The sequence below is a fragment of the Schistocerca americana genome, chromosome 9 (genome assembly GCF_021461395.2).
Source record: "Schistocerca americana isolate TAMUIC-IGC-003095 chromosome 9, iqSchAmer2.1, whole genome shotgun sequence".
Taxonomy (NCBI): Eukaryota; Metazoa; Arthropoda; class Insecta; order Orthoptera; family Acrididae; genus Schistocerca; species Schistocerca americana.
Window position 1 is genome coordinate 39978633 of NC_060127.1, and position 144179 is coordinate 40122811.

A 144179-nucleotide genomic window follows, 5' to 3' on the forward strand; every position below is an offset into this window, starting at 1 on the left:
GTTCAGAGCATCCAGCGACAGGGCAGTCCCACGGCCAATCTGAGCGCGTGGCGCAAAGTTTCCATAGTACAACAATTGTGCATTGTCGAGCTACGCAACTTTAGAAATTTTGGTTCCTACTAGCGTCAGCTATCCAGGGTTAAAATTTCGTGACACTTTTTCTCCACCCTGTATAATTTATTATCGTTATGCCAGACAAGTCGTCCAGCCAGAGGCGGGGTGGATCATGTAAATAATACACTAGCATTTTCCCCGTGGCTTCAACAGCGTAGGGGAAAAAAAGGTTCAATTGGCTCTAAGCACGATGGGACAACATCTGAGGTCGTCAGTCCCCTAGACATAGAACTACTTAAACCTAACTAACCTAAGGACATAGCACACATCAATGCCCGAGGCAGGATTCGTACCTGCGACCATACCAGCAGCGCGGTTCCGGACTGAAGCGCCTAGAACCGCTCGGTCACATGGGCCGGCGACCGAGCGTTAACAATCGACACATGCAGGGCATGTTGTTGTTGTTGTTGTTGTCTTCAGTCCTGAGACTGGTTTGATGCAACTCTCCATGCTACTCTATCCTGTGCAAGCTTCTTAATCTTCCAATACTTATTGCAAACTACATCCTTCTGAATCTGCTTAGTGTATTCATCTCTTGGTCTCCCTCTACGATTTTTACCCTCCACGCTGCCCTCCAATGCTAAATTTGTGATCCCTTGATGCCTCAGAACATGTCCTACTAACCGGTCCGTTCTTCTTGTCAAGTTGTACCACAAACTCTTCTTCTCCCCAATTCTATTCAATACCTCCTCATTAGTTATGTGATCTACCCATCTAATTTTCAGCATTATTCTGTAGCACCACATTTCGAAAGCTTCTATTCTCTTCTTGTCCGAACTATTTATCGTCCATGTTTCACTTCCATACATCGCTACAGTCCATACAAATACTTAAATCTATACCCGATGTTAACAAATTTCTCTTCTTCAGAAACACTTTCCTTGCCATTGCCAGTCTACATTTTATATCCTCTCTACTTCGACCATCATCAGTTATTTTGCTCCCCAAATAGCAAAACTCCTTTACTAATTTAAGTGTCTCATTTCCTAATCTAATACCCTCAACATCACCCGACTTAATTCGACTACATTCCATTATCCTCGTTTTGCTTTTGTTGGTGTTCATCTTATATCCTCCTTTCAAGACACTGTCCATTCCATTCAACAGCTCTTCCAAGTCCTTTGCCGTCTCTGACAGAATTACAATGTCATCGGCGAACCTCAAAGTTTTTATTTCTTCTCCATGGACTTTAATACCTACTCCGAATTTTTCTTTTGTTTCCTTTACTGCTTCCTCAATATACAGATTGAATAACATCACCTTGTCTCACTCCCTTCCCAACCGCTGCTTCTCTTTCATGCCCCTCGACTCTTATAACTGCCATCTGGTTTCTGTACAAATTGTAAATAGCTTTTCGCTCCCTGTTTTTTACCCCTGCCACCTTTAGAATTTGAAAGAGAGTATTCCATTCAACATTGTCAAAAGCTTTCTCTAAGTCTACAAATGCCAGAAATGTAGGTTTGCCTTTCCTTAATGTAGCTTCTAAGATAAGTCGTAGTGTCAGCATTGCCTCACGTGTTCCAACATTTCTGCGGAATCCAAACTGATCTTCGCCGAGGTCGACTTCTACCAGATTTTCCATTCGTCTGTAAAGAATTCGCGTTAGTATTTTGCAGCTGTGACTTATTAAACTGGTAATTTTCACATCTGTCTACATCTGCTTTCTTTGGGATTGGAATGCAGGGCATAGGCAAAATAATGTGAAAACCTGTACTTACTTGGGAATGATTTATTAATAAGGGGTTGGACCCCCATTTCCCTGTAATACAGGTGCGATTCTTCTCGAAATACTGGCATATAATGATTATATAGCCTCCAGTGGAATGTTATGCCACTGTTCGATCAGAACCTCTTCTAACTCATGCAGTGACGAGCGAGGCGGAAATCTGCTCCAGAGTCTGCGCTCCAATACTGCCCACAAGGGTTCGATAAGGTACAGGCCTGGGGACTGTGCTGGCCACGGAAGACGCTGCAGTTCAGTTGTGTGCTGCTCATACCACGATTGTACTGTCCTGGCTGGGCGAATGGGTGCATTATCATCCTAAAATGTGACATCACTGTTGGGTAACCTAAATTTTTCACATAATCGTTGGCTGCAACACGGCCTTTGAGAGTAATGATGGGGACAGCAGAATCCATGATATGGTTGTCCACACCACCACACTTCCACCCCCATACTTGACCGTTGGAGGCAAGCAATCAGGATTGTAGGCTGCTTTTGGCGTTCTCCAGATGTAAACCCGGCCCGATGTTGAAAACGTTGACTCGTCGGCCGACATGACGTGTTTCCACCATGTTTTACTCTTCTTTGCTTTCCAGAATGAGATTTTCACTCTGCAGCAGTGTGCACTGATGTGAAACTTCCTGACAGATTAAAACTGTGTGCCGGACCGAGACTCGAACTCTCCCGCCTCCCCCAGGCTGTGGCTAAGCCATGTCTCCGCAATATCCTTTCTTTCAGGAGTGCTAGTTCTGCAAGGTTTACAGCACAGCTTCTGTGAAGTTTGGAAGGTAGGAGACGAGGTACTGGCAGAAGTAAAGCTGTGAGGACGGGGCCTGAGTCGTGCTTGGGTAGCTCAGATGGTGCCGGCACGGTAGCTCAGCGTGTTCGGTCAGAGGGCTACTTGCTCTCTGTAATAAAAAAACTGAGTCAATGAATCAACAATCAACTTGAACGGATGTGTTGTGACGTCCGCACAGACCAAACGCAACGAACTATACCGAACAAAAAAAATAATAATAAAAATAAAGATGGTAGAGCCCCTTGCTTGCAGAAGGCAAAGGTCCCGAGTTCGAGTCTCGGTCCGGCACACAGTTTTAATCTGCCAGGAAGTTTCACATCAGCGCACACTCCGCTGCAGAGTCAAAATCTCGTTCTGGAAACATCCCCCAGGCTGTGGCTAAACCATGTCTCTGCAGTGTCCATTCCTCCAGGAGTGCTAGTTCTGCAAGGTTTGCAGGAGAGCTTCTGTTAAGTTTGGAAGGTAGGGGACGAGGTACTGGCAGAAGTAAAGCCTAGAGGAGTGGGTGTGGGTCGTGCTTGGGTAGCTCAGATGGTAGAGCACTTGCCTGCAGAAGACAAAGGTCCCGAGTTCGAGTCTCGGTCCAGCACACAGTTTTAACCTGCCAGGAAGTTTCTTTGCTTTGGTTGTCGTCACTAATGGTTTGGGTACAGCAGATCGTCCATGAATATTCGCTTTATGGAGTTCTCGACGGACAGTGTCGACAGATACGAGGTGCTATTGATCTCTGCAGTCACTTTAGCCTCCGTATCTTGTGTTGTTTTGACACAATACGTGTTAGCATACGACGATCTCTGTCATTCACTTCTGATTTGCGCCCACTATTATGTTTATACAATGATGTCTTCCCATGTTTTGTGTAGGCTGTCATAAGTGTTGAAACAGTTGCTCTTGAAGCATTAAATAAGTTGGCTGCCTTGGTTACTGATGCGCCAGCTACGCGGGTCCCCACAATCTGCCCTCTTTTGAAACTGTTAGGTCTTTCATTGCACTTCGACTTCGGCTTCTGAATGCAAATACGAACTGTACACTACTCGTAAACAATCTGCACTGAAACAATCCGTACTGAACACGCACAGTCCAGCGCGACACGTGCCTTACCTGTGATGTTGACCGTCCCATTACTACCACTATTCACATTATTTTGCATATCCCCTGCATATTGCAGAACCGTATACCGACGTCTCTTCTTTTCTTGTTTCTTGATCCCGGCTTCTTGAGATCTCTTGTGAAGAGTCACGATAAAAGTTTTATACTGGCGTGGGACAATCTGCTGTGGGTGAATTCGTTTCCGACAAACAATCTGTCCAGTTAATGTGAAGTAATAATGTATGATAGAAGTGTTCAGATAAGCCTTATTATACTTCCATACGATTTTAATGAATTCCACCTGGTACAATTTATCCTAGAATTGGAAGCTGATTGCTCTGTTTTAATGAAGTAATGCCCGATCAGTTATATTGGCATTTATTACTGGTTGTGAAGTGAACTGCTGTTTGGCAGTGTTGGTGAGTATTCAAAATATACTTGCAATTAATGTTCATTTATCAATAAGAATAGTGTTCGTCAGTGAAATGCAATATCAATGAAGTTACACAACAGTTGGTAATTTAACTTTTGAAACCGCTGGTTTATTGGCATTTCTGGTAAAGAACACTCATACTCTCATTCGATCAGCAAATTCCGTGTAACGGTTTGTAAGTGTAATGGGACTTATTACGTCGCAAATCGTTCTAATGAATGGGTTGATTTGCATTACAGTGTTGCTAAGCAACGTGATCAACAAGGTGATGTGTATCCTAATTAAAGTCCGCACCTCGTGGTCGTGCGGTAGCGTTCTCGCTCCCCGCGCCCGGGTTCCCGGGTTCGATTCCCGGCGGGGTCAGGGATTTTCTCTGCCTCGTGATGACTGGGTGTTGTGTGATGTCCTTAGGTTAGTTAGGTTTAAGTAGTTCTAAGTTCCAGGGGACTGATGACCATGGCTGTTAAGTCCCATAGTGCTCAGAGCCATTTGAACATTTTTTGAACCATCCTAATTAAAACACAACATCGATATTTTGAATAAATTTTCGGTTCATTTTTATCAAAAATCAGTATTTATCTCGAAGAGTAATTTCAAACTTCGTGCTTGCAATTATTATAGGCTACGCGATTTAATGGAAAGCTCAACCACGCGTTAGCGCGTAAAGTGTTTCAAATCGAGCGCGCAGGTTTCAATTTTCCCCGATGGGCTAAACGACTTGTTGTAATAACGTGATGTGTCTAACTCACGTAAAGTCTAAATGAAACTGGATTTGTCTCTATTCGGCTCAAAATCACAAAATAAAACTCACCGCACAGGTCAGCAAACTGTTCACGCGCGCTTTTAGCACTCTAAAGCCGTCGGCACACGGACCGTGCTGTCGAACGTTAACGTTGAGCGTGCCAAGTTCGACGTGCTGCTGAACGCTCAGGAACGATGCGACTTGTGCATACGGTACATGGGCCCCAACGTGGTATACGCGATCGCAACGCACTCCAGCGGCAGTTGAGGGATGTTTCTACTTCGTAAATCACACTGTTTACTCAATGGGCGTGCGTAAAATTCCCACGTTAGCTCTATTAAAACGCACATTTCCTCCATCGTCCACGAAAAGGGAAGTACCATGTCCAATCAATAAGGACAGAGACTTATAGAAGTTAAATTACAAACAGTGAGGTACAAATTTGGAATACTTCTCCGCACAAGATAAACATTAATTCATCATTCCCACATTTTAGTAAAACCCCGAGATTAGTCTTACTTGATCACTGTTCCTACCCAGTAGCAGAATCTTTGCAGCATGTGAACTACGAAGTGTAAGAGAAAAAGAGGCAAAATATCTTTATACAAGTAGCACAAGCTATCCTGTAGATTTAGCCAATCGAATAAAGTCACCCCCCAATAAAAAGTGAACTTATATTATTATAGCATATACTTATATTAAACTAATAATAAAGTATCAGAACCCACTAAAAACGCGAATGTTAGGAAAAAAAAGAAAGTGTTTAGACGCGAACCACCGCCCCAACAAAAACTCACGAGTGGACAGAGACACTGCTCATTATGCTAAACCAACACGTATCTTATACATAATAAAATTGTATTACGCGTTGCTAAAAATGTTAATTGTAGATAATTATGTTACTAATTGAAATTTAATTTTAGCAAATTGTACCAAGAACAATGCGTTTTGGGTGGATCTTCAGTGTGTCGCTGCCTTCAAATGTCTACTCTCATAATACGCAAGTTACTATAATTCTTTTGCCACGGATACAATGTTTCTCATTATTTTATTGGTACGAATCACACAACTAACAACGGTTTTCCGGTGATTCTCAATTTGCTGGTGCTCAGAAACGGCATATATACATATAGACTTGAAATGAATGCCAATATGGCGTCTCACAACTTTGTTCTGAAGGGAGACGGCGTGCGTGTGACGTAGGTGGCGTTGTGCCATCTCATTGGTCAACACTCAGACGCAAGCTCTGAATATCTGACTTGCCATATATTGCTCTGCACGTTCGGAAAGACTCCCGAACGTGCTATTCCACGCTATGACGTCAGAAACTCGGCACGCTCAACGCTGAACGTTCGGATGCACGGTCCGTGTGCCGACGGCTTACGTGGTAACTCGTCTAAGGAGTAAAAGCTGCACATAAATTCACACTTTTTACACGCTTACAAAAATCCAAACACCTTTATATTAATCAGATAAATTATGGCATGCAATTACTAATTAAACATTTCCTAATCTAAATAAACTTCAAGAACTTATATTTCATAATCAATAAAATTTTACCCCGTTTAGTGTACTAAAACGGATTCAGATTACTGTCAACTCGTGTCTGGACGATGACGTCACGAATTGATACTTGCTTGGAATGAACGAAATACCTGTACTGAAAAATATTATCAGTTGAGAAATTTAGGGATTTTTATGACAAATTTGGTACCCTTTGCATCGCTACAACCGGTTTAACTCACAAGCAACACAAGTGGCCCCTTGTAGCGCCAATCTGAGAGGGAGCCATAAGTAGCCCAATTAAAAAAATTGTATACGGAGAGTAATTAGTGGGGAAGACATCCCATTTTCACGCCCACTGCGTTTAGATTTGTTTTTAATGGTCTTATCAAGAGCCCAAAAACCGCAGCTAATATTGAGGGAGAGAGGGAGGGAGGCAAACAGGGGGTGCAAAAACATAGGTAAGTTACATGGACAAATGGAGTGGAATGCCAAATGACGTGTTCTTTTCCTCCCATCTCTGTTCATGTCATCCCCTACACCTTTATCTGTCCATCTCTACCTTTCTAGTGTCACAACCAGACGAAACTACTTTCGTTCAGCCGTAACTGTGGATTCTTTGAAAACTCTGGGAGAAGTCTCACCAAACTAAAACACATAAAATGTGAGTTCAAACTGTTCTCTTGAAGTAGAATGTTTGACATTTACAACAGTATAGGATCTTCCAAAACCTTAACAACTAATTGTTCGAGGACGCTGATGTTGACTGCTGTAGCTGAGATCACGAAATGGGCAGAGATCTTGCATGCTCACACTATACTGTCCTCATGTGCTAGTACAAGTCCCCAACTTTTACACGAAATTTACCCAACGTAATGTAACTAGGCCGGATACCACAGGATAATGGTTCAAATGGCTCTGAGTACTATGGGGCTGGCCGCGGTGGCCGTGCGGTTCTAGGCGCTTCAGTCCGGAACCATTAGACTGCTACGGTCGCAGGTTCGAATCCTGCCTCGGGCATGGATGTGTGTGATGTCTTTAGGTTAGTTAGGTTTAAGTAGTTCTAAGTTCTAGGGGACTCATGACCTCAGATGTTAAGTCCCATAGAGCTCAGAGCCATTTGAACCATTTTTGAAGTACTATGGGACTTAACTTCTGAGGTCATCAGTCCCCTAGAACTTAGAACTAATTAAACCTAACTAACCTAAGGACATCACACACATCCATGTCCGAGGCAGTATTGGATCCTGCGACCGTAGCGGTCGCGCGGTTCCAGACTGTGGCGCCTAGAACTGCTCGGCCAACCGGCCGGCCCACAGGATAATATACCGATAATCATACAAATATCACAATGTGTGGTTAATATAAATAGCAGTGAAACAAGGTCACCGCTCTCATATTTGCTCGTCTCTTTTTCCCTTTTCTTTTTGTCATTGTGCTTCACTCTCTCGGTCAGCTTAATTCATGTTACGTAACTGATTCTGCGGATTTATTGAAATAGTCATAGGAGATCTTTCTTGGACTGTTGCTAAATTATTTGCAACTGTTATTAGAAATCAGAATACGAAGAGCGTGCATTTGAATATCGCGCGTTTCCTGTAGAGGAGCTTTTATTTCAAATATTAGGCTGTGTGGAATCATGTAAGTTGAGTTTTATTTCTTTAAAATATACCGTTAAATTTTAACCATGTTTCCTATAGAAACCTGACCTTTCTTTACAGATTCATAATTTTGTGTCTTTTCTTAAATGCGGAAACATTTCTCCTACAATTTGCGTGCGCCATTTCATGCGCCGTAGTCTGTTTGTGAAACACGATAGAACCTGCAATCATTTTAATATTACGAAGTCCAATAATCAGTTTAATACTAATTTCCGCAAGGAAACATATTTAAATTCACGATCAGTAACAAATTATACCAAAAGATTTGCTCTCCAAGCCAAAATCGTGGACCGTTGCTACTTTAAGAAGAAATTGCATTAACTTTCATAAAAGCTCAGAATTAATTCAGTCATTTAATGAAAGAGGCCCTAGTTTCTTGTTACGTTGCCGTCATTGCTTTATATTAATCGCAAGTAAAATAATTAAATCCCAATCAATGAGCGATGACGTTAAATTGGCGACCTCAGAGGACTGCAACGGAATAAATAATAAATGAAATTTTATTGTGTGTATAATTGTTGCAATTTCATATTTGTAATTATATATATTTTCTGTTCCATGTATAAAACACATAATTAATGTTTGCAATTTAGAACATGAAGAGAGTGAACCAAGAAAAGGAGTAATAAAAGCAATAACGCGATAAAAAATCGCAACTGTAAGGTAAAAAAAACAGTTCAGGGCCAAATCTTGTACTTCGTGTTAGAAAATAGATGGGCCTGAACATCTTTCCTGTATGTATTCATAAAATTATTTCGTGTAACTTAAGATATTTATGCTTGAAAGTCACGCGCCACAAGACGGTGGAATTTTTTAGTAGATTCGCGTAATGGCTACAAGTGGTTAGGAGTTGGCAATTATTACATCTGATAGTGATTTCCGGATGTAGGATATTTGTTTGTTGGAAAGTGTATGTTTTGCGTTTAAGATTTTGGTCTATATAACTCGCGGATACGGGCAAAACAGGAAAGAATCCGACAGTTGAGGACATGGAGGCACATGATCCGAAATTAAATACCGCGATCGACGAATTCCGGGGGTTGAACCAGAGGCTAGAACTTCTGTCGCAAGCCGTGCTGGTAGGCTGACAAAATTTGAAGCCAAGATTGAGTCTCCAACTCCCGTATCTGGTCCTTTTGCCGAGTTGTATAAGGGACTACCAGATCTTATACAGCAAAATTTCGAATATCTCGCGAAAAAACAAACCGCGCAAATGAATAAAAATTTGATACACCTTGCGCAAGAGCAGACCGCACAAATTAGTACACGTGTCCAGGAAAAAATGAACGAAAATTTTAAGCAGTTTACAAATCAACAGAAGGAACAAATAAGGGTCGAAATTCACCACCAGATGAATACTAATTTCGAACGCTTAGAGGAAAAGTTAAGTGCAAATTTTCGGCGGCTAGCGGAAGAGCAGACTGCTGAAATACGAAAAATAAATTCGAAGATAGAAACTGTTACTAATAACTTTTCTGAGTTACAACTTGCATGTAAAGATATACCCGAGTCGGTAAGGAAATTGAAATCGGTAGTGAGCGAACTAAAAGAAACGCTATCTGAATTGCAAAATACCGTACAACATATCGCGTTGCAAGTGACCAGCTGAATGAAGAGTTTGTTACCTGTTTGCATGGCAAAGAGAAACAGGTTACCGAATACTTACAGCACAAAGTGTCAGAATTAATACCGACTTACATCAAAAGTACTCACAGGTTAACGAAGCGCTTAGCACTGAATTTCGCACCGTAATTCAAAATTGTAGTGTTGAAGTGTTATCGCAGCACAAGGAGAATACCGATGTAAAAACAGAAGTAGAACAAATTAATACGATGCTAAAACGTGACTTTCCTACGTGGAAGCACGACGTGGAAGAACACGTAGGCAAACTGCACCATGAGACATCAGCTGCGCGCAATAATGCAGGCGGAAGCCCAGCACCAGCGGCAACAAACAATCCGCATAAGCATTTATCATCTCCATAGTCGGATGTGGTCAACAATGAAACACCGCAGAACACTTACCCGAATGAGGGGTATTAATCGTGGGATACGGGGGCGGTAAATACCTTGACAAACATCTTGTTGCAAGAGAGTTTGCTCAAACATCGTCAATTTCAGACGTACATCCCAGACAAGAAAGGGGTCAACACACCGTTGTTTTCATAAAGAGTTTCAGAGGGATACTGTCCAGATCGGAGTCAGATAGCCGGAGAATACAATTTGCTGCCTCACACGTACAAGGTGAAGGTGCGCTGTGGGCATCGGAAATTATTGAGAAATGCGAAACATGGACAATTCGAGAGAGCAGTTTTATCAAAGTACTGGTCTCCAGCCCAGCAAGAGAGATTAAGAAAAGTGTACTCACCAGAAGTTTACAACAATAAACAAGGTACTCTACGTAAGTACTTCGGGAATACATCAATAAGACAAGATACTGGGATAATCCCATATGTACTATGTGATTAAAAGTATCCGGACACCCCCAAAACAATACGTTTAATGTGCATTATGCTGCCACCTACTGCTACGCACTCCATATCAGCGACCCCAGTAGTCATTAGACATTGTGAGAGAGCAGAATGGGGCGCTCCGCGGAACTCATGGACTTCGAACGTGGTCAGGAGATTGGGTGCCACTGGTGTCGCACGTCTATACGCGAGATTTCCACTTTCCTAAACATCCCTCGGTCCACTGTTTCCGATGTGAAGTGGAAACGTACTGCACAAAAGCGTACAGGCCGACCTCGTCTGTTGACTGACAGACCGTCGACAATTGAAGAGGATCGTAATGTATAACAGGCAGGCATCTATCCAGACCATAACACAGGAATTCCAAATTGCATCAGGATCCACTCCAAGTACTATGGCAGTTAGGCAGGAGCTGAGAAAACTTGGATTTCATGTCGAGCGGCTATTCATAAACCACACATCACGCCGGTAAATGCCAAACGACGCCTCGCTTGGTGTAAGGAGCGTAAACATTGGACGACAGAACAGTGGAAAAAGGTTGTGTGGAGGGACGAATCACGGTACACAATGTAACAATCCGATGGCAGGCGAATGCCCGGTGAACGTCATCTGCCAGCGTGTGTAGTGCCAATAATAAAATTCGGAGGCGGTCGTGTTATGATGTGGTCGTGTTTTGATGGAGGGGGCTTGCACCCCTAGTCGTTTTGCGTGGCACTATCAGATCACAGGCCTACATTGATGTTTTAAGCACCTTCTTGCTTTCCACTGTTGAAGAACAATTCTGGAATGGCGATTGCATCTTTCAACACAATCGAGCACCTGTTCATAATGCACGACCTTTGGCGGAGTGGTTACAAGACAATAACATTCCTGTAACGGACTGGCCTGGACAGAGTCCTGTTCTGAATCCTATAGAGCACCTTTGGGATGTTTTGGAACGCCGACTTCGCGGCAGCCCTCACCGATCGACATCGATACCTCTCTTCAGTGCAGCACTCCGTGAAGAATGGACTGCCATTCCCCAACAAACCTTCCATCACCTGATTGAACGGATGCCTGCGAGAATGGTAGCTGTTATCAAGGCTAAAGATGGGCCAACATCATATTGAATTCCAGAATTACCGATGGAGGGTGGCACGAACTTGTAAGTGATTTTCAGCCAGGTGTCCGGACACTTTTGATCACATAGTGTAAGTAAAGGATGTTATATGAATTTTAAAGACAAAGGTACCTTTAAATTTAAGAGAAAAGTTATTTCATGCTCCTGAAAATGACCTTGAGCAGTTGATCTCTGCTGCTGACTCGATAGACTCGTTACGTGATGATTCAAAGCCGTGGAGTCAAGACAAAGGGCATGGTAATAGCAAGGACAATGCGTAACAAAATAACAATGGTAATGGGATCCAGAACCGAAACCAAAACAGTAACGGTAACGGTAATGGGAATGTAAATAACCGAAATGCATCCCAGCAAGGTTATGGAAATAACCTTGCACAGGAAGGTAACAACAGATAGCACTTCAGAAAGAAAAGAAGGTATGATAATCGATGTAATCCCGGTTATCGGAATGACAACCACAGGAATAATCAGGGTAACAACATAATGCCACAAACGTGGCCAAACAACGAACAACCGAATTGGCAATCGAATACTGCACCACGAAACAGTGGACAATAGTATTCGATACAGGACAACAACACAAACTGAAGTAATCAGAATAACAGTAATAATACTGTAAAATGGCGGATACAAAACCAGCTCGTGAGACTAATTGAAGTGATTGAAAGTAATCAATCTTCAAATAGCCTGCCAACAAACTAATTTCAATCACATCGATCTCTCGGATAGTGGTCCGGAACAGTGTAGGGGGCAATAAGCAAAAATAGATCAATCTGATCCTTTATAATAACGGAGTTGATATATGTAATAAATTGTTCTCTGAGAAAAATTCCTGCAGATTGGAAAACAGTACAGTGGTACAGGCTGCTTTTGAAGCAGAAGTAGGTACAGGACCAACAGTAGTAATAACTGAGACCTGTGCATCGGCGTACGTTATTTCTTGTTTAAACAAATATGTGGGGAGGGTACACCTCCCACATTACCACCGCAGAATTGTGCAATTATTGGTTCGATAGGCACCAGTTCGAAGAATATTAGTTGGCAGACTCAGTTGGAAATATTGACAGGAAATGGAGCGTCTCCCTGCATGTTTCTGGTAGTTGAGAAATTGTCAGCCAACTGTATTACTGGTGTAGTATTTCTGCAAGAGAAGGACGCACAAATCGACATCTCGGTAGACATATGCTATATTACAGTTGATAGAAAAATATAATTCTGGATTTGCTCAAAACAAAAGCTCGCCATGGCAAATTCTGCCAGCGAGTGAAAATCAAACTTTTGAATCTTCTCTTTCAAATTCTGAAGTTTGCAGGGGTAAAATACAGGGAGCGAAAGGCTATTTACAATTTGTATAGAAACCAAATGGCAGTTATAAGAGTCGAGGGGCATGAAAGGGAAGCATTGGTTGGGAAGGGAGTGAGACAGGGTTGTAGCCTCTCCCTGATGTTATTCAATCTGTATATTGAGCAAGCAGTGAAGGAAACAAAAGAAAAATTCGGAGTGGGTATTAAAATCCATGGAGAAGAAATAAAAACTTTGAATTTCGCCGATGACATTGTAATTCTGTCAGAGACAGCAAAGGACTTGGAACAGCAGTTGAACGGAATGGATAGTGTCTTTAAAGGAGGATATAAGATGAACATGAACAAAAGCGAAACGAGGATAATGGAATGTAGTCGAATTAAGTCGGGTGATGCTGAGGGAATTAGATTACGACATGAGACAGTTAAAGTAGTAAAGGAGTTTTGCTATTTGGGGAGCAAAATAACTGATGATGGTCGAAGTAGAGAGGATATAAAATGTAGACTGGCAATGGCAAGGAAAGCATTTCTGAAGAAGAGAAATTTGTTAACATCGAGTTAGATTTAAGTGTCAGGAAGTCGTTTCTGAAAGTATTTGTATGGAGTGTAGCCATGTATGGAAGTGAAACATGGACGATAAATAGTTTGGACAAGAAGAGAATAGAAGCTTTCGAAATGTGGTGCTACAGAAGAATGCTGAAGATTAGATGGGTAGATCGCATAACCAATGAGGAGGTATTGAATAGAATTGGGGAGAAGAGGAGTTTGTGGCACAACTTGACTAGAAGAAGGGATCGATTGGTAGGACATGTTCTGGGGCATCAAGGGATCACCAATTTAGTATTGGGGGGCAGCGTGGAGGGTAAAAATCGTAGAGGGAGACCAAGAGATGAATACACCAAACAGATTCAGAAGGATGTAGGTTGCAATAGGTACTGGAAGATGAAGAAGCTTGCACAGGATAGAGTAGCATGGAGAGCTGCATCAAACCAGTCTCAGGACTGAAGACCACAACAACAACAACAAAGTATTGAGCCTCTACTGACAAGTGGCAGTTCAGTTACTCTAGCTGATGTAACCAAGTGTGCTAATGCTGACAATTGCAAGCAAGATCTCGAGGCAATATTATCATGCAAGATTTTAGAATCAGATTACTTAAGAGAGCACCAGAGAAATGAGCTATGCAATCTATTGGACAGATATCGACAAGTCTTTGAAGAAAAACCAGGTATAATAAAAGAATACGTTTAATTACAATCAAGTTACGCCTCACGAAATATACTGTCACACAACCTATTTGATTCTCTGGACCAAGAGAGAGGCCGCACACAAAGAAGTCAAAAAAATGCTAGAATGGGGAACAGTAGAAAATCTTAGCAAAAAATTTGGGGTTTATACTCACATAAACATCTCAAGAAATTTATTTCATAAATATAACATTTTTATGTACATAGTAGAGTTAGTTGTGAAAAAAGTGTCTCGAAGCAATAATATGGATATAGTAAAGAGAGGCTGAAATGCATTTAAAGGACACTAAAAAATGACTCTGCGAAAACTCCATTCTACTTCTAAAGCCAAAACTTGTCTTATAAAGACATCTCACGTAATACATTGAATATAGTAGAATAGCTTTCTAAACAGAATTTGTAGATAGTGTGTTAGTTTTAAGAGTAGTCATTTATACTTCGGCACCAAAATGTGTGATTAGTTGTAGATAACTGTGCACTATTCGTGTCAGAAGTAGATGTGCCACAACCTCAAGTTTTGAATAACAGTATATGTACTCATGTAAATAAATACCAAAGGACATATTTTCTATAGGATGATGTGCCGTGCCAGTGCAGCAGGCAAGGAGCTGAGGTCATCTATCTTGCAACTATGTATTTATTTTAGCACTTACTGATGTCCTCGGACACTAGTTTTGCATTTTAGAGTTACTTTTTTGTGTGCTTTCTTATCGGTATGGAACACGATTGAGAAAGGCCCTTGAACTAGGTTTTCCTCGGAATAAAGAAATAAACTAGGGGCCATTTACGAACGAAACACATACATGTAAAGCACGGCCGCACTGCACGTACAATAATGACCAAACCAGTTCGCATCGCGCATTTTCAATGATATAACAAAAAATGAAGTAATTAATGTTAATGTACAACCAATAATGGCCAAACATAGTTCGCATAACGAATTTTCAAAGATATTGCCAAAACTGACATAATTAATGTCCATCTACAGCCACGTCCCAATGTTAATACTAAACAAGTAGTGTAAAGTGATGTATCAAACGATTCTGCGGCACACGAACAAACAAGCTATTTTGGCCGTTAGATTAAACGCACAGCTTCAATATCAGCGTAATTTGCTCAAAAGACTGTATGTAATAGCAAATGAGTAACAAAACGATTGCCAAAGTCAGTGCTATTAATGACTTCCAGAGATAGCCGTTGCACGTGAACTTCATGTGCAAGGAAACTAAACTGTGCAACGGAACTAGTCTGCGAGGACAGTGAACATACTAGAGTTGCAAAGAGCAGAATATCGTTGACACTTACCTTAGCGAACTGCACCTCGACAATGTTCCGTGTGAATCTCTAGATTGTCGCGGTGGAATGTGAGCCACGTGATCACACAGTACTCGCAGCATTTCAGAACATAGAGACTTGTCACCGCTAAGATATGAACGCCCTTTTAGTGCCAATAGTGATAGCGTAATATGCCAATAAATGAACTGCAATGCTCATTGCAAGCAAATAACAATCATGAAGCAATCGGAAAGAGGTGACAACGTGGACAACAGTACAGATAGAAAAACTTCACTGCTGCAGACAAACCGCAAACAAAAGAAATAACAGGATAAACGAACTGTTAACTATCACCACGAACAGAATATACAAGCATTATATGCATCCACAGGACAATATAAGAGGGGCGTTTGAAAGTCCGTGCAAAAATAAAAACTACTTGTGTGTTTGGGGTAAACTTTTTTATTTTTCGACTTAGTCTCCTTTTAGACTTGTAAACTTCGTCCAACGCTGTTCTAATTTGTTGATCCCTTCCGAATAATAGGAATTGTCCAAGTCTGGAAAATATCTATTAGTTGCTGCGATCACATCAGCGTTTGAATAAAATCTTTGTCCCGCCAGCCATTTCTTAAAATTGGGGAACAAATAGTAGTCTGAGGGAGGAAAGTCTGGAGACAAGGTGGGATGTGAACGAGTTGGAATCCTATTTCCAATACGTTTGCGACCGAAACTGCTGAGGTGTGTGCTGGTGCATTGTCGTGATGGAAAAGGACTTTCTTGCGGTCCAATCGCCGGCGTTTTACTTGCAGTTCGGTTTTCAGACGGTCCAATAACGATGAATAATATGCACCTCTAATAGTTTTACCCTTTTCCAGATAGTCGATGAGGATTATCCCTTGCGAATCCCAAAAGACAGTCGCCATAATCTTTCTGGCCGAAGGAATGGTCTTCGCCTTTTTTGGTGCAGATTCTCCGTTGGTAACCCATTGCTTAGATTGTTGTTTGGTCTCAGGAGTATGGTAATGTATCCATGTTTCAGTCACAGTGACGAAACGATGCTTTAAGTCCTGCGGATTCTTCCTGAACAGCTGCAAACCATCCTCGCAACACTTCACACAAATCCGTTTTTAGCCAAGCGTGAGCAATCTTGGAACCCATCTTGCGGATAGCTTTCTCATGTCCAAATGTTTATGCAACATATTACGTACCCATTTATTCGAGATGCCCACAGCACTAGCAATCTCACGCACCTTAACTCTTCTGTCATCCATCACCATATCATGGATTTTATCAATGATTTCTGGAGTCGTGACCTTCACAGGGCGTCCAGAACGTTCAGCGTGCCTTGTGCCCATATGACCACTCCGCAAATTTTGAAACCACGTATAAACTGTTCTAATCGAAGGTACAGAGTCACCGAAATGTTTGTCAACCTTCTCTTTAGTCTCCTGGGTCGTTTTGCCTTTCATAAAATAATGTTTAATCACCATACGAAATTCTTTTTCGTCCATTTTTTGACAATCACTCGACTTCCTTGATTCACAAGAATGCCAAACACAAAGAAATAGAGCAATATGGCTGAAACTTGGTATGCGTTCTTTCCAAAGATGCTGCTTACTAAACATGACCTCGATACACGCCGGTGGTGGCATCCCTCGCACTTCACACGGACTTTTCAAGCGCCCCTCGCGTGTACTGACACACCCTCTTTCAGCCAAATCGCGAGACTGTATGCTTGTTGTATATTAATGCTTAGGACGTTATATGTACTAACACACCCTCTTTCAGCCAAGCCGCGTAACTGTATGCTTGTTGTATATTAATGCTTATCGATTGTATTCCATGTGCCCCAATCCGAGATACCTGTTCTGCGGAAGAACCTTGCCACCTGTATCCAGTAACCAGCTGCAAATCCTGGCATGTTTTCCCATGTTCCTGTCCGCACCGGAGGGTTCTGGCATCGACTACCATCTACCACCAAGAACTGTCGGTCTAGGAATCCGACGCAAGGTCTATCGTCGCATCTGCAAATCATTGCATTCGACGGTGTAAAACTGTGAAAAATTCTTAATCGAGCTCAGTTTTCAAAAACTTACGATTTTGATTTGTGAGAAAGAACGTTAATCACAAACTCCCATAATGAGACCTTCAAATGAAAAAAAAAAAACTGTATCGGAACAGATTCTTAATCGAAAGAACTGTTTAAAAACCGATCATTTTATGTAATAATCCTGTTTGACATGTGTTATGATGAATATTTCATGGACTTCAGAATTTAATATGTTTTCAAAATGACATGATAAAATCCCTATGAATTTCGGCAATGTTTGTGACGTCTTGCAATATATAAAATATCATTGTACTTTGCTAACAAATATTCAGATAATTTTCAATGAAGAAATAGTCTAAGGGCTCTACGTCCAGCCCTTGCTTTTTATCCCGTTTTCCATGGGATCGCGCCTGAATAGGTGGACGAATAATTACAGTCGCGGTACAAATCAGAACACAAGCCTCAGCCAAATAACAAGAGCAACTGTAAAGTGTAAATGTAAATGTAGTCAAATAACTGCCCTTTTTCTGAAATGAAAGAAGAGATATCCATGTAACATATAAAACTGTGAATTATGAAAACAAGAAATGTAGTGACTTCATTTAAATGTTGATCTCTTGCATACTCACACTATATTGTCCTCAGGTTCTAGTATAACGTCCCCAATTTTTATACGAAATTTACCCAACGTAATGTAACTATACCGGACACCACAGGATAATATATCGATAATCATACAAAGATCATAATGTGTGATTAATATAAATAGCAGTCAAACAAGGTCACCGCTCTCATTTTTGCTCGGCTCATTTGCTCTTTTGTTTTTGCCATTGTGCTTGACTCTCTCAGTCAGCTTCATTCATGTTACGTAATTTATTCTCCGGATTCGATGAAATGGTCATAGGAGATCTTTCTTGGACTGTTACTTAAATATTTGCAGCTGGAACTGTTATTAGAAACCAGAATACGAGGAGCGTGCATTTGAATATCGCGCGTTTCATATAGAGGATCTTTTATTTTAAATATGAGGCCGTATGGAATCGTGTAAGTTGAGTTTTATTTCCTTAAAATATAGCGTCAAAGTTTAACCCCGATAGCTGTATGATCAGCGAGGCGGTCTGTTACGCCAAGGCGCCGGGGTTTGAATCTCGGATGGGTGGGAGATTTTCTCCGCTCAGGGACTGGATGTTGTGTTGTCCTCATGATCATTTCATCATCACCAGTGGTAGACAACGCGAAATCACCACTGGAATCACTTTCCTAGACGCTCATGCGGTGGACCTCTCTGACGAGGCTTCCCCCATGACAACACCTGCCGTAAGGCAGAACACAAAGTTTTTTTTCATATGTCCTTCCTTTATGGATCGATATTTTTGTGTCTTAAATGCGGAAGCATTTCTTTTGGTTATTACACTTTGAGTGTGTGCCATTTCATGGGCCGTAGTCTTTTGTTTTTGAAACACGACAAATCTGCAATCATTTTAATATTACGAAGTCCGATAATCAGTTTCTTACTAATTTCTGCAAAGAAATATATTTAAATTCACGATCAGTAACAAATTTCACCAAAAGGTTTGCTCTCCAAGCAAAAACTGTGGACCGTTGCTTTTTTCAGAAGAAATTTCATTAACTTTCATAAAAGTTCAGAATTAATTTAGTCATTCAATGAAGGTGGCTCCAGTTTCTTTTAACATTGCTGCCATTACTTTTCATTTTAATATAGAAATTGTTCACAACCCAAAATTGCCTTCCACATTAGCTGCAAGTAGAATAATTAAATCCCAATTAACGGGCGATGACTTTAAAAGTGGTACTTCCATCTTAATTGTGAAGTACAAGGCATGTTCGGAAACAAGTACCGTTTCGCTTAGCAGCCAATGCAGCACGTTCGCACTCGTCTCTCTGGTTCACTGTCTTTCCACACATGCCACTCTGTTGTGCTTTCATTTTTTTTCCTTTTTATCGGCTTCTAGCATACAAACTTTTTAACCATCACAAATAAATGTACTGGCACTCATAACAAGGTAACATTTTTTCTGCGTCATACATACTGTTTAGGGCATACATTCATATGTTTTCAGATCAAGTCCCTGCTAAAAATTGAGTGCTAAAAACTTATTTGTTAATTAAGTTCTTTAGTTAAGTTCAATTCAGTTTAGATTATTATGTCTTCTTTCGCTAGAAACCGGGATATGGCATCGTATGTCCTGGCTGTGTCTCCGAGAATTGGGATCGTGCATTGACCAAGTCTTAAGAGCTCCTTTAAAAAGTTGACTCTGCTTGACACATGTCCTACACAGTGGTGCACCCAACATCACCACAATACCTTGTGCCACAACACAGACAATACTAGGAATTAAAGACACAGGTCTGCCACTCCCCTGGTAAAGGGGATTTACATCACCAATTGTTTCTTCTTCACATTGACAGTAGGGTGTCTCCGATACGCCGATTCTATGTATGTGGGCAGGGAAAGATCCATGATTGAGACGCATTCTCACAATGGACTTTAAAATTTCCCTTGAATGTTTGAAGTTCGCAAACCATGTCTGTCTTGGTATGAATGTCTATATATGTGCACAGCTTTTACCTCTTGTTTGTTGGCTTTCATGCCATTCTTCATGCCATGAGAGAATCGATTATTGTTTTACTTTTAGGAGGTATTCTGTGTATGGGAGTTTAATGTCCATAGGTCTTCCACTGTTAATCACATCTCTCGCTAGTTGATCTGCTTTGTCATTGTATAGAATGCCGGAATGCGATTTGACCCATACAAATTCTATAACTTGGCCAGTCTTCTTAGCTTTGTGATAATGATCCAGTGTGTCGAGGGCGTATTTACTAGTTTTTTTGTCCCAATTTCTGTAACTAATGGATTTCAGAACGCTTTGAGAGTCAGTGATTATTACTGCCTTGGGTATTTTGAGAGACCTTGCATATCTGATTGCCTCTATAATAGCGAAAGTTTCAGCAAGAAATATGGAAGCATCACCTGATAGTTGAAACTTCCTTTCTTCTGCAGATTCTGGACAGAAGAAAGCACATCCGGTATGATTTTCCGTCCCCATTTTTGAATCATCTGTCTATAGATTAAGATATCCTGCCCACTTTTCTGCCAGGTGCGCTCTAGGTGAAAACTGCCCGTATCCTTTTCCTTTGCTGGAATAGTCGTCGTATGTTACAGGAATATCGTGATAAGAGCTGTGACAGTCATATAGGAACATTGGATGAACATCACTTCGATATACTTTCTTTTGGAGATATTTCCAGTCTTCGTACCGCTTGTAGATATGCAGGGTGGTCCATTGATAGTGACCGGGCCAAATATCTCACGAAATAAGCAGCAAACGATAAAACTACACAGAAAGAAACTCTCCTAGCTTGAAGGGGGAAACCAGATGGCGCTATGGTTGGCACCCTAGATTGCGCTGCCATAGGTCAAACGAATATCAACTGTGTTTCTTTAAGTAGAAACCTCTATTTTTATTACATATTCGTGTAGTACGTAAAGAAATATGAATGTTTTAGTTGGACCACTTTCTTCGCTCTGTGATAGATGGCGCTGTAATAGTCACAAACGTGTAAGTACGTGGCATCACGTAACATTCCGTCAGTGCGGACGGTATTTGCTTCGTGATACATTGTTGTTGTTGTTGTTGTCTTCAGTCCTGAGACTGGTTTGATGCAGCTCTCCATGCTACTCCATCCTGTGCAAGCTTCTTCATCTCCCAGTACGTACTGCAACCTACATCCTTCAGAATCTGCTTAGTGTATTCATCTCCTGGTCTCCCTCTACGATTTTTACCCACCACGCTGCCCTCCAATGCTAAATTTGTGATCCCTTGACGCCTCAGAACATGTCCTACCAACCGGTCCGTTCTTCTTGTCAAGTTGTGCCACAAACTCCTCTTCTCCCCAATTCTATTCAATACCTCTTCATTACTTATATGATCTACCCATCTAATCTTCAGCATTCTTCTGTAGCACCACATTTCGAAAGCTTCTATTCTCTTAAACTATTTATCGTTAATGTTTCACTTCCATACATGGCTACACTCCATAGAAATACTTTCAGAAACGACTTCCTCACACTTAAATCTATACTCGATATTAACAAATTTCTCTTCTTCAGAGGTGCTTTCCTTGCCATTACCAGTCCACATTTTATATCCTATCTACTTCGACCATCATCAGTTATTTTGCTCCCCAAATAGCAAAACTCCTTTACTACTTTAAGTGTCTCATTTCCTAATCTGATTCCCTCAGCATCACCCGACTTAATTCGACTACATTCCATTATTCTCGTTTTGCTTTTGTTGATGTTCATCTTATACCTTCCTTTCAAGACACTGTCCATTCCGTTCAACTGCTCTTCCAAGTCCTTTGCTGTCTCTGACAGAATTACAATGTAATCGGCAAACCTCAAAGTTTTTATTTCTTCTCCATGGATTTTAATACCTACTCCGAACTTTTCTTTTGTTTCCTTTACTGCTTGCTCAATATACAGATTGAATAACATCGGGGAGAGGCTAAAACCCTGTCTCACTCCCTTCCCAACCACCCCTTCCCTTTCATGACCCTCGACTCTTATAACTGCCAACTGGTTTCTGTACAAATTGTAAATAGCCATTCGCTCCCTGTATTTTAACCCTGCCACCTTCAGAATTTGAAAGAGAGCATTCCAGTCGACATTGTCAAAAGCTTTCTCTAAGTCTACAAATGCTAGAAACGTAGGTTTGCCTTTCCTTAATCTTTCTTCCAAGATAAGCCGTAGGGTCAGTATTGCCTCACGTGTTCCAACATTTCTGCGGAATCCAAACTGATCTTCCTCGAGGTCGGCTTCTACTAGTTTTTCCATTCGTCTGTAGAGAATTCGCGTTAGTATTTTGCAGCCGTGACTTATTAAACTGATAGTTCGGTAATTTTCACATCTGTCAGCAACTTCTTTCATTGGGATTGGAATTATTATATTCTTCTTGAAGTCTGAGGGTAACCCGTGTTAAAATGGACCGTTTACCAATTGCGCAAAGGGTATATATAGTGTCGATGTATGGCTATTGTGATCAAAATGCCCAACGGGCGTGTGCTATGTATGCTGCTCGGTATCCTGGACGACATCATTCAAGTGTCCGGACCGTTCGCCAGACAGTTACGTTATGTAAGGAAACAGGAAGTGTTCAGCACCACATGTGAAGCGTCAGCCACGACCTGCAACAAATGATGATGCCCAAGCAAGTGTTTTAGCTGCTGTCGCGGCTAATCCGCACATCAGCAGCAGACAAATTGCACGAGAATCGGGAATCTCAAAAACGTCGGTGTTCAGAATGCTACATCAACATCGATTGCACCCGTACCATATTTCTATGCACCAGGAATTGCATGGCGACGACTTTGAACGTCGTGTACAGTTCTGCCACTGGACACAAGAGAAATTACGGGACGATGACAGATTTTTTGCACTCGTTCTATATAGCGACGAAGCGTCAGTCACCAACAGTGGTAACGTAAACCGACATAATACGCACTACTGGGCAACGGAAAATCCACGATGGCTGCGACAAGTGGAACATCAGCGACCTTGACGGATTAATGTATGGTGCGGCGTTATGGGAGGAAGGATAATTGGCCCCCATTTTATCGATGCGAATCTAAATGGTGCAATGTATGCTGACTTCCTACGTAATGTTCTACGGATGGAACTACAAGATGTTTCACTGCATGACAATGGCGATGTACTTCCAACATGATGGATGTCCTGTACATAGATCGCGTGCGGTTGAAGCGGTATTGAATAGCATATTTCGTGACAGGTGGTTGGGTCGTCGAAGCACCATATCGTGGCCCGCACATTCACCGGATCTGACGTCCCCGGGTTTCTTTCTGTGGGGGAAGTTGAAGGATATTTGCTATCGTGATCTACATCTACATCTACATTTATACTCCGCAAGCCACCGAACGGTGTGTGGCGGAGGGCACTTTACGTGCCACTGTCATTACCTCCATTTCCTGTTCCAGTCGCGTATGGTTCGCGGGAAGAACGACTGTCTGAAAGCCTCCGTGCGCGCTCTAATCTCTCTAATTTTACATTCGTGATCTCCTCGGGAGGTATAAGTAGAGGGAAGCAATATATTCGATACCTCATCCAGAAACGCACCCTCTCGAAACCTGGCGAGCAATCTACACCGCGATGCAGAGCGCCTCTCTTGCAGAGTCTGCCACTTGAGTTTATTAAACATCTCCGTAACGCTATCACGGTTACCAAATAACCCTGTGACGAAACGCGCCGCTCTTCTTTGGATCTTCTCTATCTCCTCCGTCAAACCGATCTGGTACGAATCCCACACTGATGAGCAATACTCAAGTATAGGTCGAACGAGTGTTTTGTAAGCCACCTCCTTTGTTGATGGACTACATTTTCTAAGCACTCTCCCAATGAATCTCAACCTGGTACCCGCCTTACCAACAATTAATTTTATATGATCATTCCACTTCAAATCGTTCCGCACGCATACTCTCAGATATTTTACAGAAGTAACTGCTACCAGTGTTTCTTCCGCTATCATATAATCATACAATAAAGGATCCTTCTTTCTATCCACCGACAACGCCTGACAACATGCGTCAGCGCATTGTCAATGCATGTGCGAACATTACTGAAGGCGAACTACTCGCTGTTGAGAGGAATGTCGTTACACGTATTGAGGTTGGCGGACATCATTTTGAGCATTTATTGCATTAATGTGGTATTTACTGGTAATCACGCTGTTACAGCATGCGTTCTCAGAAATGATAAGTTCACAAAGGTACGTGTATCACATTGAAACAACCGAAATAAAATGTTCAAACGTACCTATGTTCTGTGTTTGAATTTTAAAAACCTACCTGTTACCAACTTTTCGTCTAAAATTCTGAGCCCAATTTGTGACTATCACAAAGCGAAAAAAGTGGTCCAACTAAACATTCATATTTCTTTACGTACTACACTTATACAGGGTGTTTCAAAAATGACCGGTATATTTGAAACGGCAATAAAAACTAAGCGAGCAGCGATAGAAATACACCGTTTGTTGCAATATGCTTGGGACAACAGTACATTTTCAGGCGGACAAACTTTCGAAATTACAGTAGTTACAATTTTCAACAACAGATGGCGCTGCGGTCTGGGAAACTCTATAGTACGATATTTTCCACATATCCACCATGCGTAGCAATAATATGGCGTAGTCTCTGAATGAAATTACCCGAAACCTTTGACAACGTGTCTGGCGGAATGGCTTCACATGCAGATGAGATGCACTGCTTCAGCTGTTAAATTGTTTCTGGATTCTGGCGGTACACCTGGTCTTTCAAGTGTCCCCACAGAAAGAAGTCACAGGGGTTCATGTCTGGCGAATAGGGAGGCCAATCCACGCCGCCTCCTGTATGTTTCGGATAGCCAAAAGCAATCACACGATCATCGAAATATTCATTCAGGAAATTAAAGACGTCGGCTGTGCGATGTGGCCGAGCACCATCTTGCATAAACCACGAGGTGTTCGCAGTGTCGTCTAAGGCAGTTTGTACCGCCATAAATTCACGAAGAATGTCCAGATAGCGTGATGCGGTAATCGTTTCGGATCTGAAAAATGGGCCAATGATTCCTTTGGAAGAAATGGCGGCCCAGACCAGTACTTTTTGAGGATGCAGGGACGATGGGACTGCAACATGGGCTTTTCGGTTCCCCATATGCGCCAGTTCTGTTTATTGACGAAGCCGTCCAGGTAAAAATAAGCTTCGTCAGTAAACCAAATGCTGCCCACATGCATATCGCCGTCATCAAACCTGTGCACTATATCGTTAGCGAATGTCTCTCGTGCAGCAATGGTAGCGGCGCTGAGGAGTTGCCGCATTTGAATTTTGTATGGATAGAGATGTAAACTCTGGCGCACGAGACGATACGTGGACGTTGGCATCATTTGGACCGCAGCTGCAACACAGCGAACGGAAACCCGAGGCCGCTGTTGGATCACCTGCTGCACTAGCTGCGCGTTGCCCTCTGTGGTTGCCGTACACGGTCGCCCTACCTTTCCAGCACGTTCATCCGTCACATTCCCAGTCCGTTGAAATTTTTCAAACAGATCATTTATTGTATCGCTTTTCGGTCCTTTGGTTACATTAAACCTCCGTTGAAAACTTCGTCTTGTTGCAACAACACTGTGTTCTAGGCGGTGGAATTCCAACACCAGAAAAATCCTCTGTTCTAAGGAATAAACCAGGTTGTCTACAGCACACTTGCACGTTGTGAACAGCACACGCTTACAGCAGAAAGACGACGTACAGAATGGCGCACCCACAGTTGCGTTGTCTTCTATATCTTTCACATCACATGCAGCGCCTTCTGTTGTTGAAAATTGTAACTACTGTAATTTCGAAAGTTTGTCCGCCTGAAAATGTACTGTTGTCCCAAGCATATTGCAACAAACGGTGTATTTCTATCGCTGCTCGTTTAGTTTTTATTGCCGTTTCAAATATACCGGTCATTTTTGAAACACCCTGTATGTAATAAAAATGGAGGTTCCTATTAAAAAACAAAAAAAAAACGCAGTTGATATCCGTTTGACCTATGGCAGCGCCATCTAGCGGGCCAACCATAGCGCCACCTGGTTTCCCCCTTCAAGCTAGACAAGTTTCGTTCTTTGTAGATTTTTCGTTTGACGCTTATTTCGTGAGATATTTTCCCGGTCGCGATCAATGGACCACCCTGTATAAGGATGATCTATGTAACTGAGGTTACACATGTTTATCTGTTATTTACAAACTAATTGACTGTTTATGAAAATAATCAAAATGAAATTCAATACGAAGTAAGTGTGAGTGGAATGTCAGCTATAATATGTAATATATGAATGTATTAAAATTGTAGTTATATACATATTGGTTCATTTAAAGAGTAACAGCATACGGAAACAGACACTTTATGCAAAATAAGTGATTAATGGAGTTGGACGGCGATTCGGCAAGGAACCTGTGTAAAAACGACTTTTTTTTTCCAAAAGTAAAGTGTGTTGACGTTTAGCACGCTTGTGCAAACCTACAAAAATGTTTATCAAACTACTCTCAACTCTGAATAAATGGAGAAGTGTTTTATAAGAAACTTACCATATATTCGTGTGCTGATCGATGGATTTCCCCTCCGCCGAATAAGCGTGTTACGACGGGTAAACAATGGGTCCCTGGCCGTAAAATTGAAGGTCTTCTGTCACAGCATCGAAAATACAACAAGCACGCACACCGTTTCTAAGAAATTAACAAATATTTGTGGAAGAATCCACGGTGCAACACACTCCGCGTGAAATGGACACGCACGAAGTATTCAGTGAGGACGCAACCGTTAGAAGTCCCATTGCCAGCCCGCCAACTACTTGCCACACGCGTGGGTGCAATAATGAAAAAGACTTAACTAAACCACGTGTTGTTGAATACGCACAATATTTGATATTTGTACCCTTTATTATAACTTGTTTTCCTTTTAATCACTTGTATTAGTATATGCAGATACAATAAGGTAAAACTGAGATCTCCACTTAACGTAAGTCTATCTAAAAGACCGAGAAATAAAGGACTTTGACCCCTCTCCCCACATCGGTAATAGATACCAACCTATTAATCATAGATACTGCCTAGCACTGTACACCTCCATACAATCTCAGTGTACAGTGGGGGCAATTGTGTTGAGAAATCTTTCACGCAGAAGGATCGTACAAACATACCGCCATTTGAGTCTCGTACAGATTCCCGTATGGAGGACATAGTCATAGACATCCCTGGGGTTGTGAAGCAGCTGAATGGGTTGAAAATAAATAAATCGCCATGTCCTGATGGGATTCCAAATCGGTTTTACAGAGAGTACTTTACTACATTGGCTCCTTACTTAGCTTGCATTTATCGCGAATCTCTTGCCCAACGTAAAGTCCCGAGCGACTGGAAAAAAGCGCAGGTGACGCCTGCATATAAGAAGGGTAGAAGGACGGATCCTCAAAATTACAGACCAATATCCTTAACATCGGTTTGTTGCAGGATTCTCAAACATATTCTCAGTTCGAATATAATGAATTTCCTTGAGACGGAGAAGTTGCTGTCCATGCATCAGCACGGCTTTAGAAAGCATCGCTCCTGCGAAACGCAACTCGCCCGTTTTTCACATGATATCTTGCGAACCATGGATGAAGCGTAACAGACGGATGCCATATTCCTTGACATCCGGAAAGCGTTTGACTCGGTGCCCCACTGCAGCCTCCTAACTAAGGTACGAGCATATGGGATTGGTTCCCAAGTATGTGAGTGGCTCGAAGACTTCTTAAGTAATAGAACCGTTGTCCAATGGTGAGTGTTCATCGGAGGTGAGGGTATCATCTGGAGTGCCACAGGGAAGTGTGGTAGGTCTACTGTTGTTTTCTATCTACATAAATGATCTTTTGGATAGGGTGGATAGCAATGTGCGGCTGTTTGCTGATGATGCTGTGGTGTACGCGATTGAGGGAGGACATAGAAGATTTGTTACTGGTAGGTTTGATCATGACGCGAGTGTTACGGAAATGCTTCAGGAACTCGGGTGGGAGTCTCTAGAGGAAAGGAGGCGTTCTTTTCGTGAACCGCTACTGAGGAAATTTAGAGAACCAGCATTTGAGGCTGACTGCAGTACAATTTTACTGCCGCCAACTTACATTTCTCGGAAAGACCACAAAGATAAGATAAGAGAGATTAGGGCTCGTACAGAGACATATAGGCAGTAATTTTTTCCTCGTTCTGTTTGGGAGTGGAACAGGGAGAGAAGATGCTAGTTGTGGTACGAGGTACCCTCCGCCACGCACCGTATGGTGGATTGCGGAGTATGTAGGTAGATGAAGATGTACCTAAACAACTAGTTCCCAATATCATACCTTTTACTTTTTTTCTCGTTATTAATTTCTATCAATGTTTTCTTTTCCTCTTAGCAATAAGAAATTTGTACATTGCCGCAGAAGACGGCAAAGGCACGCGTTTAAAATTATCTTTGTAACAAAAGAACAATGTCCGCAGAATATTCAATTTTTTAACCACTTTTGTTTCAGTCTCGCTTAAGGGTAATTATGTTTTAGATCTCTCACAAAAAGGACGTGCAATTTTTACTCGTGCGTCAACGATATGTGTAGCAAATGATATGTTTGATTAAAAATGCAAGAAAATACATATATTAAGATTTATCATAGATACAAGAATATTTTTATTTATCACGCACATATTCGTTCACAAGCAGGACTTTTGCCTGCAATCATAAGGAGAGGCAGTAATTTCTTCCATCCTGCAAGACATTTTAAAATACATATGTGCTAATCATCAAGATACACTCCTGGAAATGGAGAAAAGAACACATTGACACCGGTGTGTCAGACCCACCATACTTGCTTCGGACACTGCGAGAGGGCTGTACAGGCAATGATCACACGCACGGCACAGCGGACACACCAGGAACCGCGGTGTTGGCCGTCGAATGGAGCTAGCTGCGCAGCATTTGTGCACCGCCGCCGTCAGTGTCAGCCAGTTTGCCGTGGCATACGGAGCTCCATCGCAGTCTTTAACACTGGTAGCATGCCGCGACAGCGTGGACGTGAACCGTATGTGCAGTTGACGGACTTTGAGCGAGGGCGTATAGTGGGCATGCGGGAGGCCGGGTGGACGTACCGCCGAATTGCTCAACACGTGGGGCGTGAGGTCTCCACAGCACATCGATGTTGTCGCCAGTGGTCGGCGGAAGGTGCACGTGCCTGTCGACCTGGGACCGGACCGCAGCGACACACGGATGCACGCCAAGACCGTAGGATCCTACGCAGTGCCGTAGGGGACCGCACCGCCACTTCCCAGCATATTAGGGACACCGTTGCTCCTGGGGTATCGGCGAGGACCATTCGCAACCGTCTCCATGAAGCTGGGCTACGGTCCCGCACACCGTTAGGCCGTCTTCCGCTCACGCCCCAACATCGTGCAGCCCGCCTCCAGTGGTGTCGCGACAGGCGTGAATGGAGGGACGAATGGAGACGTGTCGTCTTCAGCGATGAGAGTCGCTTCTGCCTTGGTGCCAATGATGGTCGTATGCGTGTTTGGCGCCGTGCAGGTGAGCGCCACAATCAGTACTGCATACGACCGAGGCACACAGGGCCAACACCCGGCATCATGGTGTGGGGAGCGATCTCCTACACTGGCCGTACACCACTGGTGATCGTCGAGGGGACACTGAATAGTGCACGGTACATCCAAACCGTCATCGAACCCATCGTTCTACCATTCCTAGACCGGCAAGGGAACTTGCTGTTCCAACAGGACAATGCACGTCCGCATGTATCCCGTGCCACCCAACGTGCTCTAGAAGGTGTAAGTCAACTACCCTGGCCAGCAAGATCTCCGGATCTGTCCCCCATTGAGCATGTTTGGGACTGGATGAAGCGTCGTCTCACGCGGTCTGCACGTCCAGCACGAACGCTGGTCCAACTGAGGCGCCAGGTGGAAATGGCATGGCAAGCCGTTCCACAGGACTACATCCAGCATCTCTACGATCGTCTCCATGGGAGAATAGCAGCCTGCATTGCTGCGAAAGGTGGATATACACTGTACTAGTGCCGACATTGTGCATGCTCTGTTGCCTGTGTCTATGTGCCTGTGGTTCTGTCAGTGTGATCATGTGATGTATCTGACCCCAGGAATGTGTCAATAAAGTTTCCCCTTCCTGGGACAATGAATTCACGGTGTTCTTATTTCAATTTCCAGGAGTGTAGTATGATCGACAACCACAGAAACTTAGAGTTAAATTAATATGTCAACGTAACTTAACAGTGACATCTATTAAATATACACTCCTGGAAATTGAAATAAGAACACCGTGAATTCATTGTCCCAGGAAGGGGAAACTTTATTGACACATTCCTGGGGTCAGATACATCACATGATCACACTGACAGAACCACAGGCACATAGACACAGGCAACAGAGCATGCACAATGTCGGCACTAGTACAGTGTATATCCACCTTTCGCAGCAATGCAGGCTGCTATTCTCCCATGGAGACGATCGTAGAGATGCTGGATGTAGTCCTGTGGAACGGCTTGCCATGCCATTTCCACCTGGCGCCTCAGTTGGGCCAGCGTTCGTGCTGGACGTGCAGACCGCGTGAGACGACGCTTCATCCAGTCCCAAACATGCTCAATGGGGGACAGATCCGGAGATCTTGCTGGCCAGGGTAGTTGACTTATACCTTCTAGAGCACGTTGGGTGGCACGGGATACATGCGGACGTGCATTGTCCTGTTGGAACAGCAAGTTCCCTTGCCGGTCTAGGAATGGTAGAACGATGGGTTCTATGACGGTTTGGATGTACCGTGCACTATTCAGTGTCCCCTCGACGATCACCAGTGGTGTACGGCCAGTGTAGGAGATCGCTCCCCACACCATGATGCCGGGTGTTGGCCCTGTGTGCCTCGGTCGTATGCAGTCCTGATTGTGGCGCTCACCTGCACGGTGCCAAACACGCATACGACCATCATTGGCACCAAGGCAGAAGCGAGTCTCATCGCTGAAAACGACACGTCTCCATTGGTCACTCCATTCACGCCTGTCGCGACACCACTGGAGGCGGGCTGCACGATGTTGGGGCGTGAGCGGAAGACGGCCTAACGGTGTGCGGGACCGTAGCCCAGCTTCATGGAGACGGTTGCGAAAGGTCCTCGCCGATACCCCAGGAGCAACAGTGTCCCTAATTTGCTTGGAAGTGGCGGTGCGGTCCCCTACGGCACTGCGTAGGATCCTACGGTCTTGGCGTGCATCCGTGCGTCGCTGCGGTCCGGTCCCAGGTCGACGGGCACGTGCACCTTCCGCCGACCACTGGCGACAACATCGATGTACTGTGGAGACCTCACGCCCGACGTGTTGAGCAATTCGGCGGTACGTCCACCCGGCCTCCCGCATGCCCACTATACGCCCTCGCTCAAAGTCCGTCAACTGCACATACGGTTCACGTCCACGCTGTCGCGGCATGCTACCAGTGTTAAAGACTGCGATGGAGCTCCGTATGCCACGGCAAACTGGCTGACACTGACGGCGGCGGTGCACAAATGCTGCGCAGCTAGCGCCATTCGACGGCCAACACCGCGGTTCCTGGTGTGTCCGCTGTGCCGTGCGTGTGATCATTGCTTGTACAGCCCTCTCGCAGTGTCCGGAGCAAGTATGGTGGGTCTGACACACCGGTGTCAATGTGTTCTTTTCTCCATTTCCAGGAGTGTATATGCGGTATATATGTGTGTAATAATCTAACAACTGACCTTTTGTTAAGCACTAACTTTGCTGCAACATACGGTTTGTGTATCTTCAGTATTGTATTTTTCTTACATTCATGGCACCAATTTAGTTTCAACAAGAATTCATGCTATAATTCCAGTACTGCAAATGATAATTATCTCTCATTACGTAAATTTCATGCCGATTAATATTCTTTTTGTTAGCTGTTGTGTTGTCCTATCAAGGTTATTCCAAAATCGACCAACAGACCTAAACACAGGTTACGTTAGATAAGGCTGTAAATCTGATTGAAGACCGAGCGAGGTGGCGCTGGCCTCGCATACGGGAGGATGACGGTTCAATCCCGCGTCCGGCCATCCTGATTTGGGTTTCCCGTGATTTCCCTAAATCGCTTCAGGCAAATGCAGGGATGGTTCCTTTGACAGGGCATGGCCGACTTCCTTCCCCATCCTTCCCTAATCCAATGACACCGATGACCTCGCTGTTTGGTCTCTTCCCCTACATCAATCCAATCTGAGTTAAGCCTGTCTCCTGAAGAGGCTCTACAGGCGGAGTATATTTATTTATTTATATTTTTCTCATTTCTTTGGTGTCCTTAAAAACATGAGTGAGTGTAATTGTGTGGTCAAATTTGCAAAAATTGTTAAATGATTTTTACTTGAAATCTATCATTCAAATAGACTTAAATATACACTTTGATTTTTTATTGTTGAGTTATTTAACTATTTTAGAAAATTATTTCAAAATTGGTTTTACTTTTACGTAACGTGCAACTAAGCAATAAAATCGTCTTACATAATGGACTGATTTACACCCAAAAATATTACTTGAAAATGAAAATATAACATTATTATCATTAACCTCAGCGTATTTGTACTTTAAGAGCATGGACTCTGAGATGTTGTATTTTCACATAGCCACATCTCGTCACATAAAACACTGATTTGAGTAACGAAAGAGGCCAAGAGCCATTTATTTGTCAATGAATAATATTTAACTACGCATTGTAATGATGCGTTTTTTGGATTTACAAGGAGAAATGAATCAAGTGCCACTGACGCGCCTAAGAAACTATAGATTAATTCAACGCGCATATTAAAGACAGACTCTGAAGACATTTGAATATTACAAAAAACAAGCGCGCAACCCATCGTCCTCTACCGGACGAGATCACTCTCTTTTTATCTCCTGCATAACACAGAGGCACCATTACATAGTCGTCATTATAAGATTTGTAATTTGTTTAAGTCTATTGAGAAATACTGTTATTTTGTTGCATGGGTGACTAGTATGTGTGAAAAACACAGAGTGGTTAATGAATGGACGTTTCTAGGTGATTTATAAACTTTTATGGACATTCAGGCTGTGTCATTGTTATTGACATAAACGATAACATGTTATATGTGTTTCAAGTCCAAGCTCGTAATTATAGTGTCAATTACTCTAAATTTGTGTTTGCTTTAGTTGCTGGACAACCTTAATCATTTACTTTCTATGTGCCAAGTTTTATTTTTTTCACAGATCCAACCGTGTCCCACGTGTCATTGTGAGGACAGAACAGCATTTTTCAAACTCTGTTGCAAACTGGCCCTTAAGTACATTTTCAGTGCGAGTGACGTCCGGGAATTTCTTAGCAAACTTCACTCCTCAAATCGCACATCGCTCGCACAAAGCCTCGCTGTTCCACAATGGTACGCAGCACTTTCTAATCGGGAAAAGGAGCCACGCAAGTATATGTTGCTTCCCCTTCTCAATCTGATGCTTAATAATAATAATATTTCCTTTCATCAGAACTCAAATACTGAAATTATTGTGGACCCACACAGCACTCGAAGATTACTCCTTTGACCATCATACACTCCTGGAAATGGAAAAAAGAACACATTGACACCGGTGTGTCAGACCCACCATACTTGCTCCGGACACTGCGAGAGGGCTGTACAAGCAATGATCACACGCACGGCACAGCGGACACACCAGGAACCGCGGTGTTGGCCGTCGAATGGAGCTAGCTGCGCAGCATTTGTGCACCGCCGCCGTCAGTGTCAGCCAGTTTGCCGTGGCATACGGAGCTCCATCGCAGTCTTTAACACTGGTAGCATGCCGCGACAGCGTGGACGTGAACCGTATGTGCAGTTGACGGACTTTGAGCGAGGGCGTATAGTGGGCATGCGGGAGGCCGGGTGGACGTACCGCCGAATTGCTCAACACGTCGGGCGTGAGGTCTCCACAGTACATCGATGTTGTCGCCAGTGGTCGGCGGAAGGTGCACGTGCCCGTCGACCTGGGACCGGACCGCAGCGACGCACGGATGCACGCCAAGACCGTAGGATCCTACGCAGTGCCGTAGGGGACCGCACCGCCACTTCCAAGCAAATTAGGGACACTGTTGCTCCTGGGGTATCGGCGAGGACCTTTCGCAACCGTCTCCATGAAGCTGGGCTACGGTCCCGCACACCGTTAGGCCGTCTTCCGCTCACGCCCCAACATCGTGCAGCCCGCCTCCAGTGGTGTCGCGACAGGCGTGAATGGAGTGACCAATGGAGACGTGTCGTTTTCAGCGATGAGACTCGCTTCTGCCTTGGTGCCAATGATGGTCGTATGCGTGTTTGGCACCGTGCAGGTGAGCGCCACAATCAGGACTGCATACGACCGAGGCACACAGGGCCAACACCCGGCATCATGGTGTGGGGAGCGATCTCCTACACTGGCCGTACACCACTGGTGATCGTCGAGGGGACACTGAATAGTGCACGGTACATCCAAACCGTCATAGAACCCATCGTTCTACCATTCCTAGACCGGCAAGGGAACTTGCTGTTCCAACAGGACAATGCACGTCCGCATGTATCCCGTGCCACCCAACGTGCTCTAGAAGGTGTAAGTCAACTACCCTGGCCAGCAAGATCTCCGGATCTGTCCCCCATTGAGCATGTTTGGGACTGGATGAAGCGTCGTCTCACGCGGTCTGCACGTCCAGCACGAACGCTGGTCCAACTGAGGCGCCAGGTGGAAATGGCATGGCAAGCCGTTCCACAGGACTACATCCAGCATCTCTACGATCGTCTCCATGGGAGAATAGCAGCCTGCATTGCTGCGAAAGGTGGATATACACTGTACTAGTGCCAACATTGTGCGTGCTCTGTTGCCTGTGCCTATGTGCCTGTGGTTCTGTCAGTGTGATCATGTGATGTATCTGACCCAGGAATGTGTCAATAAAGTTTCCCCTTCCTGGGACAATGAATTCACGGTGTTCATATTTCAATTTCCAGGAGTGTATTTAGGCTGTGGTAGTCGAATCCTGGCTCTCGGCCTCAGCTGAAAAGGAAGATCTTGAAAGTAATTTTGCTCTCCGCTGCGGATCACCGCTGTGAAAAAAGATTTGTTAAATGTTAAAGCGGACGATCTCTGCGTTTCTGCTATGATTTCGCTTTATAGGTCGAAGCGTAATGGCATTCGTTGAAGCAGCGGCCGCTAAAATTGTGGAGCGGGAAACGTCTTAAGAAAAATTAATTCAATGCAAGGAACACGACAGAGGGCTCACTGTACATAGGAATAACTCATATGAACTTTAATGTACTATATTAACAACCACTAAACTTCGAGGTACAATCTTTCTGCTACCTATTACTAGAAACAAGCGAAGAGAGTAAGAGAAAACGATCTAGGAGCGTTCTTCCCCCTTATTAATTGCATAGAAGCTATTACATTTAAGGAGTTTATTACTTGATACTAAGATTAAATTTAATATTTACTATAACACAGGAAAATTTTACGCCGCCTATGCGGTTGGTGAAAGGGTAGCATTCACATCACGCTGGATGAGGAGAACCCAACGTCATAGTGACGTAACACTATGTCATCGGGACGCAAATAACCTAAATCGACTACATGAGTACGTATATCGATCTTTGCAGTTGTACCACAGATATTGCACCGATAACGTGAAAGTTAAATGTAAATAGACGTGTACAAACGAAGTGTCAGTTGTTGTGTGGTATGCTCATCCCAGGTGAATTACTTATTAAGCTGTAATACCAACAATTTTGGATGTTATTGCGTGTTTCTGGAATGTAATGAATGTCTGAACAAAGGAACCATAACAATAACGAAAGTCAAAAATAGAGTCTAGTCATTTTTTAAGAAAATCCGATTAACTGTGCATAAATCTTGTGGATAGAAACGTGAGATAGAAAGAAATTGAAGTGTTTCCTTTTTTTATAAAAGCCAATAGATTGTACATAATTCTTCTGGGCAGAAACGTTAAAATGAGAAATTAATGTGGTTCCAAAGATCATTCCGAATGTTGCTGGAATTTCAATTTTGCCTTCATGTTGTAGATCAACTCACTTTTGCTCCTCAGAAATAAATGTTTGCTGATGATTATAATGTACTGACCCGTTTATAACACACGTCATTTTTCTTTGTACGTTGTATGCTGTGAAGAAACAATGACATGCAAGTCACATTTACCGGCACTTTAAGCAACTGAAAGCAGTGAGTGCTGCTGCCATTTTCAGCTACTTTTTGTATGACTGTTAGGCAATATGGAAACAGCTATAGTAATCATGCCAAACACCACCAAAATTCATACCACGTCTATTGAGAGGATAAACAAACACAGTATTCCACCATCGCATATGAAACATCACTTAGTGCTGCTAAAAACAAAGGGCTGTTGAGGTTACTTTGTCAAGTAGCTTATCCATTGTGACAGTGTTCAACATCGTTTGTCAACTACTACGAAACTTATTTTTTATAACTGACACTGTTTAAATATTTAAATGTAAGTAATAATTATAGAGGAAATATTGTTTTTTTTTACAGTATACAGTGTATAAAGAAAAATAATGACGTGTGTTATAAATAGGGCAGTACATTATAATCATCAGCAATAATTTATTTCTGAAGAGCAAAGTTTTCTGATTTGATCTACAACATGAAGGCAAAATTTTAATTCCAGCAACATTCGGAATTACTTGCGCTAGAGGGCTGTTATGGCACCTTCTCGCACACGCGTTGTGGGCCTTCTGCGGCCTATATAGGGGCCGCCGCTTGCGCTGAGATGTCCAAAACCCAGGCGATCATTGTAGGCGAAACTACCCCTTCCTTCCGCCCCCTCGATTTCTATATCACCGTCTATGGCCGTCCCATCGCCCTCACCCCCACCCTTAAGTACCTTGGCGTCACCCTCGACTGTCGCCTCTCCTGGACCCCCCACCTCCGGACAATCCAAGCCAAGGAACACTCCCGACTCCGTCTCCTCAAGCTCCTTTCCGGCCGTACATGGGGTCTGGGCCCCTCCACCATCCTCCATACCTATAAATCCGTCAGTCACCCTATCCTTTGCTACGCCCACCCTGCTCGGATCTCCGCTCCTTTTACAAATCCCTTCAGATCCTGGAACGCCATGCTCTTCGCCTCGCCTATCGCATCCGTCTCCCCTCCCCCATGCGGATCCTGTATGACCTTATTCCGTTCCCCCACCTCCTCCTTTTCCTCGAATGGATACGGATCCTCTACACCTCCCGCAAACTCGATCCTCCCACCCGCTGGTCTCTCCCATCCTCTCCCACCCCCGTCCACTGCCGTGACTCTATTTCCACGTCCCACCTCTCCCAAGGTGGCTTCCGCCAGCTCCCCCTCCCTGATGATGGCCTCCTCCCCTCCATCTACCCCTCCTACCAACATTGATCCTCCCTCCCTCTTTCTGTGTTTGTTCCTATGGACACCCTCTCTCCCTTCTCTCTCCTTTCCCTTCATCCTCCCTTCCTCCCCCCTCCTCCCTTCATTCCTCCCCCCCCCCCCCAACTCCCCTGCCATTGGCATCTCTGCTCTCCTCTCTCCCTCCTCCACCACCTTCCTCCCATCTTGGCAGGTCCCCGGACTCGCACACGCTAAGTGGACATTCGTGGGCCGGAGATCATCGCCATCAGTTTAGAGACTGTGCTGTCGTGATTGTCATTTAGTATTTTTCGGCGCCACGCTTCTCGTTCACTTGTACCGTCTCTTTCGTCAGTGTTTGTGTGCAGTGCCGACAGTTTTTTGTGTGTTTTCGTCGAGTGTGAACGGCTTCATGTTTTTTATTTATTGTATCTCCTGTTTTTAACCACCGATTTGTTACTTTTCTGTCTCCTTTCTGTCTATTATTGTAATTCTTGCGGCTGAAGAGCGGAGTAGATGTAATCCGCTGCCAGCTCGCCTTTGTATAAGGTGAACAAATGACAATAAAGAAAAAAAAACCGCTGAGAAGTCAGTTCCGGCGAGATCGTGTAGCGACTCTTACCGAAGATGGCGGCCAGTTGGACCGTGGAAATATTGTGTCAAGATGACGTTATGATCCGGCTCCACACCCGAGAAGAATATTATCAATTATTACACAGGGAAAGCCTTCGTAAACACATTCGGAATTATCTTTGGATCCACATTAATTTCTCGGTTTAACTTTTCTGCCCAGAAGAATTATGTATTATCCATTGGCTTTTATAAAAATACGAAACACCTTAACTTCTCCATATTTAACGTTTCTAGCCACATGATTTATGCACAATTAATCGGATTAAAAAAAAAATTAACTACTCCTTTTTTTTTTTACTCTGGTTATTATTGTTTCCTTCATTCAGGTGTATTTACGTCACGATGACGTAACGTTACGCCACTATCACGCAGGGTTCTCCTCACCTAGCGTGAGGTGAATGCTACCCTCGGTGAAACACATAAGGTTCGTGTACATTTATTTCGTCGCGAGATACGCTTCTCGTTCCAAGTTTTTTTTTTTTTTTAAGTCTTTACGACACAACTGTCGCTGGGACGGCACACGCCAAACTGAGATACAAAGTTAGAAAGAAATCAAAAAAATAATAAAAGTAACACAGCCCAAGCTGTTAAAGCCTAAAGGCATAGTTTATTTCCTCATCTCCATTTTATTTTTTACAATAAGAAATTTATACAGCTGCCGGGGTAGCGGCACTGTCAGACTGTTACTGAACGCCTGCTCTCCGGCAGACAGACTCTTCGCAGAGGAGCACGTGCTGAAGGCCGTGGCGAGCGCCCTGGCGCCTTCTAGCTTCTGGAGCCGGCGCCGCCGATTTTGATGGTGATCAGGAAGCAGCACTCGAACTTCCGCTCCTCACCCTTGTTCCACAGCTTCCACATCACGTCGTATTCTCTCTGCATTAAAGGAAAAAATAATTTTAATAATACTCGACAAATAATAAGAAAGGAAAAGTGGAGCAAGTATGAGAATTACAGTGGTATGTCATTACTAGCGACCATGGCAGTGCTTCGTAATTGCTAAATATGTTTGGCAATTGGATATACGTCAAAATATCCTTTCCCCGCCTTTCTGTGCCCATTCCCTCCCACGACGCTCTTTGACCTTCTTGTCCTCTTCTCCCTCTCTCTTTCCACCACCTCTTTCTGCTTCTCTCTGGCCATTTCGTCCTGGGCCCCTCCCTCAGTCCATCTACTCTTTCCGCCTCTCTCTGATACTGAGGCCCGTACACTGAAGCGCCAAAGAAACTGGCATAGGCACGCGTTTTCAAATACTGAGATATGAAAACAGGCAGAATACGGCGCTGCGGTCGGCAACGCCTGTATAAGTCAACAAATGTCTGGCGCAGTTGTTAGATCGGTTACTGCTGCTTCAATGGCAGGTTATCAAGATTTAAATGAGTCTGAACGTAGTGTTATTGTCTGCGCACGAGCGATGGGAAACAGCATCTCCGAGCGATGAAGTGGGGATTTTCCCGTACGATCATTTCAGGAGTGTACTGTGAGTATCAGGAAACCGGTAAAACATCATCAAATCTCCGACATCGCTGCGGTCGGAAAAAGACACTGCAAGAATGGGACCAACGACGGCTGAAGAGAATCGTTCAACGTGACTGAAGTGATATATATATATATATATATATATATATCACTTAATAATAATAATAATAATAATAATAATAATAATTAATAACCACGGAAAGGAAGGGATAATATAACTTGTCCTCCCTTCAAGGGAATAAGCTTCGGCTTATTAAGCCCTCTCAGCGGCTTGGACGACCTACTCTCAGCCTTCCCGCCAGAAGGAGGTCATTTTAACTAGGTTGCGTATTTGGCACTGCTTTTTTAGCCATCGTCATTTTGACAAGTGACGCTACCCCATCACTTTATACACACTGCGCCCAAGTTTTAACTGTCGGCCACTTCCTGGCGGAATGCCCACTTTTTGAAACTTCCTGACAGATTAAAACTGTGTGCCGGACCGAGACACGAACTCGGGACCTTTGCCATTCGCGGCACACAGTTTTAATCTGCTAGGGAGTTTCATATCAGCGCACACTCCTTTGCAGAGTGAAATCTCATTCTGGAAACACCCCCCAGACTGTGGCTAAGCCATGTCTCCGCAATATCCTTTCTTCAGGGATGCTAGTTCTGCAAGGTTCGCAGAAGAGCTTCTGTAAAGTTTGGAAAGTAGGAGACGAGGTACTGGCAGTAGTAAAGGTGTGAGGACGGGGCGTGAGTCGTGCTTGGGTAGCTCAGTTGGTAGAGCACTTGCCCACGAAAGGCAAAGGCCCGGAGTTCGAGTCTCGGTACGGCACACAGTTTTAATCTGCCACGGAGTTTCATATCAGCGCACACTCCGCTGCAGAGTGAAATCTCATTCTGGAAACACGCCCCAGACTGTGGCTCAGCCATGTCTCCACAATATCCTTTCTTTCAGGAGTGCTAGTTCTGCAAGGTTCGCAGGAGAGCTTCTGTAAAGTTTGGAAAGTAGGAGATGAGGTACTTGTAGTAGTAAAGCTGTGAGGACGGGTCGTGAGTCGTGCTTGGGTAGCTCAGTTGGTAGAGCACTTGCCCGCGAAAGGCAAAGGCTCCGAGTTCTAGTCTCGAACCGGCACACAGTTTTAATCTGCCAGGGAGTTACATATCAGCGCACACTCCGCTGCAGAGGGAAATTCTGATTCAGCCCATTTTTTAACCGTTTACGTTCCCGCTTGGGTTTGCCATCTGAGTTAACTGCGGTTTTAGCAAATGACGCGCAGGCTGTCGACCGCGTTTTACTTTTTATCCGTCAATATGGCGAAGGACATTTAATTTTTATCCTTGGATCTCCGTTTCTGTATGGTGTCTTTTTACCCCTTTCTCCACGTCCCTGTTTTTCTGTCAATTGGGACTGACATAGTCGTTTTTAACGCCTCTTTTGTGACGTCTCCTGGCAAGACATTCACAAAATCGTTGCAACATGTGTGAAAAAAGAAACATTTATCTGTATTACTATTATTATTTCATTTCTGTATCAACGGTTGTCGATTATATAGACTTCGTAAAAAAAAAAACTTTTTTCATTTTTATGTTTGTGCAATAATAATGTATCTATATGTTGCAAATAATGTCTGTGGTCGGCGAGTGTAGAAATCAAAGCAGACAATGATAATTAAAAAAGATAACAAAGATGCATATTAAGTTGCCTATAAACAGAAGAGGTTAAAACATTGCTCTCTCTGTCTTCTTGTAGCCGTTAAAGTTGTAAGAGCCTGTAACGCTCGATTGAATGCATAGTTAGCTTTCTTTTGTTCCTTGTCTGAGAAAGACGCCATTGGAAGATGATGAATGAAAAAGGTGTGTACTTTAAATTTATGTTTATTTTGGAATATAGAAATTGTTAAAAATACTTGTAATAATTTATTGCTAGCTTGCCCAGTATTTTATTCCACATTTTCAGCCGTTTTCAGCCTGTTTAGAATTTTTCATGACGCAGAGCTGTGCAGCAATCGCGGGAGCCGCTGCCTCGGCAAATTCAAATTAAATTGAATTAAAGCAGTTTTCCCGCAATTAAGTGGGCAGGTAGCGGTACACTAAAATTATTTCTTTCAGCTTCCCGGAGACCTCAGAGGTGAATGGTGGATTTTATTATGTCATTTTCAAGTGGACATGGGCAACTGCTATTACAATATCAGTGACGTGAATAATTTAAATAAATCAGAGCAATAAAATTTTACTTGTGTGATATCAAAGACTGCTGTGATGAAAGCTTTCCTGGCTAATAATACAAAAACCGAATTTCATTTTTCGTTTCATGCTCTCTTTTTTGTCGTGGAAATCAGTAGCTTTTACGTTTAGGGAATATAGCATACTGTAACTTCTGTACGTATAATAAGAGTAGCGAAGGACATCTTTAATTTCATAATTAGTTACAGTAATGATACCGTGTTTGATTTCTAACAAGCCAGATCAGGGTTACATAGAAATAGTTTGCAAATTAAAAATCATACGTGCAAAGTAGGAAATCTTTTAGTGTTGTGCGAATCCCCACGTAATCGATCAAGGTGCACAAAGTTAAAATTTTTTCAACTGCAGAAACTAATAGTGAGAATCGCATTTTATTTATTGTGTTCACAACAATAAGCATTATATAGTTAATTAAAATATTATACCATATAAACTGCATATAAAGTCAAAAGCGCGGTGGGCATTACGCGACACTCTGTCTCCGTGTGCTATAGTTTTGACGTGGGCGTGTACGACCCCAATTGTTTTTTCGCCCAAAAGCAAAATAGAAAAACGCCTTTGCACCATTACAGAGAAAGGTTGTAGGCAACCTTGAACCAAATTTCAAACTTATGTATCGCCATGGGATACAGATACGCGGTTTAGAAAAAGTGATCCATTAATTATGTTGCGCAGTGTAGCTGGCAGGGCATCAGCCCCGGAAGTTGAGCCACAGACTCTGCAGCTGAACTCCAGTTCACTGGGTGGTCCCTAAATACGCAATGACCGCAAAGAAATGATGTTCGCTCTAATTACGAGCACGTGACAGTCGCTACAATATAGCGCAGCAATGGCGGCACCTACTGTAGACACGACCGGAGCTGCGGTGCCGTTTCGCTGCCGTAACGCCTGCTGCTTAGGCAACACCTTTCACTCTGCGGTACCGCGTGCAGTCTGTGTCCTATTGGCTCTGAGCACTATGGGAGTCAACTTCTGAGGTCATCAGTCACCTAGAACTTAGAACTACTTAAACCTAACTAACCTAAGGACGTCACACACATCCATGTCCGAGGCAGTATTCGAACCTGCGACCGTAGCAGCAGCGCGGTTCCAGACTGAAGCGCCTAGAACCGCTCGGCCACGACTGTGTCCTGTGTATAGAGCAACCGGTAAATGCGTTTTTTGTCCATTAGCCGATGAGATAGCTGCATCGGACGCCTTCGAGAAATCATGGGAAAAAGGATAACGTTGGCGCCGTTGAATACTCTTCCTTCTGGATCTCACTGGCGGAGAGAGCGACCTGAATCTCACACTATCACTGTTCGTGGAGTCCACGTGATTCCTTCAAAGGAAATTTTTTTCCCTCCCGCACACTTGGGTCAATTCTGGTGTTCGATTCCACTCGTTGGCTCTTTAAGCGATGACGTCATACCTAAGGCATAGACGCTACATAGAGACAATCTTTGAAAGCAACTTGATCATATTCGTAAACAAACGAATGTAGCATACGATAAAATTACACAGTTCACGTGATTAATTACTTAGCCACAAATTATACCGACAAGAATTGAAGGTAACGAAAATAAATAATAACAGAAAAAGAGAAGTTCACATGTCTGAAATAAATTATTATCGTAATTTATGCGAGTAAGAAAAGCACAGAGAATCTTTAAATCCAGTACAGTACAGCGCATGGTGAAGTCATAATATTATGAATCAGCGTTAAATTTTAATACTAATTGTTAATTCTAACGGTACGAGTATACAAGTAACGAAAATTGACAAAAATTATGGTCTAACAGATACTGGAATCGGTAACTGGAACTGACTTATAAAGGTTAATTGTAGTTACCGATTCCAGTCATTCTACTGTTCGTTAGTTAGATCGTTTCAACAAGTGTGTGCACTTAAGTGGTAAAGGATTTCCACATATGGTATCACCATCCTCATTACTACGAAAAAGAGAAAAATTTGGAAGCTGTACCTATAATATTTAGTAGTTCCTCGTAGTAGTTCTGAGATCAATAAGAAATGGAGAAATCCTACAAAAACATAGTCCACATATTTACTGCAAAAATGTCCAAATTTATGAACCATCGAAAAACTGGAAACGGTAACTATAAGAACTGATCTCCTATATAGGTCCCTTCAAGTTACCGATTCCAGCCATTCGATAACTCATTAATTAGATCGTTTTTTCAGTATGTGTGTGCATTAAAATGTAGGCTAATATGATTTCTGTATTTGTAGTTGCACTCTGAACTAAGGGTTCAAAGGGCTCTGAGCACTATGGGACTCAACTGCTGTGGTCATAAGTCCCCTAGAACTTAGAACTACTTAAACCTAACTAACCTAAGGACATCACACACATCCATGCCCGAGGCAGGATTCGAACCTGCGACCGTAGCGGTCGTGCAGTTCCAGACTGTAGCGCCTTTAACCGCTCGGCCACTCCGGCCGGCACTCTGAACTACTAGAAGAAAGTTACTAATATTGGGAATCGGTAACTAGAGTTGACCTGCACAGAAGGCCAGTTCTAGTTACCGATTCCAGTTTTTGTTTTACACCCCAGTACTTTAAGAGAGGAATTACAAATGTAGAAATGGAATTTGTTTCAGTGCATACAACTGCAATAGTAATTTACGTATGAATCATGGAATGGTTGTAATCTGTTACTGGAATTTACCTACGTAAGTTAATTCTAGTTATCGATTCCAATATTCTTTATTTTTTGTGGATATTCGTTTGTCGTGTACTGGCTTTTCTTTTAGAATTTAGTGTGTCGGTTTCTCAACATTTTTTGCTACTGTTTTGTATTTGTCATTCATTCAATATTCCCATTTTTCTGATGCATTTCAGTTTCTCCCCGCCAAAACCACCACTTTCCTGCACTTCTCCAGTTAGATTCAATAATTAATATAAAATTAGCCCTTTTTCTTATAATAGAACGATTTCAGCATGTGCTTTACTGTAATGAAATTTAAAGGTTCTCTGTGCATTTCTAGTCGCATAAATTACGAAAATGCTTCTTACCAGGCATGAAAATTAGTTTTTAATTCTTGTTCTTAATTCTATTCATTAACTTCAGTTCGTTTTGATATAATTTATGACTAAGTATATAACTGCGAGAGTGTGATTGTGATTTTATCGTATGCTACATTCGTCTGTTTACGTGTGTAATCCGTTTCGTGAATTGCCTATACGTAGCGTCTTTGCCTTGGATATAACGTTATTGCTCAAAGCCGACGAGTGGAATCTGACAGTAGAATTTACCCCACTTTGCTGTCTACGTTGGTCTGCAAAACTTAACCACAAAAGTAACATACGCGTGATGTGCCACTCTAAACTATCACACCTCGACCAAACTCGGACCCTACATGGGAAGAACTACTATAGTATAGTGCAGAAGGTAACTGAAAGAAATACACATAGAGACGAAAACAAACGACACTTTTATTGTAATACAATAATTACGCTGAGGTCCTCTGGACATTAAAAAGGCGGGGCGTGGTACTTAATAGGATGTCTGATGCATGCTCTGCAACTTGCTCCCATGGTGCCAGAAGGCTGTGTGCCGTCCCCATTGAAAGTATAGGAAAAAACTAGAACGTAAATATTTAAAACAATCAATATGGACGAGAGCTTTTATCTCGATGGCTAAATATTATATTGAGTGCGATACTGGCCGCTCAGGTGGCAGATAATTTAAATCATTTGTATTATTATTATATAAAATGTTGACATGAACTTTCGAGTGCAAAGAGTAATAAGTATGCACCACACCAACAATCAAAATTAATGTATAGAAGAACTGGGTTCAACTGTCTTCTTTTTATCAGTTCACTCTCTCTCTTGTCAGCCGTGTTAGAAGTCGGACATATTGGTTCACTGCTGTTGAATGTAAGCGTACTTGTAATATTAATTTGACAATATAATAGTTTAATGTTATTGTTCACTTTTATTTGTAGCAGGTGAGTGTCATGTCCGTTTCCTTCAAATATCAATACTCTGAGTAATTTTCAGCACAACAATTGCAGCCGCCGCTGCAGCTACGGACGCCATTACGTGGCAATCTTAATTCATGAAATTCGCGGAAGCGAAGAAATCGCCCACTTATAATATGGTAAATATTTTTTCCACAGCCGTCCGACGCAATGGAGGAAGACGTAGCTCTTATGATTTTCATTTTCAGTTATTGGCCGAGATCCAGAACCACGACTCGGACTACTATTAATTGTTAAAAGTGGTAAAAACAATTCTCTCGCGGGTGTGGGCAATTACAAATGATAATCAAAGATCTCATGCTTGTTAACAATACAAGCCAAGGCAAAATACAAAAATATTATTTCAGTTCTTAACTGAAATGCAATGTGTTTGAAGATTGGCTCGTATTACAGTAACTAACTTGAACAAAGAGACTGCTCATCGTTAATCTTATTGACCAAATAGTTGTGAAAAGCATAAAAATCAAATTAAAAAAAATTTAAAACCAAACCAAAACCAAATCTCAACCGTTTTAAAGAGCTCATCGCACGCCATTTAATTATTATTTTATTAATATACGTAACATACAGGGTGAAGCGAAATTCGAGCACTCGAGCTTCGCAGCGCGAATCCTCACATGCCAGCGATCCTTGATGAAGCCCCAAAGGAAAAAATCGCATGGGGTTAGGTCGGGTTGAACTTCAGTGTACCCAAGCGCTGGATAGGCCGCAAGAGGCCCAATGACAGGGCTTGCTTTGCATGGCCCCCACGTTCACCCGACCTAACCCGATGTGATTTTTTCATTTGGGGCTTCATCAAGGATCGTGTAGCAGCAGGCCTCCTTGAATTAAGAAACCGGATTGAAGCAGTTGTTGCTAAAATCACTGAAGACACATTTATCAACGTTTGGAAAGAACTCGGCTATAGACTTGATGTGTGCCACGTGACAAATGGTTTTCACATTGAACATTTATAAGGTTCTTGGTAAAATTGTTTGAGTTACTCATTCATTTGACATATCATTTATAACTGTAAGTTTAATATAATAAATATTATAAAGCGTTAAAACCCAGATATTCATTTATAAACACCCTGTATTAAGTCCTAATCGACGCTGTCCTGGGAGGCAACGCCTTACGCTTATGAAGGCCCGTAACGCTTTAGTGTCTGAGGGGTTGCCGATCACTTAAGGCGAACGTCGTGTACATGGCAATACCCTCATAAGGCCGTGTTATGGGGTGTAACGGGGCATAATGTTACATGGCCGCACTGACGTCCGAATCATCGAAAACACTACACTCACCAATCAAGTTTATTGTGGCACTACAGCCCTTCCCCATCTGCGTGTTTTCGGTGGTACATTTGGCCCTGAGTTAATTTTTATGGATGACAATGTGCGACCGCATCGCACTGCGCAGGTGTAGCAAGTCTTGGAACGGGAGGATATTCGGCGAATGGCCTGGCCTGCCCGTTCCACGGAGTTAAATCCCATCGACTACGAGTGGGATGCGGTGGGGGACGTATTGCAGCACGTGCACAACCATCCAGTATATGTAAATTAAAGGGGAATCACTGTTATCAGCTGCAGCGGGACACTGAGCGGAATCAGCGGCGACGAGCGAAAATGTGTACCGGACCGGGATTCGAACCCGGGATCTCCTGCTTACTACGCAGGTGTGGTAACTATTGCGCCATCCTGGACACAGCGTTATCTCAACTGCACGGACTGTCTCGGTACGCCTCACGGCCGATCCACACTTCCACAGCAGAACCTATCTGCAGTCCCTGTCCATTGTACACATGTTCGAAACTTAAGAGATTCCCGCAGGAGGTCGGACGTATTTGAGCATTCGTACTGAAGAAAGCGGATCCATTGCCCAGTCAGGTTATCAACTGTTTGAGTGGGTGTGGTTTGGGATCTTATGAGCGCCCAACGACGAGGTTATCAGCGCTCTGACATCGATTAAAACAAACGAATGTGGATGAGAAAGAAAATTGTCGTACACACACGCACACGAAACGACCACACAATGACTATCGCACAGGCACTCTCACATGCACTAAAACCAATGAGGAGGCAAGATAGCCAATCTAGAAATTGAAAGAGGGAAAACAAACCACAAAAGAGGCAAAAGAACAGCAATTGGAAATGTAACTGGCTGACGACTTACGAAAAAATTTGGGTGAGCCAACCACCCCGTTGACACATTAAAAATATCTCACCAAAATCTTGTTAAAAATGTGGGACAAATCACAGAACTTTAAAACGCGAACCACATTCGATTGAGCATTGCAAAAAATAGACTGCAGATCCGCCGGGTAATCCGCTGCAGTCCGCTGTGAGCAAATAAAATGCAGTCCAATAAAATGTGGTGCACCGTGATCTGCACGCCACAAGCACCGCACATCGGAGGGTCCTCTCGCCGGGGTAAAAATCCATGCGTCATAGGTCTGTGGCCGATGCGAAGACGAGTAAGATGATCTCGTCCCGTCGACGTGGCTGGAAGGAAGTACGGCACGGCCGAGTTGTGGGCTTCATGACACGGAACTTGTTGTCGGTCACTTCTAGCCACTCATGTTCCCAGCGACACAGGACTTTATACCGCAACAGCGAGGTGAGGGCATGCAGGGGGATAGCACACTGAAAGACCTGACGGTCACGACAAGCCTCCTTGGCTGCTCGATCAGCCCTTTCATTCCCCAGAATTCCCGCGTGCCCGGGTACCCAGCAGAAAGACAACTGCTTCCACAGTCGCTGTAGTTGGAGGAGGGCGTCGTGGGTAGTCTGGGTTCACTTATCTGCTGGGTACAAACGCTGGAGAGAGTAAAGGGCGCTCAAAGAATCTTAACAGACGAGAAATCTAACAATGGGAGAAAGTCTCATCTGCTCCAGTGCCCGCAAGATGGCATACAATTCTGCGCTAAAGATGGTAAATTCGGGAGGCAGTATGACGTTGAGGACACGATGCGGGAAGACGACAGAGCAACCAACAGAATCACCCTGCTTAGACCCATCCGTGAAAACAGCTACATGGCCGTGGAGCTCAGATAAAACGGCAGAAAAGATCCCATTAAAAACGGAAGTAGGAGTGCTATATCTCCTGTACCGCACCAAATCTAAAATCACTCTGGGCCTCTCCAGTAACCAGGGCGGCAGATGGTTAAAACCCTGGATTTGGTGTCGTACAGACTCCACACCGAGGGACTCTAGCGCACATTGCACACGGATCCCAAACGGCAACGTAGCCCGGGGACGGTGGGAAAAAAGGCGGTACAGAGGCGGATGAGCAACAATATAGTGAGCAAGCGAGGTTGGAGCTGCAAGAAACTTATAAGCCTGGCGGACCAGCAGGAGCTGCCGCCGGATGGTAAGTGGCGGTTCGCCAGCCTCAGCACAGAGGCTGGTACGGGACTGGTCCGATAAGCACCCGTGGCCAGTCGAATCCCCGCATGGTGGACAGCGTCAAGGAGCCGCAAATGAAACTGCATCGCTGACCCATACACCGTGCACCCGTAGTCCAGTCGTGAACGCACAAAAGCCCGATAAAACTGAAGGAGACGCGCTCTGTCCGCGGAGTGCGGCTAAGCTACTACAAACAGCACAGTGAACGCATTATTGTGGCCAAGATAGACACGAAGCCCACGCCTACCACAGTAGTACGAGTTTATATGCCAACTAGCTCTGCAGATGACGAAGAGGTTGAAGAAATGTATGGTGAGATAAAAGGAATTATTCAGATAGTGACGGGGGACGGAAATTTAGTAGTCATGAGGGACTGGGATTCGAGAAGGAAAAGTAGTAAGTGAATATGGAATCGGGGAAAGGAATGAAAGAGGAAGCCGCCTGGTGGAATTTTGCACAGAGCATAACTTATATATAGCTAACACTTGGTTTAAGAATCATGAAAGAAGGTTGTATACATGGAAGAGGCTTGGAGACAATGGAAGGTTTCAGATAGATTATATAATGGTAAGACAGAGATTTAGGAACCATGTTTTAACATGTAAGACATTTCCTGGGGCAGATGTGGACAGTGACCACAATGAACTTTAGATTAAAACTGATGAAACTGCAAAAAGGTGGGAATTTAAGAATATGGGACCTGGATAAACTGAAAGAACCAGATGTTGTAAAGAGTTTCAGAGGGAGAATTAGGGAACGATCGACAAGAACGGGGGAAAGAGATACAGTAGAAGAAGAATGGGTAGCTTTAAGAGATGAAATACTAAAGGCAGCAGAGGATCAAGTGGATAAAAAGACGAGAGCTAGTAGAAATCCTTGGGTACCAGAAGAAATATTGATTGTTATAGTCAGCTAACTACATATGAACCCCAATTTGCGAAAATCATAGAAAACATACACTGTTTGGACAAACGTAACATGACACCTACTAGTGGGTAATAATATGGGGGTGTGTCTACCATTCGGATTTATAGCGGCTTCAACTCTGCTGGGCACATTCGATGTCGCGTCGGAATGCCTGTGGTGAATGGCACCCCAGTATTCCTCAAGAACCGAAACCGGAGAAAGCTGCGACGTTAGGCACTGGGCTCTGAAGCGAATTCGACGCTCCAGCTCATCCCAAAAAGTTTCCAGTGTGTACACTTCGGTATCTGCTGGTGTTTCCATATTTTTATCAAATGTGTGCATGTAACTATCGATGCAGAATGTTTCAAGAACCAGAACTAAATGAAGAATCTAGTAATAAGCACTCTAGCACATGAAAAAGGAACGACGCACCAGAAAGGAATTATCCGAATGGGCCGGAAACCGGCAGACGTGATGCACATGTACAGATGTACAAATGATTACAATTTCGGAAAAAATGGATGATTTACTGAAGAGAAAAGGTTCATAAATTGAGCAAGTCAATAACGCTTTGGTCCTCCTCTGACCCTTATGGAAGCAGTTGCTGGGTTTGGCCTTGATTGATAGAGTTACTGGATGCCCTCCTGAGGGATATCGTGCCAAATTCTGCCCAAGTGGCGCCTTAGATCGTCAAACTCCTGAGCTGGTTGGAGATCCCTGCCCATAGTGCTCCAAATGTCCTCAACTGGAAAGAGATCCGACGAACTTGCTGGTCAAAGTACAAGGGGCGTTCAAAAAGAAACGAGCAGGAGACATAATTACAGAATCCAGTACCTGTATGTTAGAAGTATTGACCCTGGCTGTTGAGACACTTGTCTCACTGTGACGCAAAGCCATGAATGGCTATCTCATAAAATTCCCAGGGCTGCGATGTTAACCAGTTGCGCACGTACAGCTGGACGTCGTCGTCCGAGGTGAATCGTTTGCCCCTCAGAGCCTTTTAAGGGGTCCAAAAATGGCGTAATCACAGGGAGAGAAGTCCAGACTGTATGGAGGGTGGCCGGGAAACTCCCACTTGAATTTCTGCAGGTGCGCCGCGACTGTGTTGGCCGTATGAGGCTTTGCATTGTCGTGGAGCAGAATGACCCCACGGGTGAGACTGCATGGTCGTTTCGATTTGATCGCTTGGCGAAGGGTGGTCAAGGTTTGCGAGTAACGCTGAGGATTCACTCTTGTCCCGCGCTGCAGGAAGTAATGAGATGGGGGCCATCTTGGTCAAACAAGAACGTCAGCGTAACGATTTGCCTCGGACGACGACGTCCAGCTGTATGTGCAGAACTGGTTAACATGCAGTCCCGGGAATTTTATGAGACAGCCATTCATTCACCGCCTTGTGTCACAGTGGGACAAGTGTTTCAACAGCCAGGGTCAATATTTCTAACATACACTTAATGGTTTCTGTAATTATGCCTCCGGCTCGTTTCCTTTTTAACGCCCCTTATATGATTTGGAAAACACGAAGACAAGCAGTAGAAATTCTCGCTGTGTGGGGGTGTACATTATTTTGTTGAAGTGTAACCCCACGACGATGGCTTGCCATGAAGGACAACAAAGCGGGACGTAGAATATCGTCGACGTGCAGCTGTGCTGTAATAGTGTCGCCGATGACAACCAAATAGGTCCTGCTATGAAATGAAATGCCACCCCAGATCATCACTCCTGATTGTCGGACCATATGGTAGGCGTCAGTCAGCTTGGAGTCCTACTGCTATCCAGGGCGTTTCCAAACACGTCCTCGCTAGTTTTCGTGGTCCATTTCGAAGCGGTATTGCTCCAGAAGTTGGACCATTATGGAATATGGGGAGTAGCTCACAATTGGTTCACCTCTTACTTTAGCAACAGGCAGCAAAAGCTCATTATTCACAATGTTGATAACGGCTATGATGTGGGGTCTCAGTGGGGTAGTGTCAAGTGGGGGGTGCCCCAGGGATCAGTGTTTGGGCCTCTCCTGTTCCTTATTTATATAAATGATATGCCCTCTAGTATTACGGGCGGCTCTAAAATATTTCTGTTTGCTGATGACACTTGCTTGGTAGTAAAGGATGTTGTGTGCAACAATGGCTCGGTTACAAATAGTGCAGTACATGAACAAGTCCATGGCTTGTAGAAAATAAACTAACGCTAAATCACAGTAAGACTCAGTTTTTACAGTTTCTAACACACAATTCAACAAAATCTGACGTTTTAATTTCACAGAACGGTCATATGATTAGTGAAACTGAACAGTTCGAATTTCTAAGTGTTCAGATAGATAGTAAGGTGTCGTGGAAAGCCCACGTTTAGTATCTTGTTCAAAGACTTAACACTGCCATTTTTACTATTCGAACGGTATCAGAAGTGAGTGATCGTTCGACACGAAAATTAGTCTACTTTCCTTACTTTCGTTCGCTTATGTCGTATGGTATTATATTTTGTGGTAACTCTTCCCATTCTAAAAGGATATTTTTGGCTCAGAAACGGTCGTTTCGGGCAATAAGTGGTGTAAGTTCACGAACCTCTTGTCGACCCCTGTTCACGAGTCTGGGTATTTGGACGTTGGCCTTTCAATACATATATATTCCTTACTGTCATTTCTTGTTAACAATATTAGCTTATTCCGAAGAATAAGCAGCTTTCACTCGGTTAATACTCGGCAGAAATCAAACCTGCATTTGGATCGGGCTTCCTTAACTCTTGTGCAGAAAGGTGTGCAGTATACTGCTGCATCCATTTTCAGTAAGCTACCACTCGAATTCAAACATCTTAGCAGTAATCCACGCGCTTTCAAATCGAAACTGAAGAGCTTCCTCATAGGTCACTCCTCCTATTCTGTCGAGGAGTTCCTTGAAAAATTAAGCTGATTCTTATTGTATTGTTGATTGCGTTTACTTAAACTTATGGACTGACTTTTTTCAGGTTCATAAACATTTATTTCTATCTGTTATTACCTTTATGTTGTAATTTCATGTACTGACACGTTCCATGACCTTGAAGATTTGCTCCTCAATTTGGTCCTACGGAACTTGGCCTCTAAATAAATGAATAAATCCACTGAAGAGAATCCCACTTCAGTCAATGAGATTCCAAGCCTAAAACGTGTGTGGTGACGCCCCAGACAGCGGTGGTATACCAACCTTACTGTCGCCTGCAATGCAACAACCCAGAGTGATGATCTGGGGTGCCATTTCATTTCATAGCAGGATCTCTTTGGTTATCATCCGCGGCACTCTTACAGGACAGCGGTAAGTGGACGATATTCTACGCCCCGTTTTGTTGCCCTTCGTAGCAAGCCATGCTGGGCTGACATTTCAGTAAGACAATGCGCACCCACACACGTCAAGATTTTCTACTCCTTGCCTTCGTGTTTGCTAAATTCTACCTTGGCCAGCAAGGTCATCGGATCTCACCCCAATTGAGAACGTTTGGAGCATTACGGACAGAGCCCTCCAACCATCTCGGGATTTTGACGACCTAATGCGTCAGTTTGACAGGATCTGACACGATATCTCTCAGGAGGACATGCGATAACTCTGTCAACCAGTGGAGATCCAAATAACTACACTCCTGGAAATTGAAATAAGAACACCGTGAATTCATTGTCCCAGGAAGGCGAAACTTTATTGACACATTCCTGGGGTCAGATACATCACATGATCACACTGACAGAACCACAGGCACATAGACACAGGCAACAGAGCATGCACAATGTCGGCACTAGTACAGTGTATATCCACCTTTCGCAGCAATGCAGGCTGCTATTCTCCCATGGAGACGATCGTAGAGATGCTGGATGTAGTCCTGTGGAACGGCTTGCATGCCATTTCCACCTGGCGCCTCAGTTGGACCAGCGTTCGTGCTGGACGTGCAGACCGCGTGAGACGACGCTTCATCCAGTCCCAAACATGCTCAATGGGGGACAGATCCGGAGATCTTGCTGGCCAGGGTAGTTGACTTACACCTTCTAGAGCACGTTGGGTGGCACGGGATACATGAGGATGTGCATTGTCCTGTTGGAACAGCAAGTTCCCTTGCCGGTCTAGGAATGGTAGAACGATGGGTTCGATGACGGTTTGGATGTACCGTGTCCCCTCGACGATCACCAGTGGTGTACGGCCAGTGTAGGAGATCGCTCCCCACACCATGATGCCGGGTGTTGGCCCTGTGTGCCTCGGTCGTATGCAGTCCTGATTGTGGCGCTCACCTGCACGGCGCCAAACACGCATACGACCATCATTGGCACCAAGGCAGAAGCGAGTCTCATCGCTGAAGACGACACGTCTCAATTCGTCCCTCCATTCACGCCTGTCGCGACACCACTGGAGGCGGGCTGCACGATGTTGGGGCGTGAGCGGAAGACGGCCTAACGGTGTGCGGGACCGTAGCCCAGCTTCATGGAGACGGTTGCGAAAGGTCCTCGCCGATACCCCAGGAGCAACAGTGTCCCTAATTTGCTGGGAAGTGGCGGTGCGGTCCCCTACGGCACTGCGTAGGATCCTACGGTCTTGGCGTGCATCCGTGCGTCGCTGCGGTCCGGTCCCAGGTCGACGGGCACGTGCACCTTCCGCCGACCACTGGCGACAACATCGATGTACTGTGGAGACCTCACGCCCCACGTGTTGAGCAATTCGGCGGTACGTCCACCCGGCCTCCCGCATGCCCACTATACGCCCTCGCTCAAAGTCCGTCAACTGCACATACGGTTCACGTCCACGCTGTCGCGGCATGCTACCAGTGTTAAAGACTGCGATGGAGCTCCGTATGCCACGGCAAACTGGCTGACACTGACGGCGGCGGCGCACAAATGCTGCGCAGCTAGCGCCATTCGACGGCCAACACCGCGGTTCCTGGTGTGTCCGCTGTGCCGTGCGTGTGATCATTGCTTGTACAGCCCTCTCGCAGTGTCCGGAGCAAGTATGGTGGGTCTGACACACCGGTGTCAATGTGTTCTTTTTTCCATTTCCAGGAGTGTACTTGCACTAGGACCACCGCGTTATTGACATGCTCAATTTGTGAAGCTCCTTCTCGTGAATAAATTATCAATTTTTTCTGAAACTGTGCTGGTTTGTATGTCTCTACATGTACGAGGGTTGTCCGTAAAATAAGGTTCCCATGGCGCTGCAATCCTGAAAAGCACTGTTACGGTGGATCCCGTGATTCTGTAGTGTACCTCGGTTCCCCCACTCCAAATCCTCTCCTTAGCGAGCTGCCTGCGGAGCTCTGTCTTGGCTTGGCAGCCGTACGTGGTGGATCTCCCCCTCGCTTCGCCCGCCAGGTGCGAGCTGCGTTCGGTGATCCGTTTCCTAAAAACATTGCGCCGGCCGAAATCCATTCCCAGCTATGCGAAATCTATGGAGACAAGTGTATGAGCGTCCAACACGTGCGCAAATGGTGCAGAGTTCAAGAACGGGCGTGCTGACGTCCATGATGAGGAGCATTCCGGACGGTCATCTGTTTCTGACGAAACAATCGCAAAAGTGGAGGCAGCGGTGCCCTCAGATAGAAGAGTGACGGTTCGTGAGCTCTCCGAAATGGTCCCTGTTGTCAGCAAAACCTCTACTGGCAAGAGTTTGACGGAGCATCTAGGGTATGCTACGGTTTGCGCGAGGTGGGTGCCAAGAATGTTGACCGAAGACCACAAACGTCAATGCGTTGAAGCGGCTCAAGAACTTCTTCAAGATCACGGAACTTATGGCGAGGAATACCTCGACTCCATCGTCACTGGAGACGAGGCTTGCGTGCACTACCGCACACCCGAGACTAAAGAACAGTCCAAACAATGGAAGCACCCAGAGTCGCCGAGATCGCGAAAATTGAAATAAACGCAAAGTGTCGACCAAGTGATGGCAACAGTGTTTTGGGACAGGAAGGGGGTATTGCCGTGCGAGATCTTGCCCACCGGTACACCAATCAACGCTGCCAGGTACTGCGAGACACGGCAAATAATTGCGCCATGCAATTCAAAACAAGAGCAGGGGTATACTGTCCAAGGGGATACGTTTCCATCAGGATAACGCTCGACCGCACACCGCTAAAGCCACCAATGAGCTCATCGCAGCCGGCCGGGGTGGCCGACCGGTTCTAGGCGCCACAGTCTGGAGCCGCGCGACCGCTACAGTCGCAGGTTCGAATCCTGCCTCGGGCACGGATGTATGTGATATCCTTAGGTTAGTTAGGTTTAAGTAGCTCTAAGTTCTAAGGGACTGATGACCTCAGAAGTTAAGTCTCATACTGCTCAGAGTCATTTTTAGCTCATCGCAAAATTTGGATGGGGTATTGTCAAACACCCACCCTACAGCCCGGCTTAGCCCCAAGTGACTACCATCTCTTCCCTGACACGAAGAAACATCTGGGTGGAAGGCATTTCGGCGACAGAGAAGAGCTGGAAGAAGCGGTTCTCAGGTATCTGCGGGGCTTGGCGGTAGATTTTTTTGACTCGGGCATTCAAAAGCTCGTGCACCACATGCAAAAATGTATTTACGTCAGTGGCGACTATGCAGAAAAATAGGTTAAAGTCTGAACTTTCCAAAAATGTACGCATTTATGAAATAAACATTTTTACACTGTGAGAAAAAATTGGGAACCTCATTGTACGGACACCCCTCGTACATGACCTATGCAGAAAAATAGGTTAAAGTCTGAACTTTCCAAAAATGTACGCATTTATGAAATAAACATGTTTTACACTGTGAAAAAAAATTGGGAACCTTCTTTTATGGACACCCCTCGTACATGACCTCTACCGATTTCCGTCCCACTCAGATAATTCCTCTGCAGGGTGTCGCTACTGTTTTGAATCACCGAGTATGCCGCCGCCCCTTCTCCCACGAGTCATTCCGATACAGACAGTGAAGGCATTTACAGCACTCACAGAAGCATTTAAGCCGGTGTTCTCCACGAACTCATTCGAATGGATCAGGAAGAAAGTCTAGTATCCAGAATGAGATTTTCACTCTTCAGCGGAGTGTGCGCTGATATGAAGCTTCCTGGCAGATTAAAACTATATGCCGGACCGAGACTCGAACTCGGAACCTCTGCCCTTCGAGGGAAAGTGCTGTATCATCTGAGCTACCCAAGTACGACTCACGCCCCGTCCTCACAGCTTTACTTCCGCCAGTACCTCGTCTCCTGCTCCCCAAACTTCACAGAAGCTCTCCTGCGAACCTTGCAGAACTTGCACTCCTGAAAGAAAGGATATTGCGCAGACATGGCTTAGCCACAGCCTAAGGGGTGTTTCCAGAATGAGAATTTCACTCTGCAGCGGAGTGTGCGCTGATATGAAACTTCCTGGCAGATTAAAACTATGTGCCAGACCGAGACTCGAACTCGGAACCTTTGTCTTTCGCGGGCAAGTGCTCTACCGTCGGAGCTACGCAAGTACGACTCACGCCCCGTCCTCACAGCTTTACTTCCGCCAGTACCTCGTCTCCTGCTTCCCAAACTCCACAGAAGCTCTCCTGCGAGCCTTGCAGAACTTGCACTCCTGAAAGAAAGGATATTGCGCAGACATGGCTTAGCCACAGCCTAAGGGATGTTTCCAGAATGAGAATTTCACTCTGCAGCGGAGAGTGCGCTGATATGAAACTTCCTGGCAGATTAAAACTATGTGCCAGACCGAGGCTCGAACTCGGAACCTTTGTCTTTCGCGGGCAAGTGCTCTACCGTCGGAGCTACGCAACTACGACTGACGGCCCGTCCTGACAGCTTTACTTCCGCCAGTACCTCGTCTCCTGCTTCCCAAACTTCACAGAAGCTCTCCTGCGAACCTTGCAGAACTTGCACTCCTGAAAGAAAGGATAGTGCGCAGACGTGGCTTAGTCACAGCCTAAGGGATGTTTCCAGAGTGAGATTTTCACTCTGCAGCCGAGTCTGCGCTGATATTAAACTTCCTGGCAGATTAAAACTGTGTGCGGGACCGAGACACGAACTCGGGACCTTTGCCTTCTGCGGCACACAGTTTTAGTCTGCCAGGAAGTTTCATATCAGCGCACACTCCGCTGCAGAGTGAAAATCTCATTCTGGAAACTAGGCTGTGGCTAAGCCATGTCTCCGCAATATCCTTTCTTCCAGGAGTGCTAGTTCTGCAAGTTTCGCAGAAGAGCTTCTGTGAAGTTTGGGATGTAGGAGATGAGGTACTGGTAGAATTGAAGCTGTGAGGACGGGTCGTGAGTTGTGCTTGGGTAGTTCAGTTGGTAGAGCACTTGCCCGCGAATGGCAAAGGTCCCGAGTTCGAGTCCCGGTCCGGCACACAGTTTTAATCTGCCAGGAAGTTTCAAGCCTAGTATGTTATACAATATGAAGTACCCTCTACGACGCTCTTCTGGCTTCTGCAGTACGGTTGTAGGCGTAAGTGCTACTCTGTGCTGAAGAGGTTGGCTCCATCGAACCAGTCAGTATGTTGATGAGCTGCAGAGCAGAGATTGTCGTACCGTGGGTATCCGGCGGCCCAGGGTGAGGTTGAAGGTGTAGTTGCTGGTCTGGCCCCCGGTGACCGGGCAGCTGGTGAAGTGGCAGGCGTCCGTATCCATGCCCTCGAACTTGGCGTTCATCAGCGGGCCCTTCCAGGAAGCCACGCTCACCAGCTCGTCCGCGCTCTCGTCTGCAACACAAAACACCACGCGTAAATGCTCGCCCACTTGTCACTGGAACTTACGGGGAATGGTCACACTTGTGTCCAAACTCGTAATTAACGCCAGTTACAGGAAAGCAGTGGTTGGGAAGGGATTGAGACAGGGTTGTAGCCTATCCCCGATGTTATTCAATCAGTATATTGAGCAAGCAATAAAGAAAACAAAAGAAAAGTTCGGAGTACGTATTAAAATCCATGGAGAAGAAATAAAAACTTTGAGGTTCGCCGATGACATTGTAATTCTGTCAGAGACAGCAAAGGACTTGGAAGAGCAGTTGAGCGGAATGGACAGTGTCTTGAAAGGAGGGTATAAGATAAACATCAACAAAAGCAAAACGAGGATAATGGAATGTAGTCGAATTAAGTCGGGTGATGCTGAGGGAATTAGATTAGGAAATGAGACACTTAAAGTAGTAAAGGAGTTTTGCTATTTGGGGAGCAAAATAACTGATGATGGTCGAAGTAGAGAGGATATAAAATGTAGACTGGCAATGGCAAGGAAAGCCTTTCTGAAGAAGAGAAATTTATTAACATCTAGTATAGATTTAAATGTCAGGAAGTCGTTTCTGAAAGTATTTGTATGGAGTGTAGCCATGTATGGAAGTGAAACGTGGACAATACATAGTTTAGACAAGAAGAGAATAGAAGCTTTCGAAATGTGGTGCAACAGAAGAATGCTGAAGATTAGATGGGTAGATACGTAACTAATGAGGAGGTATTGAATAGAATTGGGGAGAAGTGGAGCTTGTGGCACAACTGGACTAGAAGAAGGGATCGGTTGGTAGGATGTGTTCTGAGACATCAAGGGATCACCAATTTAGTATTGGAGCGCAGCGTGGAGAGTAAAAATCGTAGAGGGAGACCAAGAGATGAATACAGTAAGCAGATTCAGAAGGATGTAGGCTGCAGTAGGTACTGGGAGATGAAGAAACTTGCACGGGATAGAGTAGCATGGAGAGCTGCATCAAACCAGTCTCAGGACTGAAGATCACAACAACAACAATACAGGATGACAATTATTGAGCTATATGAAAAAAGACGAAATTAGTCACAAACTATGGCACGCACACCCTTTATTCAACATATAAACGTCACTACAGATATTCGGATTTAGGTTATGAGATGTTCGATATGCCCGCCATCATCGGTGATAATGTGGCGGAGACGAATGGTGACATTCCGCCTGACCCGCTGAAGCGTCGGGACATCGATGCCGTCGATGACCTCCTGAATGGCTGTTTTCAGCTCAGCAATGGTTTTGAGGTTAATGCTGTACACCTTGTCTTTAATATAGCCCCACAAAAAGGAGTCGCATGTGTTCACATCTGGATTATATGGCGGCCAATCGAAGCCCATGCCAGAGGCCTCTGGTTACCCCAGAGCCAGAATGCGCTCCCTAAAGTCCTCCTCCATGACTTCAAACAATCTCCTGCTTGGACGGGGTTGAGCTCCGTCTTGCATGAACCACATCTTGTGGAAATCAGGGAAATAATGGGGATGAAATCATCTTCCAAAACCTTCCATACTGTTCGGCAGTCACCATGCCATCAAGGAATATCGCACCGTTATTCCGTGTGTACACTGCGCACCACACCCACTGACGGTGAAGAGACTTCTCGATCGTGAAATGGGGATTTTCGCTCCCAAAAATGCACCAGGTATGCTTATTGATGAACCCATCCAAATGAAAGTGGGCTTCGTCGCTAAACCAAACCATACTAATTCCCATCACGCCCCGCGACCAATCGTGCAGTTTGAAAGCCCTAACGCAAACCGTCAAGAAGTTGTGAGGATTTTATTTCATATTGTTCAGTAACTGTCACCCCGTAAAATCCACATGCAAAATATTGGCTGCCGACGTGAACTTGAAATTACTGAATAAACAGTTGATTATGACTTTTTCGCACTATTTCTGCGATTGAAACTGGTTTGAACCTACTTAGCAACAGTTTATCGTAGGTCGCTGGAGCAACGAAGGGTACCTAGCGGTGGGAAAAAAGCGCAAGTCACTCCCATTTTAAAAAACGGCCGTAAGACAGCTGCACACAATTACAGGCCTGTATCGTCAATGTCAATCTGTAGAACTGTGGAACATGTTTACACTCAAGAATTATGACGTTTTTGGAGAATGAAACTCTCCTCTATAATAACCAACACGGACTGGGTAAACTGGAACCTCGCGAAACTCAGATCGCTCTGTTCCTCCATGAGATCCACAGCGCAGTGGACAACGGCGCTAAGGTTGATGCCGAGTTCCTTGACTTCAGGAAGGCATTTGACGCCGACCCACGCTGCCGTTTTGAGAAAAAACTGCGAGGTTATCGAGTATCGGAGTAGATTTCCGACTGGAATCTTTGTAGGTTTCGAGAAGGCATACGACTGACCATACAGCTAAAACACAAATAAATCCTAAGAAATCTTGTTCTTCCAAGATAGTGGAAACACATCACTGTCATCTTAACCAGCACAAAATCTAACGACATAATAGGAGAAGAATTTTCTGAACTGTTCTTCACGACTGCACGCTGAATACAGAGAGACTGTTTGTTCAATTGGACGTTGGGATGTATGTATGGGGTGGTTCAGCTGCCCCTACCGGTGTCGTTTCATGCAACCCGCACTACGTCTGTACCAGGTACGGTATCCAGTTAGGCGACAGTCTCAATTCCTGTCGTGCGCACATAATCACATCGAAACCTTTTCACATTAATCACCTGAGTAGAAATGACAGCTCCACCAATGCACTGCCATTTTATGCCCTGTGTACGCAATGCTACCGACATCAGCATATGTTCAGACAGCTGTTCCATGACTTTTGTCAGCCCATTGTAAAACCATTTGACAAGCCATAACGTGAATGAACAGTATGCCTATCAATAAGAGAGACTGTGCGTTGTTAGCGAAAGTGTTTTAGGTGAATGGTAACAATTAAAGTGCTAAACTGTCCATACTATGGTCAACAGTACGGAAAGATATGTACGAGGGGTGAGTCAAACCTTACATTTGTAATAACAAATCGAAATTTCGCGCCGTTATCCTGTAAGTTGGTAAGTGTGCTACAAACAGCGTGCAGAATGGCCTGTAGGTGGCAGCATAGTGCAGATCCACACATACCGTTGCAGTATCAGTATAAAGATGGCCGCCCCATTTGCGACTTGCACCAGGGAAGAACAGCGTTCTGTTACTCGGTTTTTGCGTAGTGAAGGTGAGAAACCTATTGAATTTCATCGACGAATGAAGGTTGAGTGCGGTGACGCATATTTGTCACAGCAGCAAGTCTACGAATGGAGTAGGAAGTTCGCAAATGGTGTGACTTCAGTGGAAGATGCTCCTCCTCCGGGTCAGGCACAACGAGTTGTGACTCCACAGAACATTGCAGCAGTTGAAGCCATAGTGAAGGAAAACCGCCGAGTGACACTGAATGACATTGTAGCATGTTTACAGATTAGTCATGGGTCAGCACCCCACATTGTGCGTGATGTGCTCCAGTTTCACAAAGTGTCTGCAAAATGGGTGCCACGGCAGCTGACTCTTGAAATGAGAGAACGACGTGTTGATGCTTGTGAAGAACTTGTTCGACGCTTTGAACGAGAAGGTGTGACTTCCTTGTAAGAATCGTTACTGGGGACGAAACCTGGGTTCACTTCAACCAACCGGAAACGAAGAGAGCGAGCAAGGAATGGCGCCATTCTTCATCACCAAAACAAAAGAAGTTTCTCGAACAGAACCATCAGCAGGGAAGCTTATGCTGACTCTCTTCTGGGACGAAAAAGGCGTCATTTTGGAGCATTACATGCCTAGAGGGACCACTGTCACCAGTGCATTATACACAGATCTCCTAAGAAATCATCTGCGGCCTGCAATCAAATCAAAGCGGCGTGGATTGCTGTCAGCAGGTGTCCTTTTGCAACATGACAATGCAAGACCCCACACTGCCCGTACAACAGTTGCAACAACCACAGACCTGCATTCTGAGTGTCTTCCTCATCCACCATACTCACCAGATCTCGCCCCAAGTGATTCCTATATGTTTGGACAACTCAAAGACGCAATGGGAGGACACAAGTTCCGTTCTGATGAAGAGGTACGCCACGCGGTGCATGAGTGGTTGCGCGGACTACCAAAAGAATTTTTTTCTAAAGGAATTTATGCACTTTGTAAGCGGTGCAGGACTTGCATTGAGCGTGGGGGAGATTATATTGAAAAATGATACAGCTTTGTACCACTTCTGCACAGTGAATAATATTTTAAAAATATTTAAGGTTTTCATTTGACTCACCCTCGTATTTACAACATATATAAATGATTTAGTAGAAAAAGTCGGATGCTCTCTACGGCTGTTCGCAGATGATGCGGTTGTTTTTCTACAACAAAATAGCAACGCCAGAATTGATGAACGGTGCAGGCTCTGGCTGTTGACCCTGAATGTAAATAAATATAATACATTGGAATACAAAGGAAAAGAAAGCCACTACTGTTCAACTACAGTATTATTGTCAAACTGCTGGAAACAGTATTTACCGTAAAATATCTAGGAGTAACTATCCTTAAGTGGAATGACATAAATAATGGGAAAGTATGAATCTTAAGGAAATGTAACTGATCCGCTAAGGGAGTGGATCATGAAGTCCTTGTTCGACCGTTTCATGACTACTGTTCATCTGTCTGGGATCCCTACCAGGCAGAACGCATGGAAGAGATAGAGAAGATCCTAAGAAGAGCGACGCGTTTGGTCACGGGATCACTCAGCCGGCACGAAAGAGTTACCGACATGGTCAACAAACTGCATTGGCAGGCGTTGCGAGAAGGGCGCTGTGCATAAAATAGAGGTTCAGTATTGAAATTTCGAGAGAGCACTTTTGAGGAAGAGTCGGACAACATATTATTTCCTCCCACATACATCTCGCGTAAAGGCCATGAGGAGAAAATTAGAAAATATAGAGGCTTACCGACAATCATTCTTCCCACGCGCTGTTCGCGAGTAGAAGAGGGTAGCGGGGATTAGTTAGTGGTAGCATAAGTACCCTCCGCCACACACCACTAGGTGGTTTTTGGAGTATGAGGTACATGTAAGTATAGCTTTACCAAAAATTTCGATAAGAGAAAAATTCGCTAACATTAGACCACGCATAAACCCACCCACTCCGCAATAAATGAGATGAGCAGTCAACGTAATTAAAGGGGAAGATCTGTCTTGGACTGTGCATACAAGATTTTCTCCGGAATTTTATATTATAGGATTAAATAATGACTGGAGCAAAAAGTAGATGAATGCAGGGAGGCTTCAGTCCCTAGAGGAGCGTGCACAGAATAAATCAGTACCTACGCTACTGGCCATTAAAATTGCTATACCAAGAAGAAATGCAGATGATAAAAGGGTATTCATTGGACAAATATATTATATTAGAACTGACATGTGATTACATTTTCACGCAATTTGAGTGCATAGATCCTGAAAAATCAGTAGCCAAAACAACCACCTCTGGCCGTAATAACGGCCTGATACGCCTGGGCATTGAGTCAAACAGTGTGGACAGGTACAGCTGCCCATGTAGCTTCAACACGATACCACAGTTCATCAAGAGTAGTGACTGGCGTATTGTGACGAGCCAGTTGCTCGGCCACCATTGACCAGACGTTTTCAATTGGTGAGAGATCTGGAGAATGTGCTGGCCAGGGCAGCAGTCGAACATTTTCTGTATCCAGAAAGGCCCGTACAGGACCTGCAACATGCGGTCGCGCATTATCCTGCTGAAATGTAGGGTTTCACAGGGATCGAATGAATGGTAGAGCCACGGGTCGTAACACATCTGAAATGTGACGTCCACTGTTCAAAGTGCAGTCAACGCGAACAAGAGGTGACCAAGACGTGAAACCAATGGCACCCCATACCATCACGCCAGGTGATACGCCAGTATGACGATGACGAATACACGCTTCCAATGTGCGTTCACCGCGATGTCGCCAAACTTGGATGCGACCATCATGATGCTATAAACAGAACCTGGATTCATCCTAAAAAATGACGTTTTGCCATTCGTGCACCCAGGTTCGTCGTTGAGTACACTATTGCAGGTGCTCCTGTCTGTGATGCAGCGTCAAGGGTAACCGCAGCCATGGTCTCCTAGCTGATGGTCCATGCTGCTGCTAACGTCGTCGAACTGTCAATGTGACGTGATCAACGCACCTTACACGTCACGTGGACTTCTGAGCTGTGAGCCTTTTTCTGCATGTGTCAACACCTTGATGTTTGGACTGTCGCCGAGCCAGAAGGTGAAAGCGCAGGGCGCCACACTTATTCATCGTCACAGAGTACAGTTGTAGTCACCTTTGAGTTTAATTTAAAATGTCGCAATGGGAGACTATTACCGGGTTTTGTAAAACTTATCCTTCAACTCTTTTGCGCATTGTAATTCGATCCGATAATGCGGAGCGGAGCAGTCCACAGGGTGAACAATGAAACTTGAACACCGTGTAATTTACTGGTGCAAAGTGTAATACACTGAAGAGCCAAAGAAACTGGTACACCTGCCTAATATCGTATAGGGTACCCGCGAGCACGCAGGAGTGCCGCAACACGACGTGGCATAGTCTCGACTAATGTCTGAAGTAGTGGTGGAGGGAACTGACACCATGAGTCATGCAGGGCTGTCCATAAATCCGTAAGAGTACGAGAGGGTGGAGATCTCTTCTGAACAGCACGTTGCAAGGCATCCCAGATAGAGTCAATAATGTTCATGTCTGGAGAGTCTGGTGGTCAGCGGAAGTGTTTAAACTCAGAAGAGTGTTCCTGGAGGTACTCTGTAGCAATTCTGGACGAGTGAGGTGTTGCATTGTCCTGCTGGAATTGGGCAAGTCAGTCGGAATGAACACTGGACATGAGTGGATGCAGGCGATCAGGCAGGATGCTTACGTACATATCACCTGCCAGAGTCGTATGTAAATGTATCAGGGTTCCCATATCACTCCTACTGCACACGCCCCACACTATTACAGAGCCTCCACCAGCTTGAACAGTCCCCTGCTGGCATGCAGGGTCCATGGATTCACGAGGCCGTCTCCACACCTGTACGTCATTCCGCTCGATACAATTTGAAACGAGACTCGTTCGATCAGGCGACATGTTTCCAGACATCAACAGTCAAATGTCGGTGTTGATGGGCCCAAGGGAGGCGTAAAGCTTTGTGTCGTGCAGTCATCAAGGGTACACGAGTGCCTTCGACTCCAAACGCCCATATCGATGATGTTTCGTTGAATTGTTCGCAGGCTAACACTTGTTGATGGCCCAGCATTGAAATCTGCAGCAATCTGCGGAAGGGTTGCCCTTTTGTCACGTTAACAATTCTTTCCCGTTCTTGCAGGATCTTTTTCTGGCCCATGCGATGTAGGAGTTCTGATGTTTTACAGGATTCCTGATACGATACACTCGTGAAATGGTCGTACAGGAAAAATCCCTACTTCATCGCTGACTCAGAGGTGCTGTATCCCTCACTCGTGCACTGGCTATAACACCACGTTCAAACTCACTCAAATATTGATAGCCTGCCAGTAATAACCGATCTAACAACTGCGCCAGACACTTGTCTTATATAGGCGTTGCTGTCTGTTTACATATCTCTGTATCTGATTACCTATACCTATACCAGTTTCTTTGCCGTTTCAGTGTAAAAGAAGTCTGTAAACCATTAGCGGGACTGAGCTAGGTGGCGCAATGGTTAGCACACTGGACTCGCACTTGGGAGGACGACGATTCAAACCCGCGTCCAGCCATCGTGATTTAGGTTTTACGTGATTTCCCTAAATCACTTCAGGCAAATGCTGGGATAGTTCCTTTGAAAGGGCACAACCTACTTCCTTCCTCATCCTTCCCTAATCCGATGAAACCGATGACGTCGCTATTAGCTCCATCCCCCCCCCCCCCCCCCAAATCAACCCAACAACCAACCAGCCAAACATTAGCGGGGTTCCTTTTACTAGCGAGACAGTAAAACATAGTAGTAACATGCAGTAAATTCCCACTAGTTCAGTGATAAGCCAATGCAGGATACAATGTGGCTGAGTGGTAGAGAAAGGGTCAATGAGTGGTAGTTTGCACTGACCTGGAGTGTAGGTGAAGGAGATGCCGGCGCTGCGGCCCTTGGCCAGCCTGCAGGGTTTGTTCTGGGCCGCCTCCCTGCACGGGTTCACCGTTACCTGGTGGATGCTGCAGTTGCGCGACGTGCCCACGTCATCCAGCCCTGAAACACAACACACGCTTACATTCAGCCCAGCAGACAACTCGAATCGAGTGCGCATAGTGTTCATCGTCTTCAGCACTCGTCATTGGCGACGAGCCTGAGTTTGTGATGTAACTGGTAATAGAGGGTGACAATTAATGAATTACATGAAAAAAACCTACATAAGTTATAAACTACGGCATGCACACACTTTATTCAACACATAAACGTCAGTACAGATATTCGGATTTAGGCTATGACATGTTCGATATGGCTGCCATCATTGGTGATAATGTGGCGCAGGCGAATAACGAAATTCTGCATGACCCACTACAGTGTCAGAACATCGATGCTGTCCATGACCTCCTGAATCGCTGTTTCAGCTTAGCAATGTTTATGGGGTTATTGTTGTACACCTTGTCTTTAATATAGCCCCACAAAAAGGAGTCGCGTGTGTTTAGATCCGGAGAATATGGTGGCCAGTCGAGGCCTATGCCAGTGGCCTCTCGGTACCCCAGAGCCAGAATGTGGTCCCCAAAGTGCTTCTCCAGGACATCAAACACACTCCTGCTTCGATGGGTCGAGCTCCGTCTTGCATGGACTACATCTGTAACGTCCCCTTAGAATAATTATCAATGACTATGCTGGTGAACTTCTACGTTATGTGATTTTCAAACAGCTGAGCAAAACTCAACGTACTCAAACAGTTTTCTCTTTACTTATTCTGATCAACACTAAACTGACACACAATATTTTTAGCGCAACGCAATCTGACTTTCAATAATCCCTACACGAGAATGGCCCTGACTAACAATAACCTAGACCTTTCATGAATCACTTACCTGAAAAAAAATCTTCGTTACTCAAAGTACTGCAATACAGCGAGCGCCAATACTGCCAGCTAAATAAAAGATTCTAACTACTGAAGGCACTAACTACTGGTAGGCATAGTTAGCAAATGAAAGAGTTTGATGGAGAACAAACAATGTATTTACCTTAATAGTGTTCAAAAGTCATTTTTTATCAGTTCATGACATCCAGCCTTACAAATTTCCTTTTTCTGACGGACACACGTCCAGATCGTCCGCTCTCAAAACTGCCATCTCTCTCCCCACATCCACCACTGCTGGCGGCTCACCTCCAATTGCGCAACGCTACGTGCTGTTCACCTCCAAATGCCCAACACTACACAAGCGAATATTCCAACAATGCCAACCAGTCACAGACTGCACACAGCGCAGCCAGTGATTTTCACACAGAGCGCCACGTGACGTTACCAATATAAAAACCTAAACAGCCTACTTACACATTTGTCAAAATTAGCGTCACTTCGGATAATGAGGATAACATCATCTTCCAAAACCTTCACGTACCGTTCGGTAGTCACAGTGCCATCGAGGAATACCACATCGGTTATTCCGTGAGTGGAGGCTGTACACCTCACAGTCAGCCGTTGAGGCTGAAGAGACTTATCGCGAAATACGGATTCTCAGTCCCCCAAAGGCGCCAGTCTTGCTTATTGACGCTCCCATCCAAATGAAAGTGGGTTTCGTCGCTAAACCAAACCATACTAATTCCCATCGTGCCCCGCGACCAACCTTGCAGTTTGAACGTCCTAACGCAAACCGTTAAGAAGTTATGACGATGTTATTTCGCATAGCTCAATAATTGTCACCCTGTAACTACCGGAGCTCCGCAAGCGACTGCAAGACCATGTCACACAACTTACCACTACATTGCTATCCATTAAGACTGCAACATCAGAATGTATACCAAATTACAAATGTATCTAGGGGGATGATTCAAGAAGAAAAAAACTGATTTTGTTTATTACAAAGAGTCAAAGACAGGAACACATTACACATCTCACTGGATGGAGAAAGGTTCAAAGTTTTAACGTTCGTGCAGAACTGTAGTGCGTTTAAAATTAGGCCGGCCGGGTTGGCCGTGCGGTTCTAGGCGCTACAGTCTGGAACCGCGTGACCGTTACGGTGGCAGGTTCGAATCCTGCCTCGGGCATGGATGTGTGTGATATCCTTAGGTTAATTAGGTTTCAGTAGTTCTAAGTTCTAGGGGACTGATGACCTCAGAAGTTAAGTCCCATAGTGCTCAGAGCCATTGAACCATTTTTTTTTTTTAAATTAGTTGCGGCTTTTGACGTTTGGTTGGCCGGAGGGGGACGTGGTGCCGTTGCCAAGCAACACCAACGGCGAGCCGGCTTTCTCTACCACGCCGCAAGCGCTTCAGCTGGTACAGCGCCCCTGTTGTACCATGAATAAACAGTATCACGTGGTCTCACGCATTAGATGCATCAACGTTCGTCAGCTCTCGTATAGTAATATTTTCTAGAGTTGAATTGTATTGTAGTCGTCAGGTATTGTTAACAACTGTTTTGTGTTGGCGTCGGATTAATAACAACAGTGCAGCACATCTGAATACGGGATTTGCAATAGAAGTGTGGTCCAAGAACACGTTCACCGCCTGGGAAGAACGTCCTGTTGCAAAACGTTCCTCGGAATTCGTCAGTACTAAAGAACAAAACGCCATACACTCTTTTGTAATGCATAAAGCTCCAACAACAATGCAGTGGAGGAAAGCGGATATTTTGCTCCAGGTACAAAAAAAATGTTCCATGAGATAAAGTTGAAGCTGTATAAGACGAAGTTAATGGAACTTGTAGGGCCGTACAAGCCTTAAATTCACGCTATCAGGTCGACTAACTGGCTAACGGTAAAGAAAATAGTTAAATCAGGCTTCCTCCGAAAAAAGAAGCCGCTGTAAATGTTGCACGACAGGGCTGATCTTGAGTTGTCAGCCATACCAAGAAAGTACTTAAGGAGACGTTAGTTCATGAAGAACTGTCGCGAGTTTTGAGAAATACGTAGCTTCTCTTGTTGCCATGTTAAAACCTGCTTTTTTTTGTCAAAACACAAAAGAGTTTAGAAATATTCATCTCACTAATATTCTAATTCACTTGAAATTGCGACAGAATCCTGGAATAGTGTAATATTAAACTAACAACTGAGCGCAAGTCAGGTCAATAGTTTATGAACAGTTCATTGTCAGTATAAAAACAAACTCGTAATTTCTTTACTTGTATTGTTACAAAACCCACAGAAGTTCTCGTCTCATCAGCTATCGATGGCCCTGAATAATTACATTCTATCGATGGCCCTCAATTACTACATTATTTCACTGAAAAAACCTGTAGTCGCTTGAATATCGCGGTAGACATGGAAGTTTTGCATATTAATCATATGACAAAACACTCTTGTCTCTGCGCGCTGTCATTTACCAAAATCGTGTTTCGATATCTCAAACCATCTATGACATACGAGGAATTTATGAATATTTCATTCTAGTATTCACTGACACACGAGCTCATGACGGAGCGCCGTACATAAATTCCATTTTCTCGAGATTGGAAACAGCGACATTCTTCCAAGTTAAAAGAATAGTTCAATATGTTATCTACGTTTAATACGCAGCAACACGTAACCTAACACGCACCAAACACATTCATAACGATACCTACTTTTCTTCGCAAACTATGAATTTCTTGCAGCAGTTTACATACTGTCGAAATATCGCAATAACTATGGACATTAACGAAATGATAGGAGGTTCAGCATGAAGCTGGCTAATTAAACTATAATATGTGCGGGAATGAAAGTTTATTACCGAATAGTTTCTTTAAAATCGTTTAAGGAAGTTCGCTGATCGGCCGAGTTGCTCTGCACACAGTCAAGCGCAGCGCCTCTTCGGCCCGACTTTATACTGCGGTCACGTGCTGATGCGCTCAGCACGCTAGAAACTACGCTTCCCTCCACTCGCTGCGTAACAAACTGTCAAAAACCGCAACTTGTTTTAGACCCCCTATATACAATACACTCGACATGATGATCATGCGTTGTTCGAGAAACATCGAAACGGTAGTCCGTATCATTCCACACACGGATCAACAGGTCCCTGTTCCTCGAATCGACAGCTTCAACAAATCGATTTTTGATGTTCCTGAGCAACAGTCATACAGTATTTTTTTAAAGGAACACACCGCCATTTGACTGTTTTATAGTTTATCTAAGTAAAACCCAGGCATCGGCCTTTTATGCCATTTTCAAGTATGATTTTATGGCCTTAACATACACTACTGGCCATTAAAGTTGCTACATCACGAAGATGACGTGCTACAGACGCGAAATTTAACCGACAGGAAGAAGATGCTGTGATATGCAAATGATTAGCTTTTCAGAGCTTTAACACAAGGCTGGAGCCAGTAGCGACACCTAGAACGTGCAGACATGAGGATAGTTTCCAACCGATTTCTCATACACAAAGAGAAGTTGACCGGCGTTGCCTAGTGAAACGTTGTTGCGATGCCTCGTGTTGGGATGAGAAATGCGTACCATCACGTTTCCGACTTTGATAAAGGTCGGATTGTAGCCTATCGCGATTGCGGTTTATCGTATCGCAACATTGCTGCTCGCGTTGGTCGAGATCCTATGACTATGGGATCGCTGGGTTCAGGAGGGTAATACGGAACGCCGTGCTAGATCCCAACGGCCTCGTATCACTAGCAGTCGAGAATGACAGGCATCTTATCCGCATGGCTGTAACGGATCGTGCAGCCACGTCTCGATCCCAGAGTCAACAGATGGGGACGTTTGCAAGACAACAACCATCTGCACGAACAGTTCGACGACGTTTGCAGCAGCATGGACTATCAGCTCGGAGACCATGGCTTCGGTTACCCTTGACGCTGCATCACAGACAGGAGCGCCTGCGATGGTGTACTCAACGACGAACCTGGGTACACGAATGGCAAAAAGTCATTTTTTCGGATGAATCCAGGTTCTGTTTATAGCATCATGATGGTGGCATCCGTGTTTGGCGACATTGCGGTGAACGCACATTGGAAGCGTGTATTCGTCATCGCCATACTGGCGTATCTCCCGACGTGATGGTATGGGGTGCCATTGGTTACACGTCTCGGTCACCTCTTCTTCGCATTGACGGCACTTTGAACAGTGGACGATACATTTCAGATGTGTTACGACCCGTGGCTCTACCCTTCATTCGATCCCTGCAAAACCCTACATTTCAGCAGGATAAGGCACGACCGCATGTTGCAGGCCTGTACGGGCATTTCTGGATACAGAAAATGTTCGACCGCTGCTCTGGCCAGCACATTCTCCAGATCTCTCACCAATTGAAAACGTCTGGTCAACGGTGACCGAGCAACTGGCTCGTCACAATACGCCAGTCACTACTCTTGATGAACTGTGGTATCGTGTTGAAGCTGCATGAGCAGCTGTACCTGCACACTGCATCCAAGCTCTTTTTGACTCAACGCCCGGGCGTATAAAGGCCGTTATTACGGCCAGTGGTGGTTGTTCTGGGTACTGTTTCTCAGGACCTATGCACCCAAATTGCGTGAAAATGTAATCACATGTCAGTCCTAGTATAATATATTTTTCCAATGAATACCTGTTTATCATCTGCATTTCTTATTGGTGTAGCAATTTTAATGGCCATTAGTGTATATTGCAGGATACTTAACATGTTGTCAATCTCAAAGTTGGCCATAAATTAAGAAAAATATTGGCTCACGACGATATGGCAGATGTAATATCATCAACTTGTACATCTGACATTTCGTGGGGAGCCAGTATTCGACAACATGTCAACTGTCCTGCATGTTCTCGGTGAACGTCGAAACTTTTTCGATATCATGATCCGTTAGCGTGATCCAGGGATTCAAAGTTAACGTTCTTACGTACGTAAAATAAGAGCGGCATTCAATAAATAATGCAACAATTTTATTTTCTCGGCCAGTTTCGATTTAAAAAATGCGGAATTTGTTGTGGGACGTCGCGGAATTTCCCTCTTCAGTCGCTATAGTTTCATGGAGCTGCGGTACGTAACGGTGTTGCACCTACACTTCAAAGTGGTATCTGTAACGGAGATGGTTTCCAAGCAGAGAACAGATGTTGAGCTTCTTACCGCAGCTGTAGCATAGATTATGAACCATAAATGAAATAGTTAATGCACCTAGTAAATGCCCCCTTCTAACAGCCGTGTACCGCAAGTCTCTAGAGGAACGGAAGGTTCCAAGTGATTGGAAAAGAGCACAGGTAGTCCCAGTTTTCAAGAAGGGTTGTCGAGCAGATGCGCAAAACTATAGGCCTATATCTCTGACATCGATCTGTTATAGTATTTTAGAACATGTTTTTTGCTCGCGTATCATGTCATTTGTGGAAACCCAGAATCTACTCTGTAGGAATCAACATGGATTCCGGAAACAGCGATCGTTTGAGACCCAACTCGCTTTATTTGTTCATGAGACCCAGAAAATATTACATACAGGCTCCCAGGTAGATGCTATTTTCCTTGACTTCCGGAAGGCGTTCGATACAGTTCCACACTGTCGCCTGATAAACAAAGTAAGAGCCTACGGAATATGAGACCAGCTGTGTGGCTGGATTGAAGAGTTTTTAGCAAACAGAACACAGCATTTTGTCCTCAATGGAGAGACGTCTACAGACGTTAAAGTAACCTCTGGCGTGCCACAGGGGAGTGTTATAGGACCATTGCTTTTTACAATATATATAAATGACCTAGTAAATAGTGTCGGAAGTTTCATGCGGCTTTTCGCGGATGATGCTGTAGTATACAGAGAAGTTGCAGCATTAGCCTAGAAAATTGCAGCGAAATGCAGGAAGATCTGCAGCGGATACGCACTTGGTGAAGGGAGTGGCAACTGCCTTAAAATAGACAAATGTAATGTATTGCGAATACATAGAAAGAAGGATCCTTTATTGTATGATTATATGATAGCGGAACAAACACTGGTAGCAGTTACTTTTATAAAATATCTGGGAGTGTGCGTACGGAACGATTTGAAGTGGAATGATTATATAAAATTAATTGTTGGTAAGGCAGGTGGAAGATTGAGATTCACTGGGAGAATCCTTAGAAAATGTAGTCCATCAAAAAAAGAGGTGGCTTACAAAACACTCGTTCGACCAATACTTGAGTATTGCTCATCAGTGTGGGATCCGTACCAGGTCGGGTTGACAGAGGAGATAGAGAAGATCCAAAGAAGAGCGGCCCGTTTCGTCACAGGGTTATTTGGTAAGCGTTGTAGTGTTATAGATATGTTTAGCAAACTCAAGTGGCAGACTCTGCAAGAGAGGCGCTCTGCATCGCGGTGCAGCTTGCTCGCCAGGTTTCGAGAGGGTGCGTTTCTGGATGAGGTATCGAATATATTGCTTCCCCCTACTTATACTTCCCGAGGAGATCACGAATGTAAAATTAGAGAGAGTCGAGCGCGCACGGAGGCTTTCCGGCAGTCGTTCTTCCCGCGAACCATACGCGTCTGGAACAGAAAAGGGAGGTAATGACAGTGGCACGTAAAGTGCCCTCCGCCACACACCGCTGGGTGGCTTGCGGAGTATAAATGTAGATGTAGATGTAAATTTGAGAATAGTTAAATTTGAAATATTTAAAAACGAAGACTCAAAACGATATGTAAGCCGTTCCCCATTGGCTGGCGACGATGCCTCGGGCCCTGCAGCGCCCTCTCTCTACCCTATACAACTCATGACTGCCTAATCACCAGCGTCAGCATCAGTTGAGTGACTGAGGCCGCCCTACGGCTCAGGCGCCATTGCTGTCATGCAGATGGATAATAGTACATCGGTTTAGAGTACACTTTTGCATCACTGCTTTCTCTATGTAATATAGCACTTTTACTTTTGTTGGTATAGTGCAAACTCTGATGATGAACCGTAATTAAAAGGCCGACGCCGGTCAGAAGTTAACATCGGTTCCGATCAAGACTGTTTTTAAATAATTTCATGACAATAAAGATCGCTGTTCTCCAACAATGTTATACGAACTTATCGTAAGTATCTCAATGAACCAACAGAGGAGTAGCATCAAATTTACAAACAAGAGAGAAATGCAAGAAATCAGACGCAGTGAAACGAGCTCGTCAAGAATTTTGGGATACGTTTACAAGCGTAACAGAAGACGATACTCACGGAATGCAAACGATAGCTTATAAGACAATGAAATTGCTAAATCAAACACAAAAAGAAGTTGCTCAAATAAATAACATCCAACAATCAAAATGGTTAGATCATTATAAGAACTTGAGGTATGAAGAAACATGCTCTGCAGAGCATATAGAGGATGAAACTGAAATAGGATGCATAGACCATTTATGTATGGATGAATTAATAGAAGCCTTCTACTGCACAAAAAACGGAAACGCTACTGATATGTATGTTATAAACGTTGAACTGCTACGATATGGAGGCACCCTACTACAAAAGAGACTACTACATTTATTTCATATTTGCTGGAGAAAAGAAGCTATTCCACGAAGACTGTCACAAAGGTGATATCACTATTTAGAAAAGAAGACCGCAACAGCTGCGAGAACTGTAGAAGAATCGGTCCACATTCACTTCACTCACACTAGGACGTCCGCTTCTTTTTGCCAGGCACACGCAACACGTCGTAACGAATTTGTTGTGCCAGTGGTAAATGGCCTTCCATTATTGGTGGCTTCTTACCGTACTTGGTTCTAAACGTCCGTTGAACAGCTGTAGCACACTTCTTTTTGTCGAACTCTGAGCCGTGGCGCGGCTCGCGTTGCTGCTGTTTGTGGGTTTCCGCCCTCTGTTGGAGGCGAGACAGTATCACTTAGTTGACATGTTTGTTGTTTGTCTTCTTCTCGTGTTGACTGGCGCTACTCGGTTTCGCTAGCGTTGCCTGTCCGCTAGTGGCAGCAGCGGCGGTTATCGATATGTAGTAACTGTGGCCCTGTCTTTGGGGCGGCCTCGTGGTTCTTCTGGGTCGTGTCAGTGTGCAGTTCGGTTGGGGACTCACAAGGGAACCTCCCCATCGCACCCCCTTCAGATTTAGTTATAAGTTGTCACAGTGAATAGGCCTTGAATAACGGAACACAGATCAACCGTGAAAACAGGAAGAAGTTGTGTGGAACTATGAAAAAAGTAAGCAAAATATACACTCCTGGAAATTGAAATAAGAACACCGTGAATTCATTGTCCCAGTAAGGGGAAACTTTATTGACACATTCCTGGGGTCAGATACATCACATGATCACACTGACAGAACCACAGGCACATAGACACAGGCAACAGAGCATGCACAATGTCGGCACTAGTACAGTGTATATCCACCTTTCGCAGCAATGCAGGCTGCTATTCTCCCATGGAGACGATCGTAGAGATGCTGGATGTAGTCCTGTGGAACGGCTTGCCATGCCATTTCCACCTGGCGCCTCAGTTGGACCAGCGTTCGTGCTAGACGTGCAGACCGCATGAGACGACGCTTCATCCAGTCCCAAACATGCTCAATGGGGGACAGATCCGGAGATCTTGCTGGCCAGGGTAGTTGACTTACACCTTCTAGAGCACGTTGGGTGGCACGGGATACATGCGGACGTGCATTGTCCTGTTGGAACAGCAAGTTCCCTTGCCGGTCTAGGAATGGTAGAACGATGGGTTCGATGACGGTTTGGATGTACCGTGCACTATTCAGTGTCCCTTCGACGATCACCAGTGGTGTACGGCCAGTGTAGGAGATCGCTCCCCACACCATGATGCCAGGTGTTGGCCCTGTGTGCCTCGGTCGTATGCAGTCCTGATTGTGGCGCTCACCTGCACGGCGCCAAACACGCACACGACCATCATTGGCACCAAGGCAGAAGCGAATCTCATCGCTGAAGACGACACGTCTCCATTCGTCCCTCCATTCACGCCTGTCGCGACACCACTGGAGGCGGGCTGCACGATGTTGGGGCGTGAGCGGAAGACGGCCTAACGGTGTGCGGGACCGTAGCCCAGCTTCATGGAGACGGTTGCGAATGGTCCTCGCCGATACCCCAGGAGCAACAGTGTCCCTAATTTGCTGGGAAGTGGCGGTGCGGTCCCCTACGGCACTGCGTAGGATCCTACGGTCTTGGCGTGCATCCGTGCGTCGCTGCGGTCCGGTCCCAGGTCGACGGGCACGTGCACCTTCCGCCGACCACTGGCGACAACATCGATGTACTGTGGAGACCTCACGCCCCACGTGTTGAGCAATTCGGCGGTACGTCCACCCGGCCTCCAGCATGCCCACTATACGCCCTCGCTCAAAGTCCGTCAACTGCACATACGGTTCACGTCCACGCTGTCGCGGCATGCTACCAGTATTAAAGACTGCGATGGAGCTCCGTATGCCACGGCAAACTGGCTGACACTGGCGGCGGCGGTGCACAAATGCTGCGCAGCTAGCGCCATTCGACGGCCAACACCGCGGTTCCTGGTGTGTCCGCTGTGCCGTGCGTGTGATCATTGCTTGTACCGCCCTCTCGCAGTGTCCGGAGCAAGTATGGTGGGTCTGACACACCGGTGTCAATGTGTTCTTTTTTCCATTTCCAGGAGTGTACAAACTGAGTAGTCCTTGTGCAAGACAGGTAACATCAAGGAGAGTGCGTGCTAAGGAGCGCCGTGGTCCCGTGGTTAGAGTGAGGTGCCGCGGAACGAGAGGTCCTTGGTTCAAGTCCTCTCTCTCGGGTGAAAAGTTTACTTTTTTTATCTTCGCAAAGTTATGATCTGTCCGTTAGTTCATTGACGTCTCTATTCACTGTAATAAGTTTAGTGTCTGTGTTTTGCGACCACACCGCAAAACCGTGCGATTAGTAGACGGAAGACCTGCCTCTCCAATGGGAACTGAAAACATTTGATCGCAAAGGACATAGGTCAACCGATTCCTCCACAGGAAAACACGTCTGATATATTCTATAAGACATTGGTGATGTCATGTGCGTCACATGACAGGAATATATTGTTGACCCACCTAACTTGTACACTTGGCGAATGGGTAAAAAGATTCTTCTACCTTGCCCGATTTAGGTTTTCTTGTGGATGTGATAATCACTCCCAAAAAGGGATGAAAACATAACGGACGGACAGATAATAATTGTCTGAAAATAAAAAATTAAACTTATCACTCGAGGAAAGACTTGAACCAAGGACCTCTCATTCCGCAGCCACTCACGCTAACCACTGGACCACGACGCTCTTAGCTCACCCTCTCCTATATGTTGTGTATCTTGCACATGGACTACTCAGTTTGTATATTTTGCTTATTTTTTTCATAGTTCCACACAACTTCTTCCTGTTTTCTCGATTCATCTGTGTTCCGTTTTTCAAGGCCTATCCACTGTGGCAACTTATAACTAAATCTGAGGGGGGTGCGATGGGGAGGTTCCCTTGTCAGGAGGAGCCACGTCCGCGCAGTGCGAGAACACGCCTGGATCACTGGCGGCGTGCACGGACTGCCGGATCAAAGGCCTGTGGTCACGAGGTTGCACGATCTCGTCGTAAACCGGATCCTGCAAGCTTTGAGTGCATTTGGATTCACGTAGAGAAACCTCCACCATTGCGAGACCTCCCGATTCTCCAGTGACTTGGGTTCGTGTTGCTGCTCGTAGTGTTGCCGAGGGGAAGAGCAGCGAGTGGAGTGCTTGGGGAAGGCGGATCTGGTTAGCTTTCCTGCAGTTATAATTACTATTTATTGCGTTCAGTTTATTACTATTTGTTAAGTTCAACCAGCGGTATTTTTCCTGCCTCGCGGCCGCTGACGCCCCAGTTACCTGCCCTGGGGGTTAGTGTATGTAACGGCAGTGTATATTTCCTTTCCCTGCCGCTGCTGACCGGTGAGGCGTGTAGTTTTGACAGCTTTCTTGATTGTAGGTTGGTTGGCTATTCGTCTACTCTGGTGGTAGTGATTTCTTTCTCGTTCTGGGCGCTCTAAGTACAGTATTCTGCGGGCAGAGTCCAGCTTTGGCGTATTTCTACATCTTTGCATTTGGTTTATCGGACGTCAGGTAGCCTCAGCAAGATTATCATTAGTCATTCGTTAGACTGCCACCAGTCTGAGTTACCATCTTGTGAAGTGAATGCTGCTCTTGGCTGCCTATCTCACCGCTCGCGAAAGTGTTTTTTTGCCGGACCTACTCAGAGGTCGATTCCTAGTGCACTGTCTGTGACTGGCCCTTGTGTTTTATTATTGTATTTGCTGTTTTATTGTATGTTTCGGAAATTTTTTGTATAATTGCCACTCTTGGCGTTACAGCAGGTTTAAATGATTGTACTACCAAGTTTACCATCATTTTGTCACACCCGTTTGGTGATCAGTTGCCTGTCTTTTTAAATTAACCTTTGCTATTGCACTGCTGTTTTACAGTGTGTTTGTTAAATTTTTTTATAAATGTTGTTCTTGGCGTTAAAGGCTTTCAGCTATGACTGTGGTTACTTGCCTTAAAATTCTAATTGGGATCACATTGGTATGTTTTTAAAAATTTATTTGCTGTGTCTGTATTTTATGCTCATTTGGTAAATTGTAACGCACTGAAAGCACTATTAATTACACAGTTGTTTGTTCTTTCATTAATAACATGTGATATCTTTCTTTATTGCTGAGTCTGGAATTACCATTTTAAAATAAATGTGTGTAATTGCAAAAGGGAACCAACAGTAACTGATTACGGCCCCGTCCACAATTGTAACCGAATCCTGCCTTCCCTTGACTACCAGGTTTAGAACTCCAACACGCACAAAACTCGCTCCGCACATGAATTCTCCACGTTTGCAACAAGCGCTGACTATCGGCAAATTGCCAAACTACGCAGTCGAAGTATACACGAAAAAAAAAGTTTCAGGGTTTCTCTTCAAAATTATTTATGAACGATATCTGTACAATGTTTCGTTCTTGTGCAATAAATAATTAGAAGTGCTCCTGGACTTTATTACACCCTGTATTTTGTTGACGCCGACCTACAGATGCAGGAACGATCATCATACACTACTGGCCATTAAAAGTGCTACACCACGAAGATGACGTGCTACAGACGCAAAATTTAACCGACGGGAAGAAGATGCTGTGATATGCAAATGATTAGCTTTTCAGAGCATTGACACAAGCTTGGCGCCGGTGGCGACACCTACAACGTGCTGACATGAGGAAAGTTTCCAACCGATTTCTCATACACAAACAGCAGTTGACAGGCGTTGGCTGGTGAAACGTTGTTGTGATACCTTGTGTAAGGAGCAGAAATCCGTACCATCACGATTCCGACTTCGATAAAGGTCGGATTGTAGCCTATCACGATTGCGGTTTATCGTATCGCGACACTGCAGCTCGCGTTGGTCGAGATCCAATGACTGTTAGCAGAATGTGAAATCGGTGGGTTCAGGAGGATAATACGGAACGCCGTGCTGGATCCCAACGGCCTCGTATCAGTGGCAGTCGAGATGACAGGCATCTTATCCGCATGGCTGTAACGGATCGTGCAACCACGTCTCGATCCCAGAGTCAACAGATGGGGACGTTTGCATGACAACAACCATCTGCACGAACAGTTCGACGACGTTTGCAGCAGCATGGACTATCAGCTCGGAGACCGTGACTGCAGTTACCCTTGACGCTGCATCACAGACAGGAGCGCCTGCGATGGTGTACTCAACGACGAACCTGGGTGCACGAATGGCAAAACGTCATTTTTTCGGATGAATCCTTGTTCTGTTTATAGCATCATGATGGTCGCAACCGTGTTTGGTGACATCGCGGTTAACGCAAATTGGAACCGTGTATTCGTCATCGCCATACTGGCGTATCACCCGGCGTGATGGTATGGGGTGCCATTGGTACACGTCTCGGTAACCTCTTGTTCGCATTGACGGCACTTTGAACAGTGGACGTTACATTTCAGATGTGTTACGACCCGTGGCTCTACCCTTCATTCGATCCCTGCCAAACCCTACATTTCAGCAGGATAATGCACGACCGCATATTGCAGGTCCTGTACGGGCCTTTCTGGATACAGAAAATGTTCGACCGCTGCCCTGGCCAGCACATTCTCGAGATCTCTCACCAACTGAAAACGTCTGGTCAATGGTGACCGAGCAACTGGCTCGTCACAATACGCCAGTGACTACTCTTCATGAACTGTGGTATCGTGTTGAAGCTGCATGGGCAGCTGTACCTGTACATGCCATCCAAGCTCTGTTTGACTCAATGCCCAGGCGTATCAAGGCCGTTATTACGGCCAGAGGTGGTTGTTCTGGGTAATGATTTCTCAGGATCTATGCACCCAAATTGCGTGAAAATGTAATCACATGTCAGTTCTAGTATAATATATTTGTGGAATGAATACTCATTTTATCATCTGCATTTCTTCTTGGTGTAGCAATTTTAATGGCCAGTAGTGTAGTAAAGTAAGGGAAATCAGAGCTCGCACGGAAAGCTATAGGTGTTCGTTTTTTCTGCGCGCTGTTCGAGAGTGGAATAACAGAGAATTACTCTGAAGGTGGTTCGATGAACCCTCTGCCTGGCAATGAAATGTGATTTGCAGAGCAGCCGCATAGATTTAGATGTAGTAGCTGTCTTGTTGAAATACTGTGCAACTTCCACATCATCCGACGCGACGCCCGTGAACCAGTGAAGAGAAATCTCAGATGTTTACGTTCCAATGTGAGCGGTTGTGCTTCTACTGTAGCTGCCTCGCAAAGATTGACACGATCGCTGGCATGATGACGTCACGATGACGCAGGTCGAGCAATCAGCTGCCGATAAACTGTTACATGAGGCCACCTTATGAGCAACTAGGATTACTCGAAACCAAGACGGGAGGTAATCGCTGGGAAGCTTGAGTTTTTACCCTAATGTAGCGATTTCTGTCAATCTTTGCGACACTGCGTCTCCAGGAAATTCAACTTGCGCGAAATACGAAAACCACACTTTGGAAACCAATTTCCGCTGCCCTGTTGACATGTAATGTCATATCTTTATCCCAGACCAATGAAAAATAGGTTTTCAGCATCTGTTGCTTCAGACGAGTGCAGTATCCATACGACAGATATACCGCCAGCACGATGAAACGAGGTTATCAGTTCCTTCATAATGTAGGAGCGATCACAAAGTCTCCGTTTGAGGACATTGCTGCAATGCATATACAACGTAGCGCGACTCCGATGGCGTATGTAAGCACCGAGATGTAGACAAAGGATTCGTGTGGTATTCAAGTCTTTCCGATGTGAGTGCGATACATCTAAATCTACATGGATACTCTGCAAATGACTAAGTGCCTGGCAAAGTGTTCATCAAACCACCTTCACAATTCTCTACTATTCCAATCTCGCATAGCGTGCGGAAAGAACGAACACCTATATCTTTCCATATTTCTTTACGTACTACACGAATATGTAATAAAAAAAAGGGAGGGTTCCTATTTAAAAAAACGCAGTTGATATTCATTTGACCTATGGCAGCGCCATCTAGCGGGCCAACCATAGCGCCATCTGGTTTCCCCCTTCAAGCTAGACGAGTTTCGTTCTTTGTAGTTTTTTCGTTTGATGCTTATTTCGTGAGATATTTGGTCCGGTCACTATCAATGGACCACCCTATACACACACACACACACACACACACACACACACACACATATATATATATATATATATAACTCACATGGGAAGTATTTTATTTTATTTTTTTAAATATAATCTATACGTGTTGGCAATGTTAAAATTTTTACGTGCATTACTTCAAGATCTAATAAAATCCGTAAAATGGACTACACAAAACTGGAATGTGTTGGTCATGTCCAGAAGATGATGGGCACCACCAGGTTGAGGAAGTTGAAACAAAGTCTGAGAGGCAAGAAACTTTCTTATGGTAAAACCATAAGAAAGAGGCTGACGGACAAAATGATTGATGAACTGCAACAGCATTATGGGATGGCCATTAGAAATAATACTCAGGACTTGTTGAAAATGAAGCAGGCAGTATAGGCTACTTTCTTCCACAGACTGTCAACTGATGAAAAACCAGTACACCACAATTGCCCTCCTGGACCTGATTCATGGTGCAAATGGTTCAAATGGCTCTAAGCACTATGGGACTTAACATCTGAGGTCATCAGTCCCCTAGACTTAGAGCTACGTAAACCTAACTAACCTAAGGACATCACACACATCCATGCCCGAGGCAGGATTCGAACCTGCGACCGTAGCAGCAGCGCGGTTCCGGACTGAAGCGCCTAGAACCACTCGGCCACAGCGGCCGGCGATTCATGGTGCAATTACCGTAACGCGCAGTACTCAAACAGTTCATGTAGCCATAAACATTCCGTCCCAGCAGCACTCATGGATGTCATAAAACCTATTTACAGAGACATGGCAAATCCTAAATTACTGAAGAAGTGTCTGCATGGTCAGACTTAAAATCCCAAAGATTCGTTCAATAATGTTACATGGATTCGTTTCCTTCTTGGAATGAAGACACTAAAGTGGAGGTTGGGTTGGATTGTTTGGGGGAAGAGACCAAACTGCGAGGTCATCGGTCTAATTGGATTAGGGAAGGACAAGGAAGGAAGCCGGCCGTGCCCTTTCAAAGGAACCATCCCGGCATTTGCCTGGAGCGATTTAGGGAAATCACGGAAAACCTAAATCAGGATGGCCGGATGTGGGATTGAACCGTCGTCCTCCGGAATGTGAGTCCAGTGTGGGAACCACTGCGCCACCTCGCTCGGTTAAAGTGGAGGGTCAGTGATGTTGTTATTGCTTTTAATGATGGTATATTGGTAGGGTGAAAGTGCTACAGCATATGGAAATTAATCCTGGAGCAAACTGAATCAGAGAACTTGAACGGGTGGACAAGGTTCGCATTGATAAAGCAGAATATGCAGCACAGTTAGCCACTAAGGAGTCCAGAAAGAAGAAAAAACTTGGAAGAAGATCAAGAGGATGATATACAGTATGGAGCAGGGTGATTCTGAGTGACTAAAAATAAAAAATTCAGCATGTATTAAGTGAGTTACAGTCTTTTGAAATTTTAGAAGCTGTTCCTGAAAATTTAGATTTTCTGTTGCATTTTTCTCTAAACACTTCGAGTAGAGTATTCAAATTTTTAGGGAGTAATAACATATATACCCTGAGTCTACTGAACTAAAAGAAGAACATAATGTTATGTATAATTAAAATTATTTAGGATAACTTACAAACAAGAACACAAAATTTTAACCGTGTAATTAAAAAATTGTATTTCTAAAAGCAGTGGCTGAAATGCAATTATTGTAGTTCAGTAGACTCAGAACATACAGTTTAATGTCCTGTAAAAGTTTCATGTCAATGGCTACAGTGGTTCCTGAAATACAGGGAAGCCAAGTCACTAAATTTAACACTGGCGGGATAGGCCGTTCCAACTCCCCTCAATCACGTCTCCTTCTTGGTGTTCCAGTTTTCGCCGACATTAGTGTATTACATTTGTAGGTTTATACCCCTTCGCGAGTATCACTCGGTTTCCCCCGCCAGTATTGAAATTACCCCTCAGACTGGGGACAACTGCTCTCTAAATGGGCTCTACAGGAAGACGGGGAACGTTTTACACGCTGTCTGTCGTGCCTTTGACCCGAGTGAATAAAGCCGCAGCGGCGATTAGGACCGCCTGCGTGGCCCTGCGTGGAGGAGCGCAGCACACGGCTATCGCTACGGGGTCAGGGGTCACATCAGCTTGTTTGTCGTCCCTGAGAAGCGCCCATGTTGCAACTTCTGGTCCGGATACGTCGACCCACAACACGCGCCTTATCCCGCGATCCTCACTCGAACCGGTGAAGATCATTCAGAAGACTGACGGAACGACTGCAGTATTTCCCAAAAGGTCTCCAAGAGTTTGGCTCACTGAATCTGAGTACGCGAAAGAACGTGCTCCTCTTCTCTTCAACAAAGACTGAGAGTGATTTTATTCCACAGATGTTTATTACTCCATTCCAGTTGTAAGTAGGCTGCTTAGGTTTTTATGTTGGTAACGCCACGTAGCGCTCTGTATGAAAATCACAGACTGTGCTGTGTGCAGTCTGTGGCTGATTTGCATTGCTGGAATGTTTGCTATTGTAGTGTTGGCAGTTGGATGTGAACAGCGCGTAGCGTTGCGCAGTTGGAGGTGAGCCGCCAGCAGTGGTGGATGTCGGGAGAGAGAGGGCAGAATTTTGAGAGCGGGCGATCTGGACTTGTGATCATCAGAAAGAGTAAATTTGTAATACTGTGTATCATGAACTGATATATATATATATATATATATATATATATATATATATATATATATATATATATGATGACTTTTGAACATTATTAAGGTAAATGCATTGTTTGTTCTCTAGCAAAATCTTTCATTTGCTAACTATGCCTATCAGTAGTTAGTGCCTTCAGTAGCTAGAGTCTTTTATTTAGCTGGCAGTATTGGCGCCGCTGTATTACAGTAGTTCGAGTAACGAAGATTTTTGTGAGGTAAGTGATTCATGAAAGGTATAGGTTATTGTTAGTCAGGGCCATTCTTTTGTAGGGATTATTGAAAGTCAGATTGCGTTGCGCTAAAAATATTGTGTGTCAGTTTAGTGTTGATCAGAATAAGTAAAGACAGAAATGTCTGAGCATTTTCAGTTCTGCTCAGCAGTTTGAAAATCAAATAACGTAAGAGATTTACCAGCACAGTCATTTAAAAATTTCCAAAGGGGATGTTTTACACGATCTTTATCAAATTACTTTCCTCCTCCAAGAATATTTTTTATAGTGTCTCTGCCAATCCTTTAAAACAGGGTGCAGTCCATTATTTGTCAGGTCCTTGAGAATCGCCTCACTTTTCTTGAGCACTGCTTCAGAACTCCCAAAACGAATGCCCCAAAGCTTTTTCTATAGTGATGGAAATAAAAAAAATCGTAGGGTGCAACATCGGGGCTATAAGCGGATGTAGTATACAGATAATGTTAAACTGAGCTAGAAACAGCATGACTTGATATGCGACGTGTCATGATGAAGTCAGCACCAATTCCGAGAAAGTTCTGTTCGTTTCCCCACAGTGCGTTTGTAGCATTCTGTTGTAACAGTAGTGTGAGCGGGAACTGCATGCTCTTAAATCATTCCATGGCGGTAAAAAAAAAATGTGGTGACCATCGCTACCCCTTCAGATGGAATAACTTTCGCCTCTATTGGTGTTGGCATTGGCGATTTCCACACTGTGCTGGCTCGTTTTACTTCCAGGTTGTAATGATGCAGCCAGGACTCATCACTGATGACAATCGGTTCCAGAAACGCGTCGCCTCCGTCAGCCAAGACATGCAGCACTTCTCGGCTTGCAGTATGCGAAACGCACAGAGCGTCTACAAAACATAGCATCACTACCGATCTGCCGATACGTGTGTGCTGCCGCCAATAGACATTATACATAAAAACCCGGTCTTTTCGGATATTCAAGATATTGTATTGTATTGCAGCGGAGTGGTCCACAACACCACGACGACTACCGCAGTCCACTTCACCCCTCCGCCGCCCCACACCAAACCACTCTTTCAGGGTTATTGGGTTATTGTGCGGCCCAGCCCCTGGTGGACGTCCCCCCCCCCCCCCCCCCCCCCAGGGAATGTCTCACACCAGACGAGTGTAACCCTATGTTTGCGAGGTAGAGTAGTGGTGGTGTACGCGTCGTGGAGAACTTGTTTGCGCAGAAATCGCCGACATAGTGTAGCTGAGGCGGAATTGGGGAACCAGCCGCATTCGCCGAGGCAGATGGAAAACCGCCTAAAAACCGTCCCACGAGTCCGCCGGGCGGATTCATGCCGGGGACCAGGCGCTCCTTCCCAATCTGGAGTGCCGTGGATTAGACCGCACAGCTAACCGGGTGGGCTTTTTCAAGGTATAGGGAACTATCATGGAAGCTACAGAAGAAAAAAAATCAATCTCAGTCTTTGTTGATCAGCCCTCGTAGCAGCCGTGTGCCACAGATAGTTGGAGAGGCGAAGATTTCCGTTTACTCGTATACACCGAAGGACTTCTTAGATATTTGGCGGAGGGTACTTCGAGTGCGAGTGTCACTTTCCCCTTACGCTGTTCCGGACAAGTGTGATTCACGGGAAGGACGATAGTCCGTAACAGTTGGACCTTTGTCTCCAGTTGTACTGTCACGGCCTTTCCGCGAGATACACGCAGGAGTGAGCAGTATATTTGTTGTCTCTTCTAGAAATGTGCGCTCTCAGAAGTTTAACGGTAGACCGTAACGCCACACAGAACGTCTCTCTTGCACCGTCGGCCACTGGAGTTCGCTGAGCATCTCCGTGACGCTTTCGCGCTTACTAAATGAATGTGTGACGAAACGTGCTGCTCTTCTTTGGAAATTCTCTACTTCGTCTATCAGTCCTATCTAGAACGGATCTCAGACTGACGAGCAATATTCAAGTATTGGTCGAACTAGTGCTTTATAAGCTATCTCATCTGTGGTTGGACTGCAGTTCCTGAGCATTCTTCCATTGTATCTCCGCCAGGTATCTGCCTTGCCTGCGAATAATTTATGTGGCTGTTCCATTTCAAATCGCTCCGTAGGCATACTTCTAGATATGTTATGCCAGTATCTGCTTCCACTGTTTGTTCTGCAACTGCATGATCACACCATAAAGGGAATTTCTGTGTATGTATTCGCGATACATTACACCTGCTTATGTTGGGAATCAGCTGTCACTCCAATTACCAAGCGTCGATCCTTTGCAGGTCTTCTTTCATTTCGGTATGATTTTCCACCATCGCCACTATTCTATATACAACAGCATCATCGCCGGAAAGCTCATGGAAGTTCCGACGTTATCTGCTGGGTCATATATATATATATATATATATTGTGAAAAGTAATGGTCATATAACTATCACCAGGGTCACGCCCGAAGTTACTTCTACGTCTGAAGACTTCTCTCCGTTCAGGATCACGTGCTGTCTTCTCTATTTGCTAGAACTCTTCAGTCCAATCACACAGTTGGTGTGACACTTCGTACGCTCGTATTTTGATCCTTATGTAGTGTGGAACTGTGTCCATTGCTTTCCGGAAGATAAGGAATACTGGGCACCTACACTATGTGTTCACAAGTATCCGGACACCTGGCTGAAAATTACTTACAAGTTCGTGGCGCTCTTCATCGGTAATGTTGGAATTCAGTGTTGTGTTGGCCCACCCTTAGCCTTGATGACAGCTTCCACCCTCGCAAGCATATGTTCGATCAGGTGCTGAAAGGTTTCTTGGGGAATGGCAGCCCATTTTTCGCGGAGTGCTGCACTGAGGTGAGGTATCGATGTCGGTCGGTGAGGCCTGGCACGAAGTCGGCGTTCCAAAACATCCCAAAGGTGTTCTGTAGGACGCAGGTCTGGACTCTGTGCAGGCTAGTCAAATTACAGGGATGTTATTGTCGTGTAGCCACTCCGCCGCAGGCCGTGCATTATGAACAGGTCGTGTTGAAAGGTGCAATCGCCATCCCCAAAATTGCTCCTCAACAGTGGGAAGCTAGAAGAAAATGGCTCTGAGCACTATGCGACTTAACTTCTGAGGTCATCTATCGCCTAGAACTTAGAACTAATTAAACCTAACTAACCTAAGGACATCGCACACATCCATGCCCGAGGCAGGATTCGAACCTGCGACCGTAGCCGTCGCTCGGTTCTAGACTGTAGCGCATAGAACCGCACGGCCACTGCGACCGGCCAAGTAAGAAGATGCTTAAAACATTAATGTAGGCCTGTGCTGTGATAGTACCACGCAAAACAACAAGGGGTGCAAGCCCCTTCATGAAAAACACGACGACACCATAACACTACCGCCACCGAATTTTACTGTTGGCACTAGACACGCAGGCAGATGATGTTCACCGGCCATATCCACACCCTGCCTTCCGATCGTCTCATTGTGTACCGTGATTCGTCACTCCCCACAATGTTTCTCCACTGTTCAGTCGTCCAATGTTTACGCTCCTTACACTAAGTGAGGTGTCGTTTGGTATTGACCGGTGTGATGTGTGGCTTACGAGCAGCCGCTCGACCACGAAATCCATGGTTTCTCACCTCCCGCCTGTCATAGTACTTGCAATGGATCCTGATCCCGTTTGGAATTCCTGTGTGATGGTCTACATAGACGTCTGCCTATTTTACATTACGACCCTGTTCAACCGTCGGCAGTCTCTGTCAGTCAACAGACTTGGTCAGCCTGTCTTGATTATTTACTTTATTACATTGATTTTTGTTTATTTAATTATTTAATATCAATAATTTTGTTGGATTTTGTCTTAGTATATTTTATAGAACTGATTTTAAAATTTATAGTTTATTGGTAATGTAAGTGTTTTATGAAATATTTTAAGTTTTTTAAAGTAGATTTTATTTATTGTACCTTTCGTATCAGGGTTTATCAAAATTTTAGTATTTATTTTACTTGTCTCAATTTGGGTTGATTTATAAATAATTTATAGTTAATGTATCATAATTATTATTAAATTATTTATAGACATGAGATGTTAATCGTTTTCTAAGATACGCTTCCTAAGGTACGCTTTTATGCTGTATGTGTCCCTTCACGTTTCCAATTCACTATCACACAGGAAACAGTGTACCTAGGGATGTTTAGGAATGTGGAAATCTCGCGTACAGACGAGTGACACAAGTGACACCCAATCTCCGGACCACGTTCGAAGTCCATGAGTTCCGCGGAGCGCCTCATTCTGCTCTCTCACGATGTCTAATGACTATTGAGGTCGATGATATGGAGTACCTGCAGTAGGTGGCAGCACAATGAACCTAATATGAAAAACGAATGTTTTGGGTGGTGTCCGGATACTTTTGATCACATAATTTATCTCTGCTAACGTTTGAAAAAATATATTGCAGAGGCAATTTATTGTAACGAGCCATAGGGGCTGTGGAAGATGAAATTATTTGTTAAACAGCAGCATGAGCAATGACAACAGCCAAAGAGCTTCAGGATGTCACTGCTGTAGAACCCTACAATAATATTAATACTGTTTCTCGCTAGTCTTGCTCATATATTCTTAATCGTATGATGTGCTATTATGTATTGCACCAGGGCAGATCTTGACTGGATTAATATTTTCACTGAATTTTTATAAATTATTTCGGAACAGTGAGGGAATACGAGTATATTATTCTCAGAATAATTGCAAATATTAATTAGACCACCTATACTCTTGCGATCGGTAGTTGCGTGCTACCGAAGTGATAGTAATCTGCAGTGATTATGGATTTGAAGTTCGGAATTGGCCAGTATTATTTAATTCAGTGTGTAGAAATACACGGTTCAGTCACACATAAATGTGGCCACGCCTATGTTCGACGTCAGCGTGCGATAGGCACTCACAGACGGTAGGTGGAGGCACTGGCAGTGGGGGAGACGTAAAGCGTGTCGAGGGGACGCGAAAAAAAGAGAAGTCGTTGTCGCAATTAGGAAACGGAACGATTTATCTGACGCCCAAACGGGCACGATCATTGGCTTTCGGGCCAAAGGTGAAATCATTTCCGAAACGGCTAAGTTTGTACGGGGTGACATTATTGAACTGTATGAAATAAAATCGTCGTGACTTCTGGACGGTTTGCGTTACGACGTTCAAACTGCACGGTTAGCCGCGGGGCAAGATGGGAATTAGCATAGTTTGGTTTAGGGACGAAGCCCACTTTCATTTGGATGGGTTCGTCAACAAGCAAAATTGGCGCATTTGAGGGACTGAAAAAATCCTCATTTAGCGATAGAAGTCTCTTACCCCGCAGCGGACGAATGTATGGTGTGCAATGTGCAGTCACGGAATAATCGGCGCGATATTCCTTCATGGCACTTATCCAAAGTGACCCTGATTTCGACAACATGTGATTCATGCAAGACGGAGCTCGACCCCATCGAAGCACGAGACTGTTAGATGTCCTGAAGGAGCACTTTGGGAACCTCATTTTGGCTCTGGGGTTCCCAGAGGCCACTGGCATGGGCCTCGATTAGCCGCCATATTCTCCGGATCTGAACACTTGCGACTCATTTTTGTGGCGCTACATTAAAGACAAGATGTACAGCAATAACCCCAAAACCACTGCTGAGCGGAAAACAGCGATACAGGAGGTCATCGACAGCATCGATGTCCCGACACTTCAGCGGGTCACGCAGAATTTCGCTATTCGTCCGCCCCACATCATCACCGATGATGGCAGGCTTATCAAACATGTCATAACCTAAATCCGAATATCTGTAGTGACGTTTACATGTTGAATAAAGTGTGTGCACACCGTAGTTTGTAGCTAATTTACGGTTTTTTTTCATGTGTTGTGTTGTGGTCTTCAGTCCTGAGACTGGTTTGATGCAGCTCTCCATGCTACTCTATCCTGTGCAAGCTTTTTCATCTCCCAGTACCTACTGCAACCTACATCCTTCTGAATCTGCTTAGTGTATTCATCTCTTGGTCTCCCTCTACGATTTTTACCCTCCACGCTGCCCTCCAATACTAAATTGGTGATCCCTTGATGCCTCAGAACATGTCCTATCAACCGATCCCTTCTTCTGGTCAAGTTGTGCCACAAACTTCTCTTCTCCCCAATCCTATTCAATACTTCCTCATTAGTTATGTGATCTACCCATCTAATCTTCAGCATTCTTCTGTAGCACCACATTTCGAAAGCTTCTATTCTCTTCTTGTCCAAACTATTTATCGTCCATGTTTCACTTCCATACATGGCTACACTCCATACGAATACTTTCAGAAATGACTTCCTGACACTTAAATCTATACTGGATGTTAACAAATTTCTCTTCTTCAGAAACGCTTTCCTTGCCATTGCCAGCCTACATTTTATATCCTCTCTACTTCGACCGTCATCAGTTATTTTGCTCCCCAAATAGCAAAACTCCTTTACTACTTTAAGTGTCTCATTTCCTAATCTAATTCCCTCAGCATCACCCGACTTAATTAGACTACATTCCATTATCCTTGTTTTGCTTTTGTTGATGTTCATCTTATATCCTCCTTTCAGGACACTGTCCATTCCATTCAACTGCTCTTCCAAGTCCTTTGCTGTCTCTGACAGAATTACAATGTCATCGGCGAACCTCAAAGTTTTTATTTCTTCTCCATGAATTTTAATACCTACTCCAAATTTTTCTTTTGTTTCCTTTACTGCTTGCTCAATATACAGATTGAACAACATCGGGGAGAGGCTACAACCCTGTCTTACTCCCTTCCCAACCACTGCTTCCCTTTCATGTCCCTCGACTCTTATAACTGCCATCTGGTTTCTGTACAAATTGTAAATAGCCTTTCGCTCCCTGTATTTTACCCCTGCCACCTTTAGAATTTGAAAGAGAGTATTCCAGTCAACATTGTCAAAAGCTTTCTCTAAGTCTACAAATGCTAGAAACGTAGGTTTGCCTTTCCTTAATCTTTCTTCTAAGATAAGTCGTAAGGTCAGTATTGCCTCACGTGTTCCAGTGTTTCTACGGAATCCAAACTGATCTTCCCCGAGGTTGGCTTCTACTAGTTTTTCCATTCGTCTGTAAAGAATTCGTGTTAGTATTTTGCAGCTGTGACTTATTAAGCTGATAGTTCGGTAATTTTCACATCTGTCAACACCTGCTTTCTTTGGGATTGGAATTATTATATTCTTCTTGAAGTCTGAGGGTATTTCGCCTGTTTCATACATCTTGCTCACCAGATGGTAGAGTTTTGTCAGGACTGGCTCTCCCAAGGCCGTCAGTAGTTCCAATGGAATATTGTCTACTCCGGGGGCCTTGTTTCGACTCAGGTCTTTCAGTGCTCTGTCAAACTCTTCACGCAGTATCATATCTCCCATTTCATCTTCATCTACATCCTCTTCCATTTCCATAATATTGTCCTCAAGTACATCACCCTTGTATAGACCCTCTATATACTCCTTCCACCTTTCTGCTTTCCCTTCTTTGCTTAGAACTGGGTTTCCATCTGAGGCCTTGATATTCATACAAGTCGTTCTCTTATCTCCAAAGGTCTCTTTAATTTTCCTGTAGGCGGTATCTATCTTACCCCTAGTGAGATAGGCCTCTACATCCTTACATTTGTCCTCTAGCCATCCCTGCTTAGCCATTTTGCACTTCCTGTCGATCTCATTTTTGAGACGTTTGTATTCCTTTTTGCCTGTTTCACTTACTGCATTTTTATATTTTCTCCTTTCATCAATTAAATTCAATATTTCTTCTGTTACCCAAGGATTTCTACTAGCCCTCGTCTTTTTACCTACTTGATCCTCTCCTGCCTTCACTACTTCATCCCTCAAAGCTACCCATTCTTCTTCTACTGTATTTATTTCCCCCATTCCTGTCAATTGCTCCCTTATGCTCTCCCTGAATCTCTGTACAACCTCTGGTTCTTTTAGTTTATCCAGGTCCCATCTCCTTAAATTCCCACCTTTTTGCAGTTTCTTCAGTTTTAATCTACAGGTCATAACCAATAGATTGTGGTCAGAGTCCACATCTGCCCCTGGAAATGTCTTACAATTTAAAACCTGGTTCCTAAATCTCTGTCTTACCATTATATAATCTATCTGATACCTTTTAGTATCTCCAGGGTTCTTCCATGTATACAACCTTCTTTCATGATTCTTAAACCAAGTGTTAGTTATGATTATGTTGTGCTCTGTGCAAAATTCTACCAGGCGGCTTCCTCTTTCATTTCTGTCCCCCAATCCATATTCACCTACTATGTTTCCTTCTCTCCCTTTTCCTACACTCGAATTCCAGTCACCCATGACTATTAAATTTTCGTCTCCCTTCACAATCTGAATAATTTCTTTTATTTCATCATACATTTCTTCAATTTCTTCGTCATCTGCAGAGCTAGTTGGCATATAAACTTGTACTACTGTAGTAGGCGTGGGCTTCGTATCTATCTTGGCCACAATAATGCGTTCACTATGCTGTTTGTAGTAGCTTACCCGCATTCCTATTTTCCTATTCATTATTAAACCTACTCCTGCATTACCCCTATTTGATTTTGTGTTTATAACCCTGTAGTCACCTGACCAGAAGTCTTGTTCCTCCTGCCACCGAACTTCACTAATTCCCACTATATCTAACTTCAACCTATCCATTTCCCTTTTTAAATTTTCTAACCTACCTGCCCGATTAAGGGATCTGACATTCCACGCTCCGATCCGTAGAACGCCAGTTTTCTTTCTCCTGATAACGACATCCTCTTGAGTAGTCCCCGCCCGGAGATCCGAATGGGGGACTATTTTACCTCCGGAATATTTTACCCAAGAGGACGCCATCATCATGTAATCATACAGTAAAGCTGCATGCCCTCGGGAAAAATTACGGCTGTAGTTTCCCCTTGCTTTCAGCCGTTCGCAGTACCAGCACAGCAAGGCCGTTTTGGTTATTGTTACAAGGCCAGATCAGTCAATCATCCAGACTGTTGCCCTTGCAACTACTGAAAAGGCTGCTGCCCCTCTTCAGGAACCACACGTTTGTCTGGCCTCTCAACAGATACCCCTCCGTTGTGGTTGCACCTACGGTACGGCTTTCTGTATCGCTGAGGCACGCAAGCCTCCCCACCAACGGCAAGGTCCATGGTTCATATAGTTCAATAATTGTCACCCTGTACGTTGTTTGCGTGCCGCCGTGGTTAAGTATACCTTACATGGTAAAATGGCGCTATCCAAAACAGACTAGGCCGCGAATGTTTGTTTCACATACGTGCAGTAGTCGCTCCTGGATATATGCTGATGGACAAATTCCGAGCCGGCCGCGGTGGCCGAGGGGTTCTAGGCGCTTCAGTCTGGAATCACGCGGCTGCTGCGGTCGCAGGTTCGAATCCTGCCTCGGGCATGCATGTGTGTGATGTCTTTAGGTTAGTTAGGTTTAAGTAGTTCTAAGTTCTAGGAGACTGATGACCTCAGATGTTAAGTCCCATAGTGCTTAGAGCCATTTCAACCACTTGATAAATTCCGGAGCGCGTGATATGCCTGCTGTTTGACTGTCGCAAGTGCGATCCAATCAGTCTGAATCGAGAACTAGTGATTAATATAATAATGGCCGCCCGCCTCCAGGAAATTTTTGGAAATTTGTGGTAAGGCCTTATGGGACCAAACTGCTGAGGTCATCGGTCCCTAAGCTTACGCAGTACTTAATCTAACTTGGACTAACTTACGCTATGGACTACACACACACCCATGCCCGAGGGAGGACTCGAACCTCCGGCGCGGGCAGCCACGCGGACCGTGGCAAGGCACCCAAGACCGCGCGTCCCGCACCTTGCATGACTTTATGGCATATTCATATGACTGAAATTAAAACGTTCTCGAAAATCTTGGAATCCCTGGGGCCGATATCTTACAAGTATCAATATCGATAACACGCGAAAAAACAGCCTCGATTCCCGGAATGGATGAACGGTCTATATGAATAACTAAGTTTTTACGGAACCCTCAGTGTGCGAGCTCAACTCGCAACTGGTCAGTTTCATTTATCATGATTTATGGGCGAAAAAAGACGTTCCGTTCTCTATTGTACCCTTTTAGGGACGATTTTCCTTTTTTTTCCTTTTTACTTTATATAGTAGCCTATGTTCTCTCGCAGCTTTCAAGATGTCTCCATATCCATTTTCACCGAAATCAGCTCACTGGTTTAGTTGTGAAAACGTAACGGAGAGAGTTACTTTCGCACTTATAATATTAGTATGGATTACGAGCTTGATAGTTTGGAAATAAATATGTTGTCTGTTGGTTTGGCCCTGTTGGCGAACGAACAACTTTCAGGGAGAGACGTTGAACAGCAAACGGGGCGATAATTCGCTCTATCACTGAACACACAGTGCCAAACGAGATGGCTATTTGCTAAGTTGTGACCATCGCTGACTGCGAGAACTGCAAATAGCACGGATAAGATATTCGTTTCACAAGCTGCACCTTCCGTCGCACTGCATCGTGCGCGAATGTTCGTATTCGAAAATGTTTGGTAGTAATTGGTTATACTTAATAAATATTATAGCCTAACCGATAGTGATAATAGAAATGACTTTTTTAAAATAGTTTTTCCTTGATAGAATGATATCTGAACCGCAAATGTTTTTACTACTCACAAAATTTCATTGTTGTAACAGTGGGTGGGGAACTAAGCACGTAAAGCAGACGACACTCCCTCGCAATTATTGAGATACTTGGTGGAACGTATGATGTCAAAATTACTGAAATCTGATGAATGAATGTGCTAACAAAATGAGTGAATGTGTGTGTCGGTTAAATGTTGTGCCATGTGAACGGAAACTAACACAAAATTAGTTCCAACACCATTTCCATGCGTTTGAGACACTAAACAATTGCCAAAACTGCAACAATGTTGTGAGGGTGCTATTTAGGAAATAGAGGAGATAAAAAAATAAAAACCTACAGCCCTTTTAATTACCTCTCTGTAATGTAGAAGATATTCTCTAAACTCGTAACCAACGGCGACGGAAAGAGTTGGGCTTAGAAGCAAATATCGGTGCGCATGAGACAGCATGCGACCGTCGTAGTGAAGACCGAAGATTATGAGCAAAAGATCTGCGACCTATTAGATCAGACGACGTACCGAAAACTAAGCGCAGATCCGACGCAGCTTATCACACGGAATCGGTTAATCAAGACGTCTTCTCTACCGGCGGACATACAGAGGAACCTACGCAACACAGAAGCCTTACCACATCGGCTGTATGGATTACCTAAGATCCATAAGAACAACATTGCACTAAGACCAACTGTTAGCGCTCCTGGCTCACCGACGTATAAAGTGGCGAAACACTTGACCTCTCTGCTTCAGCCTCACGTGGGAAAGACTGACACGTACATAAAGGACTCAGGACATTTCATTGAGACGCTGAGGAAACTAAAACTTGCACCAAACGACATCCTGGTCAGCTAGTCGTGCAAAATGAAGGGTGGGTTGCATAGAAAGTGTCGCCGCTTCTTTTGCAAAGCTGGTCGCAGGTGACGCTGCAAAAAAGTAATAACATCAACAGAACAGGCTCTGCTAACGGTATACTATGACTTCCGCATCGCTGGCAACGGGTTCTACACAACCTTGGTGACTACTTTGAAGGACAGTAACAGGTGCAAACATGTAACTCTTTTGTATTGGTTGTGAATAAATAGTTGCCACTATCTAACTTACAACCCTCGTATTAATGTCACTCGACTGTGTAAAACTTTTTGCAGATGATGCATTTATCTATAATGGTCCTTATCCGAAAAAACTGTATCGATATTCAAGCAAAAATTGGAACCAGGCCCCCAGGCAGTCGCTAAGCCATGTTTCCGCGATTTCCTTTCTTCCCGGAGTGTTAGTCGTGCAAGCTTCGCAGGAGAGCTTCTGTGAAGTCTGGAAACTAGGAGATGAGGTACTGGCGGAAGTATAGACGTGAGAACGGGTCGTGAGTCGTCCTTGGTTAACTCAGTCCGTACAGCACCTGCCCGCGAAAGAGAAAAGTCCAGAGTTCGAATTTCGGTTCGGCAGTTTTAATTTGCCAGGAAATTTCAAATATCGATGAGATTTCAAAGTGGTGATATAAGAACGCCAACATGCTTAAACGTACGAAAAGTGAAGTTGTACAGTTGAAAAAAACCCATTAAAGTATTATCCTCTGACTACGATATCAGTGAATCACTACTGAAATCATATAACTCATACAAATATCTCGGTGTCGCAGTTCACGGGGATATGAAATGAAATGATAACATAAGCGTAACACTAAGTGAAGCACAAGCAGACTTCGATTCATTGAGAGGATTCTGAGAAAATACAGTCTACAAAGGATGCTATTTATAAAACACCTGTGCCACCCTCCTTATAATATTGCTCAACTGTATGGCTCCCTCTCCAAATTGGACTAACAGGGGATATTGAACGTGTTGTGTTGGCAGAGTAGCCAACACCGTGTTACAACTGGAGGCCGAAATGCACGCGTTTTAGCTCACGCAAGCTGGCGTGAGGAGGGAAGAACTATACTGACGTGAGGTCTGGAACATGACAAGGAATGAGAGTTCAGAAAGCGGACGTAATTAGTTTGATACTTAACAGCCGGCCGGAGTGGCCGAGCGGTTAAAGGCGCTACAGTCTGGAACCGCACAACCGCTACGGTCGCAGGTTCGAATCCTGCCTCGGGCATGGATGTGAGTGATGTCCTTAGGTTAGTTAGGTTTAAGTAGCTCTAAGTTCTAGGGGATTATTAACCACAGCAGTTGAGTCCCATAGTGCTCAGAGCCATTTGAACCATTTTTGGATACTTAACTTTAATCCATTAATGAGGAACGTCCCTCTTGACGGTACATGATTCACAACATCAATATCAATAGTAACTGAATATGGCACCTTGTTAGGTCGTAGCAAATGACGTAGCTGAAGGCTATGCTAAACTATCGTCTCTGCAAATACAGGTATGTAGGCAGTCAACCATCGCTAGCAAAGTCGGCTGTACAACTGGGGCGAGTGCTAGGGAGTCTCTCTAGACTACACTGGACCTGCCGTGTGGTGGCATTCGGTCTGCAATCACTGATAGTGGCGACACGCGGGTCCGACGTATACTACCGGACCGCGGCCGATTTAAAGGCTACCACCTAGCAAGTGTGGTGTCTGGCGGTGACACCACAGAACGTACACAGAAAAGGGCAGCACGAATGGTCACAGGATTTTTTGACAAAGGAGAGAGTCACGGAAACGCTGAAAAACCTCTCTTCGCTTGAAGGTGGGTGCTAATTATCCCGAGAAACTCTACTCAGAAAATTTCAAGAACAAGTATTGAATGCGCAATAAAAATATTCAATGTGTGTGAATTCCTAAGGGACCAAACTGCAGGGGTCATCGGTCCCTTGACTTACACACTACTAAAACGGACCAAAACTAACTTATTCTAAGAACACACACACCCATGCGCGAGGGAGGACTCGAACCTCTGGCGGGGGGTCCGCGCAATCCCTGACGTGGCGGCTCAAACCGCGCGCTCACTCCGCGCGGCGGTGCGGAATCTATGAATGCACTTCAATCCCCCAAGCGACGCCGAAGACAACATGAACTAATCACAGTGCCCACATATGTATTTACACTGAAGAGCCAAAGAAACTAGTACAGCTGCCTAATATTGTGTAGCGCCTCCGCGAGCATGCAGAAGTGGCATGGACTCGACAAATGTCTGAAGTAGTGCTGGAGGGAATTGGCACCATGGGCCCTGCAGGGCTGTCCATAAATCCGTAAGAGTACGAGAGGGTGAAGATCTCTTCGGAACAGTACTTTACAACGCGTCCCAGATATGCTCCATGATGTCCATGTCTCTGGAGTTTGGTGGGCAGCGGAAGTGTTTAAACTGAGAAGAGTGTTCCTGGAGTCACACTGTGGCAATTCTGGACGTGTGAGGTGTCGCATTGTTCTGCTGGAATTGCCCAAGTCCGTCGGAGTGCACAATGGATGTGAATGAATGCAGGAGATCAGACAGGATGCTTACGTACGTGCACCTGTCAGTCGTATCTAGACGTATCAGGGGTCCCCTATCACTCCAACTGCACACGCCCCACACCATTACAGAGCCTCCACCAGCTTGAACAATCCCCTGCTGACATGCAAGGTCCACAGAATCGTGAGGTTGTCTCCATACCCGTACACGTCCATCCACTCGATACAATTTAAAACGAGACTCGTCCGACCAGACAACATGTCTCCAGTCATCAAGAGTCCAATGTCGGTGCTGACCGGCCCAGGCGAGGCGTAAAGCTTTGTGACGTGCAGTCACAAGGATAGACAGACGAGTGGGCCTTCGGCTCCGAAAGCCGATATCGATGGTGTTTCGTTGAATGGTTCGCACACTGACACTTGTTGATGGTCCAGCGTTGAGATCTGCAGCAACTTCCATCGCTAGTGCGCCGAGTATAACACTACGTTCAAACTCACGTAAATCTTGATAACCTGCCATTGTAGCAACAGTAACCGATCTAACAATTGACGAAACACTTGTTTTATGTAGGCGTTGCCGACCGCAGCTATTCTGCCTGTTTACATATGTCTACATTTGAATACGCATGCCTATACCAGTTTCTTTGGCGCTTCAGTGGAAATCAGTCATTCTCCCTGCGCGAATGGAACCGGGGGGCTTGGATCTAATTTTCGATTCTGGGAGGGTGATAATTCCTGGTTAAATGTTTGATCGGGGCGAAAACAAGGCTCCTTAGACATTACACAATCTACTCTGTTTGAATTTTTATAACCAAAGGAAGAGTGGAAAACTGACAAATGTTGTAGCAAACTAACCAGAAAAAAGTCTTGTTTTGCAAAAAACAAATAACTAAATTCGTTAAATGCGAGTAGATCTCGCGCACTGAGAGTTCTTTACAAACTTTGTTATGTGTAGGCCTATATATAGTTGACCTATCCCGGATGGGCCTGTTATCGTCATCGATAGTCGCAAGATATCAAAATATGTTACACAAATGGCCATATTTTCTGACTGCATTGACGTAAGAGCTTAAATTTTTTACACCACCAAGCGACCGTGGACTATGGTACGTGACACAAATTTCAACGTACTACGTCTACCATTTCCTGAGACAAACGGGTATTAACAAACTAATCGATACTCAGATAACATGACAAAAATATTTTGTTTTTTCTTGTGTTGGAATTATGAATTCCCAATTTTCGAATCATTCCTTTACTTGTACTGTAAAACATTGCTTGTCAAATGTTATGATTCTAGGTTAATGGGAAGAACCATGTAGTGTGCCGAAAATCGTCACGATTGTGTTCCGACTGCGAGTGTGAAGGTCGATATTGGCCACGCCAGAGATACTGGGGCGCCGAGCGTCCCTCTGGCGACGAGGAGAGGAGGATTGGAGAGTACCGAGCGAGAAGGACAGAACGGCAGAGTATTGGGGTACGGATGGTCCGAATTGTGCATTGAATCATTTACGCGCTCTGTGATTGTGGACTGATGGTGAAACCGAGACGCTTGGGAATTCAACGCTGCTGTGGAACGATAAGCCGTGGGCTCTGCAATTGTATGGACGCAATTTAAGGCAATCTGTGGACGATTTCCTTTGTGGGTGTTGTGCCATGGCAGATAAACAAGGCAGCGTGGGCCCAGCATGAACACGCCGTGCTGTAGCATGTCCGCCCACAATAAGGATGTCATGACATTGGAGAAGAAAGCAGTGGACTACGGTACGTGTATTAACCTTCAGCGACTTCTGCTGTGTTAGTTTGCTTAACTGTGTGGAGACTGAGCAGTGACTGTCACTTTTCAAAGGAACTGACGAGTGTGTAAAAGTGTGGCCAATGCCGTATGGGCGTTATCATAAAGTTATTATATTTCTTATTTGTGAGCCGGCCGAAGTGGCCGTGCGGTTCTAGGCGCTGCAGTCTGGAACCGCGAGACCACTACGGTCGCAGGTTAGAATCCTGCCTCGGGCATGGATGTGTGTGATGTCCTTAGGTTAGTTAGGTTTAACTAGTTCTAAGTTCTAGGGGACTAATGACCTCAGAAGTTGAGTCCCATAGTGCTCAGAGCCATTTGAACCTTATTTGTGAACATAATTTTAACAGGGTTACTCATTGGATAGGTTTGAAATTCAGTTCTGCGCTGTAGTTCAGCGGGTTCTTATTACTGGAATTTACTATATCTACTAGCTGTGAGTTTTGTATATGTTTTTATATATGCGTGCTAAACGAAAGTTAATTTTGAAGTTTGAAAGGTACCTTTCTACCATTATGATTGTGTTAGTTTTTATTTGGAAGTGATGTTGTTTGCTACTGTTTTTGGTTGAGAATTTATTACCCAAAGGAACAGTTATTTACTCAGTCTTCTATGAAGTGTTTTAAGACTTGTTGTTGTTGGTGAAGTATTACTAATAAATTACGTAAATTACTAATGTTGTGTAAGCAGTTACTGAAGGCACCTATCTCCATTAGCATATCAACCATGGCCAGTTGGGAACGGGCATTGATGTAACATTAGGGAACTAGAGGATATTTGCTAAGTTGTAACAACGTGAACCCTGTTGTTTGTTGTTATTGTTGAAGTGCCTCGTCACCCCTAAATTAAATAATAATTCTGCGCAATAGGTCTCGACGAGTGAGTTTGCGACTATCAAAACATGTGACATACGAGGGGCTTTCAATAAGGACTGCAGCACAAATGCGGATTTTGCTGCGTGGTATCGTGGAATAGTCCCACTTCAGCCCCTATAGTTTCAAGAATTTCCGATAGGTGGCGGCACTATATGTAAACTGTGGTGTCACCGCCAGACACCACACTTGCTAGGTGGTAGCCTTTAAATCGGCCGCGGTCCGTTAGTATACGTCGGACCTGCGTGTCGCCACTGTCAGTGATTGCAGACCGAGCGCCGCCACACGGCAGGTCTACAGAGACCTCCTAGCACTCGCCCCAGTTGTACAGCCGACTTTGCTAGCGATGGTTCACTGACAAAATACGCTCTCATTTGCCGAGACGATAGTTAGCATAGCCTTCAGCTGCGTCATTTGCTACGACCTAGCAAGGCGCCATTATCAATTGCTATTTATCTTATGATGCATGTACCGTCAAGAGCTATGTTCACCACTTATGGATTAAAGTTAAGTATTCCAGCAGCTTCGTACTTTATTTACTAGACTCAACTCCTTTAACTGTTCCAGACCTCACGCCAGCCTGCGTGAGCTTAAACGCGTGCCTTTCGGCTCCATCTCATAGTGACTTGGCTGTCTTGCCAAGTCACAACATAGACTTCATAATGGCTTCTGTAACGGAGCTGCGTTCCAACCAGAGTCTTCGTTGATTTCTTTTGGTGCAAAAGCAGAGCATCGAAGATATTCATAGGCGCTTGCAGAATGTCTGCGGACACCTGGCAGTGAACAAAAGCACGGTGGGTCACTGGGCGAGGCATGTGTCATCATCGCAATAAGGTCGCTCAAAGCCGTCCCTCTGCGTCCCGGCTCCCGCACACAGCCGTGGCTCCTGCAGTGGTGGAACGTACCGCCATTCTTCGAGTTGACCGACGTATTACAATCAGACACGTCGCTGCCCAGCTAGACGTTTCTGTTGCTAGTACTGATACAGAACCATATAGAGCAACGAAGGACCATCTGTGAGAAAACTGCTTGCGGGTTACGAGAGACAGATCGTAACAATATTTTGTCAGACATCGTCATAGGCGATGAAGCGTGGGTTCATCACTTAGAATACGAAACAAAAAGGCAATCCACGGAGTGGTACTATGGCATCTCTCCTCTGAAAAAGAAGCTGAAAGCCGCATCCTCAACCGGTAAAGTCATGGCGACAGTCTTCTGGGATTCTGCAAAGGTTAGTCTGTTTCATGTCGTCCCTCATGGTCAGGCGCGGCTCGTAATTAAAGGCTCTGAGGCGGAGCCGCCCCAAAATATATGTTAAAGTAAATTTCGCAAGAACGTATTACATAATTTAAATTATCAGGACGAATTTCGCATATTTCCGGTTCCGATTAAAATAACGACGGTCAACATTTTTGGAACTGTTTGTATCGATAGATGTTTTCCGAATGGTTAGTAGTGTTTAGGCTGCGCCTTGAAACGTCCGTAAGCTGCATGTAGTAGCGGTTTGGGGGCGTGGCTTCTACAAAGTACTGCTCTTTATGGGCGACCCAAAGGCTCAGAGCTTGCAGCCTAAGGGTGTCGTACCAACCACCACATATTTTTCAGGTTCCACTATCTATGTAATAAAGGAATGTAGAGTGGCCGAAACTTCGCTATCCAATCTCTGTCTCTGCATATCTCTACTACGCTTCGATGCGTCATTAATCGACATTTAGTATTATTGTTTTGATAATGTTTTACATAGTTGTTTTGTTTCTGCTATTGGCTATTTTATCCACATTTAGAATAAGTTTGCAAATATCCCGCCAGAGTGCACTACACTACAGTAACGTACCAGTACTGCCATCTAGCGAGAGTTTCATAAGTGGTTAGAGGACAAAACGCGCGAAATTTGTCCCGTTACTTTACCTTCCTTGCTTGCTGATGCTGACTGCTTTTGTTGATACCGTGTGATATTAGCAAGTTTCTTTTTCGGAGTATATTTTGCAGGATTTTAGTGAGTTTTACTTGCTGGTGAATACCTGCAACATACCGCGAGTGTGAAACAAGCGCAATATGAATTCAGTGTGCAAATTAATAGGTAAAAACTTGGAACACGGCCATAGGATGAAAGTGAAAGAACTTGGTGCTTCCAGACCCGCATTAAAGATCTCTCCGAAACGCGTCTTTTCATATGATTTGCTGCAAAGTGTCAGAAAATGCAATAATGACGTATAAAAACACTAACCAAAGATTTTAACACGAAGTTAGCTTCTAATGATATTTAATACCTGATTATAGAAGATACAGTACGTAAAATTATGGGTAGAGCGTGACCTGCCCACCCCCTCCCCCTGAATTCTTAGTTGTTTACGTCAGACTAATCTGTAGCGTAACCCGAGGTCTATGTTGGCTCTGATCAATAAATGCCACAGCCTTCCCCCGTATAGAAACCACGAGCCGCGCCTGCTCATGGTGCAACGATCAACTCTGAAGCGTACTGCGCTACCCGCAGGAAACTGAACGAACGACGTCAGCGAAACAGTCGCCACAAAAATAAAAACGACCTCCTACGAGGGGCGTTTGAAAAGTCCTTGCAAAGTCCGAGAGATGGCACCACCGGCGTCTATCGAGGTCATGTTTAGTTAGTAGCATCTTTGGAAAGAATGCACACCACGTTTCAGCCATATTGGTCTATTGCTTTGTGTTTGGCATTTGTATGAATCAAGGAAGTCGAGTGATTGTCAAAAAATTGAAGAAAAAGAATTTCGTGTGCTGATTAAACATTACTGTACGAAAGGTGAAACGCCTCAGGAGACTAAAGAGAAGCTTGATAAACATTCTGGTGACTCTGCACCTTCGATTAGAACAGTTTATACGTGGTTTTAAATTTTTCGTGTGGCCGTATGGGCACAAGTGATGCTGAACGTTCTGGACGCCCTGTGGAGGTTACGACTCCGGAAATCATTGATAAAGTCCATGATATGGTGATGGATGACAGAAGAGTTAAGGTGCGTGAGATTGCTAGTGCTGTGGGCATATCCAGTGAACGGGTACATAATATTTTGCATAAACATTTGGACGTGAGAAAGATATCCGCAAGATGAGTTCCGCGACTGCTCACGCTTGATCAAAAACGGAATCGTGTGAAGCGTTGCAAGGATGGTTTGCAGCTGTTCAGGAAGAATGCGCAGGACTTAAAGCGTCGTTTCGTCACTGTGGATGAAACATGAATACATTACTATACTCCTGAGACCAAACAACATTCTAAACAATGGGTTACCAAGGGAGAATCTGCGCCAAAAAGACCATTCCTTCGGCCGGAAAGGTTATGGTGACCGTCTTTTGGGATTCGCAACGGATAATCTCATCGACTATCTGAATAGTGGGCATATCCAGTGAACGGGTACATAATATTTTGCATAAACATTTGGACGTGAGAAAGATATCCGCAAGATGAGTTCCGCGACTGCTCACGCTTGATCAAAAACGGAATCGTGTGAAGTGTTGCAAGGATGGTTTGCAGCTGTTCAGGAAGAATGCGCAGGACTTAAAGCGTCGTTTCGTCACTGTGGATGAAACATGAATACATTACTATACTCCTGAGACCAAACAACATTCTAAACAATGGGTTACCAAGGGAGAATCTGCGCCAAAAAGACCATTCCTTCGGCCGGAAAGGTTATGGTGACCGTCTTTTGGGATTCGCAACGGATAATCTCATCGACTATCTGAATAGTGGGCATATCCAGTGAACGGGTACATAATATTTTGCATAAACATTTGGACGTGAGAAAGATATCCGCAAGATGAGTTCCGCGACTGCTCACGCTTGATCAAAAACGGAATCGTGTGAAGCATTGCAAGGATGGTTTGCAGCTGTTGAGGAAGAATGCGCAGGACTTAAAGCGTCGTTTCGTCACTGTGGATGAAACATGAATACATTACTATACTCCTGAGACCAAACAACATTCTAAACAATGGGTTACCAAGGGAGAATCTGCGCCAAACAGACCATTCCTTCGGCCGGAAAGGTTATGGTGACCGTCTTTTGGGATTCGCAACGGATAGTCTCATTGACTATCTGGAAAAGCGTAAAACTATTACAGGTGCATATTATTCATCGTCACGGAACAGTCTGAAATCCGAACTGCAAGAAAACAGCGGCGATTGGACAGTAAAATGTACTTTTCCATCACGACAATGCACCAGCACATACCTCAGCAGTTGTGGTCGCAAAAGTAATGGAAATAGGATTTCAACTCGTTTCACATCCCCCCTATTCTCCAGACTTGGCTCCCTCGGACTACAATTTGTTCCCCAATTTGAACAAATGGCTGGCGGGACAAAGATTTTATTCAAACGAGGAGGTGATAGCAGCAACTAATAGCTATTTTGCAGACTTGGAAAATTCCTATTTTTTGGAAGGGATCAACAAATTAGAACAGCGTTGGACGAAGGGAATAAGTCTAAAAGGAGACTATGTCGAAAACTAAAAAAGGTTTACCCCAAAAACGTGAGTAATATTTATTTTTGCACGGACTTCAAACGCCCCTCATATTACTCCACAACAACGCAAGGTCCCTCACGAGTCTGCACACCCGAGAGGAGCTCACAAAACTTTATTGGGCTGTTCTTCCTCATCCACCCTACAGCCCTGGTCTCAAATCTTCCAACTTCCATCTGTTTGGCCCAATGAAGGATGCGCTCCGAGGGAAACAGTACCTGAATGATGGGGAGGTTACTGGTGCAGCGTCTTGTTGGGTCCAACAACGAGCAGTAGAGTGTTACCACGCGGGCATAGAGGCCGTCTTAGTAAGACGTCACACTGAACGTAGATTGTGTTGAAAAATAGTGTTTTGTAGTCAGAAGAGTAGAGAATAATATGGTGTATTGGATTCCTGAATAAAACCAACCGGCCTTGAGAAAAAACGTGTTGCATTACTTATTGAACGCCCCTCATAACTACCAGTATCTTTTGATTTCATTGGCTTGAATACTTAAATTTATTCCACTGCCAACGGACCGTGGACTTCAGTATGAGTCATAAATTTCAAGATGATACGCCCACGGGTTCCAGAGAAAAAGGTGTCTTAACAGGCGTACAGAAAGACAGACGGATAATAAGAGCCAAAAAAAAATCGTGTGATATTACAAATTAACAGTTTTCATGTTTTTTTTCCTTTACTTGGACTGTAAAACCTTCCGTCTTGCCAAATTTCACGATTCTATGTCAGTGGGAAGCACCCTACAGGCTTTGATGAGTGAGTTTGAATGTAGCAAAATACGTAACATAAATGGCAATGTCTTCTCACTGCACTGACTTTGAAGCTTAAAGTTTTTACACCGCCAAGGCACCATAGAATTCAGTATGCGACAAATTTTAACTTGATCTACGTGTGCCCTTTCCTGAGAAAATTGGGTCTTAACAGTCGGGTGGACAGTCAGACGGTCGCAGGTTCGAATCCTGCCTCGGGCATGGATGTTTGTGATGTCCTTAGGTTAGTTAGGTTTAACTAGTTCTAAGTTCTAGGGGACTAATGACCTCAGCAGTTGAGTCCCATAGTGCTCAGAGCCATTTGAACCATTTGAACAGTCAGATGGACAACAAACTAACCCTATAAGGGTTCCGTTTTTACCGACTGAAAGACGGAACCTAAAAAAAATTGCTTGAAAGTAATCAGGATAATTAAGAAAAACTTAGTGATTTGAGGTAAACTGAAATATTTGACGTACTACTGCTGACTACGTAAATGAAGCGTCAAAGTGCATCTCTGTAAGGCCTATGTATTTTGGTTCGTAAAATGTTGCATTGGAGCACAAATCGTCGAACTCTTTCGTCTGTGTTAAAAGAGTAAAATGAAGGTATCAAAGTACAGCGTATATTGAAACTTCTCTGCTTTCTCCTAACCTATATACTCTTAATAATAACTGAATACCGATCGATATTGAAGTATATTATACTTCGTGGTTTCTATATAAAACTTGCAAAAAAGAAAACGGTCAAATTTTTGTGAAATGATTTCGAAAAATAAGAAATAATATAGATTAGAGAAGCATCTGACGCATCTCATTTGCCTTACATGACTTCGAGCATCATTCAAAAACGAGTCAAACGTTTCTCTGCTCTGTTATATTTCTTACTTTTAGACAAATCATTTCACAAAACAATTGATTTTTTTAAAAATTATTTACTATTATATCCCCGTCCGCCCCCACCCTATCACATTCGTATCAAACTGCCATCACCTCCATTCTTAAACTAAACGAACCTCCCCCCGAACAGGCCATCAAGGCCCAACGGACCCGTTCGGCCGCCGTGTCATCCTCAGCCCACAGGCCTCACAGGATGCGTATATGGAGGGCATGTGGTCAGCGCTCCGCTCTCCCGGCCGTATGTCAGTTTACGAGACCGGAGCCGCTACTTCTCAATCAAATAGCTCCTCAGTTTGCCTCACAACGGCTGAGTGCACCACGCTTGGCAACAGTGTTCGGCGGACCCGATGATCACCCATCCAAGCGCTAGCCCAGCCCGACAGCGCTTAACTTCGGTGATCTGACGGGAACCGGTGTTACCACGGCGGCAAGGCCGTTGGCACTTCCACTCTTAACGTACCACATATATCCAAAATAAATAATAGAGGATATAGAATGCAAATATGCAACTACAAGATAAGAATTTCAGAAAAGTAAAATTTGTGAACATCGAATATAAACTTAAATGTTAGGAAGTCTTCTCTGAAGGTATGAGTCTGCAGTGTAGCTTTATACGGAAGTGAAACGTGGACGATGCACAGTTCAGACAAGAAGAGAAAAGAGAATAGCAGTTTTCGAACGTTTCTGCCAAAGAAGAATGTCGAAAATTGGAAGGGTAGATCAAACAGCTAAAGGGAGAGTGCTGAATCTAATGGGCAAAAAGAAATTTGTGGTAGAAGAATGGATCGCTTGACAGGATACAGCCTGAGCCATCAAGGAATCGTCAGTTTGGTGGTGGAAGGAAGTGTGTGTGTGTGTGTGTGTGTGTGTGTGTGTGTGTGTGTGTGTGTGTGTGGGATTATAGAGGGAGAACAACGTTTGACGAGATTAAAAGCAGATTCAGATGGATATAGGCTGCAGCAGTTATGCATAGAAGGAAAGCCTTGCGCAGGATAGTTATGAAATATAAAATATGTTGACTTTATTACTAAAATACATAGGAAGGACATTAAAATGTTCACATATAGCGAACATGGCCAAGCTTGCTATGTCAACACCAGAAGTAAACACTACAGCCGCAAAATGACGACGTTCCCATTTTTTATGTTCACATTTTAACGACCTTTCTGTGTATTTTAAATAATGAAGTCATAAGGTTTAAATTTTATAAAAAGAAAAAGCGATTACGACAGCGTTTTCACGTACTTAATACGTACTGTGGAAGTTACGTTAATCTCCGGCCTGTGTACTTCTAAGCCACATCTTAAATGGTTTCCATCGTCAAATTTTACTATTTTATTATTTTTGCACACTATTTTTATAAAATAACTGTCTCCTTAATACCACAAAAATCTTGTTGATATTAATTTGAATATTAACTTTGACACGTCTATTTTCATTTAACGCCACCTAACGGCCACATACCGTTATCTAAGGTAGGCTCCCTCACTACACAGCAGTACTCTTCGGTACAAGCAAACATGGGGACTGCCAGGGTATCGAGATTTTAAATGTGACACTGGTTCGTTTTATCCTGTGTATGTGCTACTGTAATATTTCTAGAAATACTACTACTCGGTTGTTCTATTAGTTGATGGCAAATTCTGAGTGTGACTGTGGCCAAAGCGCGTTAAGGTGTATTATTGAAAAACAAAAAAAAAATCCGAGTAAGAGCGAGGAGGACACGCGCACATAATTAATTATGCATCCCAGAAATCGAGGATTGCGACGATTTTTGCCCGTCATCGATATCGATACAGGCAACATATCAACATATGTGACATAAATGGCTGTATCTTTTGATTGCATTGACTTTCGAGCTTAAATGTTTTATGCCGCAAAGGGGTCGTAGACCCTAGAATGTGACATGAAATTCAGCTTGATACGTCTCCACTTTCCTGAGAGAAAGGGTTATTAATAGTCAGATAACAAAGTCATCCTGTAAGGATCCCGTTTCTACCGGTTGAGGTACAGAACCCTAAAAATGGTAATAGTGATCAAGACGGAGAATCTTCCCGAGCAGTGACAATGGTCGTAGGCTCATACAGTGACTTTATGTCTTTTATAGACAAAACTAAAAATTCGAGACGTCTAATACAAAATAAAACCTTCTTTATACTTTTGGCAAAAATAGTTGCAAATTATTTCTTGTTGATTGCATAGGTTCACGACAAGCATGTTTCGGCATTTATGCCATTTTTAGGTGTTCCTGCTGACATTAAATGTATAGCCTATATCACTTTATTCTCCTTGTATGTGATAGTACTATGGAAGCTTATCTTATATTTACATCTAAATGGAGTGATGTCCATAAAACATCTTGAAATATAATTTCTTATATGTACTGTGTTGTTAGCATAGGTCTTGTATAACTTTCTATAGAAGAATAATAGTGAAATTTCATTTTTTTGGCAGCTATAAGATTGACACTGAAACGATCTATAATCTTATAATTGTCATTGGCGTGATATATATAATATTATAACTAAAAAAATGTGAAATTTCACTATAATTCTTCTATAGAAAGTAAATACGTGACCTGTGTTAACAACATAGTATATAAAAGAAATTACGTTCCAAGATGTTTCATGGACATTACTCCATTTAGACACAAACATAAGATACAGTTTCATAGTACTATTACCTAGACGTAGAATAAAATTATATATACATGCAGTGTCAACAGAAACACCTGAAAATGCCACATATGCCGAATCCTATGTAATCAACAAGAAATAAACGATTTACATGTAATTTTGTCAAAAATATACAGATGTCATAAGAGGACCTTATACAAGCAAGAGAAGAAGAAAATAAAGTACTTTTTATCTCTAGAAATTGTACAACATTATTGATTTACATATATTTTTCATTTGACAATGAAGCATTTCGCTTATCTACATAAAATTTTTAGTTATATCCATAAGGCCAGTACCGTAATTAAAATAAAAGAAACCTAACTTAATTGAAAAATTATGATTGAATATTTGTTAATTAAAATTTACATTTGTAAATAAATACAGAATTTAAAAGTAAAAAAGATGTGTACTATACTCCGTTCATCATAACGATAAACCTGACTTAAACAAACACAGACGCGAGATTGGGCGGCAGCCATAACTCTCGTACGCTGCTGTTGTTCCGCTCTTGGAAGTAGGTCTAACTTATGTTTGGATATCTTATTACTATGTCACTGTAAATGAAACTTGAAGACATTCCGGTGTATGAACAACCGTCAACGTTTTTGTTAATCATACTTTAGCTACGTTATTTTTATTTAAAAACTCATGTAGAGTCAGTAAGCGCTACTTGGGCTCTGATAGTCCCGCTGTTTGTAAGTGACGCGTCACTGCCGAACAATAGCGAAATGCACAACAGCACGTCATAAAAGAGGGGTAGGAGGAAATATGGACTTTTTCGTGGCTTGGGATTTTGTTGTTTATCGCCTCGGTATCATTGTAGCAGTATTGAAGTGTGCCATTTTCCTCGGAGTCCGACATGGAAGAAGTTTGGTGGTTACCAGACGACTGACTCTAATACCTTCCGTGGGTCCAATATTTAACTACATGGTGAAATCCCAGCAGTTCGCTTTTACGCTGCACATAGCTCATGCAGAGATATTACCCTTGTTAAAGTCGTTTTTAATTGCAGTACTATGTTAGATGGGATCGAGAGCATGCTATGTCTTCCAGCAGATCACCTAAGAAGCGTATAGCATGAGTTTTACCATTATTTCGTTCTGTTCAAAAATTAAATGACACTCAAGACCATATTGTTATCTGCTCGTCTGTTTCTGTGCCTTTACTACAACTGTTCACAGCACTGCTTGTTAGTTGTACCAGGTGGCTAGCCAGTGCTTTCCAAGTTAAATGCGCAGGTAAAGCTGTGGTCCCGTATTATCGCTGAGTCGATGTACGCGTAACGCACAGCAAAAAACGTATCCTCATTATCGTACTTGACTGTACTCGAGACAGCTTGGGTTCTGCTCCACGTGAACGGAAATGCAATGCTTACATGAGGTTTATTCTTATGATGAACGGTATATAGCCAGATCCGAACTATCTAAGCTACAGTCGCTTAGTATTGGAAAGGCATCAGAACCACATAAGATACCTTTAAGATTCTATAAAAATTATGGGAGAGAACTTGTTCCCCTTCTAGCAGTAATTTATCATACATCGCTTGAGCAACGTAAGTTACCTAACGACTGGAAAGAAGGGCAGGTCATTCTCGTTTTTAAGAAAGGCCCTAACAGAGATCCACACAATTACAGACCTATATCGTTGATGTCAATCTGTTGTAGAATTATGAAACATGTTTTATGCTCAAGAATTATGACGTTTTTGGAAAATGAACATCTCCTCTGTAAAAATCAACATGGATTCCGTAAACAGAGATCCTGCGAAACTCAGCTCGCTCTGTTCCTCCATGAAATCAAAAATGGCTCTGAGCACTATGGGACTTAACTTCTCCGGTCATCAGTCCCCTAGAACTTAGAACTACTTAAACATAACTAACCTAAGGACATCACACACATCCATGCCCCAGGCAGGATTCGAACTGCGACCGTAGCGGCCGCGCGGTTCCAGACTGTAGCGCCTAGAACCGCTCGGCCACGCCGGCCGGCCTCCGTGTAATCCACAGCGCAGTGGACAACGGCGCTCAGGCTGATGCCGTGTTCCTTGATTTCAGTGATGGCATTTGAATCCGTCTCGCATTGCCGTTTAATGAAAAAATACGAGCTTACGGAGTATCTTAGCAGACCTGCGACTGGATACAAGACTTTCTTGCAAATAGAACTCAACACGTCGCTCTTAACGGAACAAAATCGACAGATGTAAAGCTAATATACGGATCACCACAGGGAAGTGTGATAGAACCGTTGCTGTTTACATTATAGATGAATGATCTGTTAGAAAGCGACGGATGCTTTTTAAGGCTATTCGCAGATGGTGCCGTTGTCTATACCAAAGTAGCAACGCCAGAAGATAGTAATAATTTGCAGAACGACCTGCAGAGAATTGATGATTGATGCAGGCTCTGGCATGACCCTGAACGTAAATAAATGTAACGTATTGCGCGTACATAGGAAAAGAAATCCACTGCTGTACGCAGACAACAGACTCAGATTCATCGGAAGAATCTTAAGGAAATGTAACTCTTCCACGAAAAAACTGGCTTATAAGGCGCTCGTTCGCCCCATTCTAAAAGCCGTAAATTCAACTAAATACCTAAGTATTACAATTACGAACAACTTAAATTGGGAAGAACACATAGAAAATGTTGTGGGGAAGGCTAACCAAAGGCTGCGTTTTATTGGCACGACACTTAGATAATGTAACAGACCTACTAAGGAGACTGCCTACACTACGCTTGTCCGTCCTCTTTTAGAATACTGCTGCGTGGTGTGGGATCCTTACCAGATAGGACTGACAGAGTAAATTGAAAAAGTTCAAAGAAAGGCAGCACGTTTTGTATTATCGCGAAATATGGGAGAGAGTTCACAGAAATGATGCAGGATTTGGGATGGAAATCATTAAAAGAAAGGCGTTTTTCGTTGCGACGGAATCTTCTCACGAAATTCCAATCACCAACTTTCTCCTCCGAACGCGAAAATATTTTGTTGACACCGACCTACATAGGGAGGAACGATCACCACGATAAAATAAGGGAAATTAGAGCTCGTACGGAAAGATACAGGTGTTCATTCTTTCCACGCGCTATACGAGATTGGAATAATAGAAAATTGTGAAGGTGGTTCGATGAACCCTCTGCCAGGCACTTAAATGTGATTTGCAGAGTATCCGTGTAGATGTAGATGTAGATATTGTTCATCTATTTGGGATCCCTATCAGGTAAAACTGATAGAGGAGATAGAGAAGATCCAATGAAGAGCGGCGCATTTCGTCAGAGGATCGTTTAGCTGGCGAGAGAGCGTTACGGAGATGCTAAAAACAAAATCCACTGGCAGACGTTACAAGAGTGGCGTTGTCCATCACGGGGAGATTTACTATTGAAATTTCGGGACAGCACTTTTCAGGAGGACTCGGAAATCATATTACTTCCTCCCATACACAGCTCGCGTATGGACCACGAGGAGAAAATTAGAGAAATTAGAGTCAATACGATGCCTTACCGACTATCATTCTTCCCACGCACTATTCGTGAGTGGAACAGGTGAAACATTCGCTTAGAAAAATTTATGAGTTACTGTGCTGATTAACCTCTTACGTTTTTTGATTTTCAAACAGCTGAGCAGAACTGAACGTACTCAGACATTTCTCTCTTTACTTATTCTGATCAACACTAAACAGACACACAATATTTTTGGCGCAACGCAATCTGACTTTCAATAATCCCTACAAAACAATGGCCCTGACTGACAATAAGCTATACCTTTCATGAATCACTTACCTCACAAAAATCTTCGTTACTCGAACTACTGCAATACAGCGAGTGCCACTACTGCCAGGTAATAAAAGATTCTAACTACTGAAGGCACTAACTACTGAAAGGCATAGTTAGCAAATGAAAGATTTTGATAGAGAACAAACAATGTATTTACCTTAATAATAAATGGTTCAAATGGCTCTGAGCAGTATGGGACTTGACATCTGCGGTCATCAGTCCCCTAGAACTTAGAACTACTTAAACCTAACTAACCTAAGGACATCACGCACACCCATGCAACGAGGCAGGATTCGAACCTGCGACCGTAGCGGTCACGCGGTTCCAGACTGAAGCGCCTAGAGCCGCACCGCCACACCAGCCGGCTCCTTAATAATATTTAAAAGTCATCATATATGTTGTTGTTGTGGTCTTCAGTCCTGAGACTGGTTTGATGCAGCTCTCCATGCTATTCTATCCTGTGCAAGCTTCTTCATCTCCCAGTACCTACTGCAGCCTACATCCTTCTGAATCTGCTTAGTGTATTCATCTCTTGGTCTCCCTCTACGATTTTTACCCTCCACGCTGCCCTCCAATACTAAATTGGTGGTCCCTCGATGTCTCAGAACATGTCCTACCAACCGATCCCTTCTTCTAGTCAAGTTGTGCCACAAGCTCCTCTTCTCCCCAATTCTATTCAATACCTCCTCATTAGTTATGTGATCTACCCATATAATCTTCAGCATTCTTATGTAGCACCACATTTCGAAAGCTTCTATTCTCTTCTTGTCCAAAGTATTTACCGTCCATATTTCACTTCCATACATGGGCTACACTCCATACAAATACTTTCAGAAATGACTTCCTGACACTTAAATCTACACTCGATGTTAACAAATTTTTCTTCTTCAGAAACGCTTTCCTTGCCATTACCAGTCTACATTTTATATCCTCTCTACTTCGTCCATCATCAGTTATTTTGCTCCACAAATAGCAAAACTCCTTTACTACTTTAAGTGTCTCATTTCCTAATCTAATTCCCTTAGCATCACCCGACTTAATTAGACTACATTCCATTATCCTAGTTTTGCTTTTGTTGATGTTCATCTTATACCCTCCTTTCAAGACACTGTCCATTCCGTTCAACTGCTCTTCCAAGTCCTTTGCTGTCTCTGACAGAATTACAATGTCATCGGCGAACCTCAAAGTTTTTATTTCTTCTCCATAGATTTTAATTCCTACTCCAAACTTTTCTTTTGTTTCCTTTATTGCTTGCTCAATATACAGATTGAATAACATCGGGGATAGGCTACAACCCTGTTTCACTCCCTTCCCAACCACTGCTTCCCTTTCATACCCCTCGACTCTTATAACTGCCATCTGCTTTCTGTACAAATTGTAAATAGCCTTTCGCTCCCTGTATTTTACCCCTGCCACCTTCAGAATTTGAAAGAATATATATATATATATATATCAGTTCATGATATACAGTATCACAAATTTACTCTTTCTGATGGACACACGTCCAGATCGTCCGCTCTCAAAATTCTACCATCTCTCTTCCCACATCCACCACTGCTAGCGGCTCACCTTCAACTGCGCAACGCTACGCGCTGTTCACATCCAACTGCCCAACATTACAATGGCGAAGATTCCAACAATGCCAACCAGCCACAGACTGCACACAGCACAGCCAGTGATTTTCACACAGAGCGTTACGTGACGTTACCAACATAAAAACCTAAATAGCCTACTTACACGGGGTTGGAGGGATCACATAGTGGTACCGAAAGTACCCTCCGCCACACACCATTAGGTGGCTTGCGGAGTATGATGTAGATGTAGATACTTCTACACTACGTGCTCAGCTGCTGACTGCTGCGTTCATTGTTAACAAATGTTTCGTACTTAACAGCTAGTCTTCAGAGGCGACTTTATCGAGCTTTTTTGTGTGGACAATGACCTTTAACTCGCCCAAGTACGAAGAAGGGCTTAGAGAGGCAGTCTGCTAGGTCCTGAGTGAAACGATTTCATTTACATCTATATACATACTCCGCAATCCACCATACGGTGCGTGGCGGAGGGTACCTCGTACCACAACTAGCATCTTCTCTCCCTGTTCCACTCCCAAACAGAACGAGGGAAAAATGACTGCCTATATGCCTCTGTACGAGCCCTAATCTCTCTTATCTTATCTTATCTTATCTTATCTTCTCTTCTGGATCTCTCCGCGAAATGTAAGTTGGCGGCAGTAAAATTGTACTGCAGTCAGCCTCAAATGCTGTTTCTCTAAATTTCCTCAGTAGCGATTCACGAAAAGAACGCCTCCTTTCCTCTAGAAACTCCCACCCGAGTTCCTTAAGCATTTCCGTAACACTCGCATGATGATCTAACCTGCCAGTAACAAATCTAGCAGCCCGCCACTGAATTGCTTCTACGTCTTCCCTCAATCCGACCTGATAGGGATCCCAAACGCTCGAGCAGTACTCAAGAATAGGTCGTATTAGTGTTTTATAAGCGGTCTCCTTTACGGATGAACCACATCTTCCCAAAATTCTACCAACGAACCGAAGACGACTATCCGCCTTCCCCACAACTGCCATTACATGCTTGCCCCACTTCATGTCGCTCTGCAACGTTACGCTCAAATATTTAATAGACGTGACTGTGTCGAGCGCTACACTACAGGTTTCTTTTTCCTATTCATCTGTATTAATTTACATTTATCTATATTTAGAGTTAGCTGCCATTCTCTACACCAGGTGTCTCCAAACTTTTTAGTTCGCGGGCCACATTGACTCCTCCACGAAGTCATAAGGGCCAAGACCTACCTAGTGGGATTAAAGCACCCTAGCACTCCATGATCACCGTAATGTAAGGCTAAAGGAAAGATGAAATCGCAAAAATCTAAGGTTGTGGGGATAACTAGCGCTGAAACGAACTACGATTTTTATTTAATTACATAATTTTGATTGGTGGACGTACCTGACCGAAATTCTGGCGTATTTTATTCTGGCTGCACTTTCTGTACGTATTTTACAACGTAATCAAAAGAAAGTGAAACCTCACTTAAGAAGCATCTTCTATAATGATTGATTACTAAGGCTAGTCGCCGAAGTGGCGTCTATTTGAAAGACTTGCACCAGACTCGTGAGTAGAATAAAATGCAAAGAATTTTGTTACTTAAAATGTTTTCGCCAATCTAGTCTGTTAACCGTTCTTCATTTACTTATTTTTTCCCCTATCGTTCGGAGAATGGTCTGTCTGTTTATTGTGGATAGCCACAAGTTTAACCATGACCTACCGCTTTGTGAAGACAGAGCTCCGACAATGTCGCGGTGTACGGGTCGCGATAGGCCTCAAAACTCAATTGTTGGCAGTATACGTACCACATCAAATATTTGGCGGCCGGATACCGGGGATGTCCGGCCAGCTAACGCCGGTTTGCCGGCCCTCGCGGGCCGGTTTCGGCCCGCGGGCCGCAGTTTAGACCCCTGCTCTTCACCAATCACAAATCCTGTCCAAGTCATCTTGTATCCTCCTACAGTCACTCAACGATGACACCTTGCCGTACCCGACAGTGGGAAACGCCGCACCTACCCCCGATTCGTGGCTTCCAGGAAGTGAATGAACGGCCGCGGAGCCTCACCTTTCTCGTTGCAGTTCCGGAAGGTGACTTCCTCGGCCACGCAGGCGGCCACCAGCAGCAGCAGCAGACACGCGGCGGATCGCAGCATCCCGTCTCCCTTCTCGTCCGGTGGGCAGCGCGGCACGCTCTGGCTGGCTGCTGCAGGGCGGACAACCGATTACTGGGCCGAGGGTCGCCTGACCCCGCCGTGACGTCACACGGCGCTCTATCGCCCGCCAAGTCCAACGCGGCGACCACAACAGGCCGTGTGTACCGTCCTGCTGGCGCTCGGGAGGGGCCAAAGTCCGGAGGTCGAGAGGTCACAACGTGACAGCAAGTCGAAAATACAACGTCAGCAAACAGCGTCTTATCCCCCTTAGGAAGCCAGATACAGAAAGGGTTGTAGGTAGTAGTGTCCAGTTAAAGTGCGCGTCATTTATGACGGCGGCCGAGTTTAGGTTCGTTCTGCGCATCTAACGTCACAAAACAGTGTCAGCCAATGAACAGAGAACGACGTTGCCAGAGCTCGACTGCAGTGCAGAGCACCGACGAGTGTCTTCAGTTTTAGAAACGTTCAGTCATAAATAAAGTAATTGAACAAAAGCAATGTCTTGATAGCAGACTTTCTTTTATAGAAAGTTTGGAAAAAGCATTCTTTATACCAATTGCTTCATATTCTATTAATGAATTAAACCAAACAAGCAATAAGCCTCCTAATTCAGGCGATAGCAAGGAAAGGTGTTTGTATCATTTTCACTAACCGCTTTTTCACAATAAAGAACAGCGGTAATTGTTTATTTCCTATTGTACTTCAACGAAACGTTAGTAATTCGTAGTCATAACAATAGTGTTTGTCGGTATTTTGCGTACTATTTTAAAGACCTTGTTCGGTGCTTAATATTTTCTTTATTTAAAAACAATCTCGAAGTGTCTTACTTCATGAATTTTATTCGTTTGAATGTAATTTTTTGAAATTTCTAGCGGCAACTAAAATCGACCATATGGAAAGTATACGCTATGGACTTTTACCTCTGCCAACTCTTCAAAATTTCGTGCAATGGTTTACTACATCTAATGCTGCACAACAACTGCGTTGAACATCGAAACAAAATTAAGTCATTTATGAGGGGAAGGTATCAGTCAAGAAGATGTGTAGAAATCAAATTTTTGGGCCAAATAGTTTTTGTGAAAACGAATGATAAAGTGTGTCAAAGCAGTCGAAACACCATGTGTCTGCACAGGCGAACAGTGCAATGATGACAAAATCGAGCACATCGCGGAATGCGGGGAGCACGTCTCTGTAGCAGCGGAAATGTTAATGCGGCCGTGGTGACTATACTTCATAAACTGCGCGCTCCCCCTTGGAAGAGGACTTAGATGAAGATGAAATGAGAGATATGATACTGAGTGAAGAACTGAGAGAGCACTGAAAGACCTAAGTCGAAACATGGTCCCGGGAGTAGACAACATTCCATTAAAACTACTGATAGTCTTGGGCGATGCATCCATGACAAAACTCTTCCATGTGTTGAGCAAGGTTTATGAAATAGGCGAAATATCCTCAGACTTTAACAAGAATATAATACTCCCAATTCCGAAGTAAGCAGGTGCTGACAGGTGCTAAAATTACCGAACTATTAGTTTAATAAATCACGGCTGCAAAATACTAACACAAATTCTTTATAGAAGAATGCAAAAACTGGTAGAAGCCGATCTCGGGAAAGATCAGTTTTGATTCCGTAGAAATGTTGGAACACACGAGGCAATAGTGACCCTACGACTTCTCATAGAAGTTTATAGCATTTGTAGACTTGTAGAAAGCAAAACGAGGATAATGGAATGTAGTCCAATTAAATCAGGCGATGCGGAGGGAATTATATTGCTAAATGAGACACTTGAAGTAGTAAATGAGTATTGCTATCTGGGAAACAAAATAACTCATGATGGTCGAAGTAGAGAAGATATGAAATGTGGACGGAATATGGCAAGGAAAGAGTTTCTGAAGAAAAGAAATTTGCTAACATCGAGTATATATTTAAGTATCAGGAAGTCCTTTCTGAAAGTATTTGTATGGAGTGTAGCTGCTTATGAAAGTGAAACATGGCCGACAAACAGTTTACAGAAGAACAGAATAGAAGTTTTCGAAATGTGGTGCTACAGAGGAATGCTGAAAATAAGATGGGTAGATCACGTAACTAATGAGGAGGTACTGAATAGAATTGAATAGAAGAGGAGTTTGTGGCACAACTTGACTAGAAGAAGGGATCGTTTGGTAGGACACGTTCTGAGGCATCAAGGGGTCACCAATTTAGTACTGGAGGGCAGAGTGGAGGGTGAAAATCGTAGAGGGAGACCAAGTGACGAATACACTAAGCAGATTCAGAAAGATGTAGGTTGCAGTAGTTGCTCGGAGATGAAAAGGCTTGCACAGGACAGAGTAGCATGGAGAGCTGCATTATACCAGTCTCCGGATTGAAAACCACAACAACAACAACAACAACGTTGATATTGAAACGGATCTTGTAGCACTACAAGAAATTAGATATCCAGGAACAGGAAAACTGGAAACAAGCAGGTACATTCTATACTACATTGAATCGGTAGATGGAAAGTTTCAAAAGGGAGTAAGATTTACGATCAGGAAAACTTTAGGAGCGGCAGTAATTAATTTCCAGCCGATTGATGTTAGAATAGCTGTCATGAAACTAAAAGGTGGATTCAGAAATGTAAGGATGGTTACACTATATGCTCCGACCGAGGAGGTGGAAGACTAAAAGAATGACAGTTTTTACGAAATTCTCGAAGAGGTAATTAGTAAGACACCAGAATATGATACGAAGCTCATTGTGGGAGATGCCAGTACTAAAGTTGGAAGGGAGATCATCTGGAAAAGAATTGCTGGGACTGAAAGCCTACACGTTGAAAGTAGTGATAATGGAGGGAGGCTACTAAGCGGTGGAAGTGCAGCCAACCTAAGGGTTATGAGCACACACTTTCCTCGGAAGGACATTCGCAAGGTAAGTTGGGTATCACCAGACGGAAGAATAAAAAACCAAATAGACCGTGTACTGAAGGATCAGAGACATAAAAGCAGTACAATGAATGTGAAAACTACAGATACGCCAACGAATAGCCATAGAAAAGTCCAAGGGGTTGGGAGGGGGAGCATAAAAGACCATAATATTTACATAGACAGATTGAAGAATAACGGCAAAGCACAGGAGTTTGTTATTAAGTTGCAAAACCAATTTGATGTTCTAACAAAGGAAGACAACCTTGACATTGAAGACTACTGGGAAATGTGGAAGAAGCGGCGTTAGAGGTATGCGGAAAAAGAAAAAGGACGAAAAAACCATGGTTTTGAGAAGAATGTGAGCAAAACGTGAAAGAAAAAAGGGCAGCGAAGAAAAACATCTACGAGAGAATTCCAACGAGAACAAAGAAGCGTATGAAAATGTTAATAGAGAAACTAAAAATCTTCTCAGAACGAAAAAGATACATACTACAGATGTAAGGCACTAAAGATAAAAGTGGCAATACAGTTCTGGAAAGATCCAAAGGTATGGAAATTTGGAGCGAATATTTTCGGCATCTTCTAAATGTTGAAGATAGAAGTGCAGAAATGGAACAACAACCACGATTAACACAGTGTAGATAGACAATGAAAGACAATAGATTCAATCAAAATATTAAAAAACAGAAAATCTCCGGGGAGAGATTGCATAACAGGTGAACATATGGAATGAAGATAGAATGCCAGAGTGGACAGAAACGACAATACTAGCAATTCATAAAAAGGGTGACAGACAACAATGCAGGAACTACAGAGGCATCTCATCAATTAGCACCGCCTATGAAGTGTTCTCCAAGATCCTCCAGAAAAAATTAGAACCATGTTTAAAAGAGATAATAAATGAGAAAAAAGTGGGATTTATGAATAATCGTTCGGCTACTGACCAGATATTCATACTGAAAGAAGCCATATTCGAATATTGTGAGTATAACAAAACAATGGTAATACTATTTGTTGATTTTAAGAAAGCCTATGACAGTATCTGCAGAGACAAGTTGTGGAAGAAAATGCAGAGATTCGGAATACCGAAGAAGATTACACATCTTGTGGAAGTGACACTGAAAGGTTCGAAAGGGGCAGTGAAAATGGATGGAGAATATTCCAAGGTGTTTGATATAAAAACAGGAGTCAGGCAAGGAGATGGAATATCGCCCCTCTTGCTCAACATTGTAATACAGCAAGCGTGGATGCAGCAAGTGAAGCAGAAGAGGGAATCCAAATAGGAACAAAAATAAATGTGATGGCATTTGCAGATGACATAGCACTAATCGCTGAAAATCCGGATGACCTTATAATACTGGCAAAAAGACTCTTTCAAAGAGCAAAGCAAGCTGAATTAGAAGTAAATGATGAGAAAATAAAATTTATGGTGGTACAAAGAAATTACACAACAAAAAAGTGGGATTCTCTGCAGATCGATAACCATGTGTTTGAAGAAGTAGATGAGTTTCAACATCTGGGGGTAGTAGTAAACAATAAAAACGATGAGAAGCAAGAAATAGAGACGAGGATCAAAGCTGCATCCAGAGTACTATACACACTCAACAAACTACTGTAATCTAAATTTTTTTCGAGAGGAACCAAAGTAAGAATATCATCATCATTTCCTTGGGCCTTTGTTCCACTTCAAAATGAAGGGGTGCGTGTTGGCGGAGGCCTACTAGTCGTACATAAAAAGCTGGACAATACATGTCATGAGGTCAGAGCAACTATAGCGTTGTATGGGGCTGGTCACGCAAGATGAGGAAATTGAATGGTTCAAATGGCTCTGAGCACTATGGGACTCAACTGCTGTGGTCATCAGTCCCGGAGAACTTAGAACTACTTAAACCTAGCTAACCTAAGGACATCACACACATCCATGCCCGAGGCAGGATTCGAACCTACCTGCGACCGTACCAGTCGCACGGTTCCGGACTGCGCGCCTAGAACCGCGAGACCACCGCGGCCGGCGAGGAAATTGAAGGAACGGGAAAACACAGTATGCGTCAATCAGCGAGCAATTGGTCCTGTTACTATGGATGTGGCAATGTTAGTGTCAGAGGTGGCCAGATGCCCTTCCTGTCGCCAACCCATAGCCCCTGGGACAGGAAGAGTGTACCCCAGCTGTCTAGTGGAAGCCATGAAATAGTGTGAGCGGTTTCAAGTGTCTGCAAGTCGTGTAACTGAGGCGGGATATGGGGACCATCCCAGCATTCACCTAGCGAGATGTGGAAAACCGCCTAAAAACCATAGCTAGGCTGGTCAGCACACCGGCCCTCGTCGGTAATCCGCCGGGCGGATTCGATCTGGGGCTGACGCGCCTACCTGAGTCCAGGAAGCAGCGTATTAGCGCTCTCGGTTAATCTGGCGGGTTAACTAAAGTAAGAATATATAAAACTATAATCAGACGAGTATTACTGTATGGGCAGAAATACGGAGAATAGATAAATACAAGCCGCGCGGGATTGGCCGAGCGGTCTTGGGCGCTGCAGTCATGGACTGTGCGGCTGGTCCCGGCAGAGGTTCGAGTCCTCCATCGGGCATGGGTGTGTGTGTGTTTGTCCTTAGAGGATAATTTAGGTTAAGTAATGTGTAAGCTTAGGGACTGATGACCTTGGCAGTAAAGTCTCATAAGATTTCACACACTTTTTGGAAAAATACAAGGAGAGAAAGATAAACGTTTTTGAAAATAAAAATCCTGCGAAAGATATTTGACCAATCTGTGAGGGAGTAGAATGGCGAAGAAGAAAGAACAGTGTGCTCAGGGAACCATACAATGAACTAGATGTAGTTGCGGAAGCCAAGACAAGAAGACTAAGATGGGCCGGCCACATCTATAGAAGAGAGCAAGGATCTTTATTGAGAGAAGTCTCAGAGATAAACCGGAAGAACGAAGACCTCTATGCAGGCCGAAAATGAAATTGAGAGACCAGAGTGCCAAATATCTCCAGGTACTGGGAGAAAGAAAGATGGTGCAGAAGACAAAATTTTGTCAAAGAGGCTACTAGACAAGGCCAAAAACCGACTGCTGTTTGTGGGGCCAGGAGAGTAAGTAAGGATAAGAGTAACGTTGATATTCGGACACCACGAGATTTTTACTTTGTACGCTCAAATAGTTCAAATGGATCTGAGCACTATGGGACTTAACTTCTGAGGTCATCAGTCCCCTAGAACTTAGAACTACTTAAACCTAACTAACCTAAGGACATCACACACATCCATCCCCGAGGCAGGATTCGAACCTGCGACCGTAGCGGTCGTGCGGTTCCAGACTGTAGCGCCTAGAACCGTTCGGCCACTCCGGCCGGCTTATTTTGTAGGACCATGACTTTCATTTCCAGTGGTGCCGCAGGTTACAGCAGGTCGAAGAACAATATATTTTAATTACAAGTTTTTGGAGGAAATGGAAATTTACGCTCGTACAGCAAAATGCTGAGAAAACATCCTCAACGAACAAACAGATCTTAAACACAAAAAATACCTCAAAATTTTACGGACATTATAAACGAAAAAGTGTAAATTATCGCGATAAACACAAAACAATACAAAACTTATCATTTACGCAAAAATCGCAAATACTATTTCTGAAAAATTAAACTTAATCGATGACTTCCCGTGAAATAGAAATTCTATTGCAAACACACAGCATCGCTACAGCCGATGCTGTCAAAAGGCCGTAAAATATAACTTTACAAGATTAGGCAAACAGACAGCAAACAACTAAATAACGGAGGAGGAGATCAGTGTTTAACGTCCCGTCGACAACGAGGTCATTAGAGACGGAACACAAGCTCGCGTTAGGGAAGGCAATCCGCTGCACCCTTTCAAAGCAACCAGCCGGCCATTTACCTGGAGCGATTTAGGGAAATCATGGAAAACATAAATCAAGATGATCGGATGCGCGTTTGAACAGTCGTCCTCCCGAATGCGAGTTCAGTGTGCTAACCACTGCGCCACTTCGCTCGGTATACTTATAAATAACGTGATCACATCGTAACAAAAAGATGGCGACATTTACGCTCCAAGATGCCATATGGTCCACGTCATACCAGCTACGGCATAAATATGAGATGCAGTGTGTAGATATCGATGAACATAGACATAAGGATCGATATTATACCTATTTTACCATCTTTTGAGGTACACTAGACAACGTAACTTGTATCACTACGAGTAAATAAACGAATAGTGCAACAAAAAAAATTGTACAAAATTGTTAAGGCTTTCGTGGCCACTTGTTGACAAACTGCCTATTGGCTTCTGTCTCGGGTTCTTCGGCCGACGTTCATCTAATGATTTTTCTGACGTTTCGCCAGCACGAGTGGCTGGCATTGTCAAAGCTTCACCCTCCATTGCCGGTGGTGAACTGGAGGCGAGCTCGCGGCCGCAGACTATATGTACCTGGCGCGCCAACGTCCGAGGGCTTCTCCGCGGTCATTTCCGGTGCGGTTCTCCTCTTGCTACCTGCGACGGTCGTTCGCTGCAGTACGGGAAGCCAGGATCCGTTTACCTTAAGGCTTTCCTCTTTCTTGTTGAAACTGTTCACGTGTTTTTGGATTTCTGCAGCTTCTCTGAACAAGCGCGTGTGATAGTGCTTCTCTACAGCCAGAACTTCGGTGCCGGCGAATTTTATTACGTGGTCGGTCTCATTCAGTGCGTGCTCTGCCACGGCCGATTTCTCCACCTGCCCCAACCTGCAATGTCGCTTATGCTCTTTGATCCTGGTGTCAATTGATCGTCCAGTCATTCCGACATAAACTTTTCCGCATGTGCATGGTATACGGTATATTCCCGACATTGCAAGTGGGTCTCTTTTCTCCTTCGCCGATCTAAGACACTCTTTGATCTTCCTTGTCGGTTTGAAAATCGTCTTTACGCCGTGTTTGCGCAATATACGGCCGATTCTGTGCGTCACTCTGGGAATGTATGGCAGAAAGGTTCCTTACTTCGCCGAGTGTTTGGCTCTGTTACACTTCTAATGTAATTTGTGGAGTACCCATTGCTCCTCAGAACAGTTTCCAGGTGTTGCATTTCTCGTTTGAGGTGTTGAGGCTCACATATTCGTCCTGCTCTCGTTACGAGCGTACTAATCATGCCTCTTTTCTGGCTCGAATGGTGGTTTGACAGTTTGTGCAGGTATCGGTCCGTGTGTGTTGGTTTTCGATACACGCTGTGTCCCAGGTTTTCGCCGTCCCTTGTGACCAGCACATCTAGAAATGGCAGTTTCTTGTCCTTTTCTACTTCCATGGTAAATGTTATGTTGGCATGGAGGCTGTTCAAGTGTCTCAGGAATTCACCGAGCTGTTCTTCACCATGGCTCCACACCACGAAAGTATCATCGACGTACCTGTACCACACCTTAGGTTTGCAAGTCGCCGAGTCCAGTGCCTGTGCTTCGAATTGTTCCATGAAGAAGTTGGCCACCACTGGACTGAGAGGACTACCCATGGAGACGCCTTCCAGCTGTATATTGCGCAATCACGGCGTAAAGACGATTTTCAAACCGACAAGGAAGATCAAAGAGTGCCTTAGATCGGCGAAGGAGAAAAGAGACCCACTTGCAATGTCGGGAATATACCGTATACCATGCGCATGCGGAAAAGTTTATGTCGGAATGACTGGACGATCAATTAACACCAGGATCAAAGAGCATAAGCAACATTGCAGGTTGGGGCATGTGGAGAAATCGGCCGTGGCAGAGCACGCACTGAATGAGACCGACCACGTAATAAAATTCGCCGGCACGGAAGTTCTGGCTGTAGAGAAGCACTATCACACGCGCTTGTTCAGAGAAGCTGTAGAAATCCAAAAACACGCGAACAGTTTCAACAAGAAAGAGGAAAGCCTTAAGGTAAACGGATCCTGGCTTCCCGTACTGCAGCGAACGACCGTCGCAGGTAGCAAGAGGAGAACCGCACTGGAAATGACCGCGGAGAAGCCCTCGGACGTTGGCGCGCCAGGTACATATAGTCTGCGGCCGCGAGCTCGCCTCCAGTTCACCACCGGCAATGGAGGGTGAAGATTTGACAATGCCAGCCACTCGTGCTTGCGAAACGTCAGAAAAATCATTAGATGAACGTCGGCCGAAGAACCCGAGACAGAAGCCAATAGGTAGTTTTTCAAAAAAAATTGTACTTAAAATGAAACATCGTAACTTTATTCTTAACGAAACAAATAAAAAAAACATAACTAACTACTATATCAAGTTATATGACTTTTGGCCAGCCCGGTTAGCCGTGCGGTTTAACGCACGGCTTTCCGGATTGGGAAGGAGCACCTGGTACCAGGCACATGAATCCGCCTGGCGGACTTGTGTCGAGGTCCGGTGAGCCGGCCAGTCTGTGGATGGTTTTTAGGCCGTTTTCCATCTGCCACGGCGAATGCGGGTTGTTTCCCCTTATTCCGCCTCAGCTACACTATATCGGCGATTGTTGCGCAAACAAGTTCTCCACATACGCGTACACCACCATTACTCTACCACGCAAACATAGGGGTTACACTCGTCTGGTGTGAGACGTTCCCTGGGGGGGTCCACCGGGGACCGAACCGCACAGTAACCCTGGGTTCGGTGTGGGGCGGCGGAGGGGTGAAGTGGACTGCGGTAGTCGTCGTGGGGTTGTGGACTACTGCGGCTGCGGCAGGGACGGAACCTTTCTGTCGTTTCTAGGTCCCCGATTAACATACAATACTTCTTAATAATAGCCTCAACTTCGTTAACATAACTTACAAAAGTTCTTTAATAATACGATTTAAGTAAAACTTGGCCTCATTTTCACGTCTCTTCAATATTCAAACACTTTCCGGAACTAGAATTAATTATTTCGAGACGCATTTTTGTGACAAATACGCATTGAGCTGATAAACGTTATGGGATATCTCTTAATGTTCTGGGGATCTCCTTTTGCCAGCCGTAGTGCAGCAACTGGACGTGGCATGAGCTCAACAAGTCGTTGGTAGAGGCCTGCAAAAATACTGAGCCAAATACTGCCTCTATCGCCCTCCATTATTGCGAAAGCGTTGCCGGTGCAGGAGTTCGTGCATGAACTGACCTCTCGATTATGTCCTATAAATGTTCGATGGCATTCACGTCCGGCGATCTGAGTGGCCAAACCATTCCGCTCTAATTGTCCAGAATGTTCTTAAAATCAGTCGCGAACACTTGTGGAGCCGGCCGCTGTGGCCGAGCAGTTCCAGGCGCTTCAGTCCGGAATCGCGCTGCTGCTACAGTCGCAGGTTCGAATCCTGCCTCGGGCATGGATGTGTGTGATGTCCTTAGGTCAGTTAGGTTTAAGGAGTTCTAAGTCTAGGGGACTGATGACCTCAGATGTTAAGTCCCATAGTGCTCAGAGCCATTTGAATCATTTGACCAATTGTGGGCCGGTGACATGGCGCATTGTCATCCATGCGTGAATGGCTGCGAATGGTCTCCAAGTAGCCGAACATAATCATTTCCAATCAATCATCGGTTCAGCTGTACCAGAGGACCCAGTCCACTTCACGTAAACGCAATCCACACCATTATGGAGCCACCACCAACCTGCCTAGTGCTTTGTTGCCAACTCGGGTCCATGGTTTTGTGGGGCCTGCGCCATACTCGAATTGGACCATCAGCTCTTATCAACTGAAATCGGCGTCCACCCCCGGTAGCTTAATGGTCAGTGTGACGGATTATCAATCCTCTGGTCCCGGATTCGATTCCCGGCTGGGTCGGGGAATTTTCTCCGCCCAGGGACTGGGTGTTGTGCTGCCCTCATCATCATCCTATCGTCTTCATCGACTGCAGGTCGCCAAAGTGGCGTCAAATTGAAAGAACGGCACCCGGCGAGCGGCCTACCCGACGGGGGGCCCTAGCCATACTATTAAATGTGAACTTGTCTGACCAGCCTACTGTTTTTCAGTCGTCTAGGGTTCAACCCATATGGTCACGAGCCTAGGAGAGGTTCTGCGGGCGATATCGTGCTGTTAGCAAAGGCATTCGAGTCGGTCGTCTGCTGCCATAGCTCATTAACGCCATATTTCGCCGCACTGTCCTAACGGATACATTCGCCGTACGTCCGACATCGATTTCTGCAGTTATTTCGCGCAGTGCTGCTTGTCTGTTAGCACTAACAACTCTACGCAAAAGCCGCTGATCTCGGTCGTTAAGCGAACGCCGTTGTCCATGGTGACAGGTAATACCTGAAAAGCGATATTCTCGGCACACTCTTGACACTAGGTCTCGGAACACTGAAGTCGATAATGATTTCAGAAACGGAATGTCACAGGCGTCTAGCTCCAACTACTATTCTACATGCAATGTCTTGTTAATTCTCGTTGTGTGACCATAATCACGTCGGTAAGCTTTTTGCGTGAATCACCTGAGTACAAATGACAGCTTCGCCAATGCACTGCACTTTTGTACCTCATGTACACGATGCTACCGCCATCTGCATATGTGCGTATCGCTATCCTATGACGTCTGTCACATTGTAGCCATCTGTTGTATCACTTCTTTGAAACAATGCGGTATACTGTTCATGATGCTTTTTTTAAAAAAAAAAAATAGGCTGTACATGGACCAACCCATTCGTCTTTTAATCGACGTTTCAAAATTTCTATGGAAGATATTGGTGTTTTTCTAATACATTGCGCCAGTTCTCCCCGCGCATTCTCAACAGGGCTGATGTCTGGGAATAGAGGTTGTGGTTGGAAGACGAATTTCGGGCAGTTGTATATACCTACACGCTGCTAGTAAAACCTGAACGTGTTTGATATCTTCATTTCTTCAACACTTTTCCGTACATTATTTTTTAATATGTTCAGATAGACAAAATTGTCCATAGCATTGTCGATGAACAGTAATTAGCCCAGTCCAAAAGTGGATCTATAGCCCCAGACAAGAACACCGTGCAATCTCCATGCTTTGCAGCCGGCTTAACATTTGTCACTTTAAATACGTCATTCTCATTATGCCACAACATCGTTGGTCGAACCGTCCCCAAAATGTTAAATTTACTTTCGTCGGTAAAAATGACGTCTTTCCACCATGTTTCTTCCTTCGTAATAAACTCTTTAGGGAAGTCCGATCTCTTCTTTCGAATCTGTTCATTCATATACGGTTTCTTCCTAACCACTCTCCCGTTGGAGCCACTATCTTTCAGTGCTCTTAGAATAGTTTGTAGATGTACTGAGTGGTTATAATTAAACTTCCCCTATTTGACACTTTACAACACGGAAACTAATTACTGTACGAGCACCTGACTTGGTAGCAATAACGTCAAGCACTTGGGGCACAGAAATAGTGCAGAATCGATAAAACTGAAAAACTTTTAATGTGCTGCTACAGTACGTCGCACCATTACATACCGGTACCATTACTGCTTTAAAAGGGACTCAATACAGCGCCCATTAGTGCCCAGAAGCGTACGAAAGCGCAGTATTGCATTCTGCACAGTAGAACGAAGAACGTCTGTAGGTAGGCTGCCTACCTCTCTTGATATGCTGCGCTTGAGATCAGCGCATGTGTGAATGTTTCCCTGGTAAACCTTCAGGTAGCGTCACAGCCAGAAATCACAATGAGTGAGTTCAGGTTATCGTGCCGGCCAAGCATCTGGAAACGATCGGCAGTTAATTCGATTGCTTTCAAATGTGTGTCGGAGAATCAGGTGAATGTCACGAGCGATGTCCAGTGGGACCCCATCTTGCATGAAAGCTGTTGAGTTCAATGCGTCTCCCTCCTGTACGCTGGGTAAGACACGCTGGTGAAGCATATTCCAGTAACGCTGACCAGTCACACTGCACGTCTTTGGTCCTTGAGCGCCAACCTGTTCAAAAAACAATGGGCCAGTGATGAACATAGCCGTGAAACCACATCATACGGTGACACGTTACCATATAGAGGAACTTCATGCACAGTGACTGGAGGTGAAGATCCCCACATTTTACAGTTCTGTGCTTTCATCTGACCCATGAGAGCAAAATGAGCTTCGCCTGTCCATAGGACGGTCCAAGGCCAACCATCGTCAACTGTTATCCTTGAAAATGGAGAGCGAAGTCAACACGTCGTTATGCGCCCTGTGGTGCAAGATGCTGTACTATTTGGATCTTGTTCAGATACAATTTGAGAATGGTTCGAAGTAATTTCGGTACAGTGTGAGAGGCAGCCACATGCCTTGCTCATACTGTGGCATCAAGCAGTCAGGCCTGCAAGATGAGTGGTCTGCCAAGCGAGTGGATTCGTTTTTTTTTATTTATCAGGTAACATGAACTCTAGTACTCACAACTAAGTTAAAAGTTATTCTCCTGCTTGGATATTACGCAACGGAAACGCACATCTGACTATTAATAATTTACACAACACTGACTGTTCACTACGCACTGGCAATACATTTTCTTTCTTATTTAACGGCTTTTATCAACACGTGGCCATCGCACTGAATATGAATGGCGCACACATTATAAATTCTGGCTATCATGACAACATACAATTCGAAGGAAAATGCCACCAATCTTTTTCTTTTCACTATCTTATTTATTCCGATAAATTCTATAACCTAAACACACAAATTCTATAACCTACAACAATAACACATGAGAATTTCCGCCCAGTGGGCATGGCTTTACATTGGTGATTCTCTATCTTATGGTCTCGTAATTATTTAATGCTACAGTGCACTTTCTGGATAGGATGGTGGATCTTTTGCTATATCTCACACTTCGACTCTCACAACCTTCATCACGAAACTTTCCTCCAGACTGAGCGGTACAAAAGGAACATATAACGAGAATTATACGTATAAGAATTTTTTTCTTTATGAATTTAGATAAATTAATAATAGCAATGTGTTGAATTTCTTTTTCGATTCTTTTCGTGTCATGTTAAAGAAACTGTGAGTAACTTTTGAAACGAATATTATTTATGTTAGATTTCAAATAATGTGGTGATCAAAGGAAAGTGTATTTAATGTTAAATACTATTGTAAGATGTGAAAATTGTAATTTATACACTTGGTCCATACGTAGGTAATGCATTAGGATATGTGTAGTAGAAAACCTGTGGTGAATACCCTACCTGTAGGGGAGCGGGAAAAGGTGGAGGCAGGCGAGGCGGGAAAACGCACACTGGGCGCGGTTCGGCACAACGGGCTCAGTAACACAGTCGGAGGCGAGTAACAGTCGGAAGTACACGTACTGTACCGAGGAGGCTACCCAGGAAAAGTGGATTCCATTGAGCCTCGGATGAACCGATTCCGACGACTACTTGGCATGGCTATGTTCTGAGGCACAAAATTGGAAAGATTACGACGCTAAGAAGATGGAAAGTGCCGATGTTGTGTGAGCCTTAGCCGTGCTTGCATGTGTGCCGTGCTGCCCGCTACCTCGCTGCCCGCCAACCGCCGCACCGACTTGCTCAGGTCAAACATTTATTTCATCTTTAGAAGTGTATCTGTGTGGACCAGTGTCGAAACTGTTTCTAATGGTTCAATAATAACGTGACTTGTACCAGAATTGCTTTAGCCATGACTTATCCTGATCACTGACCTAGACAGGATCCTTACCTCGTATTGTGCAATCCGAGTATCCTAAACTGAAAGTTTAATGTTTGTGTTAATGAAAGTTATCAGCAGATTAATCTATGCCATAAAGGAACATATAGTTCTGTGTGCTGTTGCAAATATTGGTAAAGAACAAAAAGAGTTTTTGTTGGATTGAGTTAACGATGTTATTTAATTAATTTGAGACAGAAATAATGACAGTTAAATTATTCAGAAGTAAGACAAAAGAGTGGTTATCCAGAGGTTGATAATTTTGTGTGTTAATTTGCCTTCAGTACTAGATAGTTTCAGACTAACGACTATAACAGTTTCAGGGCCTCCCCCTTTTGCTCTTGTTCATTCGTTCAAACCTTGATGTGTACTGATCAAATTTCACCAGTAAAGCTAAATTCTATATTAATCCTAAATGTATTAGTGTTTTTCTATTATTCATAGTGATATTGTGTGTGTACTTTTAAGATTGTCGACGCTAGGGCAATCTATGCCCGATTTCAGTCTGCTCAACATACAAAATGCAGTTCGTAGTAATCATTACTGTGTGGTGTTGTGTAAATGTAGCTCGTCCAAATTAGTATCAAAAAGAGAAAACTTTAGTTCAGTGGATTTTTCGGGTTCCAAACTTTGCCATATAACGCATCATTACTACGTGTTACTATGCTTGTACTTGCACCCACTTGTACAAGGAAAGACTCACTAATTGCCTAAGTAGGCTGGCGACCGAATTGTTAGTTATAGGTAGCATCTACTGTGTGTACTTCTTGTCCATGCGAAAGAATAATTATACTGTACATTTGCTTGATGCATCACTGTAGTTATTGACTGAATATAAGTCCGATCTTGCTTCTATTAGGTACACGCGTTCAACTAATGTACTAAAATCCTTGTTTATAAGGTGAAGCCCGTGAACTTATTACAGTACAGGCTTTATATAGCTAACCTACGTCCGAGTAGGGCGGTAGTGTTACAAGTGGCTTCCCGGTGACAGGACATCCATCTGTTGTCGGTTACAAATTAATGTAAATACCGAACAGTGGATGTTCAGTGGCACGAATAGCAATAAAGTTCAGTAAAATAAACTACAGTGTGAGCCAAGTATAATAGTGTGGTATAGTTGGCATTCAATATGGACAGAAACGTAGACGGGGTAGATGCGCCGAGCGAAATGGAGAATGCGGCTGGCAGTAGCCGGAGTTTACGCGGCCAGATAACAGATGGCGCTAGCGAAAGACAGTTGGCGTACATACAATACCACGAACATGTCAATGAACAGATTGAAAGGTTGAGATCGCCTCGGACAGCAAGGAATAAAACAGGAAGTAGAAGGTGACTTTGTAGATGATAGCGGTTATGTGAATGAATCCACTGACATGTTTGATTCTCCACAGATAAAGAAAGAACCGAAAGAAACTTTTGAAGTAGGATCGGAAAACACCGATTCCGTAGAACAAAACAGTGTGAAAATTTTAAGCATAAACGATTTATTTGAACAATTAACCAAACAAATTTCAGGACAGAGTGAGCAGATCAAAACACAGAATGAGCAGCTTAAAACACAGAATGAGCAGCTCAAAACACACGTTGACGAGCAACTCAAAACACAGAATGAACAGCTTAAAACACACGTTGCAGAGCAGCTCAAAACACAGAGTGATCAAATTAAAGCACAGGTCGAAGGACAGGGAATTAAAATTAGTAAACAAATAGAACAGGTAGAACAAAAAGTGGGTAATTTAAGTTCTGTGGTAAATACTCTGAAATTTGAAATTGATACCATTAACAAAAATATGGATACTATGCAGGAGGAAATTGGAAACATTAATAGTAGATTTGATGTTGAAATTCTCAACATCCAAGAGAAAGTAGAACCTCTGGTTGAAACTAAGGTAGTTTTAGACACTGAAAGGGATTTAAGTAAAAAAGTAACCGGATGTGTTCAAAATTGTGAACAAAATACTACGAAAATTCAAGGCAGAATTTTCGATCTGGAGAGCAAAATTAAAGATAGGCCTGGTGTTGTCTGTAATGGCACACCAATTACGAAGCTATTAGAAGGCGAGGAACGCTTCGATCCGGCCAAGAAACATAACGGGTGGCATCCGTTAGATTTTATTAAAAATTGCGAGAGAGTGTTTCCTGAGCACTTGTCTGATCAGGAAAAGATAAACGTTGTAATTAGCGCCTTAGCAGGTGACGCTAAACGCTGGGGGATAAATTTAAATACCGAACGAATGACGTTCGAAGAATTCAGGCAAAGATTTACGGAAGAATATTGGTCTGAACAAAAGCAGGACCATTTATGGCGGGAGTTCATCATGGCCAAACAGCATGATAACAGGGGCAGGAATTCTTTGAAAGATTTCGGCGAGCATTGGTACCGGAAATTGACACATTTAAGAGGTAGAAGATCAGATTCAGAAATTATCTGGGAGCTGTATAAAAAGCTTCCGGAGGATTCCAAGAGGTACGTAGGAAGCAATCATCGTAGCTTCCAAGCATTTCTAGAAAGGGTCGAAGATGAAGACCATTGGCGCGAAAGTCGTGGCAATTATCAAAATTTTGGTAACCGTAATAACCGGAACAATGACGAAAGAAATGACGGCGATGGATTTCGCGTCAATATAATACAAAGAGGAAGAGGCAGAGGAAATAATCCAGGTCGCGGTAGAGGGTATACCGCGCAAAACAATAACGACGCGGGAAACTAATTTCCGCGAACGTTGTGGGCCAAACGGAAGCGGACAATACATACCGGCCCCGATTCAAGAAAAGATACCGGACCGACCGTAATGTAATGAGACAGGCTAGGGACGAGCATGGAACGCCGCGACGTGTTGTGGCGAAACAAGCGTCAGGTGCGAGCCAGAATGAATCATCGCTGCCGCACAGAGCGCTATATGTTAACAGGCGAGTGGAGCATCAGAGGGCAACGGCCCAGCCTAGCCGAACATCTGTTCGGAAAGAAGCCGCTAGCAATACGGCAGCAGTAGGTACGAACGTAGCAGTCAGAGCTAATGAAAAATTTACGAGTAATAATTCCGTGGCAAAGGAAACAATAAATGAGACTGCGAGTACACAGAGAGGTGCGGTTAGCAGTGTTTGCAATGAGATAAAAGGCGAGGATGAATTAGCAGAAGTTACTGATTGGCGTGTGCAGATCGACGATCTGTACAAGGGCCTAAAGCAATGTGAGTGGGAGGATTTTAAAAGGGAGTATGAGGCGAAGAAATTAGTTGGTGGAAAGAGAGATAGTAGGGACGTCCATAAAGTGACGTGGCCCAAAATTGAAGAGGGGAGAATAAATAGCGCCGCGCAAAGTACGCGTGCCGCCAATAGGATGAAGGTTAATGATAGGAAGGATTTGGAGGATAAAATCCTCAGCATTGATGAAGAAATAACTTCTGCTAACAGTCCGCCAATAGTACAAGCCGCTACCGAGAGGCACCGTGTAGAAGGGGTAGATGATTACCTGAAAGTAATTAAAGTCCACGAGGATTACACCGAATATGAAGTCACAGTGGATGTGAATAAAGCTGAGGATGAGGCCGTTTTGCCAAAAGAGGAGATTGAATTAAAATCTAAACCTGACGACAATACAGAGGAAGAACTTAGTTCCTGTCTCAGAAAAGCTTTTATGTTAGAACCTGAAAGCGATCCGGAATGGTCGGATTCCGACGATAGTTCGGATAATGAAAGATACATAAATATAGACGAAAATGAATGTACTAACGCTCACTATTGTGCAAAAGTAGCGTACTTAAGTGAATCTGATGTTGAGGAAGAGAGTAGTGATGACTCTAGTGAAGATGAATTTTCAGGTGTAAAGGAAAATGAATATACTTTTACTGAAAGAGGGTATGAGAAAATCAGTGAAAATAATAGGGATGCAGTTAATTGTGGCATTGTACCTAATGATGAAGAAACTTCAAAGCAAAATCCAGACGTTGAGACCGAACAAAGAAAGAAAGAGCCACCGGATGACTCAGGGTTTATTTCGCGAAGAGTTCAGGTAGTGAATGACTTTGAACTCCCGGAACCCAAGAAACCGCCAGATATATGTGAAATGAATATTGAAAGCATATCTTGGGACGATGTTATTGTCGACCCGGATTTGCTCAAGGAAGACCACGGTAATGAAAAACATTCGACGGTTAAACAAACTATAATACCAATTGAAATTTATAACGTGGAATTGCAAGTACTTCTTGATACTGGGTCTCAGATAAGTGCAATTTCTCAGTCATTTTTCGAACACATTTGTGATAATCCTGGGCTAGTAATTATGTCAGTGACAGGTGTAAAAATTGTTGGTGCAACTGGTAAGGCTAGCAAGCCGGTAAAGAACCAGATTTTGGTTGAATTTAGTATAAAAGGACAAAATTTTGAACACGATTTTTTGGTTGTGCCGGACTTGAGTACTGAAATGATTTTGGGGATAGATTGGTTGGATAAAGAAAAGGTTATTATTGACTGTAGCCAGGGAGTGGTCAAAATAAATAGTACATTTAGGAATTTGGAATTAAATTTTGAGGAAAGTGGGAAAGTGTTTGATTCAGAAATCGATTCTTTGTTGTTGGAGATCGACCAAGGGAATGATGGATTGACAAACAAGTACGAGGTGTACCATGTCCAGAGATTATTAAATGAGAGTGACCAGCAGGGGCATGAATTTAAGGGAATGGTGGAAAATTTAGAGGGAATATCTCCCGAACAGAAAGCAGAATTGCTTGAAATTTTAGATAGTAACCACCCCGTATTTTCGGACAAACCTGGCCTAGTTAAGAATTTTGAATACCAGATTGAGACCATGGAGCATAAACCTTTCTTCGTAAGACCGTTTTCGATACCCATATCAAAGAGGCAGGCTGTTCAAGTGGAAATAGATAAAATGATAGAGTGGGGGGTAATCGAACGAAGTAGCAGCGAGTATAACAGTCCCCTTATCATAGTGAACAAAAGGGATGGGGGAGTGAGAGTAGTTATCGACGCTAGAACTTTGAACAAAATTGTAAAGAAGGAAATAGACAGACCTGAAAATCTGGACGAAATGCTCCAAAAATTTTATAACGTAAAGTATTTAACCAGTCTGGATATGACAGCCGGATACTGGCAAATCCAATTAAGTAAAGAATCCCGTAAATACACCGCTTTTCTATTCGCCGGGAAATGCTATCAGTATAAAGTAGTGCCGTTTGGGCTTAGCACTTCTGTGGCAGTATTTATTAGGGCACTGGACTTTGTGTTAGGGAGAGAACTGAGTTCCCGGCTAACCATTTATGTAGATGATTTACTGATTGCTACAGAAGCATGGCAAGAGCATTGCGAGTTGTTGCGGAAAGTTTTTGTTGCTCTACAAGCAGGGGGCATGACACTTAAGTGGAAGAAATGTGAATTTGTGAAATCAGAAATCAAGTTTCTGGGGCACATTATTACTACAAATGGCATTGGCAAGGATCCGGAAAAGTTAAGTGCAATATCAGGATGTCCGGCTCCTAGAAATAGAAAACAATTGAAAGCCTTTTTAGGTTTATGTGGGTTCTACAGAAAGTTCGTCATGGGGCAAGTTTTTAATAGTCCTCATCTGAATAATTTACTTAAGAAAAATAGTGCTTTTGTGTGGACTGAAGGGTGCATGAGAGATTTTGAAAAATTGAAGAACGAACTTTTGAATGACAATGTTTTGCATCACCCCATACTATCAGAACCTTTCCATATGAGTACTGATAGCAGTGCTTATGGAATTGGTATAGAAGTTTTCCAAGAAATCTGTAATGATAAAGAAATCGAACACAGGACTATCGCATTTGCAAGTAGAACTCTAACAAAATACGAGAGGAACTACACTATTTCGGAAAAGGAAGCTTTAGCCATTATCTGGGGGCTAAAGAAATTTAGAAATTATCTGTGGGGCCATAAGCTCATTATACATACTGACCACAAAGCTTTAACTTTTCTTAAAGATTGCCGTTTACTTAATGGTAGGCTGACTCGTTGGGCTTTGTATCTACAACAATTTGATTACGATATTTGCTATGTTAAAGGTACTGAGAATTATGTGGCAGATGCTTTATCTCGATTGCCTAATGGTATGAGTGAAGTGCCAAATGAAGATGGTGAAGAGGGTACTTTTCAGATAAGGTATATGAAAGAGGTTTCAGGAAAGAGGAAAATGGAGCAGATATGTAAAAATATGAGATACCATCAGAATGAGGATTCAACCTGGAAATCAGTGAAGGTAAATTTTGACAGTGTACAGCATCCTCAAATTAAGAAATATTACAAAATATTTAAAGGCATTTTGTATAGGAGGAAAGATTTAGCCACTGAGGAATGGAGAGTGTGTTGGCCACACCAGTTTGATACCGAGGTCATAGATTATTTTCATTTAGCATTGGGGCATAGTGGGCCAAAGAAATGTTTGGATAAATTGAATAATGTAGTAGTGATTATTGGTAGTGTCAGTAAGAAGGTAAAGGAACGAATTAAGTCATGTGATGCCTGTCAAAAAGCCAAAGTGCCAAACAAAACTAGTAAGGGACCAATGCAAAGTACGTTGCCTGAAGACACCCTAGACTTATTATCGGTAGATTTATATGGTCCCCTCCCGAAGACTTCGGGAAATTGTGCGTATATTTTGGTGATATTGGAAGTATTTTCAAAATTTGTGAAATTATACCCCTTGAAAAAAGCAACAGCAAAAGCTGTATTTAATAGGATGGTCGAATACTTTAGGACCATCGGGAAACCCAAAGCAGTACTATCTGACAATGGACCCCAGTTCATATCCAAAATTTGGAAAGAAGGAATGGAGAGAAATGGTGTGGAGGTTAAATATATCTCAGCTTATCATCCTGCTAGCAACCCGGTTGAAAGGTACATGCGAGAAATCGGGAGATTGTGTAGAACATACTGCAGTCACAATCATAGAGCCTGGGGCAGATTTATATCGGATTTTGAGAATGTCATGAACACACTGCATCATGAAACTACAGGATTTCCACCGGAAGAAATTTTGTTAGGCAGAAGTAGTAAAAGTTTAATTGAAGAAAAACTAGAGTTTCCACCTTGTACAAGTTTGGGATTGGATCAAAAGAAAGAATTGGTGATAAAAAGGGCAAAGCAAAAAGCTGAATCTAGATCTAAAAGACACAATAAAAATTTAAAAGTTTCAAAATTTAAAATTGGAGATTATGTTCTTTTAAAAACCCACGAAAAGTCTAGTGAACTAAACCATGAAATTTCAAAATTTAAATATATTTATAATGGACCATATATAATACAGAATATTCCACACGACAATGCTTACTACCTGATCTACCCAAAATCCAAAAGACCTTTAGGTGTAAGAAATGTTGTGGACCTGAAACTGTATGTACCTAGGAACGAGTAAATGTGCTGTATCTTATGCTGAACCCAAGTCATTCTAAATGTATCTAATCTTGGTAAATGTCTGTATACCCTTGAAAGTGTGCTAATGTAGTTATATGAGTTTCAGATTACCAATTGTACTGTAACTGTAAAAATGTATGGAGTAAAGGACTGAAATGAAAGGATAAATGCTATCAGCCAGATAAAAGATGGGACTGTCAAAAATGAAAATGGGCAGTGTATGAACTATAATATGAAGGACTGCCAAATACCAATGAGGGCAGATAAATAACCGATGGAAAATTGTAAATATGATCCAGGAGATGTGACGATATGAAGTGAAAAGGACTGCCCAAATCCAGGCAGCAAATATGTGTAGTTAATTTTTTGAATATATATGTGTGTGTTTTGTTTAGTAAGTAAGAAAATGGACTGCTATTCAAAGCAAGCAGCGACAAATTATCTTATATTGTATACAAAATATGAAATTGTTTTTGTAGTTATATGTTTGTATTTCAGAATTTTAAATTATTTCTTTGAGAAATTTAGAAGCGACAAATTATCTTATATTGTATACAAAATATGAAATTGTTTTTGTAGTTATATGTTTGTATTTCAGAATTTTAAATTATTTCTTTGAGAAATTTAGAAAAAATAAGTAAGTTGCTATTTTAGTGAGATTGTGATGGGAAGTTGGACTGTGCGAAAGGCACTTGAGTAAATGACAAGTCAGTATTCTTGAAGTATTAAAAAAGTGTAAACCTATATACAGTGAGCAAAAGGAAATATGTAGTGTAAATCTTTTTGGACAGTTAAGTAAAAATTCAGAACCACTGTATAATTGTAAGATTTAGTGTTCCCATAAAATTTGGACTTAAGAAAATTTTCTGGAAACAGGGGCATGTGTAACGAGAATTATACGTATAAGAATTTTTTTCTTTATGAATTTAGATAAATTAATAATAGCAATGTGTTGAATTTCTTTTTCGATTCTTTTCGTGTCATGTTAAAGAAACTGTGAGTAACTTTTGAAACGAATATTATTTATGTTAGATTTCAAATAATGTGGTGATCAAAGGAAAGTGTATTTAATGTTAAATACTATTGTAAGATGTGAAAATTGTAATTTATACACTTGGTCCATACGTAGGTAATGCATTAGGATATGTGTAGTAGAAAACCTGTGGTGAATACCCTACCTGTAGGGGAGCGGGAAAAGGTGGAGGCAGGCGAGGCGGGAAAACGCACACTGGGCGCGGTTCGGCACAACGGGCTCAGTAACACAGTCGGAGGCGAGTAACAGTCGGAAGTACACGTACTGTACCGAGGAGGCTACCCAGGAAAAGTGGATTCCATTGAGCCTCGGATGAACCGATTCCGACGACTACTTGGCATGGCTATGTTCTGAGGCACAAAATTGGAAAGATTACGACGCTAAGAAGATGGAAAGTGCCGATGTTGTGTGAGCCTTAGCCGTGCTTGCATGTGTGCCGTGCTGCCCGCTACCTCGCTGCCCGCCAACCGCCGCACCGACTTGCTCAGGTCAAACATTTATTTCATCTTTAGAAGTGTATCTGTGTGGACCAGTGTCGAAACTGTTTCTAATGGTTCAATAATAACGTGACTTGTACCAGAATTGCTTTAGCCATGACTTATCCTGATCACTGACCTAGACAGGATCCTTACCTCGTATTGTGCAATCCGAGTATCCTAAACTGAAAGTTTAATGTTTGTGTTAATGAAAGTTATCAGCAGATTAATCTATGCCATAAAGGAACATATAGTTCTGTGTGCTGTTGCAAATATTGGTAAAGAACAAAAAGAGTTTTTGTTGGATTGAGTTAACGATGTTATTTAATTAATTTGAGACAGAAATAATGACAGTTAAATTATTCAGAAGTAAGACAAAAGAGTGGTTATCCAGAGGTTGATAATTTTGTGTGTTAATTTGCCTTCAGTACTAGATAGTTTCAGACTAACGACTATAACAGTTTCAGGGCCTCCCCCTTTTGCTCTTGTTCATTCGTTCAAACCTTGATGTGTACTGATCAAATTTCACCAGTAAAGCTAAATTCTATATTAATCCTAAATGTATTAGTGTTTTTCTATTATTCATAGTGATATTGTGTGTGTACTTTTAAGATTGTCGACGCTAGGGCAATCTATGCCCGATTTCAGTCTGCTCAACATACAAAATGCAGTTCGTAGTAATCATTACTGTGTGGTGTTGTGTAAATGTAGCTCGTCCAAATTAGTATCAAAAAGAGAAAACTTTAGTTCAGTGGATTTTTCGGGTTCCAAACTTTGCCATATAACGCATCATTACTACGTGTTACTATGCTTGTACTTGCACCCACTTGTACAAGGAAAGACTCACTAATTGCCTAAGTAGGCTGGCGACCGAATTGTTAGTTATAGGTAGCATCTACTGTGTGTACTTCTTGTCCATGCGAAAGAATAATTATACTGTACATTTGCTTGATGCATCACTGTAGTTATTGACTGAATATAAGTCCGATCTTGCTTCTATTAGGTACACGCGTTCAACTAATGTACTAAAATCCTTGTTTATAAGGTGAAGCCCGTGAACTTATTACAGTACAGGCTTTATATAGCTAACCTACGTCCGAGTAGGGCGGTAGTGTTACAAACATGCATAACCCACTACCTCTGAAACTACCTTGCTACTCTCCCATGCAAACCACACATACTTAAATTACATGGCAATACACCACACTGCAACATGGAATACGACATAAGGAATAGTCACAACATTATAATCCCATCACTTTCAGCTTTCCCACTTCAATTAGTATTCATCCCAGTTCCACACGACACTGCCCCACTTCGTAACTTTTCTTTCCTACTACGAACTCTGGACGTTATATGCACGTCTTCCTGTGCAATGCAAGCCAAGTGGCGTTGCTGGATAGACGGCTGACTCACCTTGCTTCTCTCTCAGAGTATTATAGTTTGAATCAAGCGTCACACGGAAACACAACACGCGAAGTAATATTAAGAACATATTCATCACATACGCGAGTTCTCAACTGATACCATGGACGAGTACTTCTCTTTATCCTTTGTCTCATACACAGATTGAGACTCACTCAGTACTCACCACGTGGAAGTACTCGTCTCTAATTTCAAGTCCTGCACACGCCATTTCTTAAATATTTCCAACTTATAGTACACACTCTAGTAATTCAGCTTAACTTAAGCACTCGGAAGTATTTCAACTTATTGCTACACGTGGTTTCATTGTGACCGTTGGTCACTTCCGAAGATTACTACGATCCCATTAATATTACCTGCCTGACATTTAATTCTCCCCACAAAAGTTCCTGAAATAGAGAAATTATTATTCCAAACTACTCTTAAGTATTTCACATGCATACCATGTCTCCACTCTTTTGTCCTTACGGAGTACGCCTAAGACAGGTCTCACCAACACTAGATCCAGCGGCAGAGAGCTGAAACATGGCCGTTCTTCAGGTCATCTCGCACCTCTGTTGAGGTGGGGGAAGACCATGATACCGTATTGGTCAGCCACATTTCAGGCGCTCAAAGCTCCGGTAAGTTTCATCTCTTTGGTTCCACCAAAAGTGGCCAAAGGATCGTCTCAAAGATGATCATATATTCACATTCACTATCTGCAGTTAGCAGACGACCATACATTCATTCATTTCACAGATCTCACCAAACTGGATGTAGGGATTTATTTTGTGGGAGTGCACATGTGATCAATTAAATAAATAAATTGTCGTTCTTTCCCACACTGGTATCCGGCTTCGCTGTATTAATTGAAATTGAGTTATTTTTACAAAAAATGTGTTGTTCTGACAAGAATAATGAAGTATGTTGTACCTATTTTCAATGTCGGGCGGTACTGTACCCTTTCAAGTGGACCACGAGATGTTCAACTGTCGTGACACAGCCTGGCGATCGGAAATTGAGCGAAGTGTTGTCTGCCATAGCAACAGCGATTTCACGAACCACCTGTGGTGCCACCGGCCGTCGGCCTCTTCCCGGAGCGACGCCCAGTTCTACAGTTGAGTCGAACTTC

The 144179-nt window shown here is 43.8% G+C and overlaps 1 protein-coding gene across 1 annotated transcript; it reads right to left on the bottom strand.

The window, feature by feature from the left end:
* Positions 1-38690: 38690 nt before the first annotated feature.
* LOC124551020 (MD-2-related lipid-recognition protein-like) lies at positions 38691-118336 on the bottom strand. The gene is made up of 4 exons (XM_047125869.1): positions 118181-118336; positions 66868-67005; positions 58569-58738; positions 38691-38999 (listed from the first exon to the last, which is right to left on the bottom strand). The coding sequence occupies exons 1-4, from the start codon at positions 118266-118268 to the stop codon at positions 38892-38894; spliced, it is 504 nt and encodes a 167-aa protein (XP_046981825.1). The 5' UTR covers positions 118269-118336; the 3' UTR covers positions 38691-38891.
* Between the last annotated feature and the right edge of the window lie 25843 nt (positions 118337-144179).

What these genes read in the sequence shown, in the direction of transcription:
- LOC124551020 (XM_047125869.1), bottom strand. Translation starts at nt 118,268, where the DNA reads ATGCTGCGATCCGCCGCGTGTCTGCTGCTGCTGCTGGTGGCCGCCTGC. An exon ending in CCGGAACTGCAACGAGAAAG is followed by an intron (nt 67,006 to 118,180) that starts GTGAGGCTCCGC and finishes GTTGTGTTTCAG; the next exon opens with GGCTGGATGACGTGGGCACG. An exon ending in TGGGCCGCCGGATACCCACG is followed by an intron (nt 39,000 to 58,568) that starts GTACGACAATCT and finishes CCTTTAATGCAG; the next exon opens with AGAGAATACGACGTGATGTG.